Raw genomic sequence first — 121,896 nt, 5'->3', positions numbered from 1 at the left:
CCTCTGGGAGCCACTCCTCCCCAGAGTCCCTGAGTGCCCCTGCCCTGGGCAAGAGCTCCTCCCGCCCAGTCTGATAAGGCCTGCTGGCCTCTGCCCACCTGCCCTCACTCATCGCCACTTCCCGCCCTCGGGCCTAGTCAGGGTCTATGAAGGTCGGTGTAGGTCATCCACTGGGAGACACGGGGATCCCCACCCTCTGGAGCAGGAAGCAGCAGGGGGTCCACACCCAAGGCCAGCGGGCCGGCACCAGTGGCCAGGGCAGGTGGTACAGCCCCTACAGGTATCAAGGCCCGGGCACAGGGCCCATTGAGGTAGAAGCACGTTCCTCCATGGGCCCAACCCCAGCCCCATCAGGAAGCAACTCTCTCTGAACTGGCTCTCCATCCAGATGGGCCTGGGCCAGGTCTTGCTCTTGGGCGGTAGAGAAGATGCCCTCTCCTGGCCCCAAATGCACAGGCTGTGGGCCTCCCACCCCATGTGGGGGCCTCAGCTCAACTCACATGGAATGAAGACTAGAATGGGAGTGTGGTGCGGTGCTGTCCTTTTCCACAGCCCAGCTATCTGGGACTGCTCTAGCAGGGCCTGGATGTGGGCCCCCATGCCACCAGGGACGCCACAGCCCATCTACCCAGCACCCTGGCCCCTATCTTTGCCTGCTTGGTCGGGCCAGGGAGCCAGCCAGCTGCTGAGAGAGACTTCCAGATCCCGCTCCCTGAGCTTCCATGGAGCCCCAGGCAGCAGCCCCACACCCGTCCTGGTAGGGCCACTGGCACACAAGACCCCTCCCATGGGCCCCCAGCCTGCGTCCTTAGGCTAGCCCACCTCTGTCTCCCTGGCCCTCCCCTCCCCAGCCCTCCCAGCGGAATTCCAGAGCTCAACAGGGCCTGGCACGGGAGCATTCTATGCCCAGCCTAGTCTCCTTCCTCTGCCACCATCTTCGAGCTGGGCTCCCTGACTGGGCACTGCATGTCCCTGCAAGCTGCCTGAGGTCCTTCCTGTACCAGGCAGGGGCTTAAATAAACAAACAGGTACACGCTGGCGTCCTGGCTGCCACCCCGAGCAGAAGGCAGGCAGGGAGGAACTGGCTCCATGTGCCCCCATGTCCCTCTGCACCCGGGCTGAGGGGGCTCCCCGCTGTGCTTGGGACTTCTGAGCTGTGCTCTTCCAGGCAGGATCCAGTGCTCCAGTGCTGTGCAGACTCCAGCTCTGCTTTGCCCCTGCCCAGACCAGCTCCCACAGGGCCGGCTGTGGGGAGCCAAGCTGCTGGTGCCCCCTCAGATGGGCTAGTGAAGGAAGGAGCTCAGAGTGGGAGGCAGGCAGGCAAGGGCCTGTCCAGCCACAACCTGGAATGTTCAGCTTGGAAAATAACTGGACAGAAGATGCAACAGGCAAGAGCTGCCATGAGACTGATAACCCAGGAAACGGATGTGACGCAGCCCCTACGGGATTCTGGGAGGCAGAGCGTGGGAGGGATGGGGCCCCAGACACCAGGGAGCTCCTGGGGTCTCACCTGCAGCAGCTCCCTGAGCATCAGCCACAGGGCCCACCTCCAAGCCCGGCAGGCATGGCTGGCATCATGGCTTTCTGTTCCCAGAATCCACCATGCAGGGTGAAGTCTGGCCAAGAGCTGAGGACTTGCTGCAGACACCCTGCACTCCGTCAGGCGGTGACAGCATCCAGCTCGGGCTGGCACTACGGGTCATCCGGGAATACAGGCAACAGCAGCCGAGACTGCCTGTGCTGGCCAGGAGTGGAGGATTGGGGCGCCACACCCACCCACACGGTGCCCACGCCCTGCGGCCAGGTCCATGCACTGAATGCCACTGATTGTTGCTGTCAACACCCTGGATGGATCTTCCGGGCAACTCCGGGAGAGAGAGGCAAGACTGTGGGCCCATTTTCCAGACGCTGCTCCTTAATCCCTGTCCACTTGATCACGGGAACCGTCAGGGCTGCAGCTTCAGACCTGGGCCTGGTGCCCGTGGGCCCTTGGTGCTTTCCTGCAGGTGCAGTCGAGCCTCACTCCTGCCACACCCTGACCACCCTCCTGTCCCTCATCCTCCCCTATGCCTGCTCTTGAGGCGCAGCCTAACTCCCTCAAATCTCCCTGACCTCTGGTCCTGCCACCAGAGGGTTCTGGAGTCCTGCTTGTCGTGGCCCCCGGCCAACCCCCTGTGCCTATGAGGACAGCGAGGGGGCCATCTGTGGGGTCCAGCAAAGCATCTTAGGCCCAAGCCTGCCCGATCCCAGCCCTGACGTGGTGTATGGTGCTCGGGTTACCCTAATCCCGAAACTCAAGCCGGCGTTCCCAGAGCCTTCCCTTACTTCCCAGCGAGGGGACAAGCAGAGATTCCTGGGAGACAGAAGAGAACGTCCCCCGCTGTGCCTTTTGGTTGGTAGCTGACTCCCATGGGGGCAGGGCAGGGAGCTGGGCACCCACAGGAGTGAAAATCCAGGTCCAACAAACCATGTGTTCAGGACATGGAGGAGGTGCAAAGCCAGTGCAGCAGGAGCAAAGGGTGGGGCAGACTTGGCTGAAGCCTGGCGAGGTCCTGGCCTCCAGGGTTTCGTGGGACAATGATGGGGCCTTGTGGTTCCACAGAATGGAACTTTCCCCCCCCCAATTAAAACTGGAATCTGAGCCGGACGCGGTGGCTCAAGCCTGTAATCCCAGCACTTTGGGAGGCCGAGACGGGCGGATCACGAGGTCAGGAGATCGAGACCGTCCTGGCTAACACGGTGAAACCCCGTCTCTACCAAAAAAATACAAAAAACTAGCCGGGCGAGGTGGCGGGCGCCTGTAGTCCCAGCTACTCGGGAGGTTGAGGCAGGAGAATGGCGTGAACCCAGGAGGCGGAGCTTGCAGTAAGCTGAGATCCGGCCACTGCACTCCAGCCTGGGCGACAGAGCGAGACTCCGTCTCAAAAAAAAAAAAAAAAAAAAAAAAAAAAAAAAAAAAAAAAACTGGAATCTTTTTGGCTTATAACTGATGATGAAATACACCAGATGCTTGAGAATAAAGTGGAGCCACAGGCAGGAGGTGGTATGGCCTTGTAACTCAGCAGCTGGGGGCGGAGCCAGCTGTGCCTAGCCCTCTACGCTGGCTGCTGACCTCTGACCCAGCTGGGGCTCCCAGGGCCACCCCTACACTGGGCACCCCAGCTCAGAGCGGGAGCACCCCACAGGCTCCCTTTTTATGATTATGTTGGTGAGGCCACGCACGCTGAGGACTGTGAAGGGTGCCAGTGTCTTCTGCATCGTGGTCTCCCCGAAGCAGACAGAGTTAGCTCCTGACCTACAAGGGTCACAGTGTGGGACAGAATGTCAGGAGAGTGCAGCACCATCCGGATGTGTTCTCTTCAGGCCGCCCGCTCGATGAGTGAGGAGACCGAAGCCTGGACCCCCAACGGGCCCCCGGGCTGTGCAGTAGCGGACAGGCCTGCCACCACCCTCCCTGCCAAGGCCTCAGCACCGGGTCCCTGCCCATGGGAGAGGCGAGACCTCCGCAAGGCTTCAATGGCTCATTGTTCTGCCCACGGTGGCTGGAATTGGGCCGAGTGATTATAATAATAAAGTCCTAACAGTCCGCCTGTGGTTGGGTTTCCATAGCTTGGGGAGTATTTGATTTTCAAAGCCTTGGTGGGGCGGAGATGCCATATCAATGCAGCAGGCGCCTCCCATCAACCAGTTCTTTACAGGTCAGAGTCTCCCATCCAGTGCCTTGCCTCTCTGGAAAGGCACCGTACCTGTCAGCTCCCAGGTGCCCAGGCATGTCAGGGCGGAAGACTGCACCAGGAGGCCCAGACACAGCGGGGATGAGTCCCGCCTTCACCAGCTCAGACAAGCTGTGATCCCACCCCACCCACAGACGGCTGCCGTGAGGACCAGACGGCTGGCCCCCGTGGTGGGGGCCCCCAGCAGGTGGGGACACTGCTCTTACTCCTGCCTGGGACTTTTTCCTGCACCCGCCTTGTCTGGCCTCTGTGCCTTTGCCCATGCTGTTCCTTCAGCCCCAAGCTGTGCCTTCCTCTTTCTGCCCTGGCTAATGCCCCCTCATTGGTTAAGATTCAGCGTACAGGCTCCCCTCCAGGAAGTTCTCCCTGTCAGCTGGCAAGATGAGGCACCCGCTCAGGGCTCCCACAGAATGCTGTTTCTTGATAACTCTAAAGCCTGTCTTTCTCTCTTGCGCTGCAGGAGCCTCCCTTCTTCACATTTTTGTCCCCAGCATGGTACCTGGCACATAGTAGGTGCTCAAAGCATGGCTGTCAAGCATGGCATGAAGACTTTATGTTATGTTTTCTGTTTTTAAGTGTCCATGGTTGACAGGGCGCAGTGGCTTACTCTTGAAGGCTACTCAGGAGGCTGAGGTGGGAGGAACACTTGAATCCAGAAGTTCGAGGCGGCAGTGAGCTATGATCACACCACTGCATGTACTACCTCCAGCCAGGCAACACAGTGAGACCCCACCTCAAAGAAAAAAGTAAGGAAAATTGTAGGACAAAAAGTAAAGGTAAAATAACAAGTGAAAATTGGAAATTTAACTGGATGGACTTTAACTATTCTTAAGAACAGATTGGAGATGGCAGAAGTAAGGGTCAATGAACTTCAAGAGATTTTTTAAAAGTTCTCCAGCCGGGCGCGGTGGCTCAAGCCTGTAATCCCAGCACTTTGGGAGGCCGAGACGGGCGGATCATGAGGTCAGGAGATCAAGACCGTCCTGGCTAATACGGTGAAACCCCGTCTCTACTAAAAAATACAAAAAAAAAAAACTAGCCGGGTGAGGTGGCGGGCGCCTGTAGTCCCAGCTACTTGGGAGGCTGAGGCAGGAGAATGGCGTGAACCCGGGAGGCGGAGCTTGCAGTGAGCTGAGATCCGGCCACTGCACTCCAGCCCGGGCGACAGAGCAAGACTTCGTCTCAAAAAATAAAAAAAAATATAAAAAAAAAGTTATCCAATCAAAAGAATAGAGAGTAATAAGATTAAAAAGAACAATGACAAAACAGCCTTAGGGACCTGAGCGACAATATTCAAACAACTCACATCATGATGTCTCAGAAGGAGAGGAGAGAGCATGGGGCAGGAAAAAAAAACTGAAGAAATAATGAACTAAAGTTTCATGAATTTGTTGACCAACATCAAGGAATCGCAGCAAACTCTAAGCAATATGTTTAACACAACCTACTGGTGGGTTGTTTTTCACTATTACTAATGAAGCTACAACGAATGTTAATGCAAAGAAACACAGCCAGGCCTATCACAATCAAACTCTTGGACACCTAAGATTAAGAGAAAACCTTGAAAGCAGCTGGGACATATTGCACATGCCTGGCGACTTCCCATCAGGAAAAAGCGTATGGGCAGAAAGAAGAAAAAGCCACCTCCAGGCCGGGCACAGTGGCTCACACCTATAATCCCAGCACTTTGGGAGGCTGAGGCGGGCGGATTGCTTGAGGTCAGGAGTTTGAGACCAACCTGGCCAACACAGTGAAACCCCGTCTTAAAAAAAAAAAAGAAAGAAAAGAAAAGAAAAAAAAAGACAACTCTGAGATCTATGTGCAGTGAACATACTTTTCAAACCCTAAAGAGACATAAAGGCATTTTCAGATAAAGTCAGCCAAGATCACTCCTTACCAGCAAACCTGCACTACAAGAACTGCAGTAAGAAGTTCTTCAGGCAGAAGGGAAATTTTCCCAGATGGAAACTTAGATGGACAGACAGAAATGAAGAGTATCAGAAGTGGGAATATACAGGTAAAGAAAAATGCTATGTTTTTCCTTCTCTTATTTTCTTTAAACAATACTGATTACTTAAAACAAGAATGATAACAATGTATAGTTGGGTTTATATTAATGAAAAACATATGACAGCAATAGCAAAAACATGGTTGCCAGTGGAATTAATTATACAGATGCAAGGTTCTTACACCTAATGGGAAGTAGTACTATATAAGGTAGTAAGTAGGTTATAATAAAGATGTACAGTAAGTAGGTTATAATAAAGATGTACAATGTAAACTCCTAGAGCAATCACTAAATTACAAGGAGGCACATCTAAAAAGCCAGTGGCCAGGCGCGGTGGCTCACGCTGTAATCCCAGCACTTTGGGAGGCTGAGGCTGGCAGATCACGAGGTCAGGAGATCGAGACCATCCCGGCTAACACGGTGAAACCCCGTCTCTACTAAAAATACAAAAAATTAGCTGGGCGTGGTGGCGGGCGCCTGTGGGCCCAGCTACTCGGGAGGCTGAGGCAGGAGAATGGCGGGAACCCAGGAGGCGGAGCTTGCAGTGAGCAGAGATCGCACCACTGCACTCCATCCTGGGTGACAGAGCGAGATTCTGCCTCAAAAAATAAATAAATAAATAAAATAAAATAAAATAAAATAAAATAAAAAAATAAAAAGCCAGTAACAGGAGCTAGGTTTTTTTTGTTTTGTTGCTGTGGTGGTGGTTTTTTTTTTTGGTAAGTGGTGCTCCATTGCAGAGATACACCAATTTTGTTTATCCCCCACAAAATTGGTGGGTTGTTTTTGGCTATTACTAATGAAGCTACAATGAATGTTGATGTAAAACTTTCTGTGTAAACATACATTTTCAGTTCTCTTGGCTAAACATCTACGAGTGAAATGGCTAGGTCATAGGTAGGTATATGTTTAACACAAGAATGACAAATACTTTTTCCAAAATGATCATATCAGAGTCCTGCCATCATTCTTCTCATATGTTTCACACTTCATATTCTTTTCAGTTGCACATGGAACTTTCACCAAGTAGACCATACACTAGGACATAACAATAATAATAAATATCAATCATAAAAAGATAGCTTGGCAATCCCTCCAACTGGGAAATCACACAACACATTCTAAATAACTTAAGAATCAAAGATGAACTCATAAGAGAAATTGGAAAATATTTTGAATTAAATGACAATAAAAAAAACACATCAGTATTTCTAGAATGCAGCTAAGGCAGTGGTTGGAGGGAAATTTATAGCTTTAAATACTTCTGTTAAAAAAGAAGAAAGGTTTACAATCTATGCCCTAAGCAACCTCCTTAAGAAACCAGAAAAAGGGCCAGGAGTAGTGGCTCACGCCTGTAATCCCAGGACTTTGGGAGACTGAGGCAGGCGGATCACGAGGTCAGGAGATCAAGACTATCCTAGCTAACACGGTGAAACCCTGTCTCTACCAAAAATACAAAAAATTAGCCAGGCATGGTGGCGGGCTCCTGTAGTCCCAGCTACTCAGGAGGCTGAGACTGGAGAATGGCATGAACCCCAGAGGCGGAGCTTGCAGTGAGCCGAGATTGCGCCACTGCACTCCAGCCTGAGCGACAGAGTGAGACTCCATCTCAAAAAAAACAAAACAAAACAGAAAAAAAAGTTCAAATTAAAACCAAAGTAAATAGAAGGATGGAAATAAATACAAAAGTGGAAATCAGTAAAATAGAAAACAAATTGTAATCCCAGCACTTTGGGAGGCCGAGGCGGGCGGATCACGAGGTCAGGAGATCGAGATCATCCTGGCTAACAAGGTGAAGCCCTGTCTCTACTAAAAATACAAAAATTAGCCGGGAGTGGTGGCGGGTGCCTGTAGTCCCAGCTACTAGGGAGGCTGAGGCAGGAGAATGGCATGAACCTGGGAGGTGGAGCTGGTTCAAGATTGTGCCACTGCACTCCAGCCTGGGCGACAGAGTGAGACTGTCTCAAAAAAAAAAAAAAAAGAAAAGAAAAGAAAAGAAAAAGAATGGAGAAAACCAGTAAGGTAAAATGTTGGTTATTTGAAAATAAAAAGCCATAAAATTACCAATATCAGGGATGAAAGAGGAAATACTGCTACAGAGATTACAGACATTAAAAGGAGAATAAGTCAAAATGAACAAATTTAGTTCACTAAATTTGAAAATTTAAATGAACTAGACAAATTCCTTAATTTACACAAGAAACAGCAGAAAATACGAATATCTCTATATCTATTAAAATAATTAAATTCTATCCCATAAAGAAAACTCCAGGCCCAGACGGTTTCATTGGTTAATTTTATCAAACATTTAAGGAAGAGATAATGCCAATATTACACCAATTATTTAGGAAAACAGAGAAGGGAGAAACATCTCCAAACTCATTTTATGAGGCCAGCATTATCCCTCAAGAACACAGACGCAAAAGTCCTTAACAAAACGTGAGCAAATTGTACTTAGCAACACGTACAAAGCATTCATTATGACCACGTGGAATTTATCCCAGGAATGCAAGACGATTTCACAGCCAACATGTAATCAACGTAATTTATCACATTAACAATGACAAAGAAAAATACTGTGATCGTATCAAAAGAGAAAGAGCATTTGACCAAATTCAAAACCCATTTTTGAAAACATAAAACTCTCAAGGAATTAGAATGAAAAGGAAACTCACTCAACCTGATAAAAAGGCATTTAGGAGAAACATCTACCACTTACGCTGTACTTAATTGTGAAAGACCAAACGCTTTCCTAAGATCAGGAACACGTCAAGGACACCCACTCACACCACTTTCACTGAACATTGTCACTGACGGACCTGGCCACTGACATAGGCAAAAAAATCCTGTATAGAAATGTATGCATATGTGTACACATCATATGTACATTATAGGTAAATCAATATGAAAATGTCATATACAAATGAACATATATATATGAAAGAAAGAAGTGCAATTGTTTTTTTTTTTTTTTTTTTTTTTGAGACAGAGTCTCACTCTGTCGCCCAGGCTGGAGTGCAGTGGCCGGATCTCAGCTCACTGCAAGCTCCGCCTCCCGGGTTTACGCCATTCTCCTGCCTCAGCCTCCCGAGTAGCTGGGACTACAGGCGCCCGCCACCTCGCCCGGCCAGTTTTTTGTATTTTTTAGTAGAGACAGGGTTTCACTGTGTTAGCCAGGATGGTCTCGATCTCCTGACCTCGTGATCTGCCCGTCTCGGCCTCCCGAAGTGCTGGGATTACAGGCTTGAGCCACCGCGCCTGGCCAGCGCAATTGTTTTTAATTGTAGATGATGTGATCATGTACATGGAAACTCCTAAGGAATCTACAAAACAACTACTAGACCTAATACATGAATTTAGCAGGAGCTCAAGAGAAAATGTCAAACCTGTTTTTATATACTAGCTATGAACAACTGGAAAGTGAAATGTAAAACAATTTAAATGGACAAATAATGACACATACCCATGGGGTACATAGTGATGTTTCAATACATACAATGTGCAGTGATCAGATCCGGGTCAACTAACTTATCCATCATCTCCAGCGCTTATCATTTCTTTGTTCGGGAACATTTGCTATCCTCCTCCTAGCTATTTGAAACTATAACATTTTTGTTAACTGCAGTCATCCTACAGTGGTGTAGAACACTAGAACTTGTTCCTCCCATCTAGCTGGAATTTTGTATCCTTCAACACATCTCTCTCTCTCCCTCCCTTCCCCCAGCTCTAATAGCTTCTGTTCTACTTTTGACTAATGTGAGATCTTTTTTTTTTTTTTTTTTACATTCCACATATGAGTGAGGACATGTGGTGGTTAGAAGTACCATTTACAGTAGCATCAAAAAACATAAAATGTGTAGGGATAAATTTAATAAAATATGCCCAAACCTGTGCACTGCAAACTATAAACATTCCTGAAAGAAATTAATGAAGACCTAAGGTCGGGCACGGTGGCTCATGCCTGTAATTCTAGCACTTTGGGAGGCCAAGGCAAGCAGATCACTTGAGTCCAGGAGTTTGAGACCAGCCTGGACAACATGGTAAGACCCCATCTCTATTAAAAATACAAAAATTAGCCAGGCATGGTGGCACATGCCTGTAGTTCCAGCTACTTGGGAGGCTGAGGCAGGAGGATCGTTTGAGCCTGTGATATGGAGGTTGCAGTGAGCCGAGATTGTGCTACTGCACTCCAGCCTGGGCAACAGAGTGAGATCCTGTCTCAGAAAAAAAAAAGAAAGAAAAAGAGAAAAAAGAAAAATTAATGAAGACCTAAATCAGTGAAGAGATGTAATCTGTTCAAAGATTGAAAGATGAGATATTGTTAAGATGTTCTATGTCCCCAAATTTATAGATTCAACAAAATCTTAATCAAAATCCCATGAGAAATTGTCAGGCTGATTATTTTTATAGAAATTCACAGGTTGATTACAAAGTTTACATGGATGTGCAGAAGAACTAGAATGGCCAAAACAATTTCGAAAAAGGAAAACAGAGTTGGAGGACCTACACTATCTGATTTCAAGTGTTACTATAAAGCTATCATTTTGTTTATAGAAACAGAGTCTTGCTATGTTGTCCAGGACAGTCTAAAACTCCTGACCTTAAGTGATTCTCCCATCTTGGCCTCCCAAAGATTACAGTCATGAGCACTGTGCCTGGCCAGCTACAATAATGAATACGGTATGCTTTGGGTCTGAGGATAAAGATCAGTGGAACACAATAGGGGTCCGGAAGTAGATCCGCACAAATGTAGTACCTGGATTTTAACAAGAGTGCCAAGGTGATTCAATGGGGAAGAGGACAGTCCTTTTAACTAATGGTGCTAAAACAATGGGATGTCCATAAGGAGAAAACAAACTTTGACTCACATCACACATGAAAATCGGTGCAAAATACACCACAGACCTGCATGTAGAAGTGAAAATAATAGGACTTCCAAAACTAAACATAGAAGAAAACCTTCATAACGTTCGGGTAGCAAAGCTTCTTAAGGCACAAAAAGCACTCGCATCAAAATGAAAAGTTCTGCTCTTCAAAAGGACACATCAAGAAAGTGAGTAGGCAAGTGACAGATCAGGAAAGAGTGTTTGCGATATTTATATCTGACAAAGACTTTTTTATTCAGAATATAAGCAAAAACTCCTGGCTGGGCACGGTGGCCCAAGCCTGTAATCCCAGCACTTTGGTGAGGCTGAGATGGGCAGATCACTTGAAGTCAAGAGTTTGAGAGCAACCTGGCCAACATGGTGAAACTCCGTGTTTACTAAAAAATTAGCCGGGTGTGGTGGCGCATACTTGTAATCCAAGCTACTCGGGAGACTGAGGCAGGAGAATCGCCTGAACCCGGGAAGCAGAGGTTGCAGTGACCCGAGATGGCACCCCTGCACTCCGGCCTGGGAGACAGAGCAAGACTCTGTCTCAAAACAAAACAAAACAAAAAACCCCCAGACCTCTTGCAAATTAATAAGAGGTGAAAAACAACCACATAAAATCATGGACATCATTAGTTACTAGGGAAATGCAAATCAAAACGACAATGAGATACTCCATTCCTGCCAGAATGATTAAAATTTAAAAGACTGACAATACCAAGTGTGGTGAGGATGTGGAAAAACTGACAACTGGAATGCACATACGATGCTGCAGGAAAGATGAGCATTTCAGCTACTGTGAAACGCTCTTGGCAGTTTCTTCTGTTTTTTTTTTTGAAATGGAGTTTCACTCTGTCGCCCAGGTTGGAGTGCAGTGACACGATCTCGGCTCATCGCAACCGCCTCCTCCCAGGTTCAAGCAATTCTCCTGCCTCAGCCTCCCGAGTAGCTGGGACTATAGGCACGCGCCACCATGCCCAGCTAATTTTTATATTTTTTAACAGAGCAGCGTTTCACCATGTTTGCCAGGATGGGCTCGATCTCTTGACCTCATGATCTGCCCAGCCTTGGCCTCCCAAAGTGCTGGGATTACAGGCATGAGCCATCGCACCTGGTGGGCAGTTTCTTATAACGTTAAATATATTGGCCAGCTGCGGTGGTTCATGCCTGTAATTCCAGCACTTAGGGAGGCCAAGGTGGGTGGGTCACCTGAGGTCAGGAGTTTGAGACCGGCCTGGCCAACATGGTGAAACCCCCAGCTCTACTAAAAATACAAAAAGTAGCTGGTCATGGTGGCAGACGCCTGTAATCCCAGCTACTCGGGAGGCTGGGGCAGGAGAATTGCTTGAACCCAGAAGGTGGAGGTTGCAGTGGGCCGAGATTGCGCAACTGCACTCCAGCTTGGGCTACAGACTCTGTCTCAAAATCAAATAAATAAATAAATAAAAGTTAAATATGGCCGGGCGTGGTGGCTCACGCCTATAATCCCAGCACTTTGGGAGGCTGAGGTGGGCAGATCACGAGGTCAGGAGATCGAGACTATCCTGTATGCTGGCTAACACAGTGAAACCCTGTCTCTACTTAAAATACAAAATATTAGCCAAATGTGGTGGCAGGCGCCTGTAGTCCCGGCTACTCAGGAGGCTGAGGCAGGAGAATGGCGGGAACCCGGAAGGCGGAGCTTGCAGTGAGCTGAGATCTGCCACTGCACTCCAGCCTGGGCGACAGAGCAAGACTCTGTCTCAAAAAAAAAAAAAAGTGGCCGGGCGCGGTGGCTCAAGCCTGTAATCCCAGCACTTTGGGAGGCCGAGACGGGTGGATCACGAGGTCAGGAGATCGAGACCATCCTGGCTAACACAGTGAAACCTTGTCTCTACTAAAAAATACAAAAACTAGACGGGCGAGGTGGCGGGTGCCTGTAGTCCCAGCTACTCGGGAGGCTGAGGCAGGAGAATAGCGTAAATCCGGGAGGCGGAGCTTGCAGTGAGCTGAGATCCGGCCACTGCACTCCAGCCTGGGCGACAGAGCGGGACTCCGCCTCAAAAAAAAAAAAAAGAAAAAAGAAAAAGTTAAATATATGCACCTAGGCCGGGCGCGGTGGCTCAAGCCTGTAATCCCAGCACTTTGGGAGGCCGAGACGAGCGGATCACAAGGTCAGGAGATCGAGACCATCCTGGCTAACACGGTGAAACCCCGTCTCTACTAAAAAATACAAAAAACTAGCCGGGCGAGGTGGTGGGCGCCTGTAGTCCCAGCTACTCGGGAGGCTGAGGCAGGAGAATGGCGTGAACCCGGAAGGCGGAGCTTGCAGTGAGCTGAGATCCGGCCACTGCACTCCAGCCCGGGCGACAGAGCGAGACTCCAACTCAAAAAAAAAAAAAAAAAAAAAAAAAAAAAAAAATATATATATATATATATATATATATATATATATATATATGCACCTACCCTATGATCCAGCAAGTCCGCTCCTAGATATTTACCCAGAAGTAATGAAACCTTGGGTGAACAAAAAGAACTTGTTCAAGAATGTTCAGAGCAGCTTTATTCATAATAGTTCCAAACCAGAAATCACAAGAATGTCCATCAATAAGAGAACAGGGGCCTGGCACAGTGGCTCACACTTGTAGTCCCAGCACTTTGGGAGGCCGAGGCACACAAATCACTTGAGGCCAGGAGTTCGAGACTGGCCTCGGCAACGAGCAAGACCCCATCTCTACAAAAAATGAAAGAGAGAGAATGGACAGACAAACTGTAGTCATGTAATGAGATGCTACCCAGCACTCAGAACAAATGAGATTTACTATCACACTGTCCTTTTTTTTTTTTTTTTTTTTTGAGATGGAGTCTTGCTCTGTCGCCTGGGCTGGAGTGCAGTGGCCAGATCTCAGCTCACTGCAAGCTCCGCCTCCCGGGTTCACGCCATTCTCCTGCCTCAGCCTCCCAGTAGCTGGGACTACAGGCGCCCGCCACCTCGCCCGGCTAGTTTTTTGTATTTTTTAGTAGAGACGGGGTTTCACAGTGTTAGCCAGGATGGTCTCGATCTCCTAACCTCGTGATCCGCCCGTCTCGGCCTCCCAAAATGCTGGGATTACAGGCTTGAGCCACCGCGCCCGGCCACACTGTCCTTAAGACAAACAAAAACAAAAAAACAAATGAGATACATATGACCACAACATTGATGAATCTTGCAAATGCTGTATTGACTGGAAAAAGCCAGACTCAGGATTCTATACTGTAGCGTTCCATTTGTGAGAAGTTCCAGAGTGAGCAAAGTAAAGCGATGGAGTAGAAATCAGAATGGTGCCTGTGAGGAACAGGGCCTGGGGGTACTTTCAGGGAATGGAGTGTTCCATAGCTTACTCGTATGTGGCAGTGGTCTGCGCATACAAAAGTCATGAAACCGTGCTGTTAAGATCTGTGCATTCTGGGAGTCTCTTCAAACCTATTCTGTTTTGGGGGGCTGCCTGATAATATTTTTTAAAAATATGAAAGATCTGGCCGGGCGCGGTGGCTCAAGCCTGTAATCCCAGCACTTTGGGAGGCCGAGACGGGCGGATCACGAGGTCAGGAGATCGAGACCATCCTGGCTAACATGGTGAAACCCCATCTCTACTAAAAAATACAAAAAAACTAGCCGGGCGAGGTGGTGGGCGCCTGTAGTCCCAGCTACTCGGGAGGCTGAGGCAGGAGAATGGTGTAAACCTGGGAGGCGGAGCTTGCAGTGAGCTGAGATCTGGCCACTGCACTCCAGTCTGGGTGACAGAGCGAGACTCTGTCTCAAAAAAAAAAAAAAATTATATATATATATCTTTTATATATATATATCTTTATATATATATAAGATCCGTGCCTTCCATTGTACCTCAATTTTGTTGTTGTTCATACCTGAGACTTGTCTTACCTCAATTAAAAAAAAAAAAAAGAGAATGGTGTGAGTTCCACCTCTACAAAAATTAGCCAGGCATGGTGGTTCATGCCTGCAGTCCTCACTACTCAGGAGGGGAAAACACATGATAATCTTTATTGATACAGAAAATGCATTTGACAAAATTCAACACCTTTTCATGATAAATATACTCAATAATAAACAAGGAATAGAAAGACACTTCCTCAATATGATAAAGCTCATACATGAAAAACCCACAGCCAACATCACACTCAATGGCGAAAGACTGAAAGCTTTCCCCAAAAGATCAGGAACAGGGCAAAGATGCCTGCTTTTGTCACTTCTATTCAAAATAGTACTGAAAGTCCTAGCCAAAGCAATTTGACAAGAAAATAAAGGCATCCACATTGAATAGGAAATAAAATTCCCCTTTTTTACAGATGACATGATCTTATAACGATTCTATAAAAACAGAATAACAAATTCAGCAAAGTTGTCAAATACAAAATCAACACACAGAAATCAGTTGCATTTCTATATAGTACTAACAGTGAACACTTTTTTTTTTTTTTTTTTGAGGCGGAGTCTCGCTCTGTCGCCCGGACTGGAGTGCAGTGGCCAGATCTCAGCTCACTGCAAGCTCCGCCTCCCGGGTTTATGCCATTCTCCTGCCTCAGCCTCCCGAGTAGCTGGGACTACAGGCGCCTGCCACCTCGCCCGGCTAGTTTTTGTATTTTTAGTAGAGACGGGGTTTCACCGTGTTAGCCAGGATGGTCTCGATCTCCTGACCTCGTGATCCACCCGTCTCGGCCTCCCAAAGTGCTGGGATTACAGGCTTGAGCCACCGCGCCCGGCCAACAGTGAACACTTTGTGAAAGAAATTAACAGTTTCATTTAAATAGCATCAAAAAGAATAAAATACGTAGGAATTAACCAAGGAGGTGAAAGACTTGTACACAGAAAACTACAAAAGAAATTAAAGAAGACATAATTAAATGGAAAGACATCCTGTGTTCAATTATATCCATTTAAAGACACAATTAAATGGAAAGACATCCTGTGTTGGAAAATTTAATATTGTTAAGACGTCAATACTACCCAAAGTGATCATCAGAGGCAATGCAATCCTATTAAAATCCCAACAGTGATTTTTAGAAATATAAAAACCTATCACAGGCCAGGTTCAGTGGTTCATGCCTGTAATCCCGATATTTTGCGGGGCCTAGGAGTTCAAAACCAGCCTGGACAATATAACGAGACCCTAGCTTTACCAAAAAAAAAAAAAAAAAAAAAAAAAAAAAAAGCCAGGTGTGGTGGCACATGTCTGCAGTCATAGGTACTTTAGAGGCTGAGGCAGGAGGATCACTTGAGCCCAAGAATTTGAGGCAGCAGTAAGCTATGATCAGGATACTAAACTCTAGTCTGGGTAACAGGGGAGACCCTGTGTCTAGTTCAAAAAAAAAAAAAAAAAAAAGGCCCGGTGCAGTGGCTCACGTCTGTAATCCCAGCACTTTGGGAGGCCGAGGCGGGCAGATCACGAGGTCAGGGGATCGAGACCATCCTGGCTAACAAAGTGAAACCCTATCTCTACTAAAAATACAAAAAATTAGCCGGGCATGGTGGCAGGTGCCTGTAGTCCCAGCTACTCAGGAGGCTGAGGCAGGAGAATGGTGTGAAGGTTGCAGTGAGCCGAGATCTCGGCGGGAGGCAGAGATTGCAGTGAGCCAAGATCCCGCCACTGCACTCCAGCCTGAGAGACACAGCAAGACTCCGTCTCCAAAAAATAAATAAATAAAATAAAATAAAATAAAAAAGAAAGAAAGATAAAACCCATCCTAAAATTCATATGGAATCTAGGAACTCCTAATAGCCAAAACCATCTTGAAAAAGAACAAACGTAGAGGCTTGTCACTTCTTGATTTCAAAATTTCCAACAAAGCCACAGTAATCAAGACTGTGTAGTTTGAACACTGTACTTTCGTGAAAAAAGAAAGACAGACATACAGACCAATAGAACAGACTAGAGAGCCTTGAAATAAACCCTTGCATATACGTCAAATGATTTTCAACAAGGGTACCAAGATAGGGAAAGGATAGTCTTTTCAACAAATCATGCTGGGACATCTGGATGTTCACATGCAAAAGAATGAAGCTGGATCCTTACCTAACACTGTATATAAAAATGAACTCAAAATGGTCAAAGTCCTAAATATAAAGACCTAAACCTATAAAACTTAGAAGAAAACATAGGGCAAAACTTCATAGCACTGGATTTGGCAATGATTTAGATATAACACCACCACTACCACCAACATATAGACAAATTGGACTTGGAAATTAATGAAATTAGTGAAATTAAGTTAATGACATTTTAATGAAAATGAAAAACTTCTGTGTATCAAAAGACACTATCAACAGAGTGAAAAAGCAGCCTATGGAGAAGTACTTGCAAATTATATATCTGACAAGGGATTAATATCCAGAATATCTAGAAAAATCTTACAACTCAACAATAAAAACAAAAATCCAATGAAAAATGAGCACAGGACTTGAACAGCCATTTCTCCAGTGAACATATACAAATGGCCAAAAACAGGAAAAAGATGCTCAATCTCACTATTCATTAGATAAATGCAAATTAAAATCACAATGGGACACTACTTCATACCGTTAGGATGGCTATTAGGAAAAAACAAAACAAAAGAGAAGGTAACCAAGTGTTGGTGAGGATGTGGAGAAGTTGGAACTCCTGTGCACTGTTGGTGGGAATGTAAAATGGTTCAACTGCTATGGAAAAGTTTGGCAATCTCTCAAAAAGTCAAACAAAATATGAGCGTATGATTCAGCAATTTCACTCTTACGTACTGAAAGCAGGGACTCAAACATATACTTATACACTAATGTTCACAGCAGCATTATTCACAATAGCCAAAAGGTGAAAACAACCCAAGTGTCAACCAACAAATGAATAAACAAAACGTGGTCAATGTGTACAATGGAATATTATACAGCCTTAAAAAGGAAGTTCTGACACATGCTGCGATGTGGATGAACCTTGAAAACACGTTGAGTGAAATAATCCAGTCACAAAATGATAAATGCTGTATGATTCTACTTATATGAGGTACCTAGAGTAATTAAATTCACAGAGACAGAATATGGAATGATGGTTGCCAGGGGTTGGGGGTGGGAGGGGAAGAAGAGTTAATGGGTACAGTTTCTGGAATGATGAAAAAGTTCTAGAAATAAATAGTGATCACTGGATATACAACAGGATGAAGTACTTAATGCTCCTGAAATGGCTACATGGTACACCTAAAAATGGCTAAAATGGTAAATGTTACTATATTTTACCACAATAAAAAAATAGTCATATGTCACTTAACTACAGGGATACATTCTGAGAAATGTGTCACTAGGTGATTTTGTCATGGAGGGATCATCATAGAGTAACTTATACAACCCAAGATGGTAGAGCCTACTACACACCTAGGCTATATGGTAAGGCCTATTGCTCCTGGGCTACAAACTTGCAGTGACTCTACGGAACAATGTAGGCAATTGTGACACAGCAGTATTAGTGCACCTAATCATAGCAAAGGTACAGTAAAAGTACAGTGCAAAAACTAAAAAATGGGACTGGTTAGGGCACTTGCCATGAAAAGAGGTGCAGGACTGGAAGTTGCTGTGGGTGTGGTGAGTAAATGTGAAGGCCTAAGACATTATTGTACACTACTTCAGACTTTATAAACACTGTACACTTAGGCTGCACCATATTTATATTAAACATTTTCCTTTTTTTTGAGACGGAGTCTTGCTGTTGCCCAGGCTGGAGTGCAGTGGCACAATCTCAGTTCACTACAACCTCTGCCTCCCGGGTTCAAGTGATTTTCCTGCCTCAGTCTCCCAAGTAGCTGGGATTACAGGCACATGCCACCACACCCGGCTAACTTTTTGTATTTTTGGTAGAGACAGGGTTTCACCATGTTGGCCAGGCTGGTCTCAAACTCCTGACCTCAAATGAGCTGCCCGCCTCGGCCTCCCAAAGTACTGGGATTACAGGCGTGAACCACCACCGCGCCTGGCCTAAAAATTTTCTTTCTTCAATAATAAAGTAACCATAGCTTACTGGATGACCAGTTATATATGTGATCCCTTGTTGACCAAAATGTTATGTGGTGCATGACTGGTATACACAGGACAGGGCCTGAAAGAAAAATTTGGACCAAAAAAGCGCTTTTCTGGCTCAGTTGGATTCATCTCTTGCACAGGTCCAGTGCCCACTCTGCTGATGAGCGCTAAGCTGTAGGCTGAGCTGCCTAGAGGCTGAGGTAAGCTGAATTTGTGGGAACCCCCACCTTTCCCTTGAGGGAGGAAGTTTAAATTATCAGGTCAATTAGGAAAGATACAACCGAAAAAAATTCAAGTTTCATTCCCACTTCAAGGAGGCGTTTCCTGGCTCGGTGCCACTTTTATTATTTTTGGCCAAGGCTGCTGAAAGCCCCACAGACCCAGGGAAGGTACAATGTGATCTTTGATTCGCGTTTCAGGGATCAAAGTGAGTGAGTTTGGGTGTAAATGCAGATAACATTTCAGAGAGCTTTCATGAAAGGAGTCACTGGACCAGGGCAAAAGGGGAGCTGGTGTGTTACGTGTGTGTTCCCCTTGAGAAGCGTCACTTTCCGGTGAATCAGGCTGCCTGCCCGTGGCCCCAAAGACTCCTGGCCTGCATCCAGGTCCTTGGCCCACAGGCATTAGATCCTGAGCTGGGGCGGCTGCACCCTCTCCCACCTCTTCTCTAGGCACCGTGAAGCCGAGGAGAGGTGGCGTGGGGCGGCTCGTGCAAGTGAGAAGAGTACCACTTCATCCTCACCTATCTTGTCCAGGATCTGGGTGCTGACTCGGCAGGCTTGGGCTGGGCACAACCCTGTGGGGAGGCCTTGGTAGCCCGCCCTTGCTCTCCTCTCCTGAGTCGGGAAGCACACACTTACACCCACAATAAGGAGGCCCAGAGGCCGTCTGCAGCCCCCAGGCATGCAGGTACAGGGTCCTCTCGGCCTGCCTGCCCCCTGCCTGCCCCCTGCCTCTCGCGCCCGGGCTGCAGCTACATCGAACCGGGTCCTAACGAGGTTCCCGGCACCGGCAACGGGTGATGAGAGGCACTCCGCGGGCATGCCGTTCCAGGGCGCTCTCGAGGCCCAGCAGCCCCGCTATGCCCACATCCGCTCCGACACCTGCAGCTCCCTAGGCTTAGCCCGGCCCCGCAGCAGCCCTCTCGACGCCCAGCAGCACCCCAGTGTCTGGCTGACGCCAGGACAGTAACTGCGGGCTGAAACAGCATCGGCCCCTAGGGCTACGCCACAGCGGGGTGCAGATTTCCCGGATCTGAGGGACCGCCGGGCACCGCCCGCTGGGGATCATGAGAGGTACCTTTGGCCCAACCGCCCGGCGCCTGTACACGCGGCCCCACCTGCTCCCGTGGCACTTGGCGCGGCGTGGGAATGGGCGCGCTCTCCCATCACGCACCGCGCGGCGCTACCGCGCCAGCAGGGACCGGGAGCGCCCGCGAGGCATCGGCCACACGGTACACAGCGCAGGCGCGGCGGGCTGAGGGCGCGCGCGCGCGCGGCCTGGCTGGGAGGTGCGCGTGGGGCGAGCCTGGAGCATGCGCGGGGCCGTACACGGCGGTCGCGCGCACGCTGGGGGCGTGGCTGCGCTGCGTAATCCGGCGCTGGACGCCGCACGGCGCTGCTTGGAGCAGGCGTAGCCGACTGCCCCAGGAGGGTCAGTGTGGAGGCGGGAGCCCAGGCGGCCGGCTTGGAACTCTGTGCGCGCGGGCCTGGAGCTGTGCCCCTCCGTCTTTTCCCGACTTCTGATCCGCGGAGGGGCACTCGGAGCCCCAGCCTGGGTCGCAGTGTCTTCGGTCTGCGGGCCTCAGTTTCTCGGTCCGCGCCGGGGTTTGTGGGGGTACCTGAAGACATTCTGGCCATTCTCGCAGTCTCGGGAGGTCGCGTCCGCGCCTTGCCTGGCCTTACGGCGGCCGATCTCGTTCTCCACTTTCTAGGTGGCGCTTGGACTCTCGTCCTCGGAGGGAGGCCCGTCGCCCGGTCTCTAGCTACGGATCCCTGGACCCTCTTCGCGGGCGCTTCGCGTAGCCGCAGGTGGGTGGGCTTCTTATTGCCGTGGGCCTTGTGAGCTCGTATTTCCTGCATGGCGGTTGCTGGGGGGCGGGCGGTGCAGTCGTCTGCACTCAGCTTGCTTTAAGGCTTTGGGCGGGTTTTGTTCTTGGGGCCCCTGGGTCTCCCCAGAGCAGAGAACGTCCCAGCGTTCCAGGTGCTGCCTTTGGCCTTGTGGGCGCAAATACACATGCGCCGTGGTACCTGCCCCTTTAGGATAGTGCTGACCAGTCCAGAAGGGCCGAAAGTCTTCTGTGCCAGGCAGTGTGGGGAGAAAAGTAGGGGGAACAACAGACTGATAGGCGTGGGAGTGCTAAGGTTCTCAAAATGGTGAGAGTGGGGCCCAGGGTTAGGAAGGCTTAGGTCCTAAGCACGCCTGGCTGGCTGGTGCAGGGAAGCCTTCTCCCAGACTGCAGGGGACACAGGTGCGCAGGTGAGTGGGCATGGTGGGGGACTGGGAAGGCAGAGATCTGGGTAGCACACTGTGACTCCTGGGCATGGGGTGTGGTCATTGTGGGCAACCTGGATACCTAACCTTGGCCGGTGGTAGGAGCTGGGCCCTGGATCGGGCCTGTTACTGGTTTTTTAGAGCTCATTGTACTGGACTCACGTGCTGTCCTGTGGGTTTGCTGCCCTCAGGCCTTAGTATAATCCTGCAGTAAGATGGGAAGCCAGGGTCATGGGCTGGGCTTTCAGGTAAAGACCCCCCCAGAGGGGGGTGAGAACTGAGGGGTTCCAGAGTGTTTGGGTGGTGGAGGTAGGGCCAGTGGCCCTGGCAGGTTCTAGTGCTGCAGGCCACCCTGGGAGGTCCTTGGAGGAACTCACCCTGAGGGGGAATGACCAGCGAATGGGAGATCTGGGATGAAGGTGTGTGCAGGCCCTGTGCTCCCAGTGAGCCAGTGGAGTTTGTGTGCGGGGTGAAGCAGAGAGTTTCATGGAGGTCGTGAGTGGGCCTCCGTTTGCATAGAGACTGGGGAGGGGGCTGGATAGAGTTAGGCTGGAGAGTGTGAGAGCCCCAGGGGAGGACTCCTTGCACTGGAATAGAACTGGCTGCTGGCTGTGGAGCTTCCTAGGTAACTGCTGCATGGAGAAGGAGGGGCAGGTCCAGCCATCAGACTGGGACTCCCCAGACCCTGGGCACAAGTGACTGGAGTTGCAGGAGCAGACACAGCAAGTGGGGTTCCAGGATTTTACAGTGGGGGGCTGGGATACTCTGCTGTGGCTGGGATGGGGACTGTGGAAAGGTGGTGTTTGGGGGTGGGGGTGGCATTGCCTGCAGGTGGCACTCAGTTGTGAGAGGTGAATTTGGAAAGCATGTGGGGTCAGGAGGGAGCAGATAATAATAGCAGGCTCACTGCTGCTGTCGGGGATGCAGGTAGGACCTGCTGTGTGCCTGGTGCTGGGATGTAAAAGAGCCTAATGACGGTCTGTGCATTGTTCAGAGTTTTGGGGGTGGCTAGAGCCTACTCAGCAGACAAACATAGTTTATAATATGCGTGCTGTATAGTGGTTAAGCCTGTGATCTCTCCAGCCAGTTTCTGCTGCTTCCACCACTTATGGGTTGGTGTGTGACTGCAGACAAGTTACTTCACCACTGTGTGCCCCAAAGACAATACTAGTACCGACTTCATGTGGGGGAGGTGGCGCAAATGGGACACTCAGTGAAAGGTTGCTATTATTGCTATCCTGAAATTCCCTGACAGTTCTGATCTGGCCCCTTTTCTTCTGAAATTGACAGCGTCTGTCATTCTACCTTGCCCTTGCAATGTCATAGGCAGCATTTGCCCACCTTCTCAGACCTCCCAGGCCAGCCCCCTGGGCACCCCCTTCCACTCAGAGCTCCTAGTTGGGTACCAGAGGGTTGCCCGCTTGCTGCCTCTTCCCACCAGTTCAGTGGGTGATGGTTAGGCCTAGTTCCTGCTCTTCCTCACCTTGTCTTTGGACAGATTGCCTCGGATGATGGCCTGCGACTGACAGTCCCTCAGCTCTTCTCAGCTCTCCTGAGGCTGCAGCTGTCAGCTCCCTGATCCTCAGCACTTGCCTGGACCAGTGCAGGTCTACCACACCCCGTTCAGCCATCCCTGTCCTGTTGTGTCGTGCAAGCCACGTCTGTCCACACCGCCCCACCTCCCGCCCCCCCGCAGTGCTGGCTCTCCTTTCTTCTGCCCTCTGCTCCCAGCATGCCTCGTGGCCGGTGCCGTCAGCAGGGCCCTCGCATTCCCATCTGGGCAGCCACCAATTATGCCAACGCACACCCATGGCAGCAGATGGACCAGGCGTCTCCTGGGGTGGCATACACCCCCCTTGTGGATCCCTGGATTGAGCGGCCCTGCTGCGGGGACCCCGTGTGTGTGCGAACAACCGTGGAACAGAAGAGCACAGCTAGTGGCGCTCGTGGCGGTAAACCTGCAGAAGGGGGTCCTCTAGCTGGGTGCTTGCCCAGCTCCCGACCCCGCAGGGTGGACTTCTGCTGGGTGCCAGGCTCAGACCCAGGCACCTTTGATGGCTCCCCGTGGCTACTGGACCGATTCTTGGCCCAACTGGGAGATTACATGTCCTTCCGCTTCGAGCACTATCAGGACAACATCAGCTGTGTCTGCGAGATCCTCAGGCGCCTGACAGGCCGAGCCCGGGCCTGGGCAGCCCCCTACCTTGATGGGGACCTGCCCCTGCCTGACGATTACGAGCTCTTCTGCCAGGATCTCAAGGAAGTTGTTCAAGACCCGAACAGTTTTGCTGAGTACCATGCCGTGGTTCCCTGTCCCCTGCCCCTGGCCTCCAGCCAGCTGCCTGTGGTGAGGCAATACTTAGCTAGGTTCCTAGAGGGCCTGGCACTCGACATGGGTACTGCCCCCAGGTCTTTACCAGCCGCCATGGCCACCCCTGCTGTGTCTGGGTCCAACTCTATATCCAGAAGTGCTCTGCTCGAGCAGCAGCTGACCAAGGAGAGCACTCCTGGGCCCAAGGAGCCCCCAGTCCTGCCCAGTTCTGCATGTAGCTCCAAGCCTGGTCCTGTGGAACCAGCCTCTTCCCAGCCAGAGGAGGCAGCCCCCACACCTGAACCTGGACTGTCGGAGTCAGCTAATCCTGCCCAGAGACCAGACCCCGCTCATCCAGGGGATCCAAAACCCCAGAAAACAGAGGAGGAGGTTTTGGAGATAGAGGGAGACCAGGAGGTGTCCTTAGGTACCCCACAGTAGGTGGTGGAGGCCCTGGAGACCCCAGGAGAGCCACCACTTTCTCCTGGGTTCTGAGCACAGCCCAGGCGGGAACAATGGTGCCCCTCGTGATGAAGTGGCCTGTGTGGCTCGGGAGCCCCATAGTCCCCAGTCAGAGCAGAGTGGAGTCCCCAGATGACTTCAGACCCCATAGCTGGGCAAGATGCTCTTGTTTTGGACTCTGCACTGAGCAGAACCAGCTCCCCCTACTCCAGCAGAGCTTGACCTCCACCCTGTTCCCTTTCCCTGCTCCTGCTGGCTCTCGGCTGCATCCCTGCCCATCTCCTGGAAGTGCTGTCTCACCCAGGCCTGCTCCCACAAGGGGGTCGTTTTGTAGGTCAACTCTCAGCAGATACTTGCATCATCTTTGTCACCTCCACCCCCATAAAACACCCCCCTTGGTGTCTTCCACACTGGCTGGGACTGAACTGGGTCTGCCACGTCTGTCCTGTTGGGACCTGGTTCCTGAATGGGGTTTCTGTGTCTGTCCCCCTAACCCTACCCTCTCTGCTCCTTGCGATTTCTGTCCCAGCTGGAATGTGAGGAAGGCTGCCTGGAGGAAGTGGTCACTTTGATTCTGCTGGATGAGTGGGATAGCATCTTGGCACAGAATGATGTTTCCTGTGGGTTTGTTTACCAGTAGTCCTGGGCAACTGGGAGGTTTGGATGCAGGAAGATAGGATGCAAGTCCCTTGCCAGGCTCAGCTGTAGGCATTCCCCCTTTGTGTGTTAACGCTGTAGTAGTCGGGCCTGGTGTTCTGAAGCAGGCTCCTCTTCCCCGCTGCTGTGCTGCTGTCCCCTGCGCCCTCCGTACTCGCATGCATCGTCGATTCAGCACTTAAGCCCCAGTGATGTAAATGACTCGGATCTCCCTCCTGGTGGACTGTGACCCTCCAGGACAGGGGCTCTGTCTTAGTCAGCTCTGTGGCCTGGTACACAATTGGTGCTCATTAAACATGTGTTGGATTACTGGCTGAGCCTGTGGTGCAGTGGCTGCCTACCAGCAGTTTCCCATTCTCTCAGGACCAGAGGCCTGGCCTTGAGCATTCCAGGTCAACGTTGCAGGTGTGGTTTCTAGCAGGGGCTTTGAGGGTCCAAGGGTCTGATCGAAGGAGCTGGGGCTGAGTAGGTGGGGGTGGGTGGCTCTGCAGGTGGAGAACTGACTTCTGAGCTGTAGGTGAAGTGAGGACCAGGCAGCAGTCCAGAGCTGTGAGGCCCCAGGCCCGGAGGGTTGGAATGAAGAAAGACCTGTTCCACACAAGGAGGGGTTTTCTAGTGGAAGCTGAGCTTGGAAGCCCCTGGAGCCGTTTACCACAGGATGGGCAGGTACAGCCGCCCAGTGTGTGCAGTGTGTTCCACTCTGGTGCTTGGACAAGAAGTTCAAGTCCCTTTCAGTTTTACAGTTGTGAAAACAACAAAACACCTTCCTGAAAAGTTGGAAGAAAAAGCAGAAATGTGCATTGGAAATACAGCCAACTATTTTAGGAAAAACTAATTAGCAAGTATCTGGTTAAACTTACTCAGAAACTAGCTGGGAGCAGTGGCTCATACCTGTAATCCCAGCACTTTGGGAGGCCGAGGTGGGTGGATCACCTGAGGTCAGGAGTTCAAGACCAGCCTGACCAACATGGAGAAACCTATCTCTACAAAAAATACAAAATTAGCCAAGTGTGGTGGTGCATGCCTGTAATCTCAGCTGCTTGGGAGACTGAGGCAGGAGAATCGCTTGAACCCAGGAGGCAGAGGTTGCAATGAGTCAAGATCATGCCATTACACTCCAGCCTGGGCAATTAAGAGTGCAACTCTATCTCACACACACAAAAAACACTTATTTAGAAAAATAGAAATTGTTGGGATTATTTTATGGTAACTATCACTAAAAAAGGCTCTGGGTTCAGGTGGTTTTATGTGTGAGTTATTTCAGGGCACAGATACCTTGTAGATTAAAACAATTGGAAACCTTGGAAATAGGTGGGAAGCTATTTTTAGAAACTGGGTATAGCCCTGGTAGCAAAGCAAGGGAGCTGGCAGGAGAAACCCATGTTCAGTCTTGATTCTGGTCAGATGTGGGAAGTCCCTGGACATCCTGGCCCAGCCCCATGCTTCTGTGCCAGGTCACACAGCTGCCCTCCGTCTGATGGCTCAGGCCCCAGTCACCCTTTTGTGGGTCGGATCAGACTGCTCCCCGATGCCTGCCTCCGGTGCACTGTGGCCTGGATTGCCTGTGGGTCTGGCAGTAGAACCCAGAGTTGCTCTCTAGGATGGACAGCCTAGTCACCCAGCTGACCTTACCCTGTCCCACAGGCTTCTGGACAGGCCACCTTCCCCATCTCCCTTTAGAGGACCTGAAGTGGATCCTTCAGCTTGAGATTGGTGCCTTCTCTTCTGAACCCTGTCCCACTGGGGCTTTGGGCCTTTTCTGCCCTTGGGACCCAGGCAACTTCTGGGCATGTGTGAGTTACGGTCTGCCATGTGTCTGCAGGCCAGTCACGCAGCATCCACCAGGGCAGGCGTGAGAGTCCACGGGAGAGTTCAGGTGACCTGGTTTTTAATTGAAACGGGTCCTGTTAGGCCGGTCGCGGTGGCTCAAGCCTGTAATCTCAGCACTTTGGGAGGCCGAGACGGGCGGATCACGAGGTCAGGAGATCAAGACCATCCTGGCTAGCACGGTGAAACCCTGTCTCTACTAAAAAAAAATACAAAAAACTAGCCGGGCGTGGTGGCGGGCGGCTGTAGTCCCAGCTACTCGGGAGGCTGAGGCAGGAGAATGGCGTAAACCCGGGAGGCGGAGCTTGCAGTGAGCTGAGATCCAGCCACTGCACTCCAGTCCGGGCGACAGAGCGAGACTCCGTCTCAAAAAAAAAAAAAAAAAAAAAAAACCGGGTCCTGTTTATTGTGGTTGGGCTCTCCCCAGAAAGGGAGGCAGGGTCTCGAAGTGGTGATGTCCAGGTTTCCTGCACAGGTAGGGTGGAGGCAAGGATGGACTCTGGCACAGCCTTCTAGACAGGCAGTGCACACAGCCCCTTTCAGAGTGGCTTTGTTGCCAGCCGCTGCAGCACCTGCTTTCAGACATGATGACCAAGCTGCTTTCCTGCTCCTTGGGGAAGGAGGCGCACCAAGGGCCAGGAGAGGAGGCACTCTCCCTGGATTGTTTTTTCTCTCCTGGCCACCACACACTGGCAGACCCGAAGGCAGGTGCTCAGGAGCCACAGAGCCTGGCAGGGTTTGCTGGACGTGCTCAGGGACAGGCCATGGTGCTGGCTCTGCTTTCCAATCATGGTGTCTGTCCCTCACTTCCCTTGGAAATACCCAGAGGTTTTATTTCCTGAAGATGGGATATGATGGGTCCTCTGAGATGTTTAAAGTACCTGTCTCCAAGGAAAACTTTAAAATAGGAAGTCCTAAGGATAAGGTCCTATGGGATATTGGAATATTTTATAAAGCCACAATAGTTAAAGCACTTAGATGTTGTGGACAGATGAGCAGAGAATAGAGAACTTTGAAACAGGGCTGAATAAATATGGAAATATAGTACATGCTAGAGGTGTTTCCAATTAATGAGGGTAAAATGGATTATTCAGTAAAAGCAGTTGGCCCTCTGGAAAATAGTAAAGCCATGTACGTGCCTCACTCTTTATGCCAGTATATATTCCAGATTAAAGATTTCAGTGTTAAAATTATAAAAGGACTAGATGGAAATATGGGTGAATTTTTTTTTGCCTGTGATTCCAGGATTTTAAAAGTTTTAGATGCCCAGAGTTGTGGAGGTATGGAGAAGTGGGCCTTCTCATACTATTGGTGGGAGCATACAGTATTACAATTTGACCACATAACTATTCTAGGCACACACATGCTGTGACTACTTACTCGGTGCATGAAGACTCTTGTCAGGGATAGTCATGATTTGGTGGCACTACATGGGGGTTTAGAACAGGGACTGGAGGCTGGGCGCGGTGGCTCAAGCCTGTAATCCCAGCACTTTGGGAGGCCGAGACGGGCGGATCACGAGGTCAGGAGATCGAGACCATCCTGGCTAACACGGTGAAACCCCGTCTGTACTAAAAAATAAAAACTAGCCGGGCGAGGTGGCGGGCGCCTGTAGTCCCAGCTGCTCGGGAGCCTGAGGCAGGAGAATGGCATAAACCCGGGAGGCGGAGCTTGCAGTGAGCTGAGATCCAGCCACTGCGCTCCAGCCTGGGCGACAGAACAAGACTCTGTCTCAAAAAAAAAAAAAAAAAAAAAAACAGGGACTGGAGGGTGGCCTTGCCTTCTCCCCTCCCTTCACAAGCTGAGGGTCCTTCCCTGACCTTTTTGAGCTGTGACACAGTTTTTCCTCATGGGGTGGGTAGTAGGGTTGAATGAGAATGGTGCCCACACAGTGCCTTGGCTGGGGTCTGGGACCTCTGACATCCACCGCATGGGTGTCACTATTTTTTTAACAGCAGAGCTGGAAAAGCCCAAAGATCCAGCAATAAAGGGGCAAGGCAAATAAAGCTGTTACCCTGCAGGATCAGTCAGCATGAGCCAGATTGTGCCACAGTAACAAAGATCTCCAACAGCGCCGCTACAGTTGGCTCTGCTTATTTCTTGCTCAAACCTGTGTGCCAACATGGCTGGGGCCTGCCAGAACTGTGCTGACGAGAGCCTACCTGGACGTATTTCTCCATGCTCACTGAGGCAGGGGAAAGGCCACAGCAGGCCACAAGTAATGTGTGTCACCCCACTTCCATTTCCCTGGCCAGAGGAAGCCACAGAGCCACACCTGAGTTCCATAGGATGGGAGCAGCTGATCATCCTGTGGGCTGGGTTGCTCATTATGGAGAAGTACGAGCAGCCACCCAGCGTGGGGCTGGTTGGTGCTGCTGAGGATGGGAGGATGGGAGGGGCCTGCATCCATCCCAGGGCAACATACCTGTTTGTCTGCTGGGGCTGCCCAACAAAGGACAACCCCAGCTTTTTTAGCTGGGGGGCTTAAACAACAGACATTTCCTCATGATTCTGGAGCCAGAAGCCTGAGATCAAGGTGTGGGCAGGGTTGGTTTCTCCTGAGGCCTCGCTCCTTGGCCTGCAGATAGCCACCTTCTTGCCATGTCCCTGCCTGTGTCTGTGTCCTAGTTGCCCATAAGGTCACTAGTCTATTGGATCAGGGCCCACCCTCATGACCTCATTTAACCCTGAATCACCTCTTTAAAGACCCCGTCTTCACTGTAATCCCAGCACTTTGGGAAGCCGAGGCGGGCGGATCACAAGGTCAGGAGATCGAGACCGTCCTGGCTAACACGGTGAAACCCCGTCTCTACTAAAAATACAAAAAGAAAAAAAAAATTAGCCAGGTGTGGTGGCGGGCGCCTGTAGTCCCAGCTACTCAGGAGGCTGAGGCAGGAGAATGGCATGAACCCGGGAGGTGGAGCTTGCACTGAGACGAGATCGCGCCACTGCACTCCAGCCTGGGTGACAGAGCGAGACTTGGTCTCAAAAAATAAAAAAAATAAAGACCCTGTCTTCAAATGTAAGTACTAGGGGTTAGGACTCGAACTTGAGAATATTGAAGGGACATAGTTCCGCCCACAGCAGTGCCCCAGATAGGCTTCTCTGGTTTTGTCTTTGCTGTTCCTGGCAGCACTGTCTTGGTCAGGCTTCCATGGTCTCCACGTGCCTATGTGCAGAGTCCCCCAGGCCCTGGGTTCTGGGGCCCATACTGAGGAGTGGGGATGGCCAAGCCTTGGCTCTTGGGTGGGCAGTGCCCAGTTGTGCTGTATGGGACTCTGTTTCTCACTTAAGAAATCTTTCCCTGCCTGGGGGTACAAAGGCATTATCCTGTATTCCCAGGTTATAACTTTCTGCCTTTGACATTCAACCTTGAGTCCACCTGTAAGTGTAACTGGCGGAAGGGAGGGGTCTGCTGTCATCCTCGAGAGCCTGTGATGAGCAGAGCCCCTCTGCCGACCGCGATGCACATGTAATATGAGCAAGAAATAAATTTTTGATGTGTGAAGCCACTGAGTTTGGGGCTTGTGTTTTCCACAGCATAACCTATTATGTCCTGACCGACAGGGGATCCCATTTCACCTTTTTCCATAGGGCACCAGCCTGCCTCAGCATCAGCTGCTGGCTGCAGCAACTCAGCCTGGCCACAGCCACCCATGGGCCGTGCCTGGCCTACCTGCCTGCTCTCTGGTCTGATCTGTCCCTTACTAGTTATTCTAGCTTTTAAGTCTTGATTATCTCATAGGGAAGCCCTCCATGCCCCCATTCTTCCAGTTGTCTTGGCAAGTTTGAAAACACATTGGATCACAAATGCAGAGGCAGAGATGATGGTGTCGTGGACTTTGCCTAGCCCCAGCAGTGCTCACATTCTCCTGGTGCAGGCCTTGGGGGTGCCGTGTCACTGCACAGCCTCTCCAGGATGGCAGGGCCCGTTGCTCCCTTAGTTTTTCTTTGGGCTACATCATCTCTGTTACAGGGACGTGGTGGGTGGGGGCTGGCCAGGGAAGAGCCCAGGCCTGTGGGGTGCTCTCATTGGCCTGCTCCTTTCCTCCTGGCCTCACGGACCCCCCGTCACGGGGCTGAGGCCTGTGGGTGGTGGGTGCTCATGCACTTGCCACATTCTTCTGTGTCCCCATTGGCGGGGCTGCCAGCTGGGTGCAGAGGACATCTGACTCCCCTGCCCCCTGCTGTGCCTGCGCTGCCCACCTTACCTGTGTGTCTGAACAGTGCAGGGGACTGGAGAGTGTTTGTGGGTTGTGGAGCTAGGACTCTTCATCACAGGCTGTGCATGGGGGGCCCCTCAGTGAGGGGTCCACATGTAGTACCCACAGGGCAGAGTGAGTGGGAGGCTGGCCTCTGTCCTCATTCGCATGTCTGTGGATGTGGGTGTGGCAAGCACATTGCTGGCATGCATGTGTAAGCATGTGCACAGTTGACTGCACACAGCTGGGTGGTCAGGAGTTGATGAGACATACACCTGGCCACACCATCACCTGTGTGTGTTAGGGGACCTCCCCTTTCCACCCAAGGTGGCCTCTACCACAGGAGGAGCCACACAGGCAAGTCCCTGTCAGAAAGTGTCAGCCCCAGCGTGCTTAGGCACCCTCCTCCAACTCCGACCAAGTTCCCAGGGCACGTCCCCATCCCCTAGTTCAGGGGCACCAGCCCCAGGGGATTTGTCCCCATCCACCCTCTGTGAGTGTTGTCTCTCTCCCTGATGGGACCGGCAGCTGGCCTACATGAACCAGGCCTCTGAGCAGAGGCCGGACTGGTGCACGGGAATATCATGCTTCCTGTAAAGCAGCAAGCTTTTCCGTGTGTTCACCCGGGGCAAAAAGGCCGGTGCCCTCTGCTGGCTGGGTTCCTGCCTCTGCCCGTAAGTGCCTAGGGCAGGCTGGCTAAAAATGCCCGAGTCAGGCTTCCTTCCTGCCATCTTGCCAGGCTCCTGGGACCTGCTCCTGGGGCGACGGACATCCCCAGCCACAGAGAGATGCCTGCTCACAGAGAGACCCTGCCTGCCCATCCTGCCTGCCTCTGCAGCCTGGTGGCTCCTCACTCTGGCATTTCCTCTTGGCTCAGCTGAGGCAGCGCGTATCCCAGTGCGAAGGAGAAGTCTGACTTGCAGCCTCAGCATCTGCCTGGCGCCCCTGCTGACTGTGGGGCCGGCCAGCAGGTCACTCATGCTTCAGCCATGAGGCTTCCAGGCATCCCCAAGGAAGAAAACTAACCCATGTCCTTGTTTCCATGAGGCCCACTCCCCCTGCCGAGTGGGGCCTGGCCCTGCCAGCGTGGTGGTTGGTGGCCACGAGGACCCAAAGTGTTGGCAGAGCACCCAGCAGTCACTGGCAGTGCCTTGGGGAGAACAGGCTGCAGTGGGCTGTTGAGAGGAACTTGCTTGCCTCTGCTCGGGAACGAATCACGCCCCTTGGGCCGTGTCCCCAGCACAAGTGACTGATCTCTGGGACCCTCCCTCACATGCAGGGCCTATCTGGAAGGGGCACCACAGACCTGGTGGGCTTCAGCGTGTAGGCACCATGCTGGGCCCCACCTGGCTCACTGCAGGCCAGGAGCCCCGGGTGGGGCACTGTGCGTCTCAGCCTTTGGAGAAGTGCTAGTGGCCAGCCCTAGGGGATGTGGGCCACTGCCCCAAGTGAGGTGAGGTCAGCGCTGGCCCCTGGCCTGAGGCTGTGAATCTTGCTGGTGGGCAGCCATTCCCTGGGGGAGCAGGGTGGAGGTGTTTTGCCAGAGCAGAAGGCCCTTGTGGCAGAGCATGTGGCCATTTCTCTAGGATGCAGAAGAGACCCAGACCCAGAAGGGAGACGGATGGCTGTCCTTCCTCGGGACCTACAGAACTGAAGCACTCTTGGCTCCACTGTGGAAATCGTGTCTACGGCTGGAATCTGAGTTCTGCTTTGCAGATTTGCCAGCTTTCCAGTGCTCTGGGCAGCCAGGGCTCGGATTCCCCTTTCTGCACTGAAATGGTGCAGGGCTTTGCTGGGCCTCAGGCCAAAGCTGTCAGTCAAGGCCACTCCCTGAGACGGATGTGCCTGACGCAGGCCTGGAGGTGCTTTCTTTTCCAAGGGAAGGAGTTCTTGGGGGCATACCTTTTTCCCCGCCACAGAGAGACTGACATGGGTCAGCCCTGGGAGGTGGGAAATGGCTGGGGTTGGGTTGTGTATTGCTGCCCAGGGGGCGGTGCCTGGCTTCCCCTCGCCATCAGGCTGCTGGGCACCAGCCCTCCCTGCCTCCCTGCCTCCCTGGAATTCTTCCTGGGATCTGCATCTTTGAAGCCGTTGCCTCCCTGCCCGCCTGGGTGCTTCCGAAGGCGGATACTGACAGAGGATTCAATGAATCGAAGGTCGCCAGTCGGGGCGTTGACAGATGCCCAGCCGTGATACTATTTCTGATTTAATAACCGAATGGGAGGCTGGCCCTCTGTAATAATTAGGGCTAATTACTGAGGAGGTGTTGACAGACGGGCTGAGAGGAAACAAACTACCTTTATCCCGTGGCTTAGAGTCAGATTACCAGCCCGGTGCTATCTGCCCCTCAGAAAGTAGACGCTTCAATCACTCAGCGAGGCTTCAAAGGGGAACCGGGCCTGACAATGCACGGGATTTGGAAAGGAGCTATGAAGTGCGCCTTTGACTCCAAATCGCCAAACGGAGCCCCATTCCAGAAATGGTTTCTTTGTGAAGTTTGAGTTAGTGTTGGCAGACCTGTTTCCCGCGCTCAGGACAGGGAGCTGGCTGCAGTGGGCGTGGGCAGGTGGGGGCCATGGCCAGGGCTGTGGCTGGTGTGTGGCCAGCTTGAGCTGCTCAGGTCCTTCCCAGGCCAGGTGACACCAGCAGAGTCCTGGTATCTCCAGTAGCTGGCCCTGGTAGCCGTGGGTCCAAACAGGGAGGTGCAGCATGTTTTCCTTGGCCCAGGGAGGGTGTCTGGTCCTTTGTGGCCATGAGTGGCAGGTAACAGGATAGGGACCTCACCATCTGAGCAGGCTCATCCCTTCCTGTTTGCAGCTAGAGTGCAGCTTTTATGCAGCCCTCCCTGGCAGGTCTGGCCTCCCTTGGAGGGGGATGTGTCCTTGGCATTATTTATGGCAGGACCACCTCTTGGGGGCCTGGGCATCACTCACCAGGCTGCTCCCACCCCCGTACTGGGCCGGCCAAGAGCCAAGGCCATGGAAACAATCCTGGCCCCTGAGGCCTCGGTGGGCAGACAACATCAGTGACTGAGAAGGGTTGTTGGGGGCTAGTCTCTGACTGCCGCCACTGACTCCCCACTGATCTCCCTGCATTTCAGAGTTGGGGAAGGGTGTGCCTAGACCTCAGTTTCCTGGTTTGAAGCAGCAGCACTGAGATGTGTGCCAGTGAACTGACCTGGACAGCCCAGGGCGCTGTGTCTGATGCAGCTTCTTGGAGTGGAGTGTGTGAGGCTTTTTGGGAGGTCAAGGTTGCCGGCTGAGGCTGGATTGTAGGAGACAGTTCTGAGATTCTGGGCCTTACTGCTGTCTGTCCTCACCAGGAAGGCAGGGGATGACACTGAGGTCTCTGCTCAGGACAGGCCTGACTAGGGAGTGCCTTTCTGGTTCCAGGCATAGCCTGGGAGGTGCTGGATAAGCAGGAGGTGGGAGGGAGCCCATTCACCAGCCACCTGTGTGCCTGCCTCAGGCCTCATGGCCTTGGCTTCATGTTCTTGCTGGCCTGAAGGACCAGCCAATTCAACGTCTTCCTGCTAGAATGGCTGTGCTACTTCATAGAGAAATTAGGTGGGCTGGGCTGGAGAAGGGCAACAGTGGTTAGGTCAGTGCTCTTTCCCCAGCTGGCTGCTCTACTGTCATAGAAAGAAGACACCTTCTGGAAGTAACGATGGTCATAAAAGTCATCAGCTCATTTGCTTAACCGAATAAGTACTAGCTTATACGAGGGGGCACTGTTGATGAATTTATATTAGGGCAAAAATAAGATGGTAAATTATTTGGATGGGAGAAGCATGTAAAAATTGGCATCAAGTCTGTTTTTCTGTTTGTTTATTTTAGAGACAGGTCTCTTTAGCCTAGGCTGGAGTGCAGTAGTGTGATCATAGCTCACTGCACCCTTAATCTCCTGGGCTCAAGCGATCCTCCTGCCTCAGCCACCAAGATAGCTGGGACTATTGGCAGGCACCACCATAACTGGCCAATTAAAAAAAAAATTTTTTTTTTTTTTTGTAGAGATGGGGATCTTGCTATGTTGCCTAGGCTCATTAAGTCTGTTTAAGTCACCTTGAGTAGAGATAGAAATTAATTCCGAAGCCAGAAACTTTAAACAGGAATTGAGGTTTCATAGTACATTAGTAGTAAATTAAATACCATTAACTGTAACACAAGAAAAAATAGCACAAGAATCTTGTACAATATATTTTATTTGAAACATTACCTGTGAGACTGTGGCCAAGAGCAGCGGTTGAGTGTGAACCTTGTGCACGGAGGCATTTCTGAGCCCTCTTTCCTGTCAGCATCTTGCTCTGCACATGACTAATGAGCTAGGATCGATGCATTGTTAGTGACTGAAGTCCAGGCTTCATCCAGGGTTCCTGAATTTGCCCTAATGTCCCTTTCTGTTGCAGAATCCCATCCAGAACCCCACACTGCATTTGCTCTCCTGTCTTCCCAGGCTCCTCTGGCTATGACCACTTCTTAGACTTCCCTTGTTGATGATAACCTTAAGTTGTGAGGAGCCCTGGTCAGGCTCTTGTAAAATGTTCCTCCACCGGGATTTGTTGTGTTCTTCTCATGATTAGACTGAGGTTATGGGTTTTAGGAAAAAAAGCACAAAGGTTGAGTGCCATTCGTGGATGGATTTTCTTTTTCTTTTTTCTTTTTTTCTTTTTTTTTTTTGAGACGGAGTTTCGCTTCTTTGCCCAGGCTGAAATGCAATGGCGCAATCTCGTCTCACTTCAATCTCTGCCTTTTGGATTCAAGTGATTCTCCTGCCTCAGCCTCCCCAGTAGCTGGGATGACAGGCATGTGCCACTACACCCGACTAATTTTTGTATTTTTAGTAGAGACAGCATTTCACCATGTTGGCCAGGCTGGCCTTGAACTCCTGACCTCAAGTGATCCACCCGCCTCAACCTCCCAAAGTGCTGGGATTAGAGGTGTGAGCCACACTCCTGGCCCATTCCTGGATTTTCTATCATGTCAGTGGTAGGTGTGGTCAGCATAACCTAGCCCTGCTGATAAGTATTATCACCTGGCGGAGGCAGTGTCTGTCAGATGTTTCCGCTGTAAAGTGGCTCTTTTTCTTCCCTCCTTTCCGTACTATCCTCTTAGGAAGGGAGTCACTGCATAGCCCACACTTAAAGGGCTGGGAGTTATCTACTCCTCCTTGATGGTAGAGTGTCTGCATAAAGTGGAATTCTTCTGTTTGGGAGATCTGTTTATTTAGTATTTCTTACCTCAGTGTGGACTCATGAACATTTTATTATGATGCTAGCTCCCCGCTCATCTGCAGTTTTGCTGGGGTTTCAGTTACCCATGGTCAATTGTGGTCTGAAAATAGGTGAGTACAGCACAACAGGATATTGTAAGAGAGAGACCACATTCACATAACTTTTATCATAGTATACTTTTTTTTTTTTTTTTTTTTGAGGCAAGGTCTTGCTCTGTTGCCTAGGCTGGAGTGCAGTGGTGTGAACATAGCTCACTGCAGTCTCAAACTCCACAGGCTCAAGTGATCCTCCCACCTCAACCTCCTGAGTAGCTGGGAAACTACAGACATGCACCAGCAGACCCAGCTAATAATAATAATAATAATTATTATTATTATTATTGAGACAGAGTCTCTGTTGCCTAGGCTGGAGTGCAGTGGTGCGATCTTGGCTCACTGCAACCTCCATCTCCCGGGTTCAGGTGATTCTCCTGTCTCAGCCTCCTGAGCAGGTGGGATTACAGGCACCTGCCACCATGCCTGGACTAATTTTTGTATTTTAGTCCGAGAGACAGGGTTTCACCATGTTGGCCAGGCTGGTCTTGAACTACTGACCTCAGGTGATCTGCCTGCCTCGGCCTCCCAAAGTGCTGGGATTGCAGGTGTGAGCCATTGCACCTGGCCCCAGCTAATTATTTTTTGCAGAGACGGGGTCTCCCTTGTTCAAGACAGGGCTGGTCTTGAACTCCTGGGCTCGGGTGATCCTCCTGCCTTGGCCTCCCAAAGTACTGGGATTAGAGGCATGAGCCACTGTGCCTGGTTCTAATTTTTAAATTAAACTTTACCATAGGTATATATATACACTATAGGGAAAAACATGGTGTATGTAGGGTTCAGAACTATTCATGGTGTTAGACATCCACTGGGGGTCTTGAAAAGTACCCCTAGTTTTCATCATCATCATTCATCATCCCCCCTAGATAAGGGGGAACTACTGTATTATTGTTATTATCTTTATTATTGTATGCACTTACAGTGAGTCCTAATCCTGTCTATGTCAACACCACCCCAATCAGGACACAGAAAACTGTTCATTCTCTCAAAACCCTACCTTTTGCTGCCCTTTGACAGTGATCCCCTCCCCCTCCTCCGAACCCATGCCAGCCACTGATCTGTCCTCTGTACCTATACTTTTGCCTTTTCCAGAATGCCATATAAATGGTATGTAGCCTTTTACTCAGTTCTTTGGAGATTCACCCACATTGTTGCATTTATCAATAGTTTGCTCCTTTCTGTTGCGGAATAGTATTCCATTCATCCATAGATGGTCATTTGGGTTATTTTCTGTTTTAGGAGATGATATGTTTCACATTTCTGTTTTGGGTGGTTAGTTATAGCCACTATAAACATTCACGTACAGGTTTTTGTTTGCATATAAGTTTTCACTTCTCTAGAATACATATCTAGGAGTAGAATTGTTGGGCAACATGTTAATGCATATTTAATTTTATAAGAACCTGGGCTGGGCACAGTGGCTCATGCCTGTAATCCCAGCACTTTGGGAGGCTGAGGCAGGTGGATCACGAGGTCATGAGATCAAGACCATCCTGGCCAACATGGTGAAACCCCATCTCTACTAAAAATACAAAAATTAGCTGGGTGTGGTGGTATTCGCCTGTAATCTAGCTATCTGGGAGACTGAGGCAGGGGAATCATTTGAACCTGGGAGGTGGAGGTTGCAGTGAGCTAAGATTATGCCACTGCACTCCAGCCTGGAGACTGAGCAAGACTCTGTCTCAAAAGAAAAAAAAAAAAAATACACACACACACACACACACATATATATATATATATATATATATGTATGTATGCATGCATGTGTAAGAAACTGCCATACTGTTTTCCAGAGTGTGTACACTGTTTTGCATTCTCACCAACAGTGTAAGAGGGTTCCAGTTGCTCCACAGTATTGCCAGCACTTGGTTTTGTTGGTTTTGTCAGTTTTTTCCTGAATTTTAGCCACTCTAATAGGTATGTAGTGGTATTTCATTATGGGTTTAAGTTGCATTTCCCTAATGGCTATGATATTGAGTTTCCTTTTGTGCTTATTTGCATGTCTTTTTAGATGGAGTGTTTGGACAAATCTTTTATGCCTTTTTAATTGGATTGTTTAGTTGCTCTTGCATTTCCTTTAATGAGCACAAAAATTGATTGTGCAATTAAATTGCGTATGCAATAAACTGCACATATTTCAAGTGGACAGTTTGACAAGTGCAGCGTCTGTGACGCCATCCCCACACTCAAGACAACGAACATACCCACTGAGCCTAAAGTCTCTTCCTGCCTCTCTACATGCCCCTCCCTTCCTCCTCCCTGCACCTCTCTTCTCCAGGTTCCCTCTAATCTGCTTTCTGTCACTATAGGTCAGTTTCTATCTCCCAGAATTTTGCATAAATAGAATCACAGAATTTACTCTCTTTTTCTGGCTTCTTTCACCTGACATGATTATTTTGAGATTTATTCACATTAAAGTATGTATCAGCACTTCCTACTTTATCATTGTCAAGGATGGCTATATCCAAGTGTCAGTATACCTCTGTTTGTTCTGCTGTGGATGGGCATTTGGGTTGTCTCCAGTATGGGACTGGTTTTTAAAGAAATAACCAAACTTTGTTCCCAAGGGGTTGTACCATTTTATAATCCCATCAGCAGTGTATGAGAGTTTCAGTTGCTTCACAAGCTTTCCAGCAAGTGGAATGGTCAGTCTTTTCTGTTTTAACCATTCTGATAAGTATGTAATGGCGTTTTACTGTGGTTTTAATTTACATTTTCCTAGTGACTAAAGATGTTAAGTATGTTTTCATGTCCTCATTTGCCATTTGCGTATCTTCTTTGGTGAAGTATTTGTTCAAATCTGTTGCCCATTCTTAGATGTTTTATTTTGTGAGTGTGTGTGTTTTCTTTGTGGATTTTGAAAATTATATATTTGGTATATAAATTATTTGCCAGATACATGATTTGAAAATATTTTTCCCCATCTATATAGATTGCCTTTTCATTTTCTTAATAATCCCTTTTCTTTTTTTTTTTTTTTTTTGAGACGGAGTCTCGCTCTGTCACCCAGGCTGGAGTGCAGTGGCCGGATCTCAGCTCACTGCAAGCTCCGCCTCCTGGGTTTATGCCATTCTCCTGCCTCAGCCTCCCGAGTAGCTGGGACTACAGGCGCCCGCCACATCCCCCTGCTAGTTTTTTTGTATTTTTAGTAGAGACGGGGTTTCACCGTGTTAGCCAGGATGGTCTTGATCTCCTGACCTCGTGATCCGCCCGTCTTGGCCTCCCAAAGTGCTGGGATCACAGGCGTGAGCCACCGCGCCCGGCCTGTCTCTTTTCTCTTTTTATTGTTGTCATTTCGGCTAGAAATTTATCAATTTTATTGATCTTTTTTAAGAACCAACCTCTTTATTTTCTCATTGTTTTACTATTCTTTAAAACATTTATTTCTGCTCTAATCTTATTTCCTTCCTTGTGCTTGCTTTGGGCTTATTTTGTTCCTCTTTTTCTGTTATCTTAGGGCATAAACCAGGTCATTGATTCATTGATTTGGAGACCTTTCTTCTTGTCAATATAAATATTTAATGCTGTAAATTTCCTTGTAAGCACTGTTTTAGCTGCATCCTACAAGTTTTGATATGTTGTGTTTTCATTTGTATTTAGTTTAGATATTTTCTAATTTCCCTTGAGACTTCCTCTTGAACCCATTGATTATATAAAAGAGTGTTGTTTAATTTCCAAATATTTGGAGATTTTCATTATCTTGCTGCTATTGATTTCCAGTTTAATTCCGTATAATCAGAGAATATACTTTGTATACTTTTTTTTTTAACTTTTTTTTTTTCTTTTTTGAGACAGAGTCTTGCTCTGTCGCCCAGGCTGGAGTACAGTGGCGCAATCTTGGCTCACTGCAACCTCTGCCAGCCAGGTTCAAGCAATTCTTCTGCCTCAGCCTCCCGGGTAGCTGGGACTACAGGTGTGCGCCTCCATGCCTGGCTATTTTTTTATAATTTTAGATCGGATTTCACTATGCTGGTCAGGCTGGTCTTGAACTCCTGACCTCGTGATCCGCCTGCCTGGACCTCCCAAAGTGCTAGGATTACAGGCGTGAGTTTTTTTTTTTTTTTTACATTTTTAAGGTTTCTTTTATGACCCAGGATATGGCCTATCTTGATGAATGTTCCATGTGCATTTGAGAAGAATGTGTTTTTTCTGCTGAGTGGCATATGTTCTATAAATGTCAACTAGGTCAAGTAGGTAGATAGTATTAGTCAGGTCTTCTGTATGACTTTCTGGCCACTTGTTCAGTCAGTTACTAAGGAGGAGTTTAAGTCTCCACCTATAATTATATAGTTATGTATTTCTACTATTGGTTCCATCAGTTTTTTCTTCATGCATTTTGAAGTTGTCTTATTAGCTCAGTATTTACAACTTTTGCGTCTTCTTTATGAGTTGATGCCATTTATCATTGTATCTTCTTCTTGTCCGTGATAATATTCCTCACTCTGAGGTCTACTTTACCTGATATTAATATATCCACTCCAATTTGTTATTATTTGTATAGCACATCCTTTTCACCTTTTTATTTTTATTGTAATTATTGATATGGTTCTATTTAGGTCTACTATTTTGTTGTTTTCTCTTTTTCTTCTCTTCTTTTTTTTCTTCTATGCCCTCTTTCCTGCCCTCTCTTGAATTATTTAGGTGTTTTAAAACATTGTTTTGATTTTTTATTGGAACTTTGGCAGTATCTCTTTTCGTTACGTTTTTAATGGTTGCTGCAGGAATGACAGTGTACACACTTAATTAACCCTTCACAGTCTTCTTAAAGTTAATATTTTTCCATTTCAAATAAAATATAGAAGCCTTACAACCACATAGGTCCCTTACCCTCCTCCATTATGTTATAACTGCCATATTGAAAACCTCAACAGATAATATGATTTTAACATTCATACATGTTTACTGAAGAGATAAAACTGTCTTTAATATTTACCCACACTTTACCATTGCTCCTCCTACTCTCTTGAAGTTCCACATTTCTTTCTGGTATCATGTTTTCTGAATCTGAAGAACTTTAGCATTTTTTTAGTGCAGATCTGCAGGCAAGAAATTCTTATTTCTCTCATCTGGGAATCTTTATTTTGCCTTCATTCCCAAAGAATATTTTGCTGGATATAGAGTTGTTTTCTTTCAGTTCTTTTTTTTTTTGAGACGGAGTCTCGCTCTGTCACCCAGGCTGGAGTGCAGTGGCGCAATCTCGGCTCACTGCAAGCTCCGCCTCCCGGGTTCACACCATTCTCCTGCCTCAGCCTCCTGAGTAGCTGGGACTATAGGCACTCGCCACCACGCCTGGCTACTTTTTTTTGTATTTTTAGTAGAGATGGGGTTTCACTGAGTTAGCCGGGATGGTCTCGATATCCTGACCTTGTGATCCGCCCACCTTGGCCTCCCAAAGTGCTGGGATTACAGGCGTGAGCCACTGCGCCCAGCCTCTTTCAGTTCTTTAACAAAGATGTTCCACTCTTCTGGCCTCCATGGTTTCATTATTATTTTTCAGCAGCTTATGATGTTTTAATATGGTTTTCTTTGAATTTATCTTGTGGTTCGTTTATGGTTCATCATGTTCTTAAACATATGTGCTTTTGTCTTTAAGTTTGTGAAGTTTCAGGCATTATTTATTCAATTAAGTTTTTGGTCCAAATCTGTTTCTCTCTTCTACTTCTCAGACTCCACTGCCCTTAATGTTAGACGTTTTACTGTTATTCCACAAGTTCCTGCTATGCTAACGACTTATTTCAATCTTTTTTCTTTCTGATCTTGTATTGAATAATTTCACTCACTCTTTTATTTTATTTTTATTTTTATATTATTATTATTTTTTTTTTTTTTCCTTTGAGACGGAGTCTCACTTTGTCGCCCAGGCTGGAGTGCCGTGGTATGATATCAGCTCACGGCAACCTCCGCCTCCCAGTTTCAAGCAATTCTCCTGCCTCAGCCTCCTGAGTAACTGGGATTACAGGCGCCCGCCACCATGCCTGGCTAATTTTTGTATTTTTTTAGTAGAGGCAGGGTTTCACCATGTTGGCCAGGCTGATCTCGAACTTCTGACCTCAAGTGATCCGCCTGCCTCAGCCTCCCAAAGTGTTGGGATTACAGGCGTGAACCACTGCGTCCGGCCTATTTTATTTTATTTTAGAGACAGGGTCTTGCTGTGTTGCCTAGGCTGGAGTACAGTGGCACGATCATAGCTCACTGCAGCCTGGAACTCCTCAAGCCATCCTCCCACCTTGGCCTCCCAAAGTGCAGAGATTACAGATGTGAGCCACCACACCTGGCCCACTTTATGTCACTCTGTCGTTTTCCATTCCATTATTGATTTTTTTCAGATATTATTCAGTTCTGAAATTTGTATTTGTTTGGTTTTTTAAAAAATAATGTCTGTTTCTCTGCTGAGAGATCCTTTCCCTCCATTCAGTTCAAGGATGTTTATTTTTGCCTCATGGAGCATAATCATAAAGCTGCTTTAAAATTGTTATCAGATATTTCCAACATCTGAATCTTCTCAAGGTTGGCATCTGTAAATTGCCTTTTCCCTTGAGAGTTGGTCTCATTTTCCGGGTTCTTTGTATGCTGAATAATTTTGGATGATATCCTAGACATATCCTGGGTTGAGCATTATGTGGGGTCGTCCAGAGAGAGCTGAGTTTGGCGCTAGCAGGCAGTCAACCCAGTTAGATTTGCATTTGCACAAGCTCCGTCTCGCCCTCCATGGGCTGTGATTTTAATCTCATTTTTATTTTCAGAGCTTTTGACATGCTGCTTTGGTTCTGTCTCACACATCAGCCACCCAGGGCTCAGCCTGAGACGTGAGTGGTGGTTTACTTCCCTTCTTACGGCTGGTGCTGCTTCGGGTCTGCCCTGTGTGTACACAGCTCAGGGGTGAGCTTGAGGCTTCTGTGTATTTATTCGCAGAACTGGGGAACTTTTTTTTAGCTCTCCCCACTCTGTAGTTTCTCCTCTTGCCATCCTGCAGGGTTCCCTTTCCTTGGTTCCCCTGACCAGAAAGACAAGCTTCCCTCCCAGTCACCTTTCCCCCGGGCTCTGTGTGCAGGGCCCTCCCCGGGGCACCACCGTGAGAGAGGGGGACAGTAAACCTTCAAGGTTTCCCCTCACATTCTTGGGGCCATAGTGCACCTTTTTCTCTGTATCTCTATCCAGAAATTTGGAGTTTTATCCAAGTTTTAGCCACTGCTGCCTGGTAGCTCTGCAACCAGGGCCCACCACAGGGCGGCACCCCAAAACACACATACAAATAATCCAGGAAACATGTCCCTGTATAGGTCACTGTCCTAAGCTTTGCTTTCCTCCAAAATCTGACTGGCTGCTGTTGCCCACTTTTCTGTTTTCAGAGAATTGTTTTTTGGGTTTTTTTAGGGGACAACAAAATCTTGCTCTGTTGCCCAGGGAGGAGTGCAGTGGCACAATCAAAGCTCACTGCAGCCTTGAACTCCTGGGCTTAAGCGACCCTCCCACCTCAGTCTCCCAAGTAACTCGGACTGCAAGCACACGCTATCAACCCAGCTAATATTTTTTATTTTTTGTAGAGACAGGGTCTGACTATGTTACCCAGGCTGGTCTTGAACTCCTAGCCTCAAGTGATCCTCCCACCTCAGCCTCCCAAAGTGCTGGGATTACTGATGTGAGCCACTGTGCCCAGCCTTAGGCAGTTGCTTTTTATGTTTTGTACAGAGATTTTAGTTGCAGTCAGCCTGAAAGAGAGGCTGTAATGAGCGTACTTCATCCTGCCAGAACAAGAAGCTTTTCTATAGTTTTTTTTTTGCTTTTACATTTCTCTATTAGTAAGCTTTAGGTTGAACATCTTTTGATATGTTTGATGGTCATTTTCAAAGCTTTTTCTGTGAATTTCTATTTATCTCTTTTTCCCATTTTTCTGTTGAGTTTTTAGCCTTTCCTTAATTTTGAAGTTTATTTATATTTTAAAGATATTAATTTTTAAATTTCTTTTGACATGCAAAAGCTAAAATTTTTCTTTTTCTTTTTTCTTTTTTTTTCTTTTTGAGACAGAGTCTCGCTCTGTCGCCCAGGCTGGAGTGCAGTGGCGCGATCTCAGCTCACTGCAAGCTCTTCCTCCCGGGTTCACGCCATTCTCCTGCCTCAGCCTCCCGAGTGGCTGGGACTACAGGCGCCGGCCACCACGCCTGGCTAATTTTTTGTATTTTTAGTAGAGATGGAGTGTCACCATGTTGGCCAGGATGGTCTCAATCTCCTGACCTTGTGATCCACCTGCCTCAGCCTCCCAAAGTGCTGGGATTACAGGTGTGAAAAATTTTTCTTTTTCTTTTCTTCTTTTTTTTTTTTTTGAGTCGAAGTTTCACTCTTGTTGCTGAGGCTGGAGTGCAACGGCGCCATCTCAGCTCACCGCAACCTCCACCTCCCAGGCTCAAGTAATTCTCCTGACTCAGCCTCCCGAGTAGCTGGGATTACAGGCGTGCACCACCATGCCCGGCTAATTTTGTATTTTTAGTAGAGATGGGGTTTCTCCATGTTGAGTCTGGTCTTGAACTCCTGACCTCAGGTGATCCACCCGCCTCGGCCTCCTAAAATGCTGGGACTACAGGCGTGAGCCACCGTCCCTGGCCAAAAAATTTTTATTTTTCTATAGTCAGAATTCTCCATTTTATTGTATTGTATCTTTTTTTTTTTAGATAGAGTCTTGCTCTCTCACCCAGGCTGGAATGCAGTGGCGTGATCTGGGCTCACTGAAACCTTTGCCTCCTGGGTTCAAGCTGTTCTCCTGCCTCTGCCTCCCAAGTAGCTGTACAAAGATTACAGTCACATGCCACCGCGCCCAGCTAATTTTGTATTTTTAGTAGAGATGGGGTTTCACCATGTTGGCCAGGCTGGTCTTGAACTCCTGACCTCAAGTCTCGGCCTCCCAAAGTCCTGGGATTATAAGCATGAGCCACCATGCCCAGCCACCATTATATCTAAATTTTGAGTCATAACAAAGCTCGAACCATTTCCACAATCAAGTTAATGCAGTTCTTCCATGTTTTCTTTTAGTGCTTGGTTTATTTTTTACATATGGATCCCAGATTCACTTGGAGTTTATTCTCGTGTATTTCACTCTAAGATATGGGTCTGATTTTATCATTTTTCCAAATGGTTAACCATTTTTGTTCCAGTGATGTGAGATACCACCTCTTCTGTGTATTAAACTTCCACATGTACTTGGGTTTATTCCTAGGCTTTTTATTTCACTGATCTGTCTATACAGGAGTACTATACTTTTAATCCTAAAGACTCCCGTACATGTTAGTATCTGATCGGGCTAGCTCCTTTGCAGCTAACTTTTCCCCATGTTTTCCTGTGCATTCTACAGTTTTGTTTATCCAAGTGAATGTTAATATCAACTTCTCTAACTCCATGAGGAAGCTTGCTGGTGTTTCTATTGGGGTTGTGTTAAATTTATAAATTAACTTGGGGAGGAGAGACATCTTTTATGTTGATGTTGAATTGTCTTAACCAAGAACAAAGGATTCTTTTTCCTTTGTTCAAATCTACTTTTGTGTCTTCCAGGAGAATTTTAACATTTTCTTCATATAGGTTTTTCTTATTTATTTATGAAAGTTATTCTTAAGTATTTTATCTTCTTTGGTATAAATGGAATTTTCTCTGACTGGTTATTATTTTTGTACAAGTAATGTTGTGCTCGTTCTTGTTATTGTATACAAATAACACAGAGACTATTGAATTCTCTATGTTAGTTTTACATCCTGCTACCAATCGAAGTTTCTTTTTTTATTATTAGAATCTGTTTTATCATTGATTTTCTAGGACTTTCCATGTATGCCATCATATAATTTGGAATATAGTTTTGTTTTCTTTTTCTAGAGATGGGGTCTTGCTATGTTGCCCAGGCTGGAGTGCAGTGGCCATTCACAGCTGTGATCATAGTACACTGTAACCTCAAACTCCTGAGCTCAAGCAATCCTCCTGCCTCAAACTCCCAAGTAGATGGGACTACAGGCGTGTACCAGTATACCCAACAGGAAGATCGTTTAATGTCTTCTTTTCCAATTATAAACCTCTACTTAATTTTCTTGTCACATTGCTTTGGCTTAAACTGCCACTGCGATGTTGAATGGTAGTAGAGATAGTGGGCATTGTGATCTTAGTGGGAATGTCCCCAATATTTCTTCATAAAATAATATGTTGGATTTAGGACCAAGGGGGATGTATGTATATATATTTAAATAATCTCTAAGAAATGCATCAATTTCTATTTGTTTATGTATTTTAATAAAAAATGGTCATTGAATATTGTCAAAGGCTTTTTCAGCATCTGTGGAGATAATTACATGCTTTTTCTCATTATATGTATTAATACAGTGGGGCATCCATAAATTCCCTGTTTGAACCAACCTTGCATTTCTAGGATAAATTCCACTTGGTTATTGTATATTAATGTGATATTGGATTCTGTTTACTAATATTTTACTTACTATTTTTGTGTGATAGTCATAACTGGTATTGGTCTATACTTTTCTTCTGATCAGAGCTTTAAATATATACTGGTATGTAGTATTTTTCATTTAAAAAAATTTTTTGGGCCGGGCGCGGTGGCTCAAGCCTGTAATCCCAGCACTTTGGGAGGCCGAGACGGGTGGATCACGAGGTCAGGAGATCGAGACCATCCTGGCTAACATGGTGAAACCCCGTCTCTACTAAAAAATACAAAAAACTAGCCGGGTGAGGTGGCAGGTGCCTGTAGTCCCAGCTACTCGGGAGGCTGAGGCAGGAGAATGGTGTAAACCCAGGAGGCAGAGCTTGCAGTGAGCTGAGATCTGGCCACTGCACTCCAGCCTGGGCAACAGAGCGAGACTCCGTCTCAAAAAAAAAAAAAAAAAAAAAAAAAATTGTGGTTTCAGTTATCCCATTTCACCTAAAAGTTGTTTTAAATTTTCTATTTGATAAGATCTTTTCGTTTTTTATTTTATTAATTTCTAGTTTAATTGCACTGTAGTCATAGAATTTTATTTATAAATATTTCTTCTTTGTGAAACTTACTGATATTTCTTTGTGACCCAATATATAGTCAATTTTTACACATGTCCCATGTACCCTTGAGAAGAAGATGTAGGCTCTGTTATGAGAGTGTAAAGTTCCATTATAGATCTGTAGTATCTACCTTGTTGGTTGTATTTTTTGGATCTTCTATCTGCCTACTTATTGTCCACATGATCTGACTTGTACTAAGAGTAGTATGTTATGGCCGGGCACGGTGGCTCATGCCTGTAATCCCAGCACTTTGGGAGGCCAAGGTGGGCAGATCACCTGAGGTCAGGAGTTCAAGACCAGCCTGGCCAATGTGGTGAAACCCCGTCTCTACTAAAAATACAAAAATTAGCCGGTTGTTGTGGCGCGTGCCTGTAGTCCCAGCTACTCGGGAGGCTGAGGCATAAGAATTGCTTGAACCCAGGAGGCAGAGGTTGCAGAGAGACGGAGACCACGTCACTGCATTCCAGCCTCGGTGACGGAGTGAGACTCTGCCTCAAAAAAAAAAAAAAAAAAAAAGAGTAGTATGTCACATTCTCCAATCATTAGTAGGCTTTCTGTGACTGTGCATCTCCTGTAGTTTCTGCTTGGTGGTATCTCTGTTATATATTGCATAGATATTAAAAACCGTTGGCCGGGCGCGGTGGCTCAAGCCTGTAATCCCAGCACTTTGGGAGGCCGAGACGGGCGGATCACGAGGTCAGGAGATCGAGACCATCCTGGCTAACACAGTGAAACCCCGTCTCTACTAAAAAATACAAAAAAAAAAAAAAAACTAGCCGGGCGAGGTGGCAGGCACCTGTAGTCCCAGCTACTCGGGAGGCTGAGGCAGGAGAATGGCGTAAACCCGGGAGGCGGAGCTTGCAGTGAGCTGAGATCCGGCCACTGCACTCCAGCCTGGGTGACAGAGCAAGACTCTGTCTCAAAAAAAAAAAAAAAAAAAAAAAACTGTTATATATATTAATTATATATTATATATGGATATTAAAAACTGTTATATATATAGTTTTTTTGTTTTGTTTTGAGATAGGGTCTCACTCTGTCACCCAGGCTTTAGTGCAGTGGTGTGATCACGGCTTACTGCAGCCTCGAACTCCTGGGCTCAAGCAATTCTCCTTCCTTAGCATCCCAAATAGCTAGGACTACACTACTGTGCCCAGCTAATTTTTATTTGTTTTGGGAGATGAAATCTGACTGTGTTGCTCAGGCTGGTCTTGAATTCCTGGCCTCAAGTAATCTTCCCACTTCAGCCTCCCAAAGTGTTGGGAATAAAGGTGTGAGCCCACCACACCTGGCCATAAACTGGTACATTTTGTAAACTGCAACGAAGAATTAAAAACTATCTTTGTCAAGTCAAATGCTTTTTGGCTGGAATTCAACTTTGTCCGCTATTAGTATTTCAACTCCTCCTTTCTTATTGTTTCTGTTTGCCCCATATACCTTTTTGCCTATCTCTAATTTTAGCCTTTTGGAATTACTTTGTGTTACACACTCTTTTTCTTATTGACTGACATATTCTGAGTCAAGGAGTAAATTCTGAGAATGAATCCTTTAACAGACATGTGTTGTGAACATTTTATTTCTGTCTGTAACTTCAGTTTTGATTCCCTTAATGTCTCTTGATGAGAATTATGACTTTGAGCTTCATCCATGTAAGACTGGAGTTGATTCATTTTCAGTTCTGTGGAGTATTCTATCATACGAATTTACCCAATGTGTTCCTTTCTGCAGTTGCTAGCTGTCTGGGTTGTTTTTGGTTTTTGTTATTATACCCAATACTACTAGGAACATTCTTGTGTGAGTCTCTTTGCACGCACTTGTGAGAATTTCTTCAGGGTGTTTATCTAAGAGTAGGGTTGCTGAGTCATACGGCATGCAAGATGGAGCCAGATTGTTTTCCAAAGTGGTCGTTTCCGTGTGTGCTCCTTCTAGCTTGGTAGAAGGTTCCAGTTGTCCTCTGTCTTCATCAACATTTGACAGACTGTTTAATTTTTTGCTAATCTGCTGAGAGTATAATTATATCACATTGTAGTTTTGACAGGCATTCCCAGGATTATTAATTAGGTTCAACATCTTTGCATATATGTATTGGACATTTACGTTGCTTGTGAAATATCTGTCCAAGCCTTTTGCTTATTTTTCTTTTGGTGTTTGCTTTTGTATTCTGTTGACCTCTGTGTTCTTTAGATATTCTGGATACGAGTCTAGTGTGGACTTGTCTTTCTCCACCCCTCTAGCCTGCCTTTGTGGTTTTATATCTACAGAAAAGCTGCAAGTGTGGTAAAATAAATACCTGTACACCTTCACCTGTGCTCACCAGTTGTTAGCATTTTGCCACATTTGTGCTACTTCTCTGCCTATATATTCATACATAGATGGGTAGAGATATTAAGAGAGAGAATTTTTTTGAAACATTTGAAAACAGATTGTAGACATTATAGCATTTCACCCCTGAATACTTTAGGATGTATCTCGTGGAATAAAGACATTCTTTACAGAAAATACGGTTATCCTTCCCAAGGAAATTAATAACACCCCATTATCTGCAGTCCATATTCAGATTACCCCCAAAGGTCCCCCAGACATCCCTTATAGCCCCCTTTTTTTGATCCAGGATCTGATCTAAGAGCCAGGATCTAAGGTTCATATGTGTTTGGTCATCATGCCCCTTTGGTCTCTTAATGTAGAAGTTACCTGGTGTTTTCCTTTGGTGGTTTCTCTTGATGTTGACCGTTTTGACGAGTCCAAGCTAGTAGTCTTGTCCAGTGTCTCGTCGTATGGATGTGTCTGATTGTTTCCTTTATGGCTGGATTCAGGTTGAGCATTGTTGGCATGGACACACAGGGATGGTGCCACGTCTGTGGCATCACGTCAGGAGATAAGCAATGCCAGTTTGTTCGTGATTGGCAGTGCCAGCTTTTCTCAGTGGTGAAAGTGGTGACAGCCAGATGTCTCCATTGAAGGTACACATTTTCCTTTTGAGATCAGTAAACAGTCTGGAGAGTAATACCTTGGCACAACACACATCTCCTGCTTCCCAACCACCTCTCACCAAGTTGGATCCTTTTCTGATCTGTGTGATGATGTTTCACCTCCCTTGCTCTCTGCTTGTAGTTGCAGTTCCCTCTCAGTTTCTTTAAGAGCATTAAGCACCCTTGCCTTGTATACCTGAGTGCTCTGCTCTGTGGGTCTGGTTCTGTTTTCTATTGCCTCTGATGACTCTCACTTACAGTGCCATGGTTCCTTGTTGATTTTTGTGATTTTTGACTACAACCTTGTACTTCTTAGGACTTTTTCTAAAGTGAATTCCTTGAGGCCTGGGTTTCAGATGGGTTCCTTCTGAGAAGACAGACTGAGGTGTGGGGGATCTCTCAGGGTGGTGTGAGTTAGGGCTGAAACCTGAGGACTGGTGTTTTTCTGGCATCCATGGGTGTAGGTTTAGTGCTGGCTCAGCCTAACACTGAGCATCTAGCTACTGGGGTTTTCCTAGGAGGTTAGCCACCATAGGAGGGCCCTAAGCTTTGCCTTTTATCACCCCAGAGGCCATCAGAGCTGGAAATCCAGGTCCCTAGTGCAGCAAATGCCCTCACAGCAGGCTTGGCAGGTCTCCCGAGGTTGCACTTAGTGTTTGACCTCTGGCAGCTCAGACTTTTTTTTTGTCAACTTAGTGATGCATTTAAGATTTTGATTTTGATTTTTTTCTTTTTCTTTCTTTTTTTTTTTTTTTTTTTTTGAGACGGAGTCTCGCTCTGTCACCCAGGCTGGAGTGCAGTGGCCGGATCTCAGCTCACTGCAAGCTCCGCCTCCCGGGCTCACGCCATTCTCCTGCCTCAGCCTCCCGAGTAGCTGGGACTACAGGCGCCTGCCACCTCGCCCAGCTAGTTTTTTGTAGTTTTTTTTTAGTAGAGACGGGGTTTCACCGTGTTAGCCAGGATGGTCTCGATCTCCTGACCTCGTGATCTGCCCGTCTCGGCCTCCCAAAGTGCTAGGATTACAGGCTTGAGCCACCGCGCCCGGCCTGATTTTGATTTTTTTCAGAGACAGGCTCTTGCTCTGTTGTCCAGGCTGGAGTGCTGTGGTGTGATCGTGGCTCATTGTAGCCTGGAACTCTTGGGCTCAAGTGATTCTCCCACCTCAGCCTCCTGAGTAGCTAGAATTACTAGTAGCTAGAATTACATGGCACCCACCACCATGCCCGGCTAATTTATTTTTATTTTTTGTAGATATGGGGTCTGACTATGTTGCCCTGGTTGTTCTTGAACTTCTGGCCTCCAGCAATCCTCCTGCCTTGGCCTCCCAAAGTGCTGGGATTACAGGCCTGAGCCACTGTGCCTGGCTGTGTTTAAAAAAATTTTTAAGATAATTATTTATTTTATTTTATTTATTTGAGATGGGGTCTTGCTCTATCCCCCAGGCTGGAGTACAGTGGTGCAGTCATGGCTCACTGCAGCCTTGACCTCCTGGGCTCAAGCCATCCTCCCACCTCAGCCTCCTGAGTAGCTGGGACCACAGGCATACACCACCACACCTGTCTAATTTATTTTTATTTTTTGTAAAGACAATGTCTCCCTATGTTGCCCAGGCTGGTCTTGAACACCTGGACTCTAGTAATCCTCCCACCTTGGCCTCCCAAAGTGCTGGGATTATAGGCATGAGTCACCATGCCTGGTCTTTTAAGAAACTTTTATCAACATCTTTAGTTGTTTTTTGGGAGAGGGCCACCCAGGGTGTCCATCCTGGTGTAAAGGGGTGCTGACCTAGTCTTCAGTCTTGCTGGAGCTTCCTCGGGGGATGCTGGAGCTATTTCCATGCCCTTGTGTGAGATATGCAGCGGGGCGGAAGGTCCTGTTTGAGGCACTCCCAGCAGCCTGTGTGGCTTGTCCTTGTGCTGTCACATGCCCAATGGGACAGGCAGGACCTGGTGGGCTGGGGCGGGCAGGGGTGGTGCCAGTGGCCTCTCTGGGTGGTGGCTCCCCACGTTGACTCACTTCGTGGTACTCTTTGCTAATTTACACAGAAGGGTTAGGGGACTTGAGCACAGGGCTGTGCAGCCCAAGGGCAGCGCAGGGGCCCAGGCTGAGCTGAGGCCTGTCTGGCATGAACCCCCGAAAGCCCGAGAATGTCTTGGGTAGAGACCTGTGGTCTTTGGGCTCCAGCCACTGCCCCAGCCCTGCTTCATCTGTAGGGAGGAAGGCCCTGCAGGTGTGGGTGGGTGTGTGCCAGCAGGACGTTTGCAGGCCTGCCCCTGCCTCCCTTGAGTGCAGTGTCCATGGACCTCTGTGCCAGTTGCACCTGCCCGCTGGTCCCCACACCCAGAGGAGCGCTCTGGACCTCTCTCGGGAGAGCCCTGGGGCCTGCCGAGCTGCCTCCGCAGTGGCACTTTTCAGGCAGATGCCCTTGTTGTCCATTTGTGCCCTGGGGCTTTCAGGGGTGTCTGTAGCTTCTTTGGAAAGACTGTTAGAGTTACACAAATTGTGTCAGACTGTCTTTCATTTTTCAAAGAATGTGGCTCACTTTGACACCTGGAAGAGCAGGCAGAAGCCATAGTTGTGCTCTGTGAATTAAGTTTCCTGTTCCTTTGCCTCCGGGAGGACAGGGCCGGGGCTGGGCTGGGGCCACCGCGAGGACAGCTGGGCGCACACAGGCCTTGCGCAAGGGCGGCCTTCGCTCCACAGCCTGGGGCCAGGCAAGATAGGGGAACGTGATGATTCTCAATTAAATTAATAAAGAATAATTAGATGTCATAAATCAAGCAATCCTAGGATATTGTCATGGGAAAAATATGTAGCTAGAATTAATTAGTTTTCAAATAAAGCATTTATTTTAATTACTTGAAATGATGGAGCCCTTAATTGCCGATGCATCATTTTGGCCTGTGCGTTTTGGTTGTTGTAACAACGTGACGGGTTTGTTCCCTGCAATTCTGGGGAAACAATAGAGGAGAACTTGATTTCATCACCTGAGAATGAGCCTTCTGCTGGTGAGGTTCTGGAAACTCCCGCCAGGCCCCAGGCAGGTGGCAAGGGGGGGCCGGGCTTCGGCTGGCACCACCCAAGGCTGCCGTGCTGTCTGTGTGTGTGCTTCTCTGTGCTGTGTGTGCAGGTGTGTGCACATACGTGAGTGCCTGTGCCTGAGTGTGTGAGTCTGCGTGTGTGTATGTGTGTATAGGTATGAATGTGTGCCTGTGTGTGTGCCTGTGTGTATGTGCACATATGGGTGTGTGAACATGTATGTGTATGCGTGTGTCCTATGCGTGGGTTTTGCACGTGTGTGTGCACCATGTGCATGTGTGTGCCTGTGTGTATGTGTGTGCATAGCATGTGTCCAGTGTGTGTCCGTGCCTGGACTGCACGGGGAACCTGTGTAGAGGTGACCTGTCAGGCTCTGCTTCCTGGACTGGAGTCATGAGGGGGTCCCTCCATCCTGCACTCGGTGCTTTCCTGCTACGTGGAGGTGCTTTTGCCGGGTCTGCATTCTTTGGCTCCTCTTGGAGCTGGGGCCCTGTCTCCCTGTCTGCCTGACTAGCTTGCCTTTCTTACCTGGCAGGCATAGCACGAGCAGGCGGTGGCTTCTGAGAACTGTCCTCCAAGCCAACCCACTGAGGGCAGCTGTTCCAGCCCCTGGCCCGGCTGCGTCTTCAGGAGTCTTCCCCATCCCAGGCTGGAGCAGGGGCGGTGGGTCTTGGGAACAGTGTGGGGTGTGGTCCCTCCACCTCCCCTGGAAGCCACTCTCAAGTTTGGGCATGGTCAGTTGGCTTTCAGCCAGAGGTGAGAGAGGATGAAACCCCTCTCATCCCCCTCAAAAAAGAAAAGGAAAAATGGAACTTGGCAGTTAGTAAAGGACATCCCAGGGAACTCCACATTGTCTTTGGAACCCCCTGAGAGAGGCAGGGTCGGGAGGTAGAGTGGCTGCCCGAGGTCCCTCTCCAGGCAGGGTGGACCTGCGCCCTGGAGTCACTGCCTGGCCCCTCCCAGGCTTCCTGCCCTCCCCCATGCAGCCCGTGTGGGCCCTGGCTGCTGTCCACCCTCCACTCTGCAGGACACCTTGGCAGGGGCATTTCTCAGGGTGTTTTGAACCTTTGCTCCAGCTGGGCTGCTGCTACCTCTCCTGAAGAGAGTGAGGAGAGGGCTGGCGTGTATTCAGGAGGAAAGAGGCAGGGCTTGGCAGTGGTGGTGCCACTGAAGGGGCACCCTGGACAGCCACCTCCAGACATCCACAGCACTCCTGTCTCTGCACCTGCACCCCCATCTGCCTCCCACCCAGCACCTTCTGGAAGAGTCCTTCCCACCTCCCCTGCCCTGTTCCTTTACTGGCCCCAGTCCCTCTGCTGACTGTGGCTGCCGTGGGCCATCCTTCCTGCCCTGTGTGCAGGCTGTAGGCGACTGGGCCGGGGCCTGTCCCACTGTCCCAGAGCCCAGTGGAAGAGGCCCTCTGTGACAGGCTGCCCCAGCCGCCCAGTGGTCTGCTCCTGGCCTTTCCCTCTGTGCCTTAGCCCAGCTCAGGGCCTGCAGGCAGACAGACGTGGAACTGGTCGCTTCTGGCTCCAGGGCCACCGCACAGAGCAGCCAGCTGTGGGGCTGAGGTGGAGTGAGAGGCTCTGGGGGGCTGAGTGGTTGGGTGGGCTGGGCAGGGACTGGGGAAGCCTCTCTGGGTGGGTGGTGGCTCTGCAGGCCTCCCCGACAGGCCACGTGGTCCGGGGAGCAGCTGCTTATTGGTGACCGCAGCTCTCCCAAGGAGCCGCACGGCGACTCTGCCCCGGCCGCTCTGCCCTTCAGTGGCGCCACAAAACCCTAGAGTACTTCAGGCAGCGCCAGGGGCTTGGCGCAGCTCAGTGACTATTCTCTGCCTCAGTTTCCCCAAGTGTAAAAGGGGTGCTGCCACCACACAGGGTGGTGATGGCAGTTAGAAATTGTGGCGGGGCAGGCCCAGGGCCCAGCAGATGTGAGAGGAAGGCTCCTCCTAGCAGCCCCCCTGGGACCCTGCATGCCTCTTTTCCCCCGATCCCTGATCCCTGAGCTGGCCATGGGCAGAGGTGGCAGCAGGGATGAGAGAAGAAAGGAGACTGGATTTGCCAGCGGGAAGGGAGGGTGGCTCCCAAGAGAGACACGAGTGAGGCCTGGACAGAGGGTGGGACTCAGCCAAGCCCAGTGGCAGGACTGGCAGTCCCAGCACGCAGATGGCCAGAGTGGGAAAGCACCGGTGTGGCTACTGGGATCTGGGGAGCCAGAGGGCACAGCCAGTGGTGGACAGGAAGGCCTGGAGGCCAGAGTGACCGAGGGAATGTTGGACACTGCTGTGCCCACCCAGGGATGGCTCAGATGGGACCCAAGCGGGTGCACCAGTCAGGTGCAGAGGCCAACAGGCACAGTGCGAGGAGGGCTGGCATCCATGGGGCTCCCAGTTTCCCCCAGCAGTGGGGGAAGGGTGAACTCCATGCTCTCTGCTGGGCTCACTGCCGTGCAGGGAACTGGTGCCTCTGCAGCCACAGGCCATTCATCAATGTCTGGGGAGCAGGGGTGCCTCTCCCAGTTGGGGCAGAGGGCCAGGGACACTGAGCAGGGGCAGCGTCTCAAGCACCTCTGTGCCTGAGCAGCCTTCCTAGAGGATGGGAGTAGGGACGCAGTCATTCACACGCCCTCCCTTGGTGCCCAGGTAACTGCATCCTGCCAGCATGGCGGCCCCCTGCCCGCCACCGCCTCCAGACCCCCAGTTTGTCCTCCGAGGCACCCAGTCACCGGTGCATGCGCTGCACTTCTGGAAAGGAGCCCAGGCTCAGGGACACCCGGTCCTCTTTTCAGGGTGAGTAGCTGCGGCCCCAGCCCCAGGCCACCCAGGGCTAAGTCAGGAGGTCGTGACCTAGCAAGGAGCCCAGCACTTGTTTGAAGGTGCTGGCCAAGGGGCATAGACTGCTGGTCACCCAGGCTCGCACCCACCGGACAGACATCCTGTCCCTTGGGGGAGGCAGGGACACGCACACTCTTTGTTACAGACTCAGGAGCAGGCAAGACCACCCAGCATGCATTTCTGTGGCATGTCTCCCCCACCTCCAGAGAAGCAGATCTGCCTGAGTCATGCCTAGAGGCTCCTGAGGGTCCCCTGCTGCCCTCTCTGGAAGAGGAGCGCTTTGCCAGTTTGCCCCTTAGTTCATATTTAGAGCTGTCGGCTTTTAAGCTCTACCAGCCTAGATGCCCGCATCCCACAATGTGGCCTCCAGGCTGGCCCCAGAGCATTCAGCACACCCTTCTGCCCCCTGACACCCTGCTCGGCTTGTCTGAAACAGGTCTCAGAGTGGCCTGGTACACGTCTGGAGCCTGCAGACGCGGAGAACGGTCACCACCCTGGATGGCCACGGGGGCCAGTGTGTAACCTGGCTGCAGACGCTGCCCCAGGGGCACCAGCTCCTCAGGTGGGTCTCCAAGGTGCGGGAGCCAGGTACGGCCTTCGGGGGAGTCAGGAACTCTCTGATGGAGGCCCTAGTGTCCATCACTGGGTGGCAGAACGGGGTGGGAGGACCAGAAGGGGCCAGCAGAGGGTCCGCAGCAAGGGCAGGGTGTGCAGGACCAGCCCCTCGTCATGGGGAGGCAGGCAGGTCTGCCTCTGCATCTCCACCATCTCCACTGGACTCTTCATGCTCCAAGCTGGAGCCAGGAGGTGCCAGCTGAGGAGGCCAGAGCTCCAGGGCTGGTGACATCTGAGGTGAGCCCAGGTGCAAGTTGGTGGGAGGGCCTTCACAAGGGCACTGGGTTGTGGCTTGGGAGACTGGGCAAGGGTGAGGGCATTTGCTGAGAGGAGGGGAATGGGACAAAGTGCAGGCTCAGAGATGCAGGCAGTGGTCCCAAGGAGGACCTCCCTGTCCACTGCCCTTCCTGCCTGAGCCGTGTGCCATGACCATGGCGGGTCACACACAGTGCCGGTGGAAGCCCTGGGAACTGGGGGTTCTGACAGCTGAGCCCTGGCCATGTGTGTCCCTTCACTAGGTTATGACAATGCACCTGACTCTTCTCAAGAGGACCCAGCCCCTGATGTGCCACATACAGCTATGTGGCCGGCAAGATGGCGGCTGAGTGGCGGGGGGCGGGGCGCAGGGCTTGGGCGTGTAATGCTGTCCCACAGCGGTGTGCTTTTGTGTTTCTGAAGTGGGCATGGTAGTGAGGGCCATCTCCCCATCCAGTCTCCCCTGCAGTGTCTCCTATGGTTTCTGCCCCTGCAGTCTCCTCCCTCAGGGCCCCAAGCTCACGTGTGTGTTCTGTCCCCTACACATCACTTGGGCATGACTTGTCCAAACTGTGCCTCAGCAGGAAGGGTCCACAGAGGTGGCCTGTCCCCGTTGGTACTCAGACCCCACTGTTCTAGCCTCGACTTAGCACAAGGACAGGTTTCTGGGTGCTCCTATGGTTCACGAGCCCTTAGCCCATCCCGAGACAGTGTGACCCTACCCTCCATGATTGTTGTGCTGTCTGGCCAGGTGCCTACTGGGAAGAGCCTAGTGAACATATGGGGATGGCTGTGGCGCCATTGCAGTGTCAGCCTGTGCCTTCAGCAGAGCTCGCCCTGTCCAGGGGTCCACATTGAGCCCAGGCCTCTCCTCAGAGGAGCCTCTGCCTCCATCCCGTGGGCCCAGGTCCCAGGGCCACCTCTGTGGACCCTTCTGCAGCTTGGTCTCCCATGGCCATGACACCATCCTCCTAATGGGTGGCAGAGCCTCATCCTGAGGTTACCTGGTTCACAGGGCCTTGCTCCACACGCTGGTGCACTACTGGGTGAGCAGGAGGTGGCGGGGGAACAAGAGGGCCTGGCATTCCTGGTTGGGGAGATCCCATGTGCTGAGGCCCTGGAGGTCCTGCCTGTGAATGTGGTGAGGGACAGTGGGGCTGGGTGCTGGGCAGCTGGCAGCAGAGCAGGGAGGGGCAGCCCCTGGGAGTTAGCCCAAGGCTGGGTTCTGACATTACCCCCATGGTCTTGTGGAGGTGACGGGGCTAGGGACAACAGGCCGGAGGTAGGCCAGGAAGCAGCAGGCAGGAGCAGGTGCTTGAGGGGCTTCTCTGCTTCCCATGGGGAGTGGGAGGGACAGGGTATGGTGGGACAGGGAAGGCCTGCAGGCAGCTGGCAACAAGTCCTCCTTTGAGCCGCCTGGATGCCAGAGCAGGCTATTGTCCTTGATCACATTGACATCTGCCCCTGTGTGGGGATCGCTGCCACCAGCCCAGGAATTCTGAGCACGGGCCTGCTGTCCTGGGATTTGCCTTGCTTCATATTCAGGGAACTCCATGCCATCACCATCACGGCCCAGAACTCCAAAACGACAGGCCTGTTCTCCTGCTCTGGACTTGGTGCCTGGTTCATGGCACTGTGGAGTCCAGTCCCTGGAGAATAAGGCCTGTCTGGCCCCTACCAGTCTGCAAAACATGTCTGTGCCAGACTCATGGGGTGCCTACCACCTGGGAGATGGCTGCAGGTGACAGAGGCACCAGGGTTGTCCTGAAGAGCAGAGGCCCTGAGCCTGTATGCTTGCAGAACCCTGGGCCTGTGTGCTTGCAGAACCCCCTGTGGTCGTGCCTGCGTACTGGCCAAGACGACCCAGATCCCCCACCGCTGGTGCAGGGAGCCTGAGTGTGGGTTTGGTCTTTGATTGTCAGAGTAGACTTCATTTCTACAACCCCACCAGGCCATGTGCATCGGGAGCTGCTGTTTGTAAGGGTCCTCCTGAGCTTTCAGCCACAGTGTAGCCCTTGGTGGTCCCTTGCGTAGGTGCCTCGTGGTATCAGACTGTCCTGCAGACGGGAGCTGTGCCAGGCCTGGTGGGCAGTCTGGGAGCTAGCGTTCAAGGGCGCCTCCCCTTCCTGCTGGGATGGTGCAGCAGTGGCCGCTTCCCAGGCAGAGCCAGCCACGGGTCAGGGGGTCTGTGGATGGAGACTGCAGGTGTGGAGTGCCAGGTGCGTTTGCACTGTACTAGAGCCTGTGGGCCGCCACCCGGCCTGCGCTCAGCTGTGTTTGAAAGCCAAGTCTCTCCAAGTGGCCCTTGAAGGAAGTGATAGCTTTCATGTCGATGGGAGGTGGGAGGACGCCCTCAGCCTCCCGCATGCCAAGGACGCACCTGTGCCCTCGACAGCCACCTCAGCAGGGTGTATTTTTATCTTTTTTCTTGTGAAGTATAATGTACTCACAGAAGAGCTCAAGACAAGTGTGCTCAGAGCATTGTATTATGGCTGAGTGGGCACCTGAGCAACCAGCTTCCAGTCAGGAAGTAGAGTGCGGGGCCCCCGAGCCTCCGAACCCCGAGCTGCTGCGTCCTGCTCTCCCTGGAGGTAGCCCCCTCATGCCCCAGGAGGTAGCCCCTCATGCCTCATTTTTGCTTTATTTCTGAATATCTGTCTCTAAAAAGCATAGACTAGCTTCATCTGCTTTTTCCTTGAAAGTGTGGAGACATAAGGAACAGCATCTGTGTGTGACTTCTGTCACTCAGCTTTATCTCCGTGAGCTCCCTGTGTTGCATGTAGCTGCAGTCAGCTGTCGCTGTTTTCTTTTTCTCACTTTTTTTTTTTTTGAGACAGAGTCTTTCTCTGTCGCCAGGCTGGAGTTTAGTGGCGCGATCTCGGCTCACTGACTCCCTGGTTCAAGCGATTCTCCTGCCTCAGCCTTCCGAATATCTGAGATTAGAGGCATGTGCCATTACCCCCAGCCAATTTTTGTATTTTTAGTAGAGACAGGGTTTCACCATATTGGCCAGAATGGTCTCTGTCTCCTGATTTCATAATCTGCCTGCCTTGGCCTCCCAAAGTGCTGGGATTACAGGCGTGAGCCACTGTGCCTGGCCCCTAATGGTGTCTTTAATGAACAAAGGTTACTTACTTTAATGCAGTCAATTCAAGTCTGCCAGGCTTTCCCTTTATGGAGAGTGCCTTTGTGTCTTGCAGGGAGTTCCCACACCGAGGTCCGAGAGACCTCTCTCCATGTCTCCCTGGAGCTTTGCTGTTGTCCCTTGTAGGTCCATGGTTCAGCTGGAATTCACTATGGTATGCAGTGAAGGCTCTGTGTTTCCGTGTGGGTACCCAGCGGTCCTGCCTTCCCCCACCTCAATGCCCCTTGGATGGGGCAGGAAGGGGATCCAGGCAGTCAAAGAAGCAGGGTCAGGAGAGTGGTGTGGCAGCGGCAGCCTGGGAGGCCAGGAGGTTGGTGAGAGCAGGCGGGCAGGCTCACTGGTTGAGCATGTCAGTGAACATCTCCAGGAGAACAGAGGCCAGGGTGGTCCCTGCCCAGAGAGGAGAGTTACCAACACAGAAAGGGGGAAAGTGAAAAAGAACCTGTGTATTGTGTGTGTGAGAGATGCCTATGTGGTGTGTATGTATGGGAGGTGTGTATGAGGTATGTGGTGTGTGTGATTGTGTGTTGTGTGCATGCGTGGGAAGTGTGTGTGTGTTCCCTTGCCTGCGTATGGAGGGGCCTGGCGGCCAGGGCATGCTCTAGCAGTGAGCAGGTGGACACCCAGGTCCTGGCTTCTAAATGCTTGTGTATCCCAGTGGAGTGAGGGTTCCCCAGGAGATGGCAGATTCTAGGTCTGGACATCTCATGGATGGCCACATGTCAGAGGATTCTGAGCCAGCCTGCAGGGGCTCCCATTAGCCTGGGCCAATATGAGCACTAAAATGAATGATCAGAATTTGGGATGATGAGCCTTTGAATATGATGGGTCCTGACCAGGCGACCAGGGTTGACACCTCCGAGGGTGGGCAGGGCACGTCGGGCGCCTCGCAGCGTGGTGACTGAGGAGAGGCGGCATCATCTGGTGTCCCCTGAGGACTGTGGGCCTGGGCCTCATCACCAGGGAAGGAAGGAGTGCAAGGACATGAGAGACAGGCAGAGACAGGGAGAGAGAAGGGGCCGTGCAGGGGTCAGAGGCAGCCAGGGCCCACAGCAACGCAATGTGTGCCCCGCGAGACCCCACACAGGCCACAACGCCCCAGGATGACTGCGGGCTGTTGGGGCTCACCCTTGGTCAGGATGTGGTGGTGACAAGGTGGGGTTCTTGGTGACAGGCTCACCTGTGTGCACAGGGCTGGGAGAGGCCGGGAGAAGCAGGCCACTGCAGCAGGAGGCATAGGGAGTCTTCGTGCTGTTCTCACAACTGTCCTGTGAGTTCAAAACTGATTCAAAACAAAAAGTTAAGCTGGGCCAGCCGGGCACAGTGGCTAAAGCCTGTAATCCCAGCACTTTGGGAGGCCGAGGCGGGCGGATCACGAGGTCAGGAGATCAAGACCATCCTGGCTAACATGGTGAAACCCCGTCTCTACTAAAAATACAAAAAAATTAGCCAGGTGTGGTGGCGGGTGCCTGTAGTCCCAGCTACTTGGGAGGCTGAGGCAGGAGAATGGCGTGAACCCAGGAGGCAGAGCTTGCAGTGAGCCGAGATCACGCCACTGCACTCCAGCGTGGGGGACAGAGCAAGACTCTGTCTCAAAAAAAAAAAAAAGTTAAGCTGGGCACAGTGGTTCACTCCTGTAATCCCAGCACTTAGGGAGGCTGAGGTATGCTTGGGCCTAGAGTTCAAGACCAGCTTGGGAAACATCGTGAAATCTCGTCTCTACAAAAAAAATACAAAAATTAGCTGAGTGTGGTGGCACACGCTGGTCATCCCAGCTACTTGGGAGGCTGAAGTGGGAGGATCACCTGATCCTGGGAGTTTGAGGCTGCAGTGAGCTGTGATCACCCCACTGCACTCCACCCTGGGCAGCAGATCAAGATACTGTCTCAAAGAAAAAAATGTTAAAGTTCCTGGAAAAACAAGTCAGTCCTCTGCTCCCCGCAGGGCGCACATGGATGCCCTCCCTGTGAGCGTGGTGTGCAGCCACATCTCCCCTCCCTTGGCCCTGGCCTTCGTCATGCTGAGGACACCCCCATCTCGGCCTCCCTGCAGTGTCACATTGAGCCTTGTGACACTGCCTAGCAGAGCCCCGGGGGCTGTGCGAGTCTTTGTGCTCCAAATGTCCAGGTACATTTTGATGTCAGTTTGGCAGGTTCTCCAAAACCCCAGTGGAGATTTGGACAGGGACTGAGTTACCCAGATCAGTCTCTGTGGTGCTGAGTTCTCTGTGGCGTGGACGCCGCACACCGCACAGCCCTTCTGGCAGAACATGGGTGCATGATAATAACTGGGACCTAGACTTTGTTTCAGTTTCTTCTGTTTGTCTGCCAATGACGTTTCTGCTCCAGGATCCTCTGAGCTGTCACGTCTCCTTAGTCCCTTCTGGGTGTGTGATCATTTATTTTCGTGACCTCAACATTTTGGTCTTTTTTTTTTTTTTGAGGCAGGGTCTTGCTTTGTCACCAAGGCTGGAGTGCAGTGGTATCATCACAGCTCACACAGCCTCAATCTCCCAGGCTCAAGCAATTCTCCTACCTCAGCCCCCTGAATAGCTGGAACTGCAGGCACACGCCACCAAGCTTGACTAATTAAAAAAATTGTTTTTGTAGAGATGGAGTCTCACTATGTCAGCCAGGCTGGTCTTGAACTCCTGGGCTCGAGCAATCCTCCCACCACCACCTTCCAAAGTGCTGGGATTACAGGCCTGAGTCATCGCACCTAGCTGACACTTTTGAAGAGTTACTGCGCAGATGTTTTGTAGAACACCCCTCAGGTTGGGTTTGTCTGATATTTTCTCAGGTTAAGACTGGGGTGATGGGTGTTGGGAGGAAACCCACAGAAGTGAGGTTTCTCATCCTATCATCCTGGCATCCATGCTGAACACATGGGTCCCTGATGGCCCATGGCTTGGCGAGGACAACTCTGGTCACTGGGGCAGGAAGTGTCTGCCTGACTCCACTGTCAAGGTATAGCTTTTGCTTACTAGTTGCAGTCCACGTGCAAAGGGAAAATGAAGCTCCACCTCCTGGGGGGAGGAGAGCCAAGGATGTGTGGCCCTGTGCTACCACCACCGCAGTAATTAATAACATCTGGGGAGTGTAGTCACAGCTACTCAGGAGGCTGAGGCAGGAGGATCGTTTAAGCCGAGGAGTTTGAGACCAGCCTAGGCAATATGTTGAGACCCTTACACTTTTGCCGCTGATTTTAGCATCCATCTGTGGACTCTGCCTGCACTAGTTACTACTGGGGTGTTCTCATTTCCCTCATCCCTCCCAGCCATGGCAGATTCCTACTTTAATTGGAATATAAGAAGCTGGAAGGAAGGTTTATTTCTTCTTTCTGATACATAATACACATTCACTCATGAGGATGGGCTCATGCAGATTTACTTCTTTCTTTGAGCTAAAATCTAATACCACTATGATTTATTTGATTTCTCAGATTGTTCCAGCTTCAGAGCCTGTGTCCTTCTGACATCCCCAATCCTTTTTTACTTTTATTTTATTTTTTGAGACAGGGTCTCCTGGAGTGCAGTGGCTCAATCATGGCTCACTGCAGCTTCCAACTCCCAGGCTCAAGCAATCCTCCCACCGAAGCCTCCTGAGTAGCTGGGTCTACAGGTGCGCACTACCAGGCCTGGCCAATTTTTGTGTCTTTTGTAGAAATAGGGGTCTCACTGTTTTGCCCAGGCTGATCTGGAACTCCTGGGCTCAAGCAGTCCTCCTGCCTTGACCTCCCAAAGTGCTGGGATTTTAGGTGTGAGCCACCACACCCAGTCTTTATTTTATTTTATTTTTTATTTATTAAGACAGAGTCTTGCTTTGTCACCCAGGCTGGAGTGCAATGGCTCAATCTTGGCTCACCACAACTTCCGCCTCCCAGGTTCAAACAGTTCTCATGCCTCAGCCTCCCAAGTAGCTGGGATTACAGGTGCACGCCACCACGCCCAGCTGATCTTTTTGTGTTTTTAGTAGAGACGAGGTTTCACCATGTTGGCCAGGCTGATCTTGAACTCCTGACCTCTCAGGTTATCTGCCTGCCTCGGCCTCCCACAGTGCTGAGTACAGGCGTGAGCCACTGTACCCAGCCTTATTTTATTTCTGAAGCATTTCTCACTGCCTGGCACTACAGGATGCTTGAGACTAACATCTTGGTTTTCCTCCACTCTATCCTAGAGTCAGCCATTTCTCCAGAGCCCTGGTTCCTGTTTTTGGAGAACAGGATAAGAAACCAAAACCTGGGGTTAGGTGTGGTGTTCTCAGCAGACAGCAGTGGGAGGCGCCTGGGTTGCAGGGTGACCTGTGCTTACACACCCGTCTGCACTCATTTCTCTCTGTGCATCTGACCACTCGTTGCTCGTCTTGACTTTACAATTCTAATTTGACTCCGCCAGCCCATCTCTCCCTGGCCTCTCTGTCACATCTCCCTGTGGTGAGACCCCGGGCCCGTGAGCCACCCCTGGTTTCCTCATTTGTTCTACCAGGTGTACACGTGGAGAGGATCCAGAACTGTAACCTGCACTCCTCTGAGAAACTAATTCACCCACGGGAGCAGTTTCTGTGCAGTTATTTTTGTCTTTAACCTCATAAGCATCTAGTCATGAGCACTACCCCAAAACGCCTCAGGTTGGCTCTCCTCTGTTCTCCCCCTTGTCACAGTCTGCAGTCCTTCCTGGGGGCCTGGCACCCTGGGTGTTTGCTGGTTTTAGGATGTACACAGTGAAGTTTGCTGTCTGTGCTGTGCAGCACTGCAGGCTTGGTGTCCCCCACCCCGGGGCCACGCTGGGCAGCCGTCGGTCCACAGCCTTGGTCCACTGCGTGTCCTGGCCTCAGACACTTTGGTGCTGGCTCATGTGTCAATGCCAGAGCGGTGAGGCCCTTCCTCAGCTGAGGCTCACGACCTGCGGTCATCCAAGCTCACGGCACCCACTCTCTGGAAACGTGGCCTTGCCTTCCTTCCGCCGCAGGGGCCATGGGAGCTGACACTTGTCCAGGGGAGTCTCAGGCCTGTCTCCTCTTTGTCTGGCAGTCAGGGCCGAGACCTGAAGCTGTGCCTGTGGGACCTGGCGGAGGGCAGGAACGCTGTCGTGGACTCTGTGCGCTTGGAGAGTGTGGGCTTCTGCCGGAGCAGCATCCTGGCCGGGGGCCAGCCACGCTGGATGCTTGCCGTGCCAGGGAAGGGCAGCGACGAGGTGAGAGCCAGCCCACCTGAGGCCCCATGTTCTCCAAACAGCTGTGCTCATCCTCTGCACTTGGTTAGGAGGCACCTGCGCCCACCCACAGGACCCCGTGGAGCTGCCCACTCGACGGCAGCTCCACCGGCCGGGGCTGGTGCACAGCCAGCTAGGCCTGGGCCTGCCCCTCGGGGTGGCCCTGCTGATGAGCCATCCTCCTAGGGCAGAGGGAGAATCAGGAGGGGTTGGGGGAGGGGCTGGTGTTTTGGAGGCCTGACAGCCAGCACAGTTCTGCATATGGAGGAGAGCAGCGTGGGATGGCCAAGCCTGGAGGCCCGAGGTCAGCAGGGTAGAGACTGCTCAGGCCCTGAGGACCTTAGACCCAAGTGGGAGGAACGCTCCGGGGCAGCTGGCAGGAGGCGGTGGGAGAGAGACCAATGCCCTGGTGAAGTTGGAGGCCTGGGGAGGGCCGAACCAGGGCTGCAGGGAGGGTGGTGTCTCAGGGCACAGAACCAGGGCTGGGATGGGTGGGTGCAGGCACAGGGTGGTGATCACAGTCCCCAGGAGAAAGGTGAGCTAGGGAACACCCAGGGGGATGGGGGGGTCACCAAGCAGGGAGGCCACTGTTAGGTGGAACTTAGGCATGGCTGGAGGCTCAGCTCTTGGGGGAGCCGAAGGGAAATCAGAGAAGAGCCTGTGAGTGGTGACTGTCCCGCCTGGTGAGTGGGGTGTGGTGGCCCGAGGGCAAGGCATGGGGAGGATATACCATGGAGTGGGGTCACACACGTGGGGGCTACTGTCCATGCCCACTGCCAAGTCCTCCCCATTCCCTGTGCCCCAGCTGTCTTTGGGGCTGGTACTGGGCAGGGCAGCCCCCACGCACAGTTGGGCTTGGCCTCTGCCCAAGGAGAGTCGTTCTGTCTTCAGGCAGATCCAGTACATAAATAATGAGATAGGAACAGGCATTTATTTGTTCATTGCATTTAAATAACCAATTAGGAGCTACATACACTTTTCTTGCCAATCTGCCAAAAACCTGTTACAAGTTGTATTTATGTCAGAGAGAGGGGTGTGCTTCCTCCCCCGGGACCCAAGGTCTGCAGACCCACAGGAATGCCGCAGGAGTCTGAGTCAGCTCTTCCCTTGTCCTGCTGTCCTCCATGCGCTGGTGTTAGCCACCCCGAGGCCGCCAGCCAGCACTCGGTCAGCCTGCACTACCCCCGGCCCCATGTCCCCTGTGCTCAAGGCTGTCTAACTCTCATCCTGGCTTTCGGCTCTCCCCGTGGGGCAGCCTGTCTGGAGACCTCGCACATCCTGGGAAAACAGTTGCTTTCCACATTCCCACCTGGAATCTGTCGGACTGGGCGGGAGAAAGCCTTGCTGGCCTGCACCCAGACAACGCCCAGGGAGCCGTACTCCCACCCCACTCGGCCGAGTGGGTGGCCACACTTGCCCAAACCTAACATCTTTCCTTCTGGAAACAAAAGTTGCAGTCAGGTGCCAGGCAGAAAGCTCATGGGTGTCTGTAGGAGGCTCCAAGTACAGGCGCAGGCAGGGGCGGCCCCGGGCTGAGGACCCAGGCCAGGTGGACATGGTGTGTAACTCTGGTGCTCAGGTCCAGGGCTCACCGCTCCCCTGCACCCAGGATGTGGTTCAAGGTGCTGCCACCCCCGCTCCCTCCTGCAGCACCCAGAGTGGGGCATCAGGACTGCCCTGGGTTCTGCCCTCATCACGCCCCACCATCATCTTTTGCCCCTGCCCTCACTGGCCTGCTCAAGTCATTTGCCCTTGATATCCCCTCACTCTCCCCAGAGGGGTCTTTTTGAGCCCAAATTGAGACAGGCCCTCCCTTGTTGGGGACTGTGTATGGCTGTGTAGGCTGTGTAGCCAGTGCCTGCCTCCTCCACAGCCCTCCCCACCCCACAGAAGCACAGGTGTGCTCAGGGCAGCTCCTCCTGCCCCTGGCTTAAGTCCCTCACCTCCCCACCCCATTAACTGCTGGAACTAGCCCATCCTCCTGATATAGCAACAAGAGGAGCAGATCTTATTTTAAGAAATCTGGCACAGAAGAGTGCAAAAAGTAGGAAATCATAGTCCCAGCTACTCAGGAGGCCGAAGCAGGAGGAACCCAGGAGTTCGAGACCAGCCTGGGCAACACAGTGAGACTCCCTCTCTACAAAAAGTTAGCTGAGCCTGGTGGCCGCACACCTGTAGTCCCAGCTACTGGGGAGGCTGAGGTGGGAGGGTTACTCGAGCTCAGGAGTTCAAGGCTGCAGTGAGCCGCGATGGCACCAGCCTGGGTGACAGAGTGAGACTCTGACTTTAAAACAAAACAAAACTTCTCAGTTTCATATGGGGAAAACAGGTTGTGAAACGGGAAAAGTTCCCTCATCCCCTCCCAAGGCATGCGATGGGGGCATGTTCTGCTTCCTCAGTGCCCTACTCCTCAAACCTCTAGGGAAGCACACGGACAGGCAGGCTGTGAGGCCCTGGCTGCACGGCAGTGTCGGGTGAATGTTTACAGCTGAAGCCACAGTGGGTGTGTGTTACAGGCTGCTTTTTCAGTTTAGCTGTCCATAGGTGGCTTGTACTAGTCAGCTCAATTAGACGCTTGCCTTATGGCAAGGACAGAGGGCTTTCAGTATCGTGGGTTCTTGCCTTGGTGTAACGGAAGAATTGGATCACACGTGGGCTTGGAGAATGAGTGTTAAGGTTTTATTGAGTAGAAGTAGCTCTCAGCAGATAGGGGAGCCAGAAGGGAGATGGTTTTATCCTGGAGTCGGTCCGCTTGGTGGCCTGGGCTGTCCTCCAGCTGCCCGGCCAGATTCCACCTCGTTCTGCTGGTCGATGGCCTGCTAGCATGCCAGCCTCTGTCGGGGTGCTCTTCCACCGCCGTGCTCCCCTCGACGTCCTCTCAGCGTCCTCTCAATGTCCAGCTGCTTGTGTCTCTGCTTGCTAGGGTCTTGGGGGTTTTTACAGGCACAGAATGGGGGCATGGCGGGCCAGGGTGGTCTTGGGAAATGCAGCATTTGGGCGTGAATGCAGGAGTGCCTGTCCTTACCTAGGTCTGTAGGCACAGGCCCGGGGGTGGAGCCCTTGCCAGGGGACTTCCCTTCCCAGCACTTCCCTGCCCCTCTCCCGTATCATTTGGAAATGTCGGGAGTGAGCCACACAGTGTGGTCTACACCCTCCCAGACCCTCCCCACAGCCCTGACGGTGGCTCTCACAGACCCTGAAAACAGCAAAGGGACAATGGTGGCAACACCCAATGACAGCTTGCCGCTGCTCCCTTAGCTGGGATCACGGAGGCGGCACATGGGTCATAACTCTGGTCCCTGCAGGCCACCCAGGTGCCTGTAGCTCTTCACACAGTGGCCATGCTGATCCTAAGAGGAGAAACCCTGTCCCGGAGTTGCTGTTACTTGCAGAAGACAAAGAACGGCTAAGCCCGCCCTGGCTTCTCCTGGGTTCTCCATGTTCTTCTGTGCCAGGCTCAGTGGCGCCTCGTCTTGGTTTTTGGACGTCCTTATTCCTGTATTTCCATGTTGCTAGAGCTTCTCCTTGAGCGGTTTTTCCACAAGGAATCCTTGGTGTCCACGGAGACCTCTGTTTTACCCTCCTGCTTACCGTTTTGGCTGGCTTTGGAGTTCAGGCTTGACCACCTTCCCCAGAGCTCGCAGGCCTGGTCTTACCATCACTGAGCCTCTTGGTTCCTGACTATAATCACCTCTCCCATTACTGAGTTCTTTTTTGCCCCCTTCATTGTGTTACTTTCTTTGTTCCCCGGGGACCTCTTCCGTCAGATGGTTGGCTCACCCTGAGGCCCCTGGTTTCTGGGCTTGACGGGCAAGAGGCTTTATTTGTGTGTGCAGGTGTGTACATGTTACCCATGCATGTGTGTGTGCATGCATTTGTGTGGGGCCTAGATCTGTGAGCCATCCCTGGTACTGAGTGGGGCAGAAGCCCTGTGTTCCAGGCTGAACTCCTGGTGCTGAGTGGAATAGAAGCCCTGCTGTCAGAGGCTGAGCTGCTGTGGGGGCCCCTGGCGAGAGCAGCCTGCCCAGGAAGTGCCGTGGCCCTGGTCCGTGTACTGGAGGTGGGCGCCTCAGCAGAACTCTGTAGCTGGAAGGACTGGGCTGTGGGTCTAGCTCTCTGCCCTGCCCGGAGGTGACCTCAGCACACCCCCAGCCTGCCTGTGGCAGATCTAGGATTCAGACTTGGGGTCCCGGGCCTGTTCTGTGTGGGTTAGTGAGGGCAGCAAGCTTCTCACCCACACAGGCACAGGCCCCTAAGACACAATCCCCCTGCCTGGCTCCAGAGAATAGAGAGGCCAGAGACCACTGGACCAACTGGTATGATTTCTGCCTACTCAGAGCCCCCAGCCTCTGGGGCTCGGACTCCTTGTGTGTAAACTGGGTGATGCCCCATGTATGCCAGGCTCTGCCCAAGGTGACTGTGCATTGATGTTATTGCCATGTTATCGGTAGCTCATTCCAAGTGGTTCTTGTGTAAAACGTGCACCAGGAAGGAGAAGCAGACAGAGGAGAGAGAATCGGCAGGCTCTGTCAGGGGCCAGTGAGCTGCTCTCGCTCACACCTGGGGAAGTTCAGGGCTGACTGAGCCTCCCCAGTTCCCAGAGTGAGGGCAGAGGGTGCAGGCGGACCTGGATTCCAGCATAACCACCTGGCAGTCTGCTGCTTATGGCCTTGGCCATCCCCTGACCTGGCTGTTCAGGAGATGGGTGATCAGCAGACCTGCACCCCACAAGCCAGCACGGCACATCTCCCAGCCCAGGTGTAGGAGGGCCCTGGCCTGTGTTCAGGGGACCTGGAATGCAGTCTTGATGCACAGGGCACACCGGGGTGCTGGGGGAGCCAGGTTTCCAGGAGCTGCCCTCAGAGGAGGCACATCACATTCATTTCTCAAGTGGGTGGCAAGTCCCTAGGTGCTCCTAGGCAAGTCTTAGAACCATGGCTATGCCTGAGATCACTCACAGTGGTTTGTATGTAAAGCACCAGGAAGGAGAGAGAATCGGCGGGCTCTGTCAGGGGCCAGGGAACCATCCTCCTGCTCAGCCTGCGCAGTAATGTCGGGAGAGGCCGGGGCAGCTGCCAGGCGGTGACCCGGGAATGGTGCAAGCATTTTGCAAGGGCGCATGCAGCCTAATTAGGAGCCTGGGCTCCCAGGTGACCACGGGGAGGGGCGCAGACAGAAACTCACAGCAGCCCTGGTTAATCGCCTTAAGAGTCTCTTGTTTGTATAGTGCAGACTCGACTTGGCAACCGCCCAAATCAACTTGTTTTCTTACTGTCAGGTTCAGATTCTGGAGATGCCATCCAAGACGTCAGTGTGCGCCCTGAAGCCGAAGGCAGATGCCAAGCTAGGCATGCCCATGTGCCTGCGGCTGTGGCAGGTAAGGCCCCGCGTGCACCAGCCACGCCCTGCCGGCCACGCCCACGGCCATGAGTCATGCTCCATTCAGGATCTGATTTATCGTCAAGCCACTTAGGCAACTCCCCCCACCCCCCACCGCAGGGAACCTGTGCAGCCTCCTCAGTGTCCCCATGGCCGTCTGCTTCCCGCTGCTGCAAGGGGCCTCCCGTCAGCATCTCAGGAGAGGCCTGGCTTCAGCCAGCAGCAGTGGCAGCAGGTCCTTGTCCTTTGCAGGCTCGGAGGGGTTCATCCCGCAGCCGGTGGTGCCCTCCAGTGAGCAGTGAGGAGGGGACAATGGTGTCTGCCAGCGCCTCAGTACTTGGGCCCTGCTTAGGGCAGGGCGGGCCACGCTGACTAACTACAGCAAGCCTACATGTCCCCGCTTTGCTTGGAATTAATTTTTGTTACTTCTTTGCCTCTTAGAGGCAGGAGTGGACTTAACACAATGACATTCCCTGAGGCCACACTTGGAATTTCAGATCCATGAACACTTCCTTCCTTCTCAACTGTTCTTTGTGGTTAGACAGGGTTGGAAGGCATCAGCCGGGGCCCAGGTTGGGATTGCTGGGAGGGACTCTTCTGGACCAGCTGCCTCCATGCAGCACAGCTTCCTTGAGGCCAGCCTCCTCCTTCATCACCCTCCAGGCCAGGTGTAGCTGCCCTCCTCGGGGCTGCTCATGTCTAGGGCTGTAGAACAAGTGGTCCCATGCATTCACTTGGAAAGAGCCCCTTTAGCCCTGAGCTGCCTCAGAAGCCCGTGGTAAGGGGTCACCGGCAGCACCCTTCCCGGGGCCCTAGGTCATGCCAGGCACCCTCCTTTTCTTTTTTTTTTTTTGAGATGGAGTCTCGCTCTGTCACCCAGGCTGGAGTACAGTGGTGCCATCTCGGCTCACTGCAAGCTCCACCTCCTAGGTTTACTCCACTCTTCTGCCTCAGCCTCCCGAGTAGCTGAGACTACAGGCGCCCGGGACCACGCCCAGCTAATATTTTTGTATTTTTAGTAGAGACAGGGTTTCACTATGTCAGCCAGGATGGTCTCGATCTCCTGACCTCGTGATCTACCCGCCTTGGCCTCCCAAAGTGCTGGGATTACAGGTGTGAACCACCGCACCCAGCCCAGGCACCCTCCTTTTCTGTTCGACCCTCTTTTCTGTTCGACTCTGAGAACTGCCCTGGGCTGGGCCTTTACCAGGAGATGACTCTGGTTCACTGCCTCTTTGATCTCCTCATGAGAGCGAGACTGGACGGGCCTGTGCAGTTGGTGGGCGTCTGCGTGCCCTGCAAGGCCCACCAGGATAGGCACCCCCAGAGGCCCTGCCCCCAGCTTTTCTCTCTCTCCATGTGACCAGAAAGCAGGCGCCCCTTACTGCAGTCAGCTTTCCCCTATGGTTTCTTGACTGAGAAAGTTCACTTGGAATCTGGGGTCTCCCGTGGGCTGATCCTGTGGTGCTACTTCTGCGGCTGTGGCCTTTTGGGGAGAAGCCCTCACGGGAGGCAGGGCAGCTTCCGGGGGGCTCACCTGGGATGATGAAACTTGGTGCCAGCAGGTTCACAGCCGGGCCACAGGGACTACAGCGGAGCCTGGGTCATTGGCCTCCATGTGCCCAGACAAGCCTCCTCCAAGGGCTTGACAGGGATTCTGCTGGGAGGAAAAACGCCCCCCAAGGCTGGAACCCCACAGGCAGTGGGCAGGACGTCCAGATCCTGGGAAAGGGTGTCCGAGGCTGCACTGCTCCTGTTCCACCCCTTGGGAAACGTGGGTCATTGCACAATCATGTAAAATTCCAACAGAAAAATGCATAGAAAGGGATGTACAAACTTGTTAAGGTAATTAATGTAGTTGACAGAGGACAAATCGCGTTTCTGTTGGTGATGGAGATCCAGCGTGAAGCATTCCGCTAAGAAAAGCCGACATTAACTCCACATGTTCCCTTTTCCATCCCCACGCCTGAGGGTCGGGTTATAATTTGTCAATCCAATTGTGGCACAGTGGCTTGACTTGCTGTTTTTTTTTCTGAAACACTGAGAGTTTTCTTTTCTTTACTTTTTTTTGGGGGGGGGGCAATCTCATTTTTATTTTTTATTTATTTAAACATTTAAAAAAATTTTAATCTTTATTATATTCTTATTTTGCTCCTTAAAGCAGCTGACCTGCAACATAAGAATAATTGTTATTAATATATAAAAGATCAGGACCTATGTCAAGCCTGAGGCAGTCACTGGCACAGCCCTCAGGGCAAGGGCCCCTCCAGCCAGCCCTGCCCTGCTTCCTGGGGTACGGTGCATTGAGGGCTTCCCACGGCCCTTGACCTGCTGTGTCCCTCTGGGGCTGCCAGTCAATAGGAGGGGTACAGAGTGAGGCCTGGCCTCCAGGTCTCATCTGCAGGCAGGGAGAGGGCAGAGAAGAACAGATCTGGGAGACTTCAGATCCTCTCCCCAGCAGAGGTCAGGCAGCATCAAGGCTGTGGGCACCAAACTGCCCCAGCCACAAGAGGACTGCCCTGTCTGTGGTGTCTGTCACTGGGATCTACAGGGACCAGGGGCATAGCAGAGGCTGGCAACCACAGGGTAAGCCCCTCCAGGCCAGGTTGGCTTCTGCTCCGGCCACCCTGTGGCACCATGGCAGGCAGGTCAGTCACACACACAGTCCCTGCGCTGGCCATGGCATCTGAACTCAGAGGCAGTGGCTTCACACAGGCGCTAGGCTCGGAGACTGCCAGAAGGACATCAGTGACGGGAGCAGCCCCAGGCAGTCTCAGCTCCAGCAGTGGAGGACAGTGCCAGGGAGGAGGGTGGCGCAGGCTGGGAACAGGTGCCACCACAGAGCGCTGCCTGAGGGGAGCAGGTCCAGTGGGGAGAGTCTTTGGAGTCAGCTTCTGGGGTTGGTCTGCATTCCTGGTTGGGATGCGGAGTGTTCCCAGCTGCTCTCGCCTGGCCCTCACCCACTCTGAGTTCAGATACACCGCTTACCAGGGGGAGGCCCTTCCAGGGAGCCAGGGCTGCCTGCAAGGAGCTCCTGTGCAGAGGGCGTGGCACCCATGTCAAGGAGGAAAGTACTGTGGGTCCTGCACGCCTCATTTCCCAGCAGGTGATCTGAAAGGTGCCAACATGGAACTCCTCCCGGGGATAAAACAGCACACGCAGCAGCATGGCCAGGGCTTCTGCAGGGAGGGGCAGGGCGCTGAGTACACTCGGGGGCCTGGGGCAGCTCTGCCTCCCAGGGACAATGTGGACTCTGGCAGCAGGGCATGACTTGGGACGAAGCCTGGGAGAAGATGCCCCAGGAGGAGACGCATCGACTGCCACTTGCCTCCTCCCGGAGCCTCACTCTTCTCAGTTTCGTCTGTGTGAACTCTGTTATTAGAACCCAGCGGTTTTACAAGTCTTTTCCAGGGACATGTATGAGGACCACTGGACCAGCTCTGGCATCGCATTCACATGCCCACATCCTGCAGGGCACAGTGACTGTCCTTCTGTCCCTGGCCTGGCCATCCCCTCCAGGTCAGGGCAGTTGGCCTCGGGCTCCGGGCCTGGCTCCCCCGGTTCCCTGGAGCCCTGGTCCTTGCGCTGTTTGAGGACTCAGCATCCCTTTGTTAGGTACACCCCCTGGTGCCTTCCGGTTCCCCCAGGTCTCCTTGCTCAGCCATGCCAGGTTTCTCTGGGCTGTCATTCTTGGTGCCGGGGACTGACGGCTGTGTCCCCAGGGTGATGCGGAATCCTGCAGCGCTCTCCTCCTGCAATTATTCCAGAGGCTTAACAAACGAGGCGTCTGCCCAGGGCTCGGAGCCCTCTGACCTGCGCCCTCATTCATCACGAGAGCTCGGGCAGCTCGCGCCAGGCTTCAGGGGTGGGGGCTTCAGCAGCCACACTGACAAAGCACAGAGAGTTCATTTTTCATGGAGATGGAGCTCACGGTTTCTTCTGGCTGGCGGCTCTAGACAGGTGACCAGCCCCAGTGAGCAGTGGCCACACATCTTAGGCCTAGGGAAAGGAGGCAGGAGGATAGGTCCCTGTGCATGGGAGAGGTGGAGAGGGTTGGCAGCACTCACAGTGGCTGGTGAGTGCCCAGCATCACCCCTTTGGGCAGAACCCAGGATGGGCACATGCAGGTTGCAGGGCTGGTGAGAAGTGGTACAGCAGTGGGAGGCCTCGGGCTCAGCTCTGTGCCCTCTGCCCCTATGTCCTCGGGTTGCCCTAAGGGCAGCCGTGCCAGTCGCATGCTGACAGCATCAGCCATCCAGGGGCTGTACAGGAGGGCACTGGCGGTGCAGAGCTTCTGAGCTGTGTCAGCCACGTGGAAGACATGGGAGACAGCCCCAGCCAGCAGGAGGGGCAGGAGATCTCCAGAGCCCCTTCTCCCCCAAAACTCACTGACGTCAGAGTCCTTCTAGGAGCTGACTGCTCTGCTGTTCCCCGCAGGCCGACTGCAACCCCCGCCCACTCCTTCTGGCCGGCTATGAGGATGGATCGGTGGCCCTGTGGGACGTCTCTGAGCAGAAGGTGTGTAGCCACATCGCCTGCCACGAGGAGCCCGTCATGGACCTTGACTTTGACTCCCAGAAGGCCAGGGGCATCTCGGGCTCCGCGGGGAAGGCGCTGGCTGTCTGGAGCCTGGACGGGCAGCAGGCCCTGCAGGTCAGTGCGCCAGGCCCTGGGCCTCATTTATCCTGCTCTGCACTAACAGTCTGATAGGCTGAAACAATATTTAGGCATGAAGAGGAGTTGTTGCAGATCCCTGGCTAATTAATCACTTGGAGGCGGGTGCAGGGGGGCTGTGCATGGCTGGCGCAGAAAGAAAGGGGCGTGGGTGCTGGCAGAGTGTTCACATGGTTCGGGTTTCGCCCAGACCTCAGGTTCATGGCATTACATCTTGTCCATCTAGAGAAAGGCACGCAGAGTCCAGGAATACTCAAACCCCTTTGTGAAAACTCAGAGGAATTTGGTCAGTAAGGAACTGATTAATCAAAAAAAAACAAAAAAACAAAACAAAAAAAATACCAGTGTGGAAAACTGCAAGGAGCTGTGGCCCCCGTGGTGGTCTGGAGCTGGTCCGAGGGAGGCTGTTGCTCACGGGCAGTGGGAAAGCCCAGCAGGAAGGCAGGGAGGCCTCAGGGCCGCCTGGCGGTTGCCGAAGATCTTCTTGTGGTGTCTCCTGGGCTCTCCTGGCTGGCGTGGCTCGAGGGGCACCGTGGTATCCCTGTCTGGGCCTGTGGCTCCAGGGCTCAACACACGGCGGCCTGGCCTACACATGTGGCCCCATTTGGAATGGGAGGGATCGGGTCAGGCTGGTGGGAGCAAGCGGAGCCTCCTGTCCAGGTCTCACTCTGGTGCAGGTCTTGGGGCTGCAAAGACCATGAGGGATGAGGTGCTGGGTGTGGCCTGGGTACATCCTGGCTTCTGGGGGGTGGACAAGGAGCCCCCATTCACCAGAAGCCTTGGAAGCCTGAGACTTACCCACAGCCAGCGAGTGGCCTGATTGCCCAGTCTCGTGGGTGAAGGGCCTCCAGGGGGAGCTGCATGTCCCGTGAGGTGGCTACTGGCCGAAGCAGCAGCTCCCAGCCTCACTGAGGACAGGTCCTGGGGCTGCCCTTCTCTGTGGGGCTGTGGTCCAGGCTGTCTGTATGACAGGAGGCCACAGGGAAGGCATCCCTTGGGCCCCCAGGCAGGGCAGACTTGCCAGCAGCCCCAGCAAGCTTGCTGCGCCTCACGCTCACCCAGTCCTGGCCCCTGTGGGGCGGGGAGGGCTCACCTTGGGTCCGTCAGGCCCACTCCTGAGTAGGCACCACCAGAGCCTTTGAAGCATATGGTAGAGCTGCGAAGGACGGGCCCTGGTGAGACCAGGATACACAGAGGGGCAGGGTTCTGTGAGCGGCCCCAGTGCCCTGTGGGCATCACCAACCTGTGCGGGCACATGGCAGACTTGCAGGAAAGCTGTGTCCATCCATTGCCCATCCGTCAGCTGTCCTGGGGGTGGGGACGCAAGTCCCTACTGTAAGTGGCAGAGCTTCTTGTGTTTCCCCAGGAAGAAGGGTCTCCTAAGGCCTAGTAGGCCTGTGTGATGGGTGGATGAGAGTCATCATCATGCCCATTCTTAGCAGCTAGAAGCTGAGCTGCTCTGGGCACTGGGAGGCTGAGCCACTCTGGGTGCTGGCTCTGCATGTCTGGAAGGGGCATCTCCCTCCCACTCCCTCCCTCCTTCTCAAGCCTGGCAGGGACCCTGCAGGGTGCCCCCATGGGGTCCAGTGTTCACTTGGCACTAGCTTGTCCTTCACCAGTCTGACAGTAAAGGGCTGAAGACCCAGGCAGCTTCCCTGAGAGCCCCCGGAAGGCTCTTCCCTGCAGTCCCCACCCCTGCGCCCAGGACCCCGGGAAGGGGCCCTCCTGCCGTCCTGACCCAGATCTGCCTCGTCTCTCCTGGCGTGCTTGGGAAACAGCTGCTGGAACTTAAGACTGTAATTTATGGGGCACGTTCCAGTCCAGAGATGAACTTGACCGGAGTGATGAAATGAAAAGTTAAAGCAAAAGGAGGACCAGGTATTAATGAATTGAAAAGTGAGAGCAGAAGGGAGAACCAGGAACTGGAAGTGGTTGGCGTGGCTGTGGCGTGCTGGGCAGGACATCGGCCTGTGGTGCACATCAAAGGAGAAGCGCTTCCCCTACTGAGCCCTGTGTTGCATGGGCCAGGAGGAGGCCTGGGAGGGGACAGGCGACCCCAGGGACAGGGGACAGGGAGCTGTGTTGCATGGGCCAGGAGGAGGCCTGGGAGGGGACAGGCGATCCCAGGGACAGGGGACAGAGAGCTGGAGAGGCTGACATGCCACCCTCTGCCCAATGTCACGTCTTAACATTGATCCTAGAGGCCCTGGAGACTGCAGGTTCTGTAAAGCCCGGGCCTCAGGGAAAGCCTCTGGGGGCACTTTCGGAGGTGAGCTGCCTGAGAGCGTTCTTGCCGCCGGGAGCAAGCAAGGTGACCGCAGGTCCTCAGCACCCACAGGTGTCCTCACCCACCGCCTGCACTGTGACTCCTCGGCCAAGAGCCACATGGGTGCGGCTGTGTGTCCCTCGCACCCTCCCGCCGAAGCCTCTGATAAGCCAAGATCAGTCTCCCCCCAGCGGGTGCTGGGAGCGGAGACGCGAGTGAGGTTCCCGGAGCAGAGCATGGGTAATCAGAACCAGATGGTGGCCTGGCCGCGCCACGCATTCCTGGCACCTGAGGTCATGCGCTATGAGAGACACTGGTGGCCAGAGAGCCTTCCTGGAAGGGCCAGGTCCAGGCTGGGGCTTGGCCAGGGGCCGCGGTGGTGACGAGGAGGCTGCCCACATCAGGATGCCACCTGAGGATGCCTTGGAGGCAAGTGGCAACTGGAGCCCTGCCTTGCTAAGGTGGCTTTCTCACGAGCCGTCGCAGTTAGAGCCTGCGTTGTCATCAGATACAGGTGGTATGCAGGCCCTCTCCCTCCCACATTTGGGGTAGCGCCCACAGCCTTGAAGCGGGGACTGATTTACAGCCAGCCATATTCTGAGGCCTTTAAGTAATAATGAGGCTCCCCTACTCCAGACAGCCCTGGCCTGGGAAGTGGACCAACCGTGGCTCTCCAATGAGACAGGGCCAGGTGTCCCAGCTGCGCTCCCATCTGCACAGCAGTGGTGGCTGCTGCCGCCATCTGCCAGAGGCTGCCCTTTAGAGAGCAGTAGCAGAGCTGCTGGGCAGCCAGGAGGGAGGCCAGAGGGCCCTGGGTCAGCTCCCCGTGCATCGCATCAGGAGGAGAGGCTTGTGCAGGGCTTGGGCATGGTCCCACCTGCCATCAGGAGCACAGTACTACAGGGCCCTGGCTGCCATCACTGCAGGGCCAGGACCAGTCCTCTTCTTCAGGAACACAGGGCTGGAGCAGGCCCTAGTCTTTCTCCAGGAGGCCCCACCAGGCTTCCTGCATCGTCCTCATTTCCTGCGGGAAGCTGGTCCTTGCACCTGGTTTTCTTTACCTTGATGCTGTCACTGCTTTCTGAGAATGGCTGAGGTGGGTGTGGGGTCGTTCCTGTCCCTGCAGCCAGTGGCCGCCTGGCTGGTGGGTAGGCACAGCCAGGCTGCTGGGCAGGAGTAACTGTGCATCTCAGCTTCCCACAGGTGAAGACACCCAGTCAGGACTCCTACGGAAACCTCCCCGCGCGCCTAGTGGCTCCAGGCATTCAGCAGCTCTTTTCTCCCTGGGAAGGACCTTCCAGCAAATTCCTATCAAGAGGGCCCTGAGCAGGCTCCAGTGGCTTCCAGTGAGGGCCATGGCGTGGGGCCTGGTGTTTGCTCTCTACCACTGACTTAGGGCAGAGGTCATAGGAGAGAAACGGGTGACGGTGACGATGGCATCAAATCAGCCTCCTGTTCTTGTTCCCAGCCATCAGTTCCCTCCCTGGGCCACTGTGTTCTGGTCCCCGAGAGCAGGGAGAGGCTCCTGGGTCTGCAAGCACAGGCGGTGAACCCCACATGCGTGACACATACATGCCAGCATCCCCCCACGGCCCTGCACAGCAGGTGCTGGCCTTCATGGCCCCTCAGCCGGGTCACAGGGAGCCAAGTGGGGAGGCAGGGGCTGGTGTGGAGGGAGGGGAGGCAGCCCTGAGGCCGGGTGCTCTGCACACTGAGGCCAGCCTGGGCTTGTGGTTGCCAACCAATGGCTGTGTGTCATGCTGCAGCACGTTCAGCACAAGGAGGATGCTGCCAAGACCCCTAGAGCCAAGGTCTGCCAGGCAAGAGAGGTAGAGGACAGGCAGAGCATCTGGGATGTGCTGGGACTGTGCTGGTTACAGTGGGGGGTGGGAGGGGAGGGGCCATGAGAAGGGTCAGGGCTGCAGGCCTTGCTAAGTCCATGAACAGGGGGACCTGGGCCCTGGAGATGCCTTGAAAGGGCAGGACAATGGGCCTGCAGGGGCTTGGCCTTGAGAGACAAGCTGGTGTTGAGGTCGGAGGGCAAGGTGGCTGAGAGGGCATGGCGAGGCGCCGACCTCACTGACCAGGAGCCTAGAGCAGCGTCAGGGGGCGCAGGCGGTGGTATCCCAGGCCGGGGTGAGGGCTGTGGGTTGTTTGGTGGCATCTCCTCACCAGGCAAGGCTCCTCCCACCTCTCCTGGGGAAAGAATCTGGGTCTTGAATGGGTGCCTGATGTCACCGAATGCTCTCACTGTATCTCTATGACTCATACAGGTTTTCTTCTTGAATCTGTTCATTGCATTGTTGGAGTTTTCTTAAACATTAAAACAACTAAAATCCTCAGTCTGTCCCTGGATCTCAGGGAAAAGTCCTGAAATCACCACAAGCGCCCCCCACGTGTGACATATGCTCTGCCCATTCCACTGGGCTGGGCCGGAACTGCCCAGAGCCACAGACTGACTTGGGTCTCCCTCTCCCACCACCTGCCTAGTGACAAGAGCCCCAGGCTCAGGAAGCTGGTGGGGAGCGTCCCCTCTTCTCCTGATGGATGGACACATTTGGGCGGTGGAGGTGGGGGATTGTGAGTGACTATAGGTTGGTCTTCACCTGCACCATTACTGGGCAGTTCTTTTCTCTGCCTGGGTTGTTTTCTTTGTAGACTAATTTAGGTTTCCTGATTTAGGGAATTTTTCTAGGAATGTGTGGGCATACAAATCCTCAAGGTTATATTCCTAGTGACCTTTTTTGGACTGCTTGTGATGATTGTTTAAATTTCTGCCGCATTCAAAGCTCTGTCCCTGCTTTATTCCTGATCAGTCTTGTATGTGTTTGTCCTTGAGCATTTCTATCTTTCTGTTCATCATTTCTGTCCTTGCCATGCTCTCCCTCCATCCCATGTCCCCTGGGTTGCATCTGCTGCCCTGCCTGGGGTCAGGTGCACAGCCCATCGACACTCAGCCTTCCCTTGCTCGCCCCACATGGAGCCCGTTTCCACAGGTGACCACCCAGCTGGGCTCCCTGGTGCAAGAAGACATTGTCTTCCTCCCCTCACTTCCGGGCAGACCCCATTTTTATTATTTTTTTCCATGTTGCTCATTTGACACAAAGACCCCATTTTTATTTGTTCTCTGGCTGCTGAGTTAATTAGAATGCTTTTATGGTTCTGAATGTTTGATTTTTTTCCCCCAGTTATTTTTTAGTTTTCAATTTCTAACTTAATTAACATTGTGGTCTGGGAACAAGGTCTGAATGATATCAGTTCTTTGAAATGCAGGGCTGTCCAGTTTTCATAAGCACTGCACATGTGCCAGGGAGGCGCTGCTGGTTGTCAGATGCCCCGCTGCACACGTGAGTGCCAGGCCCATGTGTCTACTGATTCTTAGGCCTTTAAGTCATCCTGCAGGTGACCAGGGTCCCCAGCAAGTGCAGAGAGGCCTGTCCAGTTCCCTTTTGCTGGGAGCCTGTGTTTGTTTTATGCACTTTGAAGCTGGCCTAGGAATATGCCAGTTTAAAATGGTAATTCCCTTGTGGGTGAGGTCTTCTCTTCATTCCCCCTCATCATCTCTAGAAAGGACAATTGCCCCAAAGCCTATTTTTCCAACTCTTAGTATGGCTCAATCCAGGTTTCTTTTGGTCGCTACTTCCCTTTATAGCCTTATATTTTAATCATTTTACCTCCAACCTTCCTGGCGCTCCAGGTGTAGACACATCTCTTATGGAAGCAGTTCTCATGTCGATAATTGCATTTCATGTGTGGGCATTCTTACATCTCAAGCCCTGGGCATTCTTACATCTCAAGCCCTCCTTCTGGAAGCCAAAAAGCACATCCTTTAGGGATTCCTCGGCCAGGGGCTTCTTGGTGGCTGTGCTGGTGGCCTCGGAGTGCACGGGCCTGGATGCCAAGGGGCCGTTCTCTCAGCAGCAGCAGCTGCTGGGTCTCAGATCTAGGTCTTGCTGCTTCCCTGGGCTGCTGAGAATTCAACTCCCAGCCTGGCCACCTTCCGTGTGGCTCAGTCCCATAAGCTTTGATTTATTGTGTCTTCATTTTAATTCAGTTCAGAATATTGTGATTTCCTCTTTGATCCGTTGGTTCCTTGGGGGGGTGTGTTAATTTCCAAATATTCATTGATTTTGTAGCTATATCTTTAATCTAGCTTAATTCTGTTGTCAGTGAATGCACGCAGTGCAATTGCAGTGTTTAGAAATTTATGGAGGCTTGTTTTTGGCCCAGCACATGGCCTGTGTCGGGGAGTGCACCACATGGACTTGAAAGGAGCGTGTGTTCCGCAGTTGTAGGGTGGAGCCTTCCGTCAGCCTGACCCAGGTCAGTGGACGTGGTTCCAGTCTTTAATATCCTTACTGATTTTTTGGTCTAGTTTTTTTTAACAGTTACGCAGAGAAGGCTCTTAAAATCTTTAACTGTGATTGCAAACATGCCTGTTTCTTTGTCTCTGCCAGTTTTGCTTCATGAGCTTTGAAGCTCTGGGGCTGAGTGTGGGTGTATAGGCGCTGAGATGTCACCTCGTCTTGGTGCAGGGCCTTTTTCTCAACACAAAGTGTCCCTTGTCTCTTGTAATGCTCTTTGTCTTGAAGTTGGCTTTGTCTGATGCTAAACAGTAGCATCGACTTTCTTAGGTTTGCCCTTTGCATTTTCCTCCCTGCTTCTACCTTCAACCTGTCTTGACCTCTTGACATTTAAAAAGCATCTTTTTTTTTTTTGGTTTTTTTTTTGAGACGGAGTCTCGCTCTGTCACCCAGGCTGGAGTGCAGTGGCTTGATCTCAGCTCACTGCAAGCTCCGCCTCCCGGGTTCATGCCATTCTCCTGCCTCAGCCTCCCGAGTGGCTGGGACTACAGGCGCCCGCCACCACGCCCGGCTAATTTTTTTATATTTTTAGTAGAAACGGGGTTTCACTGTGTTAGCCAGGATGGTCTCGATCTCCTGACCTCGTGATCCGCCCATCTCGGCCTCCCAAAGTGCTGGGATTATAGGCATGAGCCACCGCGCCCGGCCGCATCTTTTTTTTTTTACTTTTTTATTTTTTTTTTTGAGACAGAGTCTCACTTTGTCGCCAGGCTGGAGTGCAATGGCATGATCTCGGCTCACTGCAACCTCCGCCTCCCAGGTTCAAGTAATTCTCCTGCCTCAGCCTCTCGAGTAGCTGGGATTACAGGCTTGTGCCACCACGCCCGGCTAATTTTTGTATTTTTAGTAGAGATGGGGTTTCACCATGTTGGCCAGGCTGGTCTCGATCTCTTGACCTCATGATCCATCTGCCTCGGCCTCCCAATAAAAAGTATCTTTAGAAGACAGGTGTGTCTTGCTTTGTGATGCTTTCTGACAATCTCTGCCTTTTGACTGATGCGTTTAGTCTGTTTGCATTCACTGTAATTATTGACATGTCTGGGATTAAGTTTAACATCTCTATACTTATTTTCCACTTGTCACTTCCATTTTTGACCACTTTTCCTCCTTCTCGACCTTCTTTTGTGGTAATCAAATATTTATTTCTTAGTATTCTGTTTTGTTTCCTCTATTGGCTTCTTAGCTAGACCTCTTGCCACTTTTGTTCCTACGTGGTTGCACTTTAAGAGTGTGCACCCTTCTCAAAGTCTCCTTAGGATCAGTGTTGTTCACATCCCGTCTCACAAACATGACCTTGTGCTGGTGCAATCCCTCCTGCTCACCCTTTTAGTCTTTCTGTGACTGTTGTGATCTGTATCTACACACATTCAAAACTGCACCTTACAATATTAGTTTTCCTTTTCTTTGAGGCAAGGTCTTGCTCTGTCATCCAGACTGGGGTGCAGTGTTGCAATCACAGCTCACTGCACCCTCAAACTCCTGCCTCAGCTTCCCGAGTAGTTGGGACTATAGGCACGTACCACCATGCCTGGCTAAGTTTTTGTAGAGATAGGGTCTCACTGTGTTGCCCAGGCTGGCCTTGAACTCCTAGGTTTAAGCAATCCCACATGCTGGGATTACAGGTATGAGCCACTGCATCTGACCAGTTTTCCTTCAAATCATCAGTTAAAAAAAAAAAAAAAAAAAAAAACTTAAAAGAAATAAAAAACATAACATGTTACATTTACTCACCCCTTTGCCATTTCTGCTGCTTATCCTATAGACCCAAGTATCTTCTTACATTTTTTTGTAGTGCAATTCTGCTGGCAAAAAATTCTCTAGCTTTTGTTTATCTAAAAAATGTCTTCATCACCCTCCTTTTTACAGAATCCTAGCTATGGAACTTGGGAATGATAGTTTTATTTTTCCTTGGGCCCTGTAAAGATGTTGTTCCTTGTTTCTGATGAGAACTCATGGTATCCTATCATTCCCATGCATGTAATATGTCTTGCACCATGGCTGCTTTCAAGATTTTTTTTTTTTTATCTGTGGTTTTCAGCAGTTTGACTATCATGTGCCTAGATAGATTTTCTTTTCTTCTCCTGATTGGGTTCTGCTGAGTTTTTCATCTATATATTCGTGTTTCTCATTAAAATTGGGAAATATCCAGCCACTGTTTTTTCTTGACCATTTTTCACTGTCTCCTCCTTCTGGGGCTCCTGTGAGTTGCGCAGTCTGATAGCATCCCATGGGCCCCTGACGCTCTGTTTGTTTTGGTTCAGTCATTTTTCTCCCTCCTCTTCAGATTGGACAATGTCTGTTGATCTGTCTTCTAGTTCACTGACTTTAAAAATAAATATATTTCCAATCTGCTGTTAAGCCTATTTGATACATTTTTCATTTCAGTATTGAGCTTTCCAGTTCTATATTTTCTATTATGATTCTTTTTTATAATTTCCATTTATCTGCTAATAGTTCCTATATGCTTATTGAAGACAATTTTTTTGGTAATTATTTGAATACATTTTCCTTTCATTTTTTTTGAACACATTTAAGTAGTTTCTTTAAAGTCTTTATCTGATATGTTCAACATCTCTGCCATTTTGGGGTCAGTTTCTATTAACTGCTTTTTCCCCTTAACTATGGGTCATATATTCCTGCTTCTTAGCATGTCTAGTAATTTGCTGTTTGTGTGCCAGACATGGTAAATGATACATGCTGAATCTCTGGGTTCTGTTATTTTGCTCTGAAGAGTGTTTGCTTTCATTCTGGTGTGCAGTTCAGTTACTGACTGTTCGCCTTGAGCTTGTGCAGGCTTGGCTTTTGGCTTTGTTAGGGCAGGTCTGTGGAAAGTTCATTCCCAGGCTTGTTAAGTGGGGTGGAACTCAACTTCCAAACTCTGCCTCTCCTGCAGACCTTGTCAGGGCTTGGTTTCTACTTTTGTTCTGGTAGATCTAGGGTAGGCCATACTCTAAGACAGAATCCTATTCCTGAAGTGATGCCGTTCTGGTAGCTCAGCTGGTCTCAGGCTGTCACGCAGTCTTTGCACTCAGGCTGACTGGACCTCCAGCAGTGTTGACCTCTTGAACCTGTTCTGTTTAACTCTGCAGCTCTGGTAAGCCCTGTGGAGTCCACCGTGAGCATGCGCAGTCCAGCCCTCACACAAGACTCATAGGGACCCCTCACACAGTCTTCAGCTCCCTCCATTCCTTTGCCTTGCCCCACGGATTTCAGCCCTCTGACTGCTCTAGATTCTGATCTTTGCCTCCTCAGCTTAATGTGACCACTATGTTCTGTGTGGACTTCATGCCGAGGGCATTGTCTCCAGGCAGAGAGCTGTGGGGGCATTTGGGAGGCCCACCTCATCAGCTCCCCTTCTCTGCCTAGTGTTTCCTGCCTGTAAACAGTTGCCTTGTGTATTTTGTCCACTTTTTATGATTGTTTGCATCAAGAGGACTAGTCTGGTACCAGTTACTCAATTATAGCCACTTTCCTATTGTTCTTGCTTTATGGATGATATGTCAGTTTATTGGCTAAACAGATATTTACAGTTATTTTGGGGGGTGGGGGCCACAAAGTCTTGCTCTGTCGCCCAGGCTGGAGTGCAGTGGTGTGATCATAGCTCACTGCAGCCTCAAACTCCTGGATTAAGCAATCCTTCCACCTCAGCCTCCCAAGAAGCTGGGACTACAGGTGCATGCCAGCATGCATGGCTAATTAAAAATTTTTTTTGTAAAGACAGGATCTCTATATGTTGCCCAGGCTGGTCTTGAACTCCTGGGCTCGGGCAGTCCTCCTGCCTTGGCCTCCCAAAGTGCTGGGATTATATAGCTCTTCACTGGGAATTGTACTCTTTATCATTGTTAAGTATTTTATATAACCTTACCTAATGCTTTGGCCCTGAATTCAAATGTTCTTATTATTCAGATTACCCTGTTCTTCTTGTTTGCATTTTCCCGGTATATCTCTGCCAAGAGTTCCTTTGGAATCTCCCTTGTACATAGCACAGATTTGGATTTCACTTTGAAATTCAATCATAAACCTAGACTCAAATGATCCTCCAACCTCAGCCTCCCAAGTAGCTGGGACTACACAACCACACCTGGCTAATTTGTAATGTTTTTAAAAGACAGGGTCTCACTCTGTTGCCCAGGCTGGAGTGCAGTGGTGTGATCTTAGCTTACGACAGCCTCAAACTCGCAGCCTCAAGTAATCCTCCTGTCTTTGCCTCCCAAGTAGCTGGGATTACAAGCATGAGCCACCACACTCAGCCTGTTGAGTATATTTAGATCTTTTTTTTAACTTTATGCAGATATACAAGCGAAATACTAGGAAACAAAGGCACCTACAGTGAGGTGGGATAGGAGAAGGAAATGATGCTATTTTTGTCATTACTTATGGTGGGGGAGCTCAGGTAATCTCTCGGGGATGAGGTTGACTATTGTATCTTTGGCCCCTAAGGACAAAAACTGAGCTAAATCAGTGAACTTAACAACCATCCCACCTCTCTCAGTGCCTCCCATATTTCTGTGAGTTATATAACCGGTTTCACAGCCATAATCCCCATATTGTCTTAGAGCTAATCCTATAGGCAAGTGGGTCCAGTGCTCCCTGCCAGACCATTTGCAGCAGTTCTTCAGTTATCTCTTACGAGACTGGAGTTAATCTTTTAGTCCTTCAAGAACAGCTTATGGCTGCAGGATTCTCTGAGTTCTTACATGTTCAGAAATGTTGGTCTGTTGTTTTTATAGTTGAGCGACAGTTTGGCTGGATATAAAATGCTTGGACCTCGCTTTCCTCCTCAGCCTTTGCAGGCATCACCCCATCATCCCTTGGCACCCATGTGGCTGCGGAACATTCTGAGGATGGCCTAAATGGCACCCTCGTCATCAACATGGTCTTTTTGTCTGGCTATTAAAAGTTTTTTCGCTATGAAGTCCGATAACTTTATTACAGCGTATCTTTTTTTTTTTTTTTGAGACAGGGTCTCACTCTGTTCCCCAGACAGGAGTGCAGTGGCAGTGATCTCAGCTCACTGCAGCCTCCATCTCCTGGGCTTAGCTGATTCTCCGCCTCAACCTCCCGAGTAGCTGGGATTACAGGCACATGCCACCACCCCCAGCTAATTTTTTAAAAAATTCTTATAGAGATGGAGGTCATGCTGTTTTACTCAGGCTGGCCTCAAACTCTTGGACTCAAGCAATCCTCCCACCTCAGCCTCCCAAAGTGCTGGGATTACAGGCATGAGCCACCACGCCCGGCCCATTCTGCTCACTCTCCATCATTCCTGCCCTTTGTGTCCCTGGCTGTCCTGTTAGAGTTGCTGCTGCTGCTGATTCTCCTTCATTGCTTTGAGTTTTTCTTCCAGTTCTCCCCTGAGCTCTGCCAGGTCAGCTTTCCTCCTCCGCGTTCTTCTGCTTTGGGTTCTTGTTTTACAGACGGGACGCAGAGCCAGAGCTTAATTCATGAAGTTTTCTTTTGTTAATTTATGACAGCATTGCTTGGTGACAGTTTCCATTGGCCTCTGCTGAATGTTGCCATTGTTTTTTCCTCTTTCTTCTTCCTTTTTTCCTTGTGCTGTCTTTGCAGAGATGTGTGATTCGCAACTGAGGGCAGCGTGGCCCCATCAGGAGGCCCTTAGAGAAAAGGGTGCTGACGGAAAGCTCACAGTGCATGGGGCCGGTGTGGAAGGAAGTGGCCCTTGTTTCTTGTCATCATGGTGGCAAAGTGCCTCTGTTATTCAGTGTGTGGGCACAGAGGTGCCAAACTTCCTGCAGCACATGGGACAGCCCTGTGGAACCAAGAAGTGCTGTGGCCACAGAGGCAGCGCTAATCCCCCAACTCCCCAGCTCCCTGCTTGTTGTAGGAGAAGAATGTCAGGGAGGGGTCAGGGCAGGAGGGTTCCTGCGCACCCAGCGCCGAGTGTGGGACGCTCGGCCCAGGAAGAGGCCAGCGCCCCGACAGCCCCATGCACATAGGATCTGCCTGTGTGGCTCAGGGTCTTGTGCAGTGCCCCACCCGCTCTCAGAACCCAGCCGGGGATGTTGCCCCCACCAGGCAAGGTGCCCCCACGGGGCAAGGTGCACTGTGTGGTTCCTGCCGCCTCCAGGATGTCTCCCCCTGTCCCCGCCTCATCCTGCCAACCCCCAACTGGGTCTCGCTCTTGGCAGCGCTCCCAGCCCTGTTGAGCTTGGGGGTTCACATACCTCATGGTTTTGCTGAAGATGGAGTTTGTATTTCTCATCCTCATCAGCTTTGGGGTGGTTGTGAGGTTCTTTTGGGAGAAGTGCCAGCGTTCTGCTGCTGTCAAGCCCAGGACGTGGCCTCTCACTAGGCACTAGGGTGCAGTGTCTTCCCCGGGGTGAGGAGCCCCAGGATCCAGCCCCTCTCCTGCAGCTGGGACATCCCTGTCTCTCTGCTGCTCTCTGACTGGGGAAGGAGTCGGTCAGAGCTGGTGCAAGGAGCAGCAGGGCAGGGCTGAAGACCAGTCTGAGGGGAGGGCTGGAGTCCCTCATCGTGGCCTTAGGAAGAGTGGGAGGTCAGCTGTGCGGGAGTGTGTGCCCCTCACATCCCGGGCCTGTGGGCCTGCGTCTCTCCTGGTTCCAGCTGCAGATGGGGTGCCGGGGACAGCACTGCCTCATGGGCTTAAGCAGTGGCCTAATGCCTCCCCTCACTCTCACAGGTGCGTGGGACTCATGAACTCACCAATCCCGGGATCGCCGAGATCACCATCCGGCCAGACCGCAAGATCCTGGCCACCGCAGGCTGGGACCACCGCATCCGCGTGTTCCACTGGCGGACGATGCAGCCGCTGGCCGTGCTGGCCTTCCACAGCGCCGCCATCCAGTGTGTGGCCTTCGCCGCCGATGGCTTGCTGGCCGCGGGCTCTAAGGATCAGCGGATCAGCCTCTGGTCGCTCTACCCACGCGCGTGACTCACCCACTCCCCTCCCGGGAGACAAGGAGGGCGGGCAGGGAGGTGGGCATCGGGCCCCAGCCTTGACCTGAAACCTCAAGGGCCTCTGAGGACCAGCAAGTCATGGCCCAAGGACCACGAGGTTGGTGTTTCCTTTTGTGGAGTGTGTCATCACAGGACGGTGACTCTGGGGGCCAGCCAGAGTCCTGGCCGTCCAAGGCCTACGGGGGAGACGTTGGCTTGGGCCTGCTGTGTTGCCAGCTGAGGGTATTTTATAATAAATTTCCATTGCCAAGTTGCAGGCTTGAGGTGGGAGCTCCCTGAGGAGGCCCTGGTCCCCCACTTAGCATCAGTGCCCTCAGACCCCCACCAGGCAGGATGCTCAGCCCCACCCTCACCCACTGTTGAATGGGCCACCCCAAGTGTGGGTTTCCTGGGCCAGGCCTCGGGAGATGATAGGCCCCAACCACAGCTGCCTGTCGATGTCCACGTGATCCCTCGCCCTGAGGAAGCCAGGAGCTCCCAACACATAGGTTGAGGCCAGGATCAGGATCAGGAAGTAACTGAACTCCCTAAAGAGTGAAGCTGAAGCAGAGAAAGGTGCCTGTGAAGGATGGCAAGGGGGGCTTGCAGCGCACAGGGCCAGGCCAGATGTGGGATCCAGGAGGGCATGCCTGCCCAGAGAGGGTGCAGTGGAGAAGGCACGCAGGGTGCGCCTCCAGGTGAGTGCTGGGCAGAAGGCACGAGAGCGGCGAGGGAGTGACAAGCACTGCCTCACAGCGGTCAAGGCCACAGTCACAGCTGCAGCTGCACACAGGGTGGCCCCCAGGGCACAACACAGCAAGAACAGGACTTAGCAGCCAGAGCCTCACACTGCAGGCAGCCAGGCCCAGCCTGACCAGTCGTCTCCTCCTAAACGCGGGTGTTGATTAGGAAAGAACCATGACCCTGAATACTGGAGTGGGGCCCATGGGCAGATCCAGAGAAGCTGGGACCACAAACGCCTGCGTCTGCCCTGATTGCCGGAAGAGCACCTCTAGCTGAAGGCCCGGGGTGGCCTCCCTTGAGGCAGTTGCCCTGCAGGGCCTTGCCAATGCTCCTTGGGACCGCCACCCAGGCTTCTAGTCCTAGAACTAGACTCGAGTCCAGCAGGCCCCCGGGGTGAGGTACAGAGGGTGACCCTGAGAGGGGTGCCAACCTCCTGCAGGACCACGTGGCATTTCCAGGTTTACAGGCAGAAATCTGGAGAACATGTGTGGGACGGATCGGAAGGGTGTGGGATCCAGGTGGCCAGAGCATGGGTGGATTAGGGGAGTTCCTGGAACAGACCTGTTAAACGGAGGGCTGGACTGGGCGCTGCAGCTTGGGGCCAGGAAGGCTCCGGCGCCGGGTTGGGGGTGGGGGGCTGGATTACAGCCTGAGGGCAGCTGCACTGGGATAAGTGGATGTGACCAGCCGCCATGGGGTACGGTCGAGGAGGGCTTCCAAGGCCTGGGGATGGGGGTGTTAGATTTGTCAGTGAGACCTGCGCACCCACTGCAGGGGGTCCCAAGACCGCACCTCCCAACCCCACTGTGAGGAACGTGGTTGCTGGGGGCCCGGAGTCCTCGAGGGGTCCTGTGACCACTCTTCTCTGTTGGTTCCACCAAACGGGAATGTCAATGCTGGCCGGGAAAGCAGCCCCTGGCCCAAGCTTGGAGACCGCCTGACTTGGGCACTGACCTGGCCCCATTGGACAAGGGTGGCCACCAGGTGCCCAGGACCTTTGGAGGGGGGGGCCCTGCTGCTTCTCCTTGAGTGTCCTGTAGCCAGCCACTGGGATGCATGGGGCACTCCGGGAGGGATTTTCACATCACTGAGGTGTCAGGGAGGGAAAGGGTCCTGGGTTTAGGCTGCAGTGACTGCAGGTGCTGAGGGAGCTGCACCCTGGGCACTCATCATAGGCTGTCACGGTGAGGGAAGGTGTCAGGTTCTGACATCCCCACGACAGCGGCAGGGTAGGTGGAGTGGGAGTTGGCCTTGAAGTCTTCCTGCATGCCCTTGACAGCCTTGTCAAAGGCCCCCACTGGGCACATCTGCCCCACCTCAGCTCCCACCCTGAGGGTTCTGGGCCTCTGCCCCTTCCCCTTTTTATGTCCCTGTTGTCTTTGGCATCATCACTATAGTTACAAAACTCCCTAGGTCCCACAGCCACAAGGCGTGCATCCCACATGAGGGCCCAGGTGTGCGCGCCAGCATGAGGTTGGCGAGTGGCGCTGCCTGCCGGCGTCTTACCTACAGGCCATGAAGAGCTGTGGGCAGGGATGTACAGACCCTGAGTCGACCCCTGGCCCTTGTGCTTTCAGTCAAAGGCACAAGCAGGGCGGATGGCAGGCAGCTGCCCCCTAACCTGGCCCTGAGCTGCGTGCCCCAGGCCACGTGGCCTTGAGCAGTGTCCAGGCACATCTTGTTCCGAATCTCAGTGCGCAGGGGTGGAGTCAGGGGACAGCGTGAGTCCTGCAAGCCTGACACAGTCCTCATCCCTCCAATGCACAACAGGGCCAGGTGCCCGCATCTGGGTGGCTAGGCAGACAGGGCCCCCCTTGCCAGGCAGATCCAGCTTCTGAGGCCTTATAAACGTCCTGTGGAGGGCGGGCCCAAGACTTTCGTTCACCTGGCTGAGCTGCCTGGGAGAGCAGCAGAACCAGTGCTGGGGTCCGAGCCGGCCGAGAGCAGTGTGGCCCTCCTGGTCCTGTTCCTCTCTTGAGCTGCTCTGTGGCGTCTACAGCAGGGCCATGTGGCTCTGGACAGGCCGGCCTTTGTGTCAACAGAACCTGGGTCATGATGAATCACCATGCGTCTGACCGGCCTCAAAACTCCCACAACAGAAGAAGAAGCAGGGTCCCAGTTCCAGACACCCAGCTTGGAAAAGATGTACCTGGACATTGGCGATATCTTCCTAGCAAACAGCCACATCCTGTAGGCTGGCAGGAACGCCACCAGAGCCAGCAGTGAAGACATTTAGTGGGGAGGAGGGGTGGCCCGGAGGCAGCGCATGAGGGTCAGCATGCAGCTCCTGGGAAGAACCTGGGAGGTGACTCCTGGCAGCATGGCTGGTCGCTGCCATCACGCCCCCAGCCAACCCACCAACTGAGAGAGGCAGCCTTTGTTCATCGGCCCTTCCACGTCTTCCTCCATAATGCTCCTGGGTAGCAGTGAGGTCTCTCAAGCCAGAGAGAACTTGTGTTTGAAAATAACGGTGGACATGTCTTGCCATTTTCGGTACCGACTCAGATAGGTGTGTTCTACCATCCTGTGTTTTTGGGATTTTTTTTTTTTTTTTAGTCAGAGTCTCTGTCCCCCAGGCACAATCTTGGCTCAATCTTGGCAATGGCACAATCTTGGCTCACTGCAACCTCCGATTCCCGGGTTCAAGCGATTCTCCTGCCTCAGCCTCCCAAGGAGCTCAGGACCACCTACATAGTTGCACACCACCATGCCCGGCTAATTTTTTATTTTTTTTATAGAGAAGGAGTCTCGCTATGTTGCCCAAGCTGGTCTCTAACTCCTGGGCTCAAGCGATTGATCCTCCCACCTCAGCCTCCTTTCAAAGCACTAGAATTACATGCCTGAGCCACTGCGCTTGGCCCACCATCCTGTTCTTATTGGAAGACTTTCCATGTGTCAAGGCGCAGGCACAATGTGGCTGGCCCTCTGCTCAGAGCCCCACAAGGCTGTGTCAGGGTGGCAGCAGGGCTGGGGTCCTTTTCTGTTCAAATCCAGATTCTTGTGGCTGTGAGCCCTAGCCCTGGGCACTGTCCGCATGGTGGTGTCTTCATAGCCAGCAGGGGTGGCCTTGGGGTGTTCCGTGGAGTAACTTTCATGGCCCAGAGCGGGATCCTGAGTGGCTGGAGCCGCCTGCTCCAGCATCCCCAGCCACTGCCTCTGGTGCAGGTGGAGTGGGCTCCTCTGATTATCAGGAGCTATCAGAGGGGCAGCAGGTCCCACTCCACTGGCCGGCAGGCAGCTGTGTGCAGGGACGCGGGCCCTGGCACGTCTGCCTGGTGAGGCCCTGCCTCCAGTGCCAAGGGGCCTCCCCTCTTGACGGTGGGTGCCACCATGTGACCTCTGTGCAGCCCCAGTTTATGAGGTAGTTTCGGCCAGCACCCCATCCACAGGCGGGCAGCACTCACCCAGCAATGCACCGCCAACAGGGTCCCTCTTGGACAAGCAGCTGTGTCTAGAGCCTTTTCCTTCCTCCCTGCGTGTTACTGGCAGGCTAACAGACAGCCCCGGCTCTGGGACCAGGAGAACCTGCCTCTGCCTCTGGTAGTGGGCGTCCCTGCAGGCAGATTGGGCTCAGCACGTAGACACTGAGGGGTCAGCCGGTGCGGGGAGATGATCCCAGGAAGGGCTCCAGAGTACAGCCCGGGACCCGCCGCTGCTGCTGGGCGCTCTGTGTTGACGTGCTGTGCGTGTCTCCACTCCCCAGGCAATGATGTTCAATCAGGTGTTTCCCACCTGTGTCTCTGCCAAGAAGTCACAGAACACCCTCTGCACAAAAGGACTGTTTGCACAAAGAAAAACAACCCTCCAGGGGTTCTTTAGAAACGCTTATACTCAATTAGCTAGAACTTCATGCAAAATCCCAGCGTGGAAGACAACAAGCCGGTACTGGTGAAAACTTTGCCGTGCACCTGCCCTCTACCAAGCTGCCAGCCCCACCAGCCCTGTGGTCCTAGGTGGACACAGCTGCTGCAAGATCCCCCAGGCCTGCCTCTCCTCGGGGTCTCAACCTCTATACCAGATTTGCCAGCAATCCCCCTTCCCACCTTGTGGGTGGAGGGTCCCTGAGACCCCCTGTCACTCTGTCAGCTTCCCCAAGTCAGTGAGGTGTGGCTTGGCCCCCACGCATCAGCTTTTACAGGAGGCCCATTAGGAGCTGGGCAGGGACAGAGGGGAAGCCAGGGAGCCACTGCTGAGTGGGACAGGTAGCCCAGCCCATGAGGCTGGCCAACTCTACGAGGGAGGTCCCACAGCACTGGCCAGGAAGTCCACATAGGAAAGCATCAAGTGAAGGATGAAGCCACGGACAATGGGGACGACGGCCACAGGGTGTGCTGAGCCGAGGAAATTAGTAGGAGGTGCTCAGCCTGTTGTTTTGTTTTGTTTTGTTTTGTTTTGTTTTTTGGTTTTGTTGTGTTTTAAGAGACCAGGGACAGTGGGGGTCTCACTCTGTCACCCAGGCTGGAGTGCAGTGGCATGATCATAGCTTACTGCAGCCTCCAACTAATAGTCTCAGAGAGAAATCGTTAAAGCTCACTACAGGATAACATTGTAAGGAAGCACTGCATATGTTCTTTTGCTTTATTCTGTTCTTGAAAATGGAAAAAAATGAGACTTGCCTCAGCCTCCCGAGTACCTCATGGCCTTTAAGTGGACTGCTTCCACCATCCAGCTATGCAGGTGGCCTGGGAACAGCAGCACATCTGTCTTCTGCCACCTCTTGCATGCGCACTTGACCTCCTGACTTGGATTCTGAAACCTGTAAAATGTTGGGTGTTGAGAAATCGAGTTCATCCTGGTGCCATTATCTCTTGCTACATTAATAAACCACCTCAAACAGAGCAGCATAACAGCCATGCTGTGCACGCGGGCTCTGTGGGTTGGGAATTTGGGAGAGGCTGGGCTGAGCGGTTTGTCTACTCCATGGGGTGATGGCCAGGGCTGGAGGATCCGCTTCCACCACAGCCTCTTCACTCAAGTGCTTGGAGCCTTGGCTCCATTCAGGGGCTGGGCACAGTGGGGACCATCAACCTGAGCACCTTTAAGTGTCCTTACAGTGTGGTGGTCTCAGGGACTCAGACTTCTTACTTGGGAGCTTCAAGAGCACATCCAGTAAACCGGGCTGGAGCCCAGAGCCTTCTGTGACCAGCCCTGGAGTCAAGGAGAAGGGACACAGATCCCCACGCTGGGTGGAGGAAGGTCAAAGTGTTTGTGGCCTTTATCAAATAAGGCTTGTCCTTGTTTCTCTTTGTGTAGCATGAAAGAGTGAACACAGACAGCTGAGGCCCCAGAAACAGGGAAGGAGCTAGAATCCATGCACATCGGCCTCACACACCATCAGTAGGTGGGAAAAGTCCAGTGTGCACCCACTTAGTTTGCACAGCCACAGGAAGCCTGCCTAGGACCACCCTGTCACTCAGCCCTGCACGTGTGATAAGACACTGACAAGGAAGGTTAGTCCTTGCTTGTCCCAACACACCAGGCAATATCTCCAAATGAAAGGGCAATGCAATGCGCTCTCCCATCCGTGAAACCCAAAGAATTGCTCATCTCGGGAAGAGATGCCAAAGTGTCACAAACTGAAAGCAAACACAAAAGATGGGCTAAAGAGTTCCTCAACGTAACAGGAGGTTTTGTTATCAAAAGAGACTCAGCATTAAAAATAATAAAATACTTAAGAATTAGCTTAACCAGGGAGGTGAAAGACTTGTACACTGAAATCTTTAAAACACTGCTGAAAGAAATTAAAACATAAATAAATGGATATACATCCCATGTTCATGGATTGGAAAACGTAATATTGTTAAGATATACATAGTACCCAAAGGAATCTACAGATTCAATGCATTCCCTTCAAAAATCCCAGTGACATTTTTTGTGGAAATAGAAAAAGCCATTCTGAAATTCATATGGACTCTCAAGGACCCCCTAATAGCTAAAACAATCTTAAAATGAATAAAGTTGGAGGATTCATACTTCCTGGTTTCAAAACTTATTGCAAAGCTATAGTAATCAAAACAGTGTGGTACTGGCATAAAGGCAGATGTAAAGACCAATGTAATAGAACAGACAACCTAGAAATAAACCATCATGTATGTGATCCAGTGATATTTTTCTTAATTAGAAACAGGGTCTCACTGTGTTGCCCAGTCTGGTCTTGAACTCCTGACCTCAAGCAGTTCTCCCACCTCTGCCTCCCAAGTAGCTGGGACTATAGATACATGCCACTGCACCTGGCTGGCCAAATGATTTTATTTTATTTCATTTTTTATTTTATTTATTTATTTATTTTGAGATGGAGTCTCACTCTGTTGCCCAGGCTAGAGTGCAGTGGCGTGATCTCGGCTCACTGCAAGCTCCGCCTCTCAGGTTCACGCCATTCTCCTGCCTCAGCCTCCCGAGTAGCTGGGACTACAGGCACGTGCCACCACGCCCGGCTAATTGTTTTGTATTTTTATTAGAGATGGGGTTTCACCATGTTAGCCAGGAAGGTCTCGATCTCCTGACCTCGTGATCTGCCTGCCTCAGCCTCCCAAAGTGCTGGGATTACAGGTGTGAGCCACTGTGCCCGGCCCCAAAAGATTAATATGGTGACCATTCAGTGGGGGAAAAGACTGTTTTTTTTAACAAATGATGTTGGGAAAACTGGATTTACACGTGCAAAAGAATGAAGTTTGATCCCCCACCTCATACCCTATAAACTCAAAATAGAGCTAAATTAAGACCTAAAACCATAAAACCCTTAGAAGAAAACATAGGCCAAAAGCTTCACGACACTGGATTTAGCAATAAATTCTTGGATATGGCACCAAAGGCACATGTCACAAAAGAAAAAAATAGACAAACTGGGCTTCATGAAAATTTAAAAGTTAATATGCATCAAAAGACACCATTAACAGAGTAAAAAAGCAGCCCACAGAGAAAATCTTTCAAACCATATATCTGGTAAGGGATTAATATCCACCATATATAGGGAACTCCTAAAACTCAACAACAACAAAAAAGCCGATTCAAAAATGGGCCATCCTAGGTGCTGTGGTATGTACCCAGCTATTCAAGAGGCTCAGGCAAAAGGATCACTTAATACAGGAGTTGGAGTCCAGCCTGGACAACATAGTGAGACCCTGTCTCTAAAAATTAAAAATTAAAAGAAAATAGACAAATGACTTAAGTAGACATTTCTCCAAAGAAGATGTATGAGTAGCCAGCAGGCACAGCATCACTATTCATTAGGGAAATGCAAGTCAGGATTATAATGAGATAGATACTGCCTTACACCCATGAGGATGGGTACACCAAAAATAAAAACAAAACAGAAAACAAGTGTGTGGAGAAATCTGAACCTTTGTGCACGGTTGGTGGGAATGTAAAAATGGAGTAGTAGCTATGGAAAACAGTGTGGTCATTTCTCAAAATCTTAGACATAGAATTACCATATGACCCAGCAGTTCCTCTTGTGGCAGAATACCCAAGAGAACTGAAAGCAGGGCTGCAAAGATATTTCTATGCCCACGTTCATAGCAGCATTACTCACAGCAGTCAACAGGTGGGAGCAACCCAAGTGTCCACTGACAGATGAATGAATCAACAAAATGTGGTACAGACATACAACAGAATAGTGTTCCGCCTTATAAAGGAAGGGAGTTCCGACACAGGCTACAACACGGATGAACCTTGAAGTCCTCACACTCAGTGAACTAAGCCAGCCACAAAAAGACAAATGCTGTGTGATTCCACTTACATGAGGGGCCTAGAGTAGTCAGATTCATAGAGACAGAGTAGAATGCTGGCTGCCAGGGGAGGGGAATGGGGACTTCTTGTTTAATGGGGACAGAGTTTCGGGTTTCTGAGATGAAGAGTTCTGAGATGGATGGTGGTGATGGCTGCACAGTCATGTGGATGGACTTCATGCCACTGAAATGTACACTTACAAAGGGCTATGATGGGAAATTTGATTTACGTGTATTTTAACTCAATGTTAAAAACTGAAAACTAAAGGCCTGGTTAAGTCTAGCTAATTAGCAAATACATCACTTGACGTAGTTCTAATTTTTGTGATAGGAACATTACACAATAAATACGTCAATTTTATATGTCAATTTAAAAAATAAATAAGTAAATACGAAGGGAAAGAGCTCAAGGGGGCAGTCAGGCTCACTGGGCAGCGGCACTTGGCCTCAGTGTGGTGCCCCCGCCTGGGATCCACCGGCCAGGGCTTTTCCCGAGTGATGTGGGTCAGATGCTCATCCCCAGGAGGGTGCTAAGAGCACGTCTGAGAAAGAATAAGAACGGGCTAGAGAAAAGCATCGCTACTACTTTCAGAACCAGTTTGAGGGAATCATCCTCAGCGTGTGGGTGTCTGGACTGAGGTGTTTAAGGCATTTTTGGATCAGATATGTTAAGCTTGTAGTTTTCATTAAATATTTAGAAGTGTTTATAATGAGTTTACAGTCAATGTTTAAATGTGAGGAGAAATTTACTTTGTTTTATCCAACAAGTTTTGATTTATCAACTGAGAGTGTGACTCTGTAGAGAAGTATTTATTACAAAACATGTGATTTATTCATACTGGAATTTACAGAACAAGTCACTGTTTTTTAATTTTGGAAATTTCAAACGGGAACCACAGTGAAGGGAAACATGACAATTGCATGTGCCCATGGCCTGGCGTCCTCCCGGCCACCAGGCCCTGGGTATTGAAGGGTTGGCAGTCTGCGGGGCAGGGGAGCCCCAGGTTCACATGGCCACCTGCATCCCTCAGAAGCTCCACTGCTCTCTCTGGCGTGTTCCTGGACATCTCAGCTTTCACTTCCTTGTCCTTCAGGACATGCTCACATGGGTGACAACCCCATCCCATGGGAGTGGATGAAGTGCCATGTCAGAGGTGCCTCTCTTTTCTTATAGATGACACTGCACAAATGTCCAGTGTCTGAACCGCATGGAAGGACAGGACAGGACTGGATTTCCCAACGAGCCGAGCCACCCACAGGACACGAACACGGCCTCCACAGCCACACCAGGTCCCACCTCAGCACAGCACGTGCCTTTCCAACAGTCAGTGACCCCAAGGAAAGACGTCAGATCAGGGAACGAGATCTCCCCCTTACCTACTTTTATTTATTTTATTTGTTTGAGACGGAGTCTTATTATCGCCCAGGCTGGAGAGCAGGGGCACAATCTCAGTTCACTGCAACCTCTGCCTCCCAAGTTCAAGCAGTTCTCCTGCCTCAGCCTCCCAAGTAGCTGGGATTACAGGCGCCTGCCACCACGCCCAGCTAACTTTTGTATTTTTAGTAGAGATGGGGCTTCACCATGTTGGCCAGGCTGATCTCAAACTACTGGGCTCAAATGATCTGCCTGCCTCAGCCTCCCGAAGTTCTGGGATTGCAGGCGTGAGACACTGCGTCCGGTCCCCCTTACCTACTTTTAGAAATAAGGAGCAACAGGCCAGGCACAGTGGCTCGTGCTTATAAAATCAACATTTTGGGAGGCTGAGGCGGGCGGATCACCTGAGGTCAGGAGTTCGAGACCAGCCTGGCCAACATGGTGAAACCCCGTCGCTACTAAAAATGCAAAACTTAACCAGATGTGGTGGTGTAAGCCTGTAATCCCAGCTATTCAGGAGGTTGAGGCAGGAGGATTGCTTAAGCCCAGGAGGCAAAGTTGGCAGTGAGCTGAGACTGCGCCATTGCACTCCAGCCTGGGCAACAAGAACGAAACTCCTTCTCAAAAAAAAAAAAAAAAGAAAAACAAAAGAAAACAAAGAAAGAAAAGAAAAGAAATAAGGAGCAATGGCTGGGTGCAGTGGCTCATACCTACAATCCCAGTACTTTGGAGGGCAAAAGCAGGAGGATCACTTGAGCTCAGGAGTTTGAGACTAGCCTGGGCAACATAGTGAGACCCCATCTCTAACAACAACAACAAAAAAGCCAGGTGTGGTGGCACACACCTGTAGTCCTAGCTATTCGGGAGACTGAGGAGGAAGGATCGCTTGAGACTGGGAGGTTGAGGCTGAGGCTGCAGTGAGCCTTGATCACGATGCCACTGCACTTCAGCCTGGGTGACAGAGCAAGATCCTGTCTCTTGAAATAAGGAGCAGGAACGTGCTGTTTTACTAGTTAAGAGTAACAAATCCTGGTTGGGTGTGGTGGCTCACACCTGTAATCCTAGCACTTTGGGAGGCCAAGGCAAGAGGATCACTTGAGCTCCGGAGTTTGAGACCAGCCTGAGCAACATGGCAAAAGCCCATCTCCACAAAAAACTTAAAAATTAGCTGGGCATGGTGGTGCGTGCCTGTGTTCCCAGCTACACAGAAGGTTGATGGGGGAGGATCACTTGAGCCTAGGAGGTCGAGGCTGCCGTGAGCCATGATCACACCACTGCACTCCAGGCTGGGTGGCAGAGGGAGACCCTGTCTCCAAAAAAAAAAAAAAAAAAAAAAGAGTAACAACACATCCTGAACCTGTGCCCAGCACACTGTGAAACCCAGTGAAAGGGGCTGAGAGGATGGAGAGGGGGAGACAAAAAGGACTGATACCCAGAATGGGTCAAAACAGAGAGGGCGTGGGAAAGGCCAGCACGCTCTTTATCTATAAGAGTAGAACTTAACGTTCAATAACATGCACCCTCTGTAGCATATGGGATTGAGCGTTACCCAGGAAGCTCCTCCTCCCCGTGTGCCGGCCCTTCCTGCCTGCACTGGCTGACCTGTGTTCTGCACCGTGGTTTTGCCTATTCCCAGACAGCTTATAAACAGAGCCACGCACACAGCACCGCCCGAGCCTGCTTCCTCCCCTCAGCGAGATAAAGTCAAGACTCATCCAGGTTGACTGCGTCCGTAGGTCATTGCTTTTCATCCACTCACTGGCAGAGGCACACGCGGGTAGTGTGCTGGCTCTGAGTTGGCGGCTGGCATGCACGTCGGCTACCAGCCTCTGCCTCCATCCCTTGAGGGTAGGTGTGCTTTCCTGAAGCCTTGCACACCCAGACTGATCACATGCAGTTCTGCTTTTCAGGCCCAGTGGCTGCCCTTGAGACATGATTCCTCCCTCTCTGGGTGGGAGACCCAGCTCCTAAGCAGGGCAAGCAGGCCTGGCCCTGGGGTGGCCCGAGGTCCCCTCCTACACCTATCTCCGAGGTGATCCTGCCTCTGCAGAGCCCTCCACCCCCCGCAGGCCCCTGGGTGTCAACTGTCCCTCCTTGCCAGAACATGAGCTCTTGTAGAGCAGGCACTGGGTGTCTTGCGTTCATGGGATGGATACTTTGGTACCTTTGCCTTACCCTCCCACCCCCAGCGAGGGAGGACTGGGCCTTCCTGGAGCAAGGGGCCACGCGTCTTCCTCCTGAGGAACTGGGTTCCTAAGGAAAGCTATAGAGCACCATACTGTGTAGGGACAGAGAAACCACCCCCGAGAGAGAGGGAGACCACGGGCAGGCATGGAGCACAGGCCCCAGAGCTGGGATGGACACGGGCCACAGCACTGCCTGTCCCTGGGGAAGCCACTGGGACTTCCAGGTGGTTTCAGGGGCACTAGCGGCCACGAATGGTGAGAACTCCCTCCCACCTATGCCCACGTGTCTTACACCTTCCACTCGGGAGCTGGTGGGACTTGCCTGGGGCCTGAGCACTTGGAGGGGCCACCTCTAGTGACGGCTCCGGTAACCCTCCATCTCCCTGCAAGGCTGTCACCAGCCTTCTCCAGCACAGCCTTCTCCAGCACAGCCTGGCAGCCTCCCTCGAAGCCCGCCTCACTGCAGCCAGACCCCTCAGGCTCCAGGCGAGCACTCCAGGCTATGCTGCCTCACTGGGGAGTCTGGGCCCACTTGGGCAGGGGGAGGAGTGCAGAGAGGGCCCTGAAGCACCACTTCATGCCAGGTAGGACTTGGGAGCTTCTGGCCTCAGAATATTCGGGGCTGCACCACTAGCTGCTTCAGACAGGGTGCGGCCATGTGGGAAGGTCTCGCCACAGCAGTCCATGGCTCCGGACCTGTGGCTCCGAGCGTGCATTGCAGAGGGTGGACAGCATCCCCCGTCTCCACCCACCAGATGCCAGAAGCACCCCGACCCAGCGTCCCAGGCACTGTCAGACACCCCAGGGGACAAGACTGCTCCTGCTAAAAAAAAACACTGCGTTAGAGGCAGATAGGGAATCGGTCAATCCAAGATGAAGAGCAGTGGCTTTTGCAACCTGTGGATGATCTAGGATTTTTAAATTGTTAAACATACATTTAAAAACACAAATTTTGGCCGGGCGCAGTGGCTCACTCCTGTTACCCCAGCACTTTGGGAGGCTGAGGTGGGCGGATCACCTGAGGTCAGGGGTTTGAGACCAGCCTGGCCAATATGGTGAAACCCCGTTTCTACCAAAAATACAAAAATTAGCTGGGTGTGTTGGCAGGTGCCTGTGATCCCAGCTACTTGGGAGGCTGAGGCAGGAGAATCGCTTGAACCCAGGAGGTGGAGGTTGCAGTGAGCCAAGATCACACCACTATACTCCAGCCTAGGTGACAAGGGACAAACTCCACTTCAAAAAAATAAAAACAAAAAACCCATAAATTTGGCCAGGTGTGGTGGCTCACACCTATAATCCCAGCACTTTGGGAGGCCGAGGTGAAAGGAGAGCCTGAACCTGAGTTCGAGGCCAGTCTGGGCAACCCAGTGAGACCCTGTCTCTATAAAAAATAATGAATGTGCCATTGTCACCATGTTGAAGTACACAATTTACTGGCATTAAGTGTATTCCCAATGCTATGCATCCACCTCCAGATGAATGCAAAATGGAACCTCTGTCCCCACTAGACACCAACTCCCCATTCCCCACCCTCAGCACCTAACAATCCCCACTCTCCTGTTTCTTGAATCTGACTACTTGAGGTGCCTCATGCAAGTGGAATTGTACACTACAATATGTGTCCTTTGTGACAGGCTCAATTCACGGAGCGTAAGGACCTCAGGGTTCATCCATGTTGTAGCATGTGACAGAATTCCCTTCCTTTTTAAGGCTGGATAATACTCCACGGTACACACACATACCACATTTTGTTGATCCATTCATTTATCGGTGGACAGTCGGCTCGCCTCCACCTTTTGCTATTGTGAGTAATGCTGCTGTGAACATGGGTGGAGAAATCTCTCTTTGAGACTCTGCTTTCAATTCTCTTGGGTATTTTCCCAGAAGTGGAATTGCTGGATCATACGGTAATTCTATGTAGAATTTTAATTTATCTTAGAGACAAGATCTTGCTATGTCACCAGGCTGGAGTGGAGTGGTGTGATCATAGCTTACTGCAGCCTGGAACTCCTCGGCTCACGTGATCCTCCTGCCTCAGTCTACCAAGTAGCTGGGACTACAGGTGCCTGGGCCCGCCCAGGCGGGTCTTGAACTTCTGGCTTCAAGCAGTCTTCCTGCTTCACCCTCCCTAACAGCTGTATAATTTTTCAAGGACCCACCACGCTATTCCCCGCAGCAGCTGCTCCATCTTACAGTCCCACCAGCAGTGTAGACGGCTTCCAGGGGCTCCACGTCCTCACCAATACGTGTTGTTTTCTGTTTTTGTTTTTTAAAAACATCATCATCCTAATGGATATCCAGGTCTTTAATATTCACCTTGAATCACCTTCTGGGTATACATGCGATAGGATCTCTGTCCTGCAGCACCAATTCTTATTGGGGAAGAGACCTGTGCGTGGGAAACAGCTACTACTGGAATAGCCACTACTGGAGGGAAACTCAGCAGCTGAGGGTAGAGGGGCAAGGTGGGCTTTGCCAGGCAAATCTCCCTCAGCACCTCAGGAAGGAGGCCACACTGGTGCCCAGGGGTCTGGCCCACCCTGAAACCACTCCCCTTCTGGCAGTGACCACATCAGGCTGCCGAGATGCCTGGGGCTCCATCCTGCAGTCACCTATTAGAGGGACAGGACTGTGTGAGGCCTGAGGACCCAGGAGAGCAGGTGGAGGCCAGGAGGTGACAGTGGCAGCTGGGGGCCAGCCCTGCAGTAAACTTCCCAGGCAGTGACTGGGCATGGGCTCTCCTGAAGGGTGTGCCTGCCTGGAGATGGCCCCTTCTGGCTGGCCACCTGGAAGGAGGGAGGGTCCTCCAAGGAGGACCACACAGCCAAGCTGGAGGGGCTACCTGGAAATGCCTCTGTGGGGTGCTAGGGTGCCCCCAGTTGCAAGTCTCTCTCATAACTAGGCTGTTTCTTTCCAGCACCTGCCACGCAGGGTGATGGGTGTCTTGGGATGTGCTCCTATGTGTTGGTGTCCACCTCCTGGCAGTCCATTCCCCACCTAGACCTTCCTCTGGGGCCTGAGCAGCAGCCCTTGTCCCCAGAGCCCGGGCCCTGCAGGCTCTCCCAGGAGGTGGCGGAGCAGGCAGGCTTTCAGATCGGTCAGCTGCATCTTAATAAAGCTGCTTGTTTTTCTTGGTCCCTTGAGACTTGACTTATTGTTATCAGAAGGGTGATTATTTGCATGGAAGTGGCTGTTTCCGTATTTTGCCTCAGCTCAACGCCCGTGCTCGTATAGCTCCAAATCCGCAGAGGAACAATGCCACCAGCTAGCAGCCACTCTGCGGTGCCCGGGCTTCCTGTGTAGCCCAGGCCTCGCCTGCAGTCCTAGCAGCACTCGAGTGCAGGAATCCCACCAGCCTGAGGCGACAGGGAAGGGGACCTGTGTCCTGCCAGTGACCCCGATTCTGTCCCTTATCACAAAGGTGGACTGGAGAAGGGCGCCCGGCAGCACCTGAGAACCAGCCCTGCGGTGAAGGTCCCTACCCTGCTCTGGGAGGATGTACTGCCTCATGGCTGAAGGTCCAAACCACGGCCATGAGGAGTCGGGTAGACTGGGGACTGTTTTGTGGCCTTGCTGCTGTCACCATCTTCGTTCTGTGATGATGTCACAAGAAAAAAAGCTGTCTTGGGGAGTAATCCAGAAAACACATTCTGAGATAAAGGATGAATTCAGAAATGGAGGGGAAAAAAAAACTATTGGAGAAGAGGGCTGGGCACGGTGGCTCACACCTGTAATCCCAGCAATTTGAGAGGCTGAGGCTGAAGGCTCACTTGAGGCCAAGATTTCAAGAGCCAGGAGTTCAAGACCAGCCTGGGCAACATAGCAAGACTCATATGTCGCTACAAAATATTAGCAGAGTGTGGTGGCACATGCCTGTAGTCCCAGCTAATCAGAAGGCTGAGTCTGGAGGATAGCTTCAGTCCCGGAGTTCGAGGCTGCAGTGAACCATGATCACACCACTGCACTCCAGCCTGGGCAACAGAGCAAGACCCTGTCTCATAAAGAAAAAAAGGCCAACATGGTGAAATCCCATGTCTACTAAAAATACAAAAATTAGCCGGGCATGGTGGCAGACATCTGTAATCCCAGCTACTTGGGAGGGTGATGCAGGAGAATCACTTGAACCCAGGAGGCAGAAGTTGCAGTGAACCGAGATTGTGCCACTGCACTCCAGCCTGAGCGACAGAGCAAGACTCCATCTCAAAAAACAAAAAAAGAACGTTGAGAGGAATTGAGGCTAGAGTGACAGAGGAATGAAGAGATGGGGAAGACTGGGGATGTGCAGAAAGGGGTGTCCTGAGAAACGACGTGAGTGAAGAGTGGCCACTGCAGGGGCTGGAGACAGAAGCCAGGGTCACCACCTGCAAGAAAGTCACCCAGAGCAAGATGCTGGCACCCAGCGTTGCCCCAGGCCACAGTGGGCACACAGACATGGGCCTCAACTGCAGGATCCTGGCAACTGCCACTGCACCATGGTTTCATGTGCAGCCAAGATCCTTCAGTTAGGCTGAGACCCCCCACTTTGATTAGGAGAGATACCAACTTCAGAGGTGTTGAAATGCAGGCAAAAAACCCTGTGCAACTCAGAATTGGTGAAATGGGGAGATGCACCCCAAAGCTTCCGGGGGTCTGTACTGCAGGAGGGGGGCCTGGGCTGGCCACAGAGCAGAGGATGCCGGTGGGGCCGGGAGGAGAGGATTACGTGCTTACTTTGTGCAATTGAAAGCTGACAGATAAAGGATGTTGACAATGCCATCACCCTTTATAATTAAGAAGATAATTTAATTACTACTATTAAAATCTAAGCCTCTCCCCCACATGGGCTGGTTTTAGCAAAATATTCTGGTTCTGCTGTTTCCCACACACAGACCTGGCAGTGGTTAAAGAGAGACACTGAGTCTCCGGAGTTTCATCTGAGGAGCCCATCTGGTTTCAAGTAGTACAACAAGCAGGAAAGGGAATTGAATCAAAGGCACCAGTTGTGTTTTTTGAAATCCAGAAAATGTGTGAGGTAGCATCAGGGAAAAAGGTCTCATCCTGCCCCCCCCAGGCCTGGGTGCCACTATGCCAGGCTGGGGGTCCGTGTCCCCACCTGCTCCTTGGCCAGGCTCTGCAGGATGTTCCTTCGGCGGGGAGGGGGGTGAAGGAGCTTGGCAAGGAGGAGGGGCAGGATGGTGCAGATGCTTGCGGACCCTGCCTAAGCACACAGACTCATTGGAACCCATAGGGAGGAGAGAAGTAGGAATCAACGTCCCTGTGCCCGTGGCTGACACAGGCCTCCACTGTTGACAGAGAGCTTCTCCACACAAGGCGGAGGTCAGCACCCCAGCTGAAGGGGAAACTGAGTCTCTGGAACACGGAGTCTGTGAAACACAGGCCACATGCTCTCCCCTGGTGCCCACCTCCTGGTTGGGCTGCACTGCCTGACACACTGGAGCCATCCCTTTCATCCTAGAAGCAGCTCCTCGCCCACCACTCTCCCTCCACCAGCGAAAGGTGAGGCTCCCTCTGCCCTCGGCAGCTGTGGCCACGTGGAATTCTCTGGTATGTGGGTGCTTTGATCTGCGGCACACCTGGAGATCAGGGCCTCAGCCTCACACAACTGTCATCGCATGGATCCCACACACCCCATGGACTTCCCCAGCTGGATGGTGCGCCGCAGGATGGGGCCTGGAGCCCACCAGGCCAGGGTCTCATCTCCACCAGGCCAGGGTCTTGTCTTCTTCCGCAGCTCAAGGTGCCACCAAACAGTCTCGTCTTGTCCCACAGCCAAGCCCCAGTGTGCTCCTGCCTCTGCACCTCCAATGCTTTCCTGGGTGAGAAGCCCCTCTGAGCAGTGGTGTGCCCATCATCCCTTCAACAAAGGGGCACATGCTGCAGAAGGCAGCGGTGGGGGGGGGTCCTCTGAAAACAGGGAACAGGGCTACTGTAGGATCGTCCAGCTACACCCCGAGGCCCTGGGGTCCTAGAACCCTTCTGTGGATGCAGTGGTGTGAAGGGGGTGTGGATGGTCCGTTCTTAGTCAAGAATGTATCTATTTCCTGCATTGTGCATCTGTTGTTTTTGGAGTTTTTGGGAGTGAGGAGTCTGGGGGCCCTCTGGTCTCTTGTCCTCCTGAGTTCTGGCAGCTGGACGTCTGGAGCCAGGCTAGGGGAGGGGAACGGGGCCTCTGGACCAGCTAGGGAACCTGGAGGAGGATGCTTGGGGGAAGTCCAACAGCTGAGGGGGAGCCTCTAGGGGAACAGGGGTGGGCCGAGCCCCCTATCCCCTACACCGTACTGCCCAGCACAGTAGCGTACAGAAGGGGTAAGGCAGGCGTGCTCGACGAGGAATCTAAAACAGGGAACAAGAAGGGGAAGGAAGAACGGCCACTGTCAGTCCAGTAGCGCAGCTAAGACAAATCACCATAGGCCTGGTGGCTTATAAACAATGGACAGTTATTTCTCCCAGTTCTGGAGGCTGGAGGTCTGTAAGCAGGGTAGCACTCAGCTAATCCTGGTCATGAGGGCTCCACGCTCGTGACCTAATCACCCCCTAAAGGCTCCATCTCCTGCCGCCATCACTTTGGGGGTGAACATTCAGATCACAGCTGTCACAGAGGAAGCTGCTGGAAGCCAAGCCTTAGAGCAGCTGCCCACGGGAACGTCAGCTCCACAGGAATGGCCAGGAATGGCACGGCAATAGCTGGGGCATTGGCCAGACAGCGCCCACGGCGGGCAGGCAATCACCAGGCACTGGTTGAGGACTGAGCACATGAGGGACAGTGAGCAGCGGCGTGCACCAGTCTTGCAGACACACAGCAGCGGAAGCTGCCACCCAGACGCCGGCCTGCGAGCTCTCATTTACAAGTTCTCAGATGCACAAACTCATTTATGGGGGTGGAGAGGAGGAAACCCACGCCTCTGTGGGCCACTGCCCAGCGTGGAGCGCCCTCAGCAGCAACAGCAGCAGTGTGGTGACCCATGGCCTGTAAGCCATGGAGCACCTGGAATGGGGCCAGTGAGGACCTGAATGTTTAATGAATCCTAGTTCATTAGGACATGTGGCTGAGTGTGATGGCTCATGCCTGTAAGCCCAGCACTTTGGAAGACCAAGGCAGACGGATCACCTGAGGTCAGGAGTTCACGACCAACCCGGCCAACATGGTGAAACTCCGTCTCTACTAAAAATACAAAAATTAGCCGGGCACGATGGTACATGCCTGTAGTCCCAGCTATTCAGGAGGCCGAAGCAGAAGAAACCCCTTGAACCTGGGAGGCAGAGGTTGCGGTGAGCCAAGTTTGCACCATGGCACTCCAACCTGGGCAACAGAGCGTGACTCAGTCTCAAAAAAAAAAAAAAAAGAATGTGAATAGCCCTGGATGGCCAGTGGCGGCCCTGCTGGATAGCTGGGTGCTCCATTTTGCGTGGCCATCCCAACAGGAGGGGCACGTTAACAGGCCAGTTTGCTGCATAGCCAAGGTCCTTGCACATTGCTGTGTGTCCCACCCTCATTTACAAACACTGTGTTTGCTCTTTGTTCAGGGGAGAGCTTTTCCTCCCTTTAGCTTTGAACAAAACCAAGGTGGAGGTCTCAAATGGCAGCCCCTCCGCACACCCTAGATGTGGAGTATGGAATGGCTGCTTTCTGACCACAAGAGAGGGAGGCCCTCTGCAGTGCAAAGCCCCGGCCACTGTGGGGCACATGGGTAATGGCTGCCCCAAGTTCTCGCTGGTGTGGATCAGGACTCAGGAATGGGCATCCACAGCCATCCTCCAGAATGCATCTCCAAAACTGTGTTCACGGAGCCTGCAGGCCACCGGGGCAGATACTGCAGTGGTCTTCACACTCTGGTGCTAGATGCCCTTTGAAGCTTTAGATGGCCCCTGGAGAACCCCTCCCACCCTAGACTGGCCTCTGGGAATGGTTCCTGCCATTCAAGTACTAAGACCTGGCTCACTTCACGCTGCCAGGGCAAACATAGATACGAAGAACAGGTCCATCAAGAATGAACATCTGGAAACTCCTGGCTGTGCCCTCGGAGAGGTAGCACTCAGGCTGCCGCTACCATGTGGGGTGATGAGCCAAGTGGCCTAGAAGGCAGCAGTTGCCACAAACACACTGGGACAGGCACGGGAGGTGGGGGACAGAGCCTCGGCCACGTGCACTTCCCGTTCATCTTGTGTCCAAGTCAGCAGCCTTGGCGCTGACCGGCTGTCAGCCCTTCCTGCTTGCGCTCAGGAAGGGAGGGATCAAAGAGTTCCTCTTGCCCCATCCCTGGTGTTGAGTTAACAGGGAAAGGTCCCTTAGCCACCTGGCCTGGGAAAAATGCTTCACACACAGGTCTCAAGATGACTCATGGCCACTGTCATTGTGCCCCCTGGCCAGGTCACTCCGTAGGGACACTCACAGCAAATAAAGTCAATAAGCAGGGAACATGCGGGCCTGGGCCGGCAGGGGAAATGCTAGCAGAACAGTGCTGCCTGTTTTTGTCTTTCCATGATCCCATCCCGGTCAGAGGCTTCTCCCGCTCCCAGCAGCGACCGGCAGTGTCTGTCATGACCCTTCTTCCCAATTTCCATGGAAAAGCACAAGCATCTGTCCCGAAAACAGGCCAGGGCACAGGCCCAAGTCCCAGAATAGGGACAACTGCAGGTGTGAGGAATTTAAATAAAAAGGCAGGATGCACACCTGGGCGGTACCACCAGCCCTGGGGAGGTTGGGACGAGACGGGACGGTGGGAAGGTGGGGGATGTGCACAGGCCTGGCAGGAGGTGCCTCGGAGAGGGGAGGGGCAGTGGAAGCCCCTTTGGGGCGGGGAGAGGGCAGGGGGCGTGGCGGACAGGGCGCAGTGGGACCCGGACCGACCTAGTCTGCAGGGACTGGGGCTGGGGAGGCCCTGAGGGCCCCGAGCCACCCTGGGCTCGCTGTCCCAAAGATTCCCAACGCGATCTAACTGGGCGCAAATAAATGGACACGCAGGCGGCTTCCAAAAGAGGCGAAACCGTTTATCAAGTCGGCGCCGGCGCGGTATCTACAGTATCTACAATATCTACACGTATCTACACCGCCTGCAGGCGGGGCTCTCGGGTTGTCTACACTGCAACTGCCGGCCGGGCTGCGGGCGACGCGGTCTCGGGGAGAACAATAAATATCACTTCCTTCCGCCTGCGACCGGGCGCTTTGGCACTGGCGGGCGGGGACCCCGTGGCCCTCGGGGCCGGGGAAGGACCTGCGGTGGCTCCGGGGAAGGACCCGCGGTGGCTCCAGGGACTGGGGAACCGGGATACTTCGATAGCCCAAGGGGCTGGGGGGTGGCGAGGGGGCCCCCATGGCTTCGAGGCTGGGGAAGGGGAGACCCGAGGTGGCCCCTGGGACTGAGGGAACGTATTTCTTGCTGGCCCTTGGGGCAGGGTGGCCGGGCCCCGCGAACCTCGGGGCTGTGCGGGGCCAGGGCAGGGGCGCGGCGGGGCGGGGCCCGCGTTATCTGGGGCAGTAGTCGTAGGAGCCGGGCGGCGCGGCTCCGGCCGACGAGTACATGTTGGCAGCCGCGGCAGCTGCGGCGGCGGCGGCGGCGGCGGCGGCAGCCGGACTCACGGGGTGGTGGTGGTGGTGCGGGTGAGCGTGCGGGTGGTAGCCGTGGCTACGCAGGCCGGGCAGGGGGTAGGGCGCCGGCCGGCTCTTGGCCCCGAGGTAGTGATCGTAGGCGGCAGCCGGATACTTGTAGGGGTGGTGGTGCAGCGGCTCCGATGCGCCGGGCGCCTCCAGGCGCAGCTCGGGGTGCGGGGGACTGGGCCGGCCTCCAGGCGCGCCGGGCAGCGGGACTAGACCGCCGGCACCGCCCGCCGCGGGCAGCGAGGGGCTTAGCACCCGGGCCAGCAGCTGTGGAGGGTGCGCCGGGTCCCCGAGTACTGCCTGCCCGCCCGCGTCGCGCTCGAATTCTCGCCGGGCCTCAGCCGCGTCTGCGGAGAGGGCCGAGGAGTAAGCGCGGCCGGCCGTGGCCGCCGAGGAGCTCCGACGCCCCACTCGAGGCCCTGGCGGGGAGAAGGCGCTCGGCCGCCCTCGGTGTTCCCGACCCGTCGGTGCGAGCGTGCCCGAGACCCCGCGCCGCCGGCGCCCCGAACCCTCCCCGGGGCCCGCGCCCCTCTGCGGGCGGCGGCGGCGGCGGGCGGGGCGCAGCCGTCGGGCCGGGCGGGCGAGTGCGCGCTTGCCCGCCGCCGCTGCAGTTGTGCAACCGGCGCGAAAGCCTGGAGCGCCCCGGGGGCGCAGGCGAGGTCGGGCGAGACCGCCGGGGAAGAGCGCGCACAGGGCCGGGACCCGGATCCCACGACCCGGGCCCTACCTTTCTCCGCGCCGCTGGGCTGCGTCGGGGAGGCCACGGGGTTCCGCGAGCGCGCGAAGGCGCTCATGAGCGGCAGCGCGCCGGGCCGGTGGTTCCGGGGCCTGCGGGCGAGAGGCGGGTCAGGGCGGCGCCCGCGCCAGGCGCCCAGCGCTCCCTCTCTCTGGGGAGGACACTCACCAGTCCTCAGGGTCGCAGTCCCGGAAGCCTTTGGCGAAGGGATTGCTGGCAATCTTGAGCTGCGTGATCTGCAGGGAGGTGGGTGAGAGCAAGCCGCTGGAGCCCTGCAGCCTGGGCCACCCGACCTCGGCGGAGGACAGGGGAGTGTTAGGAGAAGAGCACCAAGGGCCTCTCTGCTGCCCCGACAAGAACCAGCCCACATCTGCCTCTCCTCTACCGAGCTGGTGCTCCCTCCTGCAGGGGGCGGGGGTCTGAACCTCCTCTCTCACTACGGAACCCCTCTCTGGTGTCCCCCAAGTGGATGGGGATGGAGACCCTGTGCCCCTGACTGGGACGAGAATGTGGTCACCACCCCCCTCCCTGTGCAGCGCGGGGCGAGGGGAACAGAGCGGGTTCCCTAGGAATCTGGGTACCCCTCAGATCAGGCCCCTGATGGGGAGTTTCCGGAATGGTTGGGAAAACAAACTTTCAGGACAGTTGCCGCTGGAGGTCAAGCTGATAGGAGGCTGGGCCAGCCAGCCTCTGGAGGGAGGGGGCTGCTTGAGGCCCTTGGGAGTGGGGCTCCAGTTGGGTTGGGCTCCACTGGGACCACAGCCTGCAGGTCTAAGCGGACCTACTGTCCCCAAACGGCAACTGAAAATTACACCCGCTTCCCCAGAGGCATTGAATCTGCTCAGGTCCTCCCCACAGGCCCTCACCCGATGGTTCTGGTAGGCAGTGACCGCGGTGAATCGCGTCTCCTCAAACACAAAGGTTTTAAAGTTCTCCTCGGCATATTTCTCGCTATCTTTGCGCGGGTCCACATAGACGACGTGGAAGCGGGGCTGGTATCTGTGCATGGAATTCAGAATAATCTGGAAGACAAGGTGGGGAATCAGCTCTAGCGGTGGGGCTGGGCTGAGGATCTGGGGTGGGAGCCAGGAAACGGGCTGAGGTCTGAGTTGGCAATGAGTTTCCTGGATAAGTTGGGCAAAACCCTTAATTCCAAGATGAGGCTGGGTCACTGGGCCAAGAGGAGGCTGTGACCCACTGGCAACTGCCAGGAATGAGCTCCAAGCAGCAAAAGATCTGGGTTTAGGTTCTGTGGTGCCTGCCCAGCGGCCTTGCTGGCCTGGACTCCATAAAGCCTTTCCCCAGCCCCCTTGCACCGCCCCATTCTTTCCATTAAAAAAGCTTCCCGCATAAAATCAGGAGCAGGGTGAGAGAAGGAGGGCGACCCCTCTCCCAGGGCCCAGGTCCACTAGGCTGTGTGACCCCTGACCAGAGGCTGCTCTCGTCATCGGCATGCCAGTGCTGCCCAAGCTCTGCCTCAGCCTCTGGCCTCGCAGGGACTCTAAAGGGCCTCCTCGGAGGCAGCCGAGAGCCTCCTGGAGACAGCCGAGGGCCTGGGGACTCTACAGGCCTCTTAGGTGGGTGCCTAAGGCCTTGCTTGTGGGACACCGGGAGCCTGGGGAGGCGATCGCTCACGTGGCCGTTGTCGTCCAGTAGGTTGTTGGTCAGCTTGAGCTTGTCAAAGGACACGATTTGCTTCATCCACTGCGCGCCCTTGGCAGGCGAGTCGGGGTGGTAGTGCACACGGCCTGGCGTGGCAGGGTCAGCCTTTCCTGCCACCAGCCAGGAGGAGCTGTGGAAGGCGTACCTGGAGCGGCACGGGGCAGGGTTGTGCATGTGGAGGTGAACCCAGAGGGCCTTGACCCCTGTGCTGGATGAACCCTAAAAATGCCTCTGAGAAGTTTCCCTGCCTGTGAGATTGAACCCTCTGCTGCCACACATGCTAGGAGCTTTTCTGAGGGGGGCTATGGACTAAACACAGAACTCCCACCCACCCCAACACTCAAAACAATCAAGGCACTGGACACCCTGTGGGGCACTGAGCGGGGAGGCTGGGCTCCCACCATCTCATTTCGCTGGATGCGGGTCCTCCCAGCCGGTGCCGCTGCGGTGGGAGCCCACACTTGGTCTTGCCGGGCCTCAGGCACAGGGCAGTGCTCATTCTCTTTATTAATTGCTGTTAATTGTCCAGGCAGCTGAGGCCCGCCCTGCATAATCTCTCCCGGCCACCCCACCTTTCCGGCCCAGCTCCAGGACCCAGAGTTCCCTGGGGATGGGGGAAGGGAACTAGGCACTCAGGCTGGCCTCCTGGGAGAGGGAGACTTTAAGAAGTCCGGGGCTGGGTACTTGACTGACTACCCTAGGGCCACACCAGCCCAGGGGCGCAAGAGCTGTCTGCAGCCTGCAGCTCAAGGGGCTCCCAGAGGCGGGTTCTGAGAGCACATGGAGTGGGATTGTCGGTCTGGGGTCAGATGGGAGTGGAGGAGGGAGCGGGTTGATCGGGCAGCATCGCAGGTGCCTGAAGAGTTTCATGGTGCAGACGACCCTTGGAGTTGGGTCACCAGACAAAGACCCGCCACTTTCCAGGGTGCCCTCCCAGGTCCCTTACGCTCACAACCACTCGCTCACCGGTAGCGCTTATCATCCACCGGCACGAAGTCCATGAGCAGCATATAGTCGGCCATGGGATCCATGCCGAAGAGCTTCACTTGGAAGGTGGGGAACATCCGCCTGGGGGTGATGAGGCCTCGGGTCACCCCAGCTGGTAGAAGGCGGCCCCCCTTAACCTGCCAGGGCTAGCAGCCCCTCTGCTTGGCCCCTCCCTCCAGCCTCTGGGGGCTGCTGTGTCATCCCAACCCTTGGGCTCCATCTCTCCTGGCTTAGCTGCTCTAATCTGGGCAGGCCCCACTCAAGTGGGAGCTCGGCACAGCAGGGGAGCCTCCTGGGCCGTTCCTGGACGCAGAAATAGCTGGCCCAGCGCTGGAGACCCCACCTTCGGCAACCTTGGACTGCATAAACCCGGCCTCGCCCTTGCTGACTTTTTGGCCTCTTGGTCCCAGCTTCGGCCGGCAGCAGGGTGCCTAACATGCGCCCTTAGCAGAGCCTCCCCAAATTGATGAAAGCAGCTCCCGGCTCCAACAAAGTGAAACCGGGTAGTCCCGTGTGATTTCAAGGCGTACCCGCTGCCCTTTTAGCTGGGTCTTCGGCTGTTACCCAATCCCCTCAGTGAGGCGAGGGCCCAGAGCCCTCACTCCCCTGACTCTCAGGGCCCCACTCTATCATGGCCCCATGAAAGAGTCTCCCCACCTTCCTCAGGGCACAGGCAAGCTTCCGCTCCCCTTAAGACACATAACCCCAAGACGCAGCTACCCAGGGTGGACTCAGCTTATGTCTTTCCCATTCCTCAAATCTCCCCCGCTTTGGACCCTGGCTCAGTAACCGATCAGGGCTCTTGAAAGGACATTCTGCGGTACCTGGACGGGTGTAGGCCATGGACAGCCCCCATATGATGGCGCAGGAGTAGTGGCCGTGGGGCCCTTCAGGACAACACAAGGATTGGCCCTCACTTGCCCTCCCCACTGCCTCCCCTCACAAGCAACTCCCTGCAGAAGCCTCTGAACATGGGTTCCCAGGTGAAGCCCAGCACCGATAAGGCCCTTGCCGGGCTGGCCTGAGCCAGAGGCTGGGCTGCCGCTGTCCTCAGGAGGGCCTGTGTGCCTGGGAGGGCCTGGAAAAAAAACCCACAGAGCTGGAGCGGAGCACAGGCCCAGGTTCCTCAGGAAGGACGCCGGCAGCAGGGAAACAGAAACTACCAGAAGGCTTTGCAAACAGGCCCTGAGCTCCCCTTGGCTGTTCGAACTCCGAGCTGGTGTGTACATTTAGACACAGCCCGGCACCCGCCTTTGTCTACTGGTCAAATCGGGTACATCTGCAAAACTTGTTCCCCTTCTCTCTTGGTCTTTAAGACAAATACAGGCCGGTTGGGAGGTGAGGGGCCGCTGGCTACAGAGCCAGGCCCCACAACTATGGGGATCTACGCTGAAGGAAACTGGGTAGCAACTTCCACGGAACAGTGCACGCTGTTTTTAATGGTAATCTTCTCCTGAAAGTGTTCAGAGAGCTGCCTGGCTGCTGCTCTATTATCTTCCCCGCATAGACTGAACTCCAGAACCGAACCAGCGTTTCCTTGAGGTGGGATTTACTAAGAGTCGGCCCGGCCGCGAGGTCCCCTGGACGCTGCTGCCTGCCCCCAGCCGGGTGCGTTCCAAGCCGGGCCGGTTTCTGGGCCACGCGGCGTCCTGGGGCCGCCGGCGGGGCGGGCGGGCGAGTCCCACCGGGCTCCTCGCCGGTTTCCGTGTGGCCCGCGCCGTCTCCTCCCGCCCCGGTGGAGGATAGGTGAGTGTTAGGAGGGAAGCGCCGGGCGGCTGTCGCCGGAACCGGGACGCGGGACAGCGAGGGAGGCAGCGGGGCCCAGAGGGGCCCGCAGGTGGCCGGCCGCGCCCCCGACCCGGCTTTCGGCCCCGCTCACGCGGATCCGGCGGAGGCCCGCGGCCCTGGCTGCAGCACGTGGGGAGGGTCGCGGCGTGGGGAGGGGCGCCCTGACCTGCCGGCCTTGGTGACGATCATCTCGGTGCCCAGCTGGTTGAACTCGTCCCACAGTGCCTTCATCTCCAGCTGCACGCTCACACCGGCCACCTTCGCGTTCTTCTTCACCGGCGCCTTGGCTGCGGCCGCGCAGCTGGCCCCGGGGCCCTCGGGCTCGGCGGCGGCGCTGGTGGCGGCCCGGGCGGCCGGCGCAAACGGGTAGGCGTGCGGCGGCGGCGGGCCCGGGGCGCCGGGGGCGGCGGCGGCGCACGGATCGTAACGCGGTGGCGGCGGCGGCGGCGGGGGCTCGCGCGGGCCGTATGGGTCGGCGCCGGGCGACGCGGCGCCCGGGAAGCCCCCCGCGGCCCCCAGGCTGCTCAGGCTGCTGGCCGTGAAGGCTGCAACGTCGCAGAAGTGCGAGAGCTGCGTGAGCCAAGGGCTGGACACGGCGGAGATCATGACCCGCGGGCCGCCGCCGCCGCCCCCCCACCGAGCTGAGCGCTGCCCCGCGCCGCGGGCCGAGTGGCGGGCGCCGCGCTGCGTGCGCCCCGGGCCGCGCAGCCCCACACCGCAGGCCGGCCCCGAGGAGGCGCCCCGCCCCGCCCCGCCCCGCACCCCCCCACCCCCGCGCCGAGACAATGGCCTCGCTCCCTCCCCCGGCCCTCGCCCCTCCCCCGCCCCTTCCCCCTCCCCGGCCCCCAGCCCGCCCGCCGCGGCTCGCTCGGCCCGGGGCCCCCCGACCGCCCGGACCGGCTCACCGATGCGCCGGGCCCGTCGGCCGTCCCTCGCTCTGCCGCCCGCCCGCGTGCGTTTCTCCTCTCTCTCTCCCAGACGTTCCTTTCCTAATTTGTTTTTTTACCTTTGTCGTCCTCATTTAAATTTTCCCTCCCGATCATCTTTCCTTCTTCCCCTATCTCTGTAGTTTCTCTTTATTTCTGTTTTACTTTCCGCCTCTTGCCGTTTTTCTCCATCCTCGCCTTCCTTTTCACTTTATTTTTAATCATTCTTTGTCTTTCTTTTAGTCGGAGCCTTTCCTCTTATTTCTGTATGTTGTTTTTTATGTTTTTCTTTTTCGAAAAAAAAAATAAAAACTAAAGTCTTTCCTTTTTTTCTTTTTTATGACTTTGCTTTCTGTCTTAAATTTTCCCTTCATTTTCTCTCTTCTCTTTCGCTCTTGCTTTTTATTGCCTTTTCGTGTCTTTCTGTTTCTCTCCTACCTTCTTCTTCGGGTATTTTGTGTTTTCTCTCTTTTGCTCTATTTCGTCTCCTCGACTTCCTGGCGGCTTTCTCTCCTTCTGTGAAACTCTTCTGCACTCTCCTCTCTTACTAACTTTCCTCCCCTCTCTCCAAGCTCACGGCCACCTCTGCTCTTCTTCCCAGCCTCACTCGCCCTCTTCCGGGCCTGTGTTTACCTGCGTGCCCATCTCCAAAGCTGGGCCCCCAGGCTGGTGAGGGGACAGGCTTTGGGCGGGATGCTGGCTCTTCCTCTCTACCCCAGAGTTGCAGCCAGAAGCCTGGAGCCCACCCTACCAAGAGCTGCCTCCACCTACTCTGCACCGGGGCCCCATAGCAGCTGAGGCAGGGGGTCTGGCGGGCGGGCCAGTGTAGACACGACCTGGAGGCTCACCTTCCATGTCTCTGGTGACCGTGCTGAAGTGCATCCCGGTCGGGGACCCTGGCAGCCAGCGAAGCTTCACCCGGTCGGAGGACCCTGAGCCCTGGTGGGCGGTGCGCTCCGCCGCCTGGACTGCAACGAGAGAGGCGATGCTGAACGCACTGGCCCGGGGAGACAGCGGGCTCCGCGCGTCCATAGGCGCCCGGCGGCCTGGCCGGCGCCGCCTTCCACTGCGTGTGCCCAGCCTCACCGCGCCCAGCCCAGCCCACGAAGCCCAGGGGCGGGGGCCTGTGATGCCACTCACAGCCGGGGGCCCCTGGCCCAGAGGATTATGGCGTCATGGGCCCCCCACTTGGGGCTGGTAGCAGCCGAGGGGCCCAGACGGGTGGAGCACCCTGGAAGTGCAGGGCCCTCCTGGTTTCCAAGCTCCCTGCCCCCTTCGTCCGTTCCCAGGGACCTCCATGACCAACGCCCCTTGAACATCCCGTTGCTCCTGCAAAGGCACGGCTTTCCTCTGTGCAGCGAAGCCACCATCAGCTTCTACAGCCCCCCGAGGAGAGGTGTCTATACCAGCAGCACCCAGCCCTAGCCCGAGGTGGCAGGGCACCCATGAAGCACCCAGTGGCTGCCGGGGCCCAGCCCTGCCCCTGCTCTTGGCCCCTCCTGCCTCCACCTCCTCCCTGGCTGCCCCTGCACCTGGGTGAGGAGAGGGCAGCTTGGGCTCTCGCACCGGCCACTGGCAGGAGCCCCAGGGCCGCAGCGTCCTCTGTTCCTCGGCGCAACAGGACAGGACCCAACCCAGTAAATGCCCAACAGCCCCCTGAAGTTGGCTCACTATCGTCGCTGGAGACCCCAGCGGAGGGACGCTGCCCAGGCTGCGCAGCCCAGGAGCCCAAGCGTCACGCGCACTTGTGCGCACCGCCCGCCTCTGGCCAGGACGCTTATACATCCGGAGGGTGGGCAGTGCCCGCTCCTCCGACCTCCCTGCGCACCGGCCGGGCGCAGGGAGGGCCGGGGGCGGGGCCTGGCCAGCCGAGGGAGCCGAGGACACGAGGACATGTTGGAGAACTTCAGGCCACTGGATCTGATGCTGCCCCCGGGCACCCAGCAGCCAGCCTGCCTTCCGGGAGAAGCTCTGTGGCGCGACCAGGCTGGGCAGAGTGAGGCCAAAGCCCGCCCCTCAGCCTGGTTTCTAGGCCCAGGCATCCCAGACGCCAAGGCCTGACTTGGCCTGTGCGTTCCCTCACCTACTGTATCCGGGGTCTCCTCTGACCAGTTCAGCGCACCCATGGTTTTCCTGTCCAGGGTCTCTCCAGCTGGGTGTCAACCCTGGAACCTCTGTGCCTTGCTGGAGCTGGTGCTTGTGGTCAGGGCCACGGTTTGCAAGGCCTGTCTGTATACAACCTCATCAAGTGTAGGCTTTTCTTGCGTGTGTTTGGGATGCAAGTGAGAGGCAGGCAGCCTCTCCCAGATTTTTTAAGATCTCAGGGCCTCAGACCCTGGGCTGGAGAGGATGCTGGCTGGGAACTGGGAAGGCCCGGTAACTGGGGTTGGGGGACTGGGTGCCAGTGGGGAGGCTGGCCCTGCGACTGAGGTCCAGGAATGCATGTGAGTCCAGGGCCACAGCGGGTGAGTATACAAATAGTGCTGCCTGTCTGGGATGTGGTGTGTGTCACTGCCTGTATGGGGTGCCCCATGTCCTGCCCCTCGCAACCTCTGCTACCTGCAGCTGGAGCTTTGTGGGCCATGTCAGAAAAGGGAAACTGTCCCCAGTGCATTTCTCTTGTCCTGAGTAGTCATTCTGGGCCATGACAGTGACAATGACTTGTCTCTCAATGTCACTGAGGGGACCCAGGGACAGGTCCAGTGAGGAGTGCTGTGTGGGGATGGACCAGCTGGTTCCAGGCCCCTTTCCCTCCTCTCTGAGCAGGACCAGTCATTGCCCCCAGGAGCCGGAGCGACAGTCCTGCTGGAGGCAGGTGGGAAGGATGCTGGTGGCCACAGATTTGGTAGTGTTGCAGGAGACATGCCTGTGTTGGCGGTCTGCACCCAGAGAGGCCTGGGTTGGTCGGTGGGGGCATGGGGGAGGGACTCCTGCATGTGCCCCAGCCTGTGGGTGTGCCCAAGCTTGTGTGCTGTGCACATCTGCACAAGCCTCAGGGCAGTGGCCAGATGTGAGGCCTGTGGGTGAGGCGAACATTGAGGATGGAGAAGTGAAAGTGAAAAACCCTGGGGCCTCCTGGAGACTCTGGGTCAGCCCCTCAAGGATCAGTCTAGAGGTCCCCAGACCTCTGTGCCTGAGGTATGTAGGGAGGAGCAGAGTCCTTCCAGCCCCCATTAACCCCTTAGTGCCTGAGCAGGACCTGCAGGCAGGCAGGGGCGGCCAGTGCCACACAGCAGAGAAGAGGCCGTCAGGGTGGAGGAAACCCTGGTCAACCAGAAGGGCGGCGGGAAGAGGTGAGGGGCCCCACCTAGCCCAGCTCCGTTGGCGACCCTACCCAGCCGGCTGCCTATACTCACTCGCTCGATTTCGGACCCCCAGACACCGCTGCTCAACGCTGGGACCCTCAGGAGCCCTCGGCTAAAGGGGCCCGGAAGCCCTCGAAGCGCAAGGCCGTCTGAGCCTCCAGCCAAAGGGGCCCCCGGAAGCCCTCGAAGCGCGAGGCCGTCGGAGCCTCCTGCCGGAGCCGCCGCCTCCACCGCCCAGCGGGATAGGGCTCCTCCGACACTCCCTCCCGCCTAGGGCACCACCCCGCTGCGCTCTGCGGCCCCGCCACCCACCCTCCCTCTTCTTCACCTGCCACCACCCCACCTGCCGTGCCCTCCCGCAGCCCGGAGGGAGAGCACCGGTCGGGTGGCCCTAGCCCCGCACATGCGGGTTCCTCACGCGAACGCAGCGCCTCTGCACGGCCCGTGGCAAGTGTTCCTCCCTCACCTGGCCCGGCCGCGGTTCCCTTCCTCCTCGCTCCCCCTGCCGGCGCACCTCCACTGCCGCGCGGTAGGAGGCCTGACTGGGAGCTCCCCTGCGTGGATCAGGAAGGTGATGTGCGGCTGAGGGTTGCAGGGTCTGATTCCTCGGGACTCGATGCAAGGCTAGGGCCTGGGCTGAGATGTCTGCTCCGCATGCCATGAACAGCGAAGACAAGACCCCCATTTCTCCCAGCGCAGGGTGCGAGGTGGGAGCTATGATACCATTTTACAGCCCGGAAAACCTAAGCTTGGCTTCCAGTCGCGGGGGGTAGGTAAGGGGTGGGGAGCAGAGGCTTGACTGAGTGCAAGAGGCTGGAGGGAGGGATGGATGCGACCGAGGACACGCGGCTGCCTTGCTGTCTGGGCTGCACCGCAGCCCTGCCCCAAGGGAGTCCAGTGTGCTGAGACTGGCCCCCCACCCCGGTCTTCGTAGTTGTGGGTGAAGCAAGCCCTAATTCCAGAAGTGTTTTCCCCAGCGCAGGTAGGCTGCCTCTGGAGAATTGTGGCCGCCCATGTGTCTGCCCAGTTCCGCCTCCCCTGGGCACACGTGGCTCCCTCAGGGGAGCCTCCAGACAGGTGCCGTCAGGCCCACCCAGCAGGACCCCCTTCCCCACCTCCTGTCCATAAAGGCACAGTACCTCCCCACCGCTCAGAATTCTGAGTGCGCTGGGTTGCCGCACACCCTCCTGCAGCCCCCGTGCGTCCCTGGTGGGCAAACAGTATACCAGGATCTTTGGGCTGAGCTGCGTTTCCCAGGCAAGTTGCGCCCCCAGCATTGGTCCCAGACCACTTGGGGCAAATATACACAAAGAAGGGACTGGTCGGAGGTTCGAGGTCCGCTGGGGACTCCTCCTCTAGGCCTCAGCATATGGAGAGAGCAGAATCCGGCTCCCCTGCAACCCCCACCATGCAAAGGGAAGCACTGAGGAGCCGGGCTTTACTTGACCCTGCTAATTCGTTTCAGGATCGACCGCCTGGAATTACTTACAGCGCCTGCTTGGACACCGCCTCGGGGGTCTCAGGGAAAGCCCACTGCCAGGAGCTGACCTCACCATCCTTCCTTCCGCCATCAGCCGCTCCGCCCTAGGGCCCCAGAGAAGGGCAGGCAGCTGGGGGCCCAAACTTCGCTGGAGCCGGGACAGGCCTGCGTGCCCAGAGGCTCTGCCCTCTCCTCCCGGCTCCACTCCCACCTCTTGACTCCCAGCCCTCGGCCACAGGTGCCAACACAGCAGCCTGGCACTCCCCGATCGTCCCTCCATCCCACGAAAGTGCTTGGCCCACAACACTGGCAAACGTGACACTGCAGGTGACCCTAGTGGGCATGGACGAGCCAAGACCCCAAACCTGGGAGGCAGGCTGGTGGGGCCGCATGCCAGGGTTGACCACGGGGCGGCTGAGCTGTGGCCTCAGATCCTTAGTCGCATCCCAGCCTCGGAGCCGCGGAACGGGGAGAAGAACCTCCGTCAGGGACAGTGGGGGAGGAGCAGGAACGGGAGCGGGAGCAGGCACGGGCTTGGCAGTCTGCATCAAAACCGGGGTAGGACATTCAGTCCTGCATGCGGAGGCACTGGCAGGAGTGCTGTCTGCCCCAGTGCATAGGCAGTGGGCTTGCAGCCCCTGGGGAGGGTGCTGAGTTAGAACTGGGGGGCTGTGGGGACTCCTGGAGTGGAGTGGCCCAAGCCAGAGCCAGAACAGGGGCCAGGTCTGCCTCCAGGGAGTCCAGGGAGGGCTGGAGACAGAAGCAGTTTCCTACCCTGCCTGCCAGGGCA

At 53.0% G+C, this 121,896-nt stretch overlaps 3 protein-coding genes across 5 annotated transcripts; 2 read left to right on the top strand and 1 right to left on the bottom strand.

Annotated features, from left to right (window-relative positions):
* Positions 1-20,166: 20,166 nt before the first annotated feature.
* Positions 20,167-88,870, top strand: GNB1L (G protein subunit beta 1 like). The gene is made up of 8 exons (XM_010388457.2): positions 20,167-20,286; positions 20,567-20,663; positions 55,579-55,725; positions 56,207-56,332; positions 64,814-64,976; positions 70,273-70,371; positions 74,811-75,026; positions 88,339-88,870. Exons 3-8 carry the CDS (start codon positions 55,598-55,600, stop codon positions 88,588-88,590), a joined length of 984 nt encoding a protein of 327 aa, XP_010386759.1. The 5' UTR covers positions 20,167-20,286; positions 20,567-20,663; positions 55,579-55,597; the 3' UTR covers positions 88,591-88,870.
* Positions 20,290-24,902, top strand: RTL10 (retrotransposon Gag like 10). The gene is made up of 2 exons (XM_030914982.1): positions 20,290-20,663; positions 22,625-24,902. Exon 2 carries the CDS (start codon positions 22,859-22,861, stop codon positions 23,876-23,878), a length of 1,020 nt encoding a protein of 339 aa, XP_030770842.1. The 5' UTR covers positions 20,290-20,663; positions 22,625-22,858; the 3' UTR covers positions 23,879-24,902.
* Positions 88,871-109,594: 20,724 nt separating the features above from the next.
* TBX1 (T-box transcription factor 1) lies at positions 109,595-118,072 on the bottom strand. 3 transcript variants are annotated; one of them, XM_030913877.1, is made up of 9 exons: positions 117,993-118,072; positions 117,170-117,289; positions 115,562-115,940; positions 113,587-113,688; positions 112,594-112,765; positions 111,825-111,980; positions 111,127-111,194; positions 110,950-111,050; positions 109,595-110,569 (listed from the first exon to the last, which is right to left on the bottom strand). In XM_030913877.1, exons 2-9 carry the CDS (start codon positions 117,201-117,203, stop codon positions 110,091-110,093), a joined length of 1,491 nt encoding a protein of 496 aa, XP_030769737.1. In that variant the 5' UTR covers positions 117,204-117,289; positions 117,993-118,072; the 3' UTR covers positions 109,595-110,090. The 3 variants fall into 3 exon arrangements, with proteins under 3 accessions (XP_030769737.1, XP_030769738.1, XP_030769736.1); XM_030913878.1 differs by having other exon boundaries at positions 115,562-115,981; positions 117,993-118,066; XM_030913876.1 differs by lacking the exon at positions 117,993-118,072 and having other exon boundaries at positions 117,170-117,401.
* Positions 118,073-121,896: the final 3,824 nt, after the last annotated feature.

Source organism: Rhinopithecus roxellana, chromosome 13 (assembly GCF_007565055.1).
Source record: "Rhinopithecus roxellana isolate Shanxi Qingling chromosome 13, ASM756505v1, whole genome shotgun sequence".
NCBI lineage: Eukaryota > Metazoa > Chordata > Mammalia > Primates > Cercopithecidae > Rhinopithecus > Rhinopithecus roxellana.
The sequence above is the reverse complement of the archived record's forward strand: the minus strand, read 5'-3'. Positions and strand labels throughout refer to the sequence as shown.

Bases quoted from the DNA above. Each gene is read 5' to 3' on its own strand.
- TBX1 (XM_030913876.1), bottom strand. From the start codon at position 117,353: ATGGACGCGCGGAGCCCGCTGTCTCCCCGGGCCAGTGCGTTCAGCATC. The intron at 115,941-117,169 runs GTGAGCCTCCAG...GCGACGTTGCAG, and splicing joins GGTCACCAGAGACATGGAAG to CCTTCACGGCCAGCAGCCTG. The intron at 110,570-110,949 runs GTAGGGCCCGGG...CCCTCTCCGCAG, and splicing joins GCCCAGCGGCGCGGAGAAAG to ACGCGGCTGAGGCCCGGCGA.
- RTL10 (XM_030914982.1), top strand. From the start codon at position 22,859: ATGCCTCGTGGCCGGTGCCGTCAGCAGGGCCCTCGCATTCCCATCTGG.
- GNB1L (XM_010388457.2), top strand. From the start codon at position 55,598: ATGGCGGCCCCCTGCCCGCCACCGCCTCCAGACCCCCAGTTTGTCCTC. The intron at 56,333-64,813 runs GTGGGTCTCCAA...TTTGTCTGGCAG, and splicing joins CAGGGGCACCAGCTCCTCAG to TCAGGGCCGAGACCTGAAGC. The intron at 75,027-88,338 runs GTCAGTGCGCCA...TCACTCTCACAG, and splicing joins ACGGGCAGCAGGCCCTGCAG to GTGCGTGGGACTCATGAACT.